Source organism: Phyllostomus discolor, chromosome 5 (assembly GCF_004126475.2).
Source record: "Phyllostomus discolor isolate MPI-MPIP mPhyDis1 chromosome 5, mPhyDis1.pri.v3, whole genome shotgun sequence".
NCBI lineage: Eukaryota > Metazoa > Chordata > Mammalia > Chiroptera > Phyllostomidae > Phyllostomus > Phyllostomus discolor.
This window is the reverse complement of record NC_040907.2, coordinates 10,939,262-11,079,768: the sequence shown is the minus strand read 5'-3', so window position 1 is coordinate 11,079,768 and position 140,507 is coordinate 10,939,262. Positions and strand designations below refer to the sequence as shown.

Sequence of the window (140,507 nt, the reverse complement as noted above, 5' to 3'; positions counted from 1 at the left end):
AGTGAATGGCAATGAGGAAGGGCGGGGAGGGGACCCTTTCCACCGGCCTGGGCGCGGAGCCTGGGAATACATTTTCTCTTGGAGTGTGTCGCATTAGATTTCCAGAGGTGCTCGGGCTCCAGGTACATGTCATTAGTAACAGTTTGGGCGGTAATGAATCCTTTTATTTCTTTTCCTCACAGCTCATGAATACATAACAAGGCCCCGCTCAGGCGCATCTGGCTTGGACCTGAGTCTCCCCGCCACCTAATCTCGTCCCGGCTCCAATATCCAGGCGGCCCAGCTGGGGTCTGCCTTAAAGGGACCGTGTGCCCTTTCTGGCCTGGAGACGCCTGGCAACCAAGGGGCTCAGCCCTGGGCAGCACGAAGACTCGGGACCTGAAGGGGGGTGGCAGACGGGGGGAGGAAGGGGTCCCCAGATCCTGGCTCAGTTGTGAGCACCACCTGGAGTATGCAGCAGGCACTCAGAAATGCTGCTTCGTGGACAGCAACTGCCTGGCTGGGCTGGGCAGGGTGAGGGCTTCATAATGACTATCCCCGAGCCTGGCCAGCTGGTCTACCAGCTGGGGCTGTGAGGTTGTGACCCCACTTCCCAGCTGAAGAAACTGAGGCCTGGAAGGGCGGGGAGGCGTCCTCTTGGGCTCAGCGGGACAGGCCGAGGTACAGCCCAGCTCCTCCCCACCTGGCCAGTATTAGGCAGGTTCCCAGGGAAGGACATTTCATTAAGTGATTCTTGATGTCTTCCTACCAAGAACCCTGTTTCGGTAATCACCACGGCTCTGTGTGGTTCTGTCCCTTTCTTTACTGAGCATGTGCTTAGTGGGAGAACAAAAGGGTCGGCTTTTAAACGTAGTTTTCTCAGATGTCTACAGTCTGCTTTTCCAAAACATTCGCCTCTCCATCTTAATCCCTTTGGTCCACTCTGTTTTTTCTTTCTTTAAAAAGATGTTTTTAAAAAAATTGTTTTGAGAGAGAAGAGAAGGGGGGAGAGAGAGAGCGAGAGCGAGAGTGAGAGAGAGAGGGAGAGAGAGAGAGTGAGAGAGAGAGAGAGAGGCAGGGAGAGAGAGACTGATTAGTGGCCTCCTGTGCGCCCCCGACTAGGGGCCGAGCCCACACCCCAGGCATGTGCCCTGACCGGGGAGCGAGCCGCAACCTTTCTGGTGGATGGGACGGTGCCCGACCCTCTGGGCCACACCAGCCAGGGCCACTCTGTCTTCCTTCATTTTACGTGTCAGGTCCTCACGCTAGGTCTGACGTCCTGTCCTGCTTTACTGCCCACAGGGGTGGGGGCTCTGTGAGAGCAGGCACTTCGTGCCGAGCTGGACCTCGCTGCCAAGCCTGGTGCCTGGTGCACGGCCAGTGACTAGCAAGCACGTGCTGAATGACTAACCAGCAGGTTCCACATGGTCATGGTCGCCCCAAGGCCGGCTGCTGGACTCCTCGGGCCCCAGGAGGAAGCACAGGTGGCGGGCCTCCAAATCGGCGGGCCTGGTGTCTGGGGCTCTCCAGGACACTCTGGGTATGTCTGCCAGGCCCAGGGGTGGGAGGGCCTTCTGGATGTGGCAGAGGTGGCCAGAGGAGAGGGAGGTGCGAGCATGGCTTCCAGCTGGGAGGAGGGTGGGTGAGAGGTCTAGGTCAGGGGTGGCAACGCCTCTGCTGGTGGCCTGGGTCTCACCTCTGATCGCTCCTCCTCAGCCAGGCGGCACCTGCCTTCCAGAGCCACGGGGTCCTGGCATCTGAAGGCCACTCTGATCCTGGGACCCAGCCCAGGTCACCTCTACTGAGTGCCTGTCAGCTGCCAGGCAACACGATCAGCACATTACAATCATTAAAAAACACTTAAAAATCATCTCCTCTGAGAGGCAAATATTATCATGAACCCCTTTTCCCCACTTAAGGAAGTGGAGGCACAGAGAAGGTGGGCAACTTGCCCAGAGACACACAGCAGTAAATGGCAGAAGTAGGACTTGGACCCGAACCACGTGGCTTCAGCACACAGGTTCATGACAACCCTGCCTTTCTGATATGGCTTCGTGAAAAGGCAGCATTATGGGGGCCCCCTCCGCAAAGCCAGCCAGCTCATCTCCCTGGAGCCACTGAGGACTGAGAAACTGTGTTTCCACTCCGGAAGCTGAGCAGTGCCGGTCGAAGTCTGGGATGGACCAGGGCCCTGAGAAGCCGTGTTGGGAGATGGGGTGTGTGGGCCCTGCAGTCAGCCTGACCTGGGTTCGAATCTTGGATCTGCTACTTACAGCTGTGTGACCTTGAGGAAGCTTCTCTGCCTCAGCTTCCTCCTCTGTAAAATGGGGTGATTCAGTACCACCTGATAGGGTGTTGGGGGGATCAGTGGGCCAATACATGCAAAGCTTGTAGAGCAGGGCCTGGGGTTGCTCAGTAAGAGTGAGTGTGGTGGGGAGGGGCTGGGGTTAGGGCTCCACCATGACCTCCTCCTGGCGCTCACCTGGCATCACCTCTTACCTCGCCACCCCACTCGCCTTCCCGCCACCATCCTCATGGTCACCACCACCACACTGTCATTGAAATCTCACCTCAGCCCCCAAGAAGCCCTGACCTGGGACCAGGTGCAGGTGCAGGCGCAGGTGCAGAGTGAGGGTACACACCTGCCCCAGATGTGCCGACACCACCCCGTGCCATCAGCAGGGCAGAGTGCAGAACCCCAAGGACTTGGGTACGACTGGGATCACCCACAATGCCTCAGGCTCACTGGCACCAGTCCGCAGGCTCTGACCTGATCATCTTTAATTGTGTACCTACTGTGTGCCAAGTCCTGGGCTAATTACTTGATGTTCATTACCTCGTCTGCTTGCAGAAACACTGAGAAGAAGGCACCGTTATTTCTGCTTTACAGACAAGGATGCTGGGGCTCAGAGGGGTTAAGGAACTTGCCCGAGGTCACGCGGCGGGTGTGAAGAAGAGCCCGGACTCGAACCTGGGTCTGTCTGACCCAACGCCCATTGCCTCCACCACAACACACACCGCCTCTCCTCCACCCACCCATCTCCTGTCTCTGGACTTCCCCCTGGCTCAGAAGCCTCCCTAGATTAAAGGACAGAGAGGAAATAAGTGTCCCTTGTCCTCATGCCACCATCTGTATCCACTTTCCCATGGTCTGAGGCTTGTCTCGCACAGGCCATGGGCGACACCTCTCAGGGGGACGCCTGAGAGCTGAGTGGCTGGAGGGCGGGCCTGGCCAGGGAGGTTCGGGAAGGCAGGGAGCCGAGTGTCAGCGCCTCAGTGTCCAGCCTTGACCTTGAGGTGCCAGAGCCCTTGGCCTAGACCTCACTGCCCCTGGCTTTGCTGTCTGCGCTGTGCACTATGGGGAAGCAGCATGACCCACGGAAATGACACCTTGGGGCAGTAAGAAGGCTTCTGTCCCTGCTCCAGCTCAGCCACTTATTAGCTCTGTGACCTTCCAGCAAACGGCCCTTCCGTCTCAGTTTCCGTGTTTATGAGATGGGCGCCTCTCGTGCAGACACCATACACACTCAGAACAGCATGCAGCTCTTGGAATATGTGGTAAACATTAAGCCACAGTTGCGGTGAGGACCATTCTATTTCCTGCTCGTCACGGCGTCCTGCCCTGTGGCCCGTTCACTTGGGGCCCTGCCCACGTCGCCCTGGCTCGCCCGCCTTGCTGTGCTCACTCTCTCCTCTAACCCATGTCATGGGCGTCGCCCTGATGGTTCCTCCGATAACACCTCCCTGACCACCGCAGTGCCACCCCCAGGGAGCTCCAGCGACTCCCTGCTGCTTCCAACACAAGTACCGAACCACCTAGCCTGGCATTCAAAGCCCTTCACGAACGGTCCTCAATCTCCCTGTCGAATCTGAGTCTCACGCAGCCCCTGCAAACCTCCCCTCCTCCGGCCGGAGCCCACTCAGTCCCGGGGCAGTCCCGCCTCCTTGGTTTTGCTCTTGCTGCATTCCCGCCCTCACCCCCTACCGCCCCCGAATGCCTTCTCCACCTCCTCTGTCTTAGCATCCTCCAGCTCGAGTCCCGCCTCCTCCAGGAAGCAGTCCCCTCCACTGACCTCTCTGAGTCTCTGTCAGGTGGACACTCCGTGGGCCCGTGTTGGGGGGTTTTCACGAGAATCCAGCATTCTCAAGACACAATGCGCACTTTGAAACCATTGGCCACTGTGGGATTGCTTCTCTTGATTCCCCTCTCGAATCCCCCCCGCACCCCCGCACGCTGCAGGACATGCCGAGTAGAAACCTGAAGCCCCCACGGTGAGGACCCCTGCACCACGCCCTGGGTGACCTCTCCGGGCCTCACTGTTGATTTGGGCATGTGGCCCTCACCTGGGCTTCCGCGACCAGCCTAGAATTTCAAGCTGAATTTGGTTTGACCCATTCCTTGGGGCTGGCCCCTGAACCAGACCGTATTCCCGTCATGCCCCCAGTGCCCAGTGTCCCCCTGGGGGGTGGGGACAGAGACTGTGGCTGGGCTCTTGCCTGGGGCCACCTTGGCCAACCCCTGCCCAGCACTGCCTCCTGAACTAATCCCGTAATCCTGCCCCCTGCCCAGCCCAGCGGCTCAGGAAGGCCTCCCTGGCCTGCTCTGATCCCACCTTCCTGCTCACTCCGGGCCATGGCCCCTCGGCCCCTCATCCGTCCACACTAGGACTCTGCCGAGGTTCTGAAACTCATTTAGAGCTGCCTTAGCACCCCCTGCCCTCAGACCCCCAGCTCGGCCCTGTAACAAGACCCAGATGTTCCTTCCACTGTCCCCAGGGTCCCTGGCATAATCTGTGACAGTTGGGGGGGTCAGGGGGGTCGGGGGGGCAGGCACAGTTGCAGGGGACTGCTGGGACAGAGGATGGAAATGGGGTGAGGCCCAGCGTTTGGGGTCAACGAGGGGATAAACAGACTCGCCCCAACCCGGGCACCTTCTGTCCGACCAGCTCTGCCCTCCTCCAGAAAACACCTTCAGCTGGTGGTATGGCCTCGGGTGGGCTGTGGACCCCTCCGAGCCTCATCTTCCTTGCCCGCTGCACCGGCTGTGACATCACAGCATCACTCTTAGACCGACTAGGCGAAGGGCTCATCTGGCATGGGAGCCCAGCACATAGTAGGCATGCACCAAACAGTCTCGGGCAAGTCACCTCATCACTTGGAACCTCAGTTTCCTCATCCATAATATGGGGATAAAAAGCGTCCACCTTTCTGGGCTTCGGGGAGCCCTGGCACGTAGTAGGAGCTCACCAAACGGCAGGTGCTTCTCTCTTGCCCTTCAACATCGAGGGCCAGCACCCGGCGGCGGAAGGAGCAGCGGTCCATGTCCTGGAGTCTTTCTGCCTCGCACGGCCTGGGCTGGCTTGGGGACCCTCTCCTCCGGTGGTGAATTCAGGACAAAGACTTGGTCTCTAGCTCCAGGTCTGCCTCCAGGCAAGCCCCTTCCCCTGTCTGGCCTCAGTTTCCCCATCTGAAACGAGATCTATTCCAAGGACAGAGAAGATGCGCAGTAAGTATCTGTGGGCCGGTACTCAGAATGCTTTTCATCCCTTTCTCCCTTCCTGCTTTCCATGCCCGAGGACCTTCCTACTCCCCCTTGCCTGCTCCCCCCGCCCCCGCTGCCCCTCAAGTGGCCGAGGCAGCCCTTGGCCTGACCACCCTCCCCACCCTCCCAGGGGCACCCCCACGAGTGCCCGCCATCAGCAGAGGAGGAACTGAGGACCAGGTGGTGGGCTGGGAGGAGAGGCCCCCGAGGACAGAGTGGGGGTGCGTGCACTTTGGGCCGAGGAAACCCCGATTGCAGTGGGGGGTCTCAGCAAGTCACCCCACCTCTCGGTGCCCTAAAGTCTGCCCTGGAAATAGAATAATCGTGGCTACCAAGTCCTGAGTCTTCCTAGGAGTCAGGGCCTGGGCCATGGCCTGTACTATGGTCCTGCTTTCCCGGCTTAGCCATTTCAGAGGTTCTCAAAGTGGTTCCCAGCGGCAGCAGCTGGGAACTTGCTACCCATGCAAATCACCCAGCTCTACCCTGGAGTCCAGAATCCGAAACCCTGGGGGTGGGGCCAGCCATCTGTGTTGTAACAAGCCTTCCAGGGATGCTCGTTGAGGATTCAGCATGAGAACCAGAGATCACTGTCAACGTCATCTTCTTCTTTATCCTCATCCTCCTCACCCCAGGGCGCTCTTGCCTGTGTTCCTCTGAGGCTGTCCCTGAACAAGTCCCCTCCCCTCCCCCCTTGGGCGGCAGGAAGCTGCCCCCGGGCCACTTCCCAGAGTCCCTGAGGCTCCAGTGTTAAGGGCTGTGCCCTGTCCTAGGCCTGAGGCAGCTTTTTGCCTCCTACTCTCAAGGTCCCTGCAGGCAGATGCCCTGCCCCACCCCAGTTCCAGCCCTCTTTGTAATCCAGTGAAGTGAAGTGATTGAAGCTACCAACAGCCTGAGTTTGAACCCTGGTTCCTTCACTTACTGGCTGTGTGTCCTCAGAAACATTTCTTAACCTCTCTGTGTCTCCGTTTCTCATCGTTACAACAGAGATAATAGTGGCCATTTCTAGGATGGTCGCAGGAATGAAAGATGTTAATACAGGTAAAGCTTATAACAATACCTGCCATGTAGCCTGTGCCGCACACGGTTTAGAAATACAGTTCTTGGGGCCCTGTCCACCCACGCCCCCGGCCTGCCTGCCCCTCCTTCCCTGTACGCACCCTGAGCGCCAGCCAGACTGGGCCACTGCTCCTGAACCTGCTGTTCTCTGTCAAGCCTTTGCATGTGCTGGGACCTCTACCTGCCACGCTTTCCCCGCCCTTCCCCTCCAGCTCGAGCCCCTTCTCCATTCATAGCCTGATTGGCTTAGTGGCACCCCGCCCCCATACACACACACACACACACACACACACACACACATACACACACGCTCGGTTCCCTCCCTGCAAACCCTCAGTCCCTGGGTGCTTAAATGCCTAGTTTGATGTCTGGCCTCTCCCCCAGGATGTACGCTCTTTGAAAGCAGACTCTGGATCTTATTTATCTCCATATCCCGGGCCTGGCTTTTCATGGGTGGTTTATACATGTTTGCGGAGTAAAAAGTAAGAGTGATTTTAAATAAAATTAGAATTCCAGGGCCTGACAATTATAGATCTTATCAAGATACAGTGAGTGTACCTCCACAATGGCAGAAAAACACGTGCAATGCCCACGCATGCGTCTCCCCAGACTGTATTTGTGCACACACAGTGAACGCGTCAGAAGGCCTCTGGAAGGGTCCACAAAACGGCACCAGGATGGACCTGGGCGGGGAGACTCATTCGTGGTGGCAAAGGGAGGCCTCCATCACCTTGTCTTGACTGAAGCATTACGGAGAGAACGAACTGAAGTGCTAGTTAAAAACCACTAAAATCGCTCTCTCCTCCTGCGAAAGGGTTGAGGCGGAATCCTTCCCTCACTGCTCCAGACTCCAAGTGAACCTACCTTTCGTGGCCACAGGGCCTTTGCACTTCCTGCCCATCTCCCCAGCTTCTGGGCGGCTGTCTCCTTGGCATCATGCAGGGCTGTGTGTAAATGAGGCCTCGCCTCCTCAGAGGCATCTAACTCAGCCCCGCCACGCCCTCCCAGAGCTCTCTGCTCCTTCCCACGCTCAGCACAGCTGCAGTTCCCATTTTCCGTCTCCGTTTGCTCGGTGGCTCTCTGAGGTCAGAAGCCATGACTGCATTTCCCCTGTTGCACCCGGTGCCTAGCACGGCTCTGGAGCACAGCCAGTGCTGACGTCATATTTGTTGGATGAGTTACATCCTCTTTAATCATCTTGAACAAAAAATTTTGCCCAGCATTCTTGAACTTTTTGTCTCTAATTTTTTTTAAGCTTCCCTAGTTCCGATCTGAACCACCAACTCCACCCCTGCCCTCAGAGCCCTGCGGTGCTCATTGGCTCGGGCTCCCTCACAGACTCGTCTGATGGGGCCCAGGAGCCTTTGGGGCAGCGACAGACAAGATGTGCAAGTCCAACCCTGTGAAACTCGGAGCTTGCTCAGGTGAGACGGTTCAGAGCCCGTTCCAATGGGCACGTGGCCGGTGACGACTGCCCATTGGCTTGCGCTTTTGAGACCGATGCGTTCGTTTTCCCCGTGTTTCAACAATGTCTTAATTTTGTTTGCTGCATATCATACAGTCACGTGATCCAAAAGGATAAAGGCATCTTTCCCCTTCCCCCTCCCTAGAGGTCACCAATGCAAACAGCTTCTCCTGTAGCTGCCAGAGTTTTTTTATGCGTGTACGAGCAAACATGCATATATGTTCTTTTTTTCTCTTTCATGCACAAATGGCGGAACACTTCACACAGAGTTCCGCAACTTAGTTATTTATTTTTCACCTAACTGTAGATCTTGCAAATCTTTCTGCACTTAACAGCTAAAGAGCATCCACATATCCTCCTAACGGCAGCAGAGAGAGGAGTGAATGCTTTCTCCTGCACAGTGGCCCAGGGCCATTGACCAGGATCCTGCCTAATGAGCCAAGCCTGGTGCTGCTGAAGGTTGGAGAGACCAGGCTTTGGATCCCGGCTCTGCCACTGGGCCTTGAGTGAGCCCCTTGCAACCAGAACCTCCCGGTGCACCAAAGGGGGACGATCCCAGCACCTGCCTCGTGAGATGTTACCAGCATTAAATAAGGAATGCGTGTCGGGGTCTTCGCTTTCATACACGAAGCACTAAAGAAGGGGTGGCTGCTGTGAAAGTATTCTGAATTACAAAGTAAGCATTATTGCCTAGTCTCTATGGCTCAGGCAAGGGGTGGGGATGTCTGGAGGTTGTGACACGGTGTCCTATGGAAACTGGACTCTTCAGTTTAGAGAAAGCCATCAGATGGCTCATGCATGGTGGCCTTGGCACGTCTGGGCAGGAAGGGCCCAGGAGGACACCCACCCCACATGCCACGGGAGAACGGGAGAGGGGCAGCAGGGGCAGCAGGTCCTCTGTGTGCGTCGTGGAGACAGGTGTGGCCAAGCTGTCCTTTGCAGCTTTCTGTTCGTCCGTCATCGCTGGACGCGGTTAGGCTTACGCTGTTCTGGATCTTGTTGAACTTCCTTCCTCTGTGTCTTCTCTTGGCCAGGGGCCACTCTGCTCTCCTTGGGGCGTTGCCATTAACAAGAGGGGATGAGCAAGAACAGTGCCATTTTCTTCCAGTCTTCCTTTTCCCATTTACTCCTTGTCTGCTTTTTGGTTTGTTTTATGAACATCTTACTATCAAAGCAACAGAAGGTCCATTTAGAGAGTAAAAAAGAGAATCCTCATCATTCCATTCTCAATGGCAGTTTCCGTTACCTTTTATTCTGGCCTTCTGGTCTACCTTCTATGTACTCCAACGTATTTGAGATCATATCATGAAGTTGGTCTTCTATCTTAAATGATTTGGCTTATCATAGGATGATCAGCCTTTCGCTATATTGTTCAGAATGGCTGCAAAGTGGCTCACTGAGTAGAAATACCATGTTTCCTTGACCATTTCTCTATTGGACCTTTGGGTGTTCTCATTTATTTCACTATCCCAGGCATCCCCTTTGGAGAGAGCTTTTCTCCCATCATAGATTTTCCCCTGAGACTTGGATCCCAGGGGAGGAATTCCTTGGTCAGTGACTATGGTGATGTTTAAAGCTCTTTATTTCCCCTTCCCTCATTTGCTCCAATCAGCTTTATTTTAATATGTGGCGTAGTGAACCCTGCCTTGATGACAGTCAGGGCTCTGCCCTGAGTGGCATAAATTTCCCATTTGTTTACCCTAAAGCATCTCCGAGGTCCCTGAATCCAAGACCATCTAACCTGGCACAAATGACTTCCCAAGGCACCTGGCACAGCCCTGCTGAGTCTGGGCACCACCTCCCTGTTGAAGGAGGAGGTGATGGAGGACAGAGAACTCTGCCACCTGCAGCACACCTGTGTTCCAGCGTTTCCCTCCTCCCCCTTATCTCTGCCACTTTGTAGCTGTGTGATCTTTTGAAATAGCCACTCTGGGCATCAGTTTTGTTTAAAACAGGGTTCACCTGCCACCCATCTGAAGGTTGGTTGGTGAGTCCCTGAGGTTGTTCCAGTTCCAAGATGACTGTTCATTCACTCAATAAATACTCCATTGAACTGTGTCAGGCTGTGGATTCGAGTTGTCATTCCCCACGATTCCATCAATGCTCACTGGTTCAACAGAGGAGCGAGCTGGGCTCAGACAGCCATGGGTTCAAGTCCTGCCGCTCTCCCTCACTAGCTGTGGGGCTTGGACAAGTCAACCAATCTCTCTGAGTCTCTGTTTTCTCATCTATAAGTCGGGGACAATAGTAGTAGCCTAGAGGGTGACTTTGAGGATTAAATGATATGATGCCTATGCTTAATAAGCACCCAGCAAATGTTAGTTGTAATAATACTTATTACCTTGCACAAGAGGGTCTCAGAAAACTTCTGAGGTGGTCATTTTGCGCCATGTTCAAGATAGCCAAGAGCTTTAGTAACTGTGCTCACGTCATGTGTTTATGAAGGTGGAGGGGGGCGCTGATGTCACTGGGATGCCTGCAGGGAGGTTCCCCAGGCCTAGGTCATGGGCTTATTTGACCTCCCAGGAACAAGGAGGCCACCAGGGTCGGAGCACCTTCCCGTCCATGACTGAAAATCAGACCCTGGGAACATGTCAGTTGAAGACCAGAGGGCTTCAGTGAGGACCAGATTGAATGTCGGAACGAGGTACCGCTTGAGCATTAGAATAATGCCATAATCAAGGGCAACAATTTATAATGTTGGGATGTTAAAATGACTCAATGTTAGAATGCGTGGATGTTATCATAATGGATACAACATTATCCTAGAAGAACTTCGGCTTTGAAAAGGCTGTTAAAGGAGATGTGACCTTTTGCTGAATTTGTAGACATGCGAAGCCAAGAAAATGTGATGTAACCTTCCTGAGGGTTAGTGATAGTGGTTTTAGATAGAATTTTGAGGGGGGAAATTCAGAGCTGAAGTGGCCCCATTCTTATATTATAGCACACTTTTGGGAATGCAATGCAAATTTTGAATACATTTTTAAAATATGTTTTTAAGATAAAAAGAAGTTTGACCATTTAAATGAATGTGGGGTTGCGGGGGGCTGTCTGGGGTCACTTGCCCACCCCGAGAGCCTGGACACAGGCTCTCACAGTGCCTTTCCCCTTCCTTGGGAGGCTCGTGGGAATATGTGCAGACCCTCAATGTCAGGTCAGTCCCTCCGTTCTGCAGGAGGTGGCCGAGCCGCATGAGTGGCTTTGCAGAACCTCGGGTGGAGTCTGACTGCCTGACTCTGCTTCCCCGATCCCTTCCCCCTACTCCCACCCCCTCAGCTGCTCCCTGGGTCATGATCTGAGCAGAGTGCCAGGGGGCTGCTTGGTAGCCCTGCTTCGGTGAACGCTGTCTTGGAGTAAAGCTACCTGAGCACGTGGCATACTCAGCCTGCTGGCTGTGGACTGCCTGTGGTGCCTAGGTCACCTCTTATATGGCCATGGCTTTCTACTGAGAAAATAAATAGTTGGGAAAAGATGGCCATCTGGTCTACCTAGACAGAATAGCACTTTTTAATCTCCCAGCTCTGCCACTTCCCAGCTGTGTGATCTTCGGCAAATAGCACAGCGTGTGACTCAGTTCTTTTTCTTTGTCAAATGGGATTAATAGTAACTCCATAATTTTGTCGTGAGAATTCAGTGAGATGACCTTACCTAGAGCCTGTAACAGAGAGTAGGTGTTTAATAAGCATCGTAGTCGTGATAATTTATGATAATGATCTCTCCTTGCTGCTTCCCCTCCACTCACACCACCCCTCCCTGGATGCTCACACATTCATCTCTCAGTACCCTGGTCTCTATTTCAGGCACAGAAACTTGGCTCACTCCCAAATACCAGCAAGTTTCTAAGTGATAGACAGTTCAAAGCTTGGGCTTTTCTTGATGAACTAAAAGGATTTTTAAAAATATATTTCAAAATCCTCTAGCAAGTTGGGAGCCACAGCACGAGAGGGGAGAGTTCATATTTGCCGAAGGCCTGCCACGTGCTCTCAAAGTTAATTCTCACAGCCTTCATTCGGAAGAAGTATCATCACCTCCATTTTGCGGATGAGAAAACTGAGGCACAGAAGCCAACTAATTTCACCAATGTCCAATAGCAAGGAAGAGATGGCAATTAGATTCTGAAACTCTGAATGCTTGACCCTAAAATCTTTCTCTCTCCACTAGGACGTCCCATCTTGCTTTCTGAGCTGGAGTAGGACCCAGTCTTCATTTTGCCCTGGGGTCCACAGGAGGCCAGGAGGGTCAGGCGCAGGGTAGGGTGGGGTCAGAGGAAGAGGGTGCAGTCCAAGTTCACAAAGTCCCATGAAGGACTTTCCAAATGAACAGCTAGAAGACGTCGCAGTGGGTCATTGATGGATGGGTCTTGAACTCTTTCGATAATTCCCTGCTTTGGTCTAGAATACTCGGCTACTATTTCCTCTACAAAATACTGAGTGTGTCTCTTAGAGAGTACGGTCCTCCACACAGGACAGTGGCAAGATGGGAATGAGTTGAAACAAGTGAAAGCGTTGGGAAAACAAAAGCAAATATACTAGGCAAAAAGCAAGGTGCTCTAAATAGTGCATCTTCTGAACAGTGCAGGTTTCTTTCCAGACTCCTCGTGTGTGTGCGTGTGCATGTGTGCAAGCGTGAGTGTGTGTTCGTTAAATCTATTGGGGATGTCTAAAAATAAATAAATAAAACCTTAAAAAAATGGATCGGGATAACGTTGTTTAGTAACATGATAGACGTTTCTTTTTTTTAATTTTATTTATTTATTTTTAGAGAGGGATGGGAGGGAGAAAGAGAGAGCGAGAGAAACATCAATATGTGGTTGCTGGGGGCCATGGCCTGCAACCCAGGCCTGTGCCCTGATTGGGAATCAAACCTGCGATGCTTTGGTTCGCAGCCCGAGCTCAGTCCACTGAGCTACGCCAGCCAGGGCGATAGATGTTTCTTTTACATCTCAAAAGAGATCCTGGACGGCCACACCGACTCAGGCCAGGCTCGACTAGCCCAGGATGAGCCGGGGAGGAGCCCGAATCGCCCTCGATGGGGAAAGGCCGACAAAACTGGCCTGAGTGAAGTGAGGCCACACCACAGACAGGAACCAAGCCTAGGGTTGGGAGCGGTGAAGTCCGTCCAGCAGATGATGGGTCAGGGCAGGAGGCTCAGAACCGAGACCAAGAACCAACTCAGAGGCCAAAAGCCTGCCAGTAGGTGACCTGGATGCAGATCCCATGGACCAAGAGGCCCACCCAAAGTGCAAACCAAAGGGATGGTGGTGCGAGATGGCTGGCTTGCAGGCGCCGGGGAAAGATGACTTGGAATAAGAGTGACCTTCCTCAAAGCCACCCAGCTTGGCCGTGAACAGAGATCTGGTCCAGGGAACGGAGGCCACTGGCCGTCTCCCTGGTCCACACCCGCTGAACCCCAAAGTTTTTTTACCTAGCCTATGGGGCTGGAACAAGCCACAGGCGGCGGCTGCCCATCCTTTGGTCTCCAGCCATAAAGAGACAACAGGATGGAAAAATAATTAAAAACGAAGAGCAGAGGTTGAGGGGCTGTGCGTCGGGAGGGGGAGGGCTGGGGGCCAAGGAAGAGATTTCCAGGGGAGAGAGGGACCGAGGGTTGGAGAGGCTGCCGTCGAGATAGCCAACAGATGCGATTCTTCAGATAAGCGTAGCAATTTAGATAAATCTCGGGCTTTGGAGCTGGTCGCCTGCGTCCCCTCTCCTCCGTCTGCCTTTTTTCAATTTTATCTCTGAGCCCAGGGAGGGGGCGGGGGAGGGCAGGGAACTCTGAGGGGTGACGAGATGGGAGGTGGGGAAGGCAGCGAGGGGGGGCCGACTTCATCTTCGGGGACTTTGGTTTTTCTTTTTAATGTGTTTTTCCCAGAAGGTGGGAAATGCCAACACACACTCGGAGACCTAGAAGGCGGCCTATGTTTTTTAAAAAGCGGCAGACAAAAATCAAAATATTTGAAAATGTATTTCATGGTAATTATGTCATATTTCATGGGCTGGTGCCACTACTGAAAGAGAGGCTGAATGCCTTAATTTGTATAGAAATTGTAATCATTTGTTCATTTCAAGGTGAAAATTGCATTTTTTAATTTAAATTGTATCCTGCATGATAGTCTATTATCTAGTAAAATTGTCTCCATGTCTGAATGCCTTATATGCAGCTGCAATGCTTGTTACAAATCCACTTATATTCATAAAAGCAGGTGGACATCTCAGGAAATGGAAGCCGTTGTGTGTGTGTGCGTGCGTGTGGACGCGTGTGGATGCGTGTGCAGGCAGCGGCTCCCATGCCCATCTCTCGGGTCTGCCTTCTTGGCTTGCCCGCCCTGCCCCCCACCTCTGACTGTCTGGTGGGCCTTTCCGGATCTGCTTAACAAATGATAATTAGTTGGAACAAATGAGGAAGCTGTGCAACGTGAAAGCACATGGCCTGGACAGAGTTGGGGGGCCGGGCAGGGCTCCGTCTCCACCTTGTGCAAGTTGCAGTCTTGATCTCCGCTCTGGGCCTCAGTTTCCCCCTTGTCAAGTCAGAAGCTGGACTTCCCTCGAGTGAAAGAAAGGTCCACGCTCACACTGGCACGCTCTCACCAGAGCCCAGCCGCAGAGCCCGACCACCCAACACTGAAGCCGGGTTTTGCTGCTAGCGGGCTGTGCGATGCTGCACGGACCCCTCCGCCTCTCTGGGGCGCGGCCGCTGCCTCCTGTGCAGAACGAGTCTGCCACAAACTTGACCGCGTCTGGTTGTCATCAGCAAACTGTGGTGGGCGAGCCAAACCCACCTGCCACCTGTCTGTACGGCTTGACAGCCAAGGGTGCTTTTTTCCATGTTTTTGAATTTATTTTTTACATTTTTTGATGTTTTTTTTGGTTGAAAAATACATCAAAAGGAGAACGATCTATGGTGACGTGGAATTATATGAGTTTCAGGTTTAAGGGTCCGACACTGGAGTTTCACTGGGACACACATGCTCTCGGGTTTCCGTGTGGCTGTAGTTTGTAGCCTTACAACCGTGGGCGACATCAGAGCCGGGTGGTTGCGACAGAGACCCCGCGGCCCACGGAGCCTGAAATATTCGCTGTCTGGCCTTGAACGGAGAGGGCTCGCCAGCCCCTGAAATGGCATAAGGGAAGTGCCCAGCCCAGGGTTGGTGCGTCCTAAGCATCAGTTCTTGTTGGCACAGTGGGGGATTTAAGGGAGTCTGGGTGTCAGGAAAAAAAAAAACCCCACAACAACCAGTATTTGCTGAACAGCTATCATCTGCCTGGCTTATACCTGGCACAAAGATACAGAATTTTTCATTGGTGCAAAAACCAGAATTAAGGACCTTGTTTTCCCAGAAGAACGTTTACCCAGAGTTTTCTTGAAAATTCTGTGATGCTGGTTTAACTCTGGGATGTCGGAAGGGGTGCTGGGCCGGAAGTTAGCCGCTCTGGTCCATCCACCTGCTCCGTGAAACGGGTCCCTTTCAGCAAAAAGTACAACGGGACACACTCCGTGCCTCGTGTAAAGGGTTGGCGTGTCCTCGGCACACAGCGGCTGTCCAGATGCTTAATGTCTCCTCCTTTCACTGGGCAGATGCCCTGGTCATCGGTGGACCCCGTTTAGGAGCACCTGCTGTGCATCTTGTAGTCCAGCCCATTCATTCGTCCACTCATTGTTTGTCCATCCATCCATCCAACAGTTCCCAAGCACCTCCCCTGTCTCAGGCACTGTCCCAGAGGAGGCTCCCCCGGTTCTCGCTGAGCCCCAGGCTCCCTTGGGTGAAGGAGGATAAACACCTGCCCTGGAGCCCGGGCTGAGAGTCCTCTGGGGAGTGACTTCACCTCTGAGCCTCCCTTCCTCAACCGGGAGGGGAGACAATGGTGTCCGTCTCCCGCACAGGATTACGGAGGAGAGCCCAGAGGCGGCGTGTGTCCAAATGCCTCGCCAGCCGTAGAGCCACGCCATTGCTGTGTAAGGATTTACCCTCACCGGCAGGTAGGGATGACTCACCAGAAGCCACGTGGCTGAAGGGACCCAGGCAAGGCTGGCAACAGTGCCTGGTGCTGTGGGCTGAATGTTGTGTCCGTCTCCCCAAATCTCCCATGCCAACGCCCTAACCCTCCAGTGCGATTGTACTTGGAGATGGGCCTTCGGGAGGGAAGCACGGTCACGTGGGTCATGGTCAAACACATGGATGGGTGAATACACGGGAAGGGCCTGAACTGAGAATTCGGAGTCATGGCCTCCAGCTCAGATTGCGCTGGAACTTGGAGCAAAGCCTCCTGTCCGCTTGGGACTTTGTTCTCAGTATTTGTTGGGGAGATTCTCCTGTAAAGTAGGTATGGTCAACCCCACTTTATAGACCAAGAAATCTTGGGGGGATTAAGTCTCATGCCAAGGCCACCCAGGGCACGAGGATTTGGCACTGGTGCATCTGGCCCCGAAGCCCACCCACTGCACTGTGCGCCCACCCTGACTGTGCCTCCCATCCCAGCCCCCTGCCCTGTCTCCTGCCACTGCCGCTGGAACTCCCCACCTGGGGCTCCTCATTCTACAGAACGCTCCAGCCCCCGGAGCTGGCCACTCCCAAACCGGCCACACCGGGTCAGAGAGCACACTGTGAGTCCCAGCGTACCCGACCGAAGCCGGGCACACAGCCACATCCAGCTGTCTTCCGGAAAGAACCAGATCAACTGCTACTCTGGGAAGGGTGGGAAAATTCCGTTAATGGCGTGAGTCCCAACACGGTGTAGAATGACCGAGGCCTCGGTCACCCAGCCTTGAGCAATGGAACAAACCACCTCTTGACCCAGCTCTGACACGTGACATTTAGCGCCAGATACTTCTCTGTCGAGGGGACTGTCCTGTGCATTGTAGGAGGGCTGGCCACAGTCCTGGTCTCTGCTCACTATATGCCAGTAGCAGCCCACTCAGTTCCGACAACAAAAGGAGGTCCCCAGACATTGCTGCAGGGGTCCTGGGGGGCCAGCGTCCCCCAGGTTGAGAACCACTGCTCTGATCTCAAGCGCAGCCCGGTCCTCTGTTCTCTCTGGCAGGAAAAGGACTGTGATCCTAGGCAGTACTTTTCCATGCTGCAGGCTTTCAATGGTTAGTAACGCACGTTCAGTGCCTACTAAGTACCAGGCATTAAACCTCTAACACAGACTAACTCAATTATAGCAGCTCTTGGGAGCAGGTATCATATTATCCCATTTACAGATGAGGAGACTAAGGCGCAGAGAAATTGAATGAGACACGGCCGGCCTCTGTCCCTGCCACCGTCAGACTCATTGCGGGGCATGTGCTCACGTTCACGTGCTCATTCAATCCCAGCAACTTTGTACGTCGTGATGTTATGATGCTGGGGTTCCAGAGGAGGAAACTGGGGCTCATGTGGTTTCCATGAGGTCACCCAGTGTCCCATAGCCGCAGCGACTGGCAAAGCCAGGGTTTGAACCCCAGCCTCATGAGAATGCCCACCATCGTCCCACCACTCCTGGCTGCCCTTTGTAGGTATACTTTCAGCTTGACAGTGCTTAGAGATCATCCCCTTATTCAACAAACAGTTACTGAGGCCCACCCCATGCCAGGCCCCGTGGCGAAGCGTGTGGGCTCTTCCTTATCTTTCAGAGGCACGTGCTGCACTGTCCAAGGATGAGATGATGTGGGATCTGAGATTTGTCCCAAACATAGCCCAGGATGTGGAGGGGAGGTGGGCGAGGGTGCGGATGGAACAAGCACGGTGGCAAGTTGATAATTACTGAAGACAGGGGAGGGCCAGGCCGTCACTCCTGTGAAATTTTCCATCCTATGGTGTGGATACACGTTCCTTGCTTGCTTTCCAATCCCAGCTCTGCCACCTCTGGTGTCATTTCTGATAACTTTCTTTTCTCTAGACCTCAGCGTTCTCGTTTGAGAAGTGAGGGGGTAACACGTGGCCTGCAAGGTCGTGGTGAGGGTTCAGTGAGATAATAGAGAACAGGTGGCCACTCCTGCACAGAGCAAGGACCTGGCCCAGAGCAGGGCTCCCCAGGGGTCACGGAAGCTGCTCTTTCTCCACCATGAGTGTCGGTGCCAGCCATAGCACAGAAGACCCAACACCGTCCTGGAGCTCAATGTAGTGCATCCCCGGGGCTCCAGGCCTGCCCACCAGGGAAGCCGCGGGTCCTGTGAGGGCCCCCGAGGGTGTCTGACCCCGAGTTATGTGCACAGCCAGGTGACAACAAAGCTCCTAATCCCCATGGGGGACTCAGAGTCCTTCAAGTCCATCCCCCTCGGCTCCCACTGTGGCGCGGCCTCATCTGGAATTCCTGGCGGCTGAGCTGCCAGCAAGATCCTTGCAAAGCAGGTGAAGGACCCTCGCACCTATGCAGCCCCCTTCTCCTTGCTCCCTCTGCTCTGTTGAGGGTCACCCTCTTTCCCTCACCATCTCTCTGGGCTGGGTGAATTACTTCGATGTCCCCAGACTCTCGGCAGTTGGCGTGGAGGGTTGGGAGCCGTTTGGGGATCCCGGCAGGATTCGGGGCGTGGAGGGACTCACACGTACACTGTACCCCATTCAACATCTGTCCCCTGGGGAGGGTGGGATGTCTCAGGCCCACAGCGGTGCCCCTGTTTGGGGCAGGGGCCTCCACCCAACAAACACTCCTCGCGCTGTCTCAAATTTCCCAGACTGCCTTGCAGTAGGCGGAGCCACGTGGCCAACGCCCTGTGAGCAGCGCCGCACGCCGTGAGAGAAAATGGCGACACCCTGTGAGCAGCGCCGCACGCCGTGAGAGAAAATGGCGACGCCCTGTGAGCAGCGCCGCACGCCGCTGCCGTTGCTGCGAGGAGTTAACGCTCTGTGACTATGTGGGGCGATCGCGCTCTGTCTGGAACCTTCCCAGATCCCTGCCGGGTGTGTCTCTTCCCTGGGCCGATTTCCATCTGTCTCCTTGAGTTATCTTAAACTGTAACAGCTTTCAGTGAGACCTGTACCCTTCCTAGTGAATTATCCAACCTGAAGGTGGTCTTGGGAACCCCCAAACCCTGAAAGAAGTCAGTGTCAGAAGTGAGGGTGGTTTGGGGACCGTCCCCCTAACTTCACACTGCCTTTGCCTTCTTTTGTCATAAAAGGACTATGGCCAGCGTGGCAGCGTGTGAACCCCGCTGTGTGCCCCGGAGGTTCACGGGCCAGTCTGTTCCGGGTACAGAATCACAAATGGAGAAGAGGACAGTGCGCTCACCCCTTGACAGTACGGGGAGGACTGAGCAGGGCTGCTGGCCATTTAAGGCCAGGTCTTCGAGGGGCTACAGAGAAATTCACTCGGCACTGTTGGTGGGAGTGGGGAGCTGGGGCCACCCTGGCATGCGTCCCTCGGGGACTGGAGAGGGGCAATTTCATGGAAGGATATGTAGCACCCAGAGCCGATGCTCCGACATAGTCACATGGAGGAAGTTCAGTGTTACCGGAAAGGGAGAGGAAAAGGAAGAAAATACGCAGCACAAAGAGATGTGTGCAAATGCAATGCAGGCACCAAGAATCTAAGGAATCAATTCAACAGGGCAGGTGCTAACCGAGCAAAGAAAATGATAAAATAAGGCAATGGATTCATGTAGGATTAGAGATTACAGGGTTATGGGAGGCACCATAGGTTATAACATTACTGACATAAGTGTGGCCTCTTTGTCTTGTCCCCTTTGAGGGTTTTCTCATTTTGCTGTCCCTCTTCCCACCCTTTACTTCAAGCAAACACATCGGTACTCATCGGTTTTGATAAAGTTCCTTTTGCTTCCCGAGCCTCACAGTCCCCTCCTTCCTCCAGCAGTCCGTGAGCCAGATGTGCTGTCAGGTGCCTCTGGGAGCCTCCTCCCACACAGCCAGGAGTCTCCCCATTCTGACTGTGGCTTAGCACCTCTGGGGACACTTAATCACCCCACCCGCCACCACGAGGCTAATACAGTTGTCTGGGTTGGGGTCTGGCCCCCCACATCAGCCCTCGAAGTGGCCCCTAGGTTGCACCCAGGAATGGGAACTCCAGGAATGGGTGCTCCTGCCCCAGCTTTCCTCGGTCGGAGCCCCTCCCACATTCTCTACAGTTTCCTACATATTTCTCCCCAACTCAGTTGTTGCTGAACCACCTTGAATGGGACCAGCCTCTCAGGCAAATGTTTCTTTGAGACAAACTGTTTTTAAACTGTTCGAGCAGATGAAACACACAGGTCTTTGTTCAGCTCGACCTGTAATTGTTGATTTTTCAGCCTCGCCCAGACTCAGCTCCTGATTCCCCCTGGATCCTGGTCCTCTTACTTAAGAGAAAGAAAAGTCTTCTTTTTAACAGTGTTAAACAGCTGGGATGCACCCCACCACCTGCCTGCCTATGGCTTTATCGGGAGCCCATGGGTTTGAGGCAGTAAGCCCAGGGGTTAAGGGCAGGCTAGAGGGTCATCTGGGCCCGGGCTTGATGTTGCCAACAGGGAGACATCCTTAGGGGAGTGTCTCTAGAGGGGAGACCTGGGGAGAGCTGGACCCCAACTTCTCATCCTAACATGGGCCATCTTGAGAATGAACGGTAAAGGGACGCACAGATTGCTCAGTGCAGTATCCAGTACCTATAAAACGTATCGTGAAGAGAAAATTATTCTTAGCAGCTCTGTTTGGTGATGCTACCAAGCACTAGGTCTGCCTGCGGAACCAGGGGCCCAAGAAAGCACAGCAGCCTAGGGCGGCGGTCCGAGTTTATGGAGAACTTCAAGGACCAGTGGTCACACGGAGCCCATTTCCCTGCAGGTGAGACGGAGCCACACCTTGACTTTCTGGCCACAGGACCAGGAAAAGAGGCTCCTGTGAGCCAGAGAGTGTGAGAAAATTGTCTGTTTTCTAGTTACTGTTTTCCCGGGGGTGGTAAGCTGGGCTTTGCCCGAGGGAGCACGTTTGGGTCCTTCCAGGGAGAGAATGGAGGCGACTGGAGCTGAACACGCTCTCTCTGGTGCCCCGAGACACCGTGTCCCTGCTCCCTGCATGAGCTGTTGATGTCCCCATAGGCAGGAAAACGATTCTCTGTTCAGTGTTAAGTCCACGGCAGTGTGGGCAGCGGAGGGCGTGGCTCTGGAAGCTGTACTCTCGGGAGGACCAGACACTGTGGACTCAACAGTCGGGATTGTAGTCAGAAGCCCCCGTCCCCCTGTCCTGCGTGGCCCTCCTCGCCTCAGTGGCTGCACTTGTCTCTTCTCCCAGGAGCCTCATCCCTGTCTTCTGCAGGGAGAGGCTGTGAAACTCGCCCACCCCGAGGTGTGCATGAGCCATGAGACCAGGACCGGCCTGCCATGTTATGTGGCATGTTGTGACAACCGCTGACGGGCACACTGGTGTGTCCAGGACCCATTCCTCTCCATTCCTTTAGACGCAGACACCTGGTCTTACTCCAGGCAGGTAGTATGCCTGGGAAGAAGACTGTTTCTCAGCTTTCCACGGATGTAAGCAAAGGTTTTTGAGTGGAGAAATGTCCCTAAGAGGGGGGGTCAGAGAGCTCCAGGCAGACGCCTGAAGGGCAGGCTGGGTCTGCGAGCTCCTAGGCCTCATGTGGAGCCGCCTTCCCAGCACTGGTGTTGGGCAGCTCTGAGTCGGCCCAGTGCTCTCGGGGCTGCTCCAAGGCCAGCCCTCAGCTCAGCGTCTTGCCATGGTAACCTGGAAGATCCTTAGAGATCATCTAGCCTGCTTTTAAAAAAACGTATGGAGCCCTGGCTGGCGTAGCTCAGTGGATTGAGCTTGGGCTGCGAACCAAAGTGTCCCAGGTTCGATTCCCAGTCAGGGTACATGCCTGGGTTGTAGGCCATGACCCCCAGCAACTGCACATTGATATTTCTCTCTGTCTCTCTTTCTCCCTCTTTCTCCCTCCCTTCCCTCTCTAAAAAATAAATAAAATCTTACCCCCCCCCAAAAAAAAGACACCCCATATGGAATTAGGGCCTGAGACGGAGAAAACTGCCTCCTGACCCACAGCAAGTCATATGAGGGCAGAACTGGACCAGTTTGTGCCTCTCCTTGTGACTCTCCTGGTGGCTTCCTAACTTCCTGAATGACAGTTGCCTGGTTGGGGGCCGGGGGAGGGGTGGGGGGTGGAGCCCTGCTGGGAGCCCTGGTTCTGGCGTGAGCTCCCCGGATGGACTTCACAGGGGGTGGGGACAGAGCTCACGCTGCTGCAGGGGCTCTATCTGGCGGAGGGAGGTTGCTGGTGCAGCCGGCCGGCCGGTCTCAGACCTCGGGCTTCAGACTCAACCTCCCTTGGCCCTGCCCTGGAGAGCTTGGCCGAGTTGGACGGACCGGGTCCGTAGGAACGCCTTACCAGCCCGTCATGCACAGCTTCTCCCAACAACTCCTCCATCACGGCCCCTTCCTGTTCAGATCATCCAGTCAAACCAGTGACCTGGAATGACATTGGGACCCTGGTTTAGAGCCAGGGGAGCCCGGGTGGAGTAGACGCTGCTGGTCCTAGCCCGGGTGCCCCACACTGGGCCTGCACCCCTGTCCTCTAACCGATGTGAATGCTGCTGCCGCAGGCCCATTGCTGCACCTTTCTCTGGAGAGCGGGCCCCAGCCCATAGGAGCCACCGTAACCACAGATGCTTAGGCACATACGCCCTTTCCCACCCACCCACCCACAGTCCCGGGACGGCCGACAGCCGATACTGTGGGACAGAAGGCCAGCTCCTGGTCTCAAGGTGAGACCCTGTGCCGAATTCACACCTGGAGCTCCCTGCAGTAGTAGAATGAAGCGAGGCCCCAGTGAAAACTCCCCCTCTGCTTAGCCCCTCCCCCCGCATTCTCTTGCTTCCCTTACTCCCTTACCAGTTTCTCTTGGGGGCTCTCCCCCAGTAGTCCACCTGCCCAAGGATCCTCGCAGCAGGCTCCCGCTTCTAAGGCAATATGTGAGCTTCTGAGCTCCCCGCACCCCCCAGCTGTGTGTCCCAGGAGACAGCCACCGAAGGTACGAAGCTTAGCAGCAGGAAGTTTGTCCTGGTGAAGAGAACTGAGGTTCTACCAGAGTGACGCCTCAGCAGCCCCATGCACTCATCGAATAGTGATTGGATAGCCACCGCAGATCTAGCAGCTGCGTGGCACGGAGGGACCCATTGGGGCGTGAGAGAAATGCGGTGCCTAGTCTTGCCCTCTAAATTATGTCCAATCTCTTCTCCCCCAACCCCGCAGACCCTTTTAGGGCGGCCACACGGTGGTGATGGAGTGAGGACACGGAACCTTGGAAATGCTTTTAATTTCTTTTAATGTATAACAGTTACGCCTGAGTTACAGAGGAAGCGCTTACAAGCAGGTAGTTAAAGCAAATGCCAGTTTCTCTTTCTAGTCTACTACTCCATATAGCTGAATAAATTATGGTGCGATTATATTTAAACACACACACCCTCGCGCCCACACGCGCACGCCCCGCTCACACTCTCATGCACACATACACTTGCACGTGGAGGGAAACAGCTGCTGAGTCACACACGGAAGCAACCAAGTTGCAGGTACTAGGAAGAAGGAATGACCTAGAGTGCTATGTAGATACTATTCCCCGGGTAGGGGATCGGCCGCGGCTGAGTGGGCAGAGAAAGCATTCGATGCACGCTGTCTCTGAGCGTGTCAGGATGGCGGCCGGGGGACCCCCGTTTGGTCTTGGCTTGGCGCCTCTGCAGGCGGGGAGGAGAGAAGACCTGCAGACCTCAAAAAGTGTCCAGTAGGGAAGGGCACATCTGGGAGCCGGAGGAGAACATCAGTCTGAGAGAGGCCCCAGAGAAGGTCTTTTGGGGGCAACTATGGAGTTTCAGCAAGTTCCGGAATCCAAAGCGCCATGGACAACAACACTGGATTTCGGTGGAGTGGTCAGCGTCTGGGACCTGACCTATTCTCAAGCTACGGTCAGACTGGACACCTGACCTTTTCATCTCTCTTCAGGGCAAACCTCTCTTCATTCTTCCCTCCTCTCTCGCTCCCCTGCCTCTCCTCTCCTTCGAGTTCCACTGGCAAAAGAACAGCAACGTAAATCGAGTAAAAAATAGAGAGTATAAAAGCATAGCTTGGTTCTTACACATCACTTCTTTTTCCTTTTCATAGCGAGACAGAAATACCAAATGAAAAAAAAAACCAAAAGCAATACAAATGGAAGGACCCAACAGAACCTGGAATGTATAATTTGAAACACACGATATGCAGATACATCCCTACAGGTGGTCCCTGGCACTAGCACGACACGCACTGTGGGGGGGGGGGGTTCTGTCCTTGTTTAGTATATATATTTATATATAGAAAAGTCCACTTCCTATAAACGAACAGCACATCACCACGTTTCCAACTAGTGTACAATGAGCTCAGAAGAGGGGCTGCCCGTAGGGAGGACCAACAGCTACTTGTGATCGGTTGGAGGGAACATCTCTTATTTTGCTACGGACTCTATTTACAGGGGTGCATGGGGGGTTGTCTCTGGGCCGGCCCAGCCCCTGGGACTCAGGTCTCCTTTCTCAGGCTGCTCTCAATCCTCAAGAGTGTGGGGCCTCGCACCTCTCACCCCACACCCTCTGTCTGGTTGAGTGGTGAGCTGCCGACACACGACCGAGTTTTACAGGCAGGGCTGGCTAAACAAAGCAACGCATGGGCACTTAGGAGAAAACCTGTCTGGGTCAAGGTCTCTTTCTGAGGGGAGTGGGGGCCCCCGGTGGGCAGGGAATAAGTCCTACGTTGTAGCAAGATGGTGGTTTGGGAGAACTCCGGAGAGGCTGGGCGTAATGAGAAATCATTTGGTTTATTCCCATATTTCATCATGGGGGGCAGAGATTGGGATTGGTCCCTGCATTGGAATGTCACCTCCTGGGGGCAGAACCGAGCAGTTTTGATGTCACCTGCCTGACATCCCTTCGCCTGGGGGACGCGGTAGAGAGAGAGGCTCAGGCGAGTTCTGAGCCAGGCCTCCAGGAGGAGGGTCGGCCACTGGAGGAATGTGAATGAGGACTGTGACTGATCTTAAGCAAGAGCCGTTTCCTGGCCATGAGAGCTTCGGAAGCATGGACTGGGCCACCAGGGGACGGCACAGTCTTCCTTCTTGTCCGGAGCTGAAAGAGCCCAAAGTCTCCTAAGACAGATGGTCCAGCGGAAACCTGGGCTGAACTTGATGGGCTTGGGTGTCCGCTGCTACCAGAGAGTCTGTTTGTCCCCAACTATTAATAGGTTCTTCTAAACCAGAGATACGGGCCACCCTCCCTGGCAGGGTCCAGGACCGGTGTGGTGTGCCTGAGTCTGAAGGCGAGAGACAGGTGAGCAGTGTTATTCACAGAGGTGACGTCCGTGCAGGAAAGTGTCCCGGCTTCCAGGAGGGCGGGGCTCAGCTCAACTCTCAAAGCCGCAGCCCAGCCCTCTGGGAATGTCTCATCGGCTGCGGGCGAGAGGCCCGGCTGGAGTGAAGAGGTGGCCTCCCGTGCCTAGATGGGGACAAGCCATTTGGTCCAGTCTTTATGGATTCGGTGCTGTGTCTCCTGTCACAGTGCCTTTAACCGGCAGCACTTGAGAAGGGCGATCCAAATGTAGATTATAACGATGGTGACGGTGAAGATGAATCTAGTTTGGATAAGCGGGAAGGTGGTGCAAAGTTCCAAGGGAGGCGTAGTCAGGGGCTTGAACCCTTCCCCAGAGATCTTGGCTCTAAAGAAAAGGAGCTTGAGGGGCCGCTGGAGTGGCCGAGGAGGGCACGTCCCTGTTCCCCAGAACCGTCGGCATCCCCCTCCGCCCAGGGGTGGCGGTTTGAAGACCAACCACCTCTGCCCCTGCACAGCGGTGCTGTAGTAGGAGACGGAGGCCTTTTGGCCAGGAGTGAATCAACACTGAAAGACGCCACTCTGGGTGGGACAGGGACATGTCTGTCCCCTTCCCCCAAGTGCCAAGGGGAATCAGTGGAGCAAGTAGTCCCTGCTGGTCCAAGAACCCTTCTCCAGAGCTCTGGGCCCCCACCCCCCACCCCCCGGCCCCCGGCAATTTGAAGGGATTCCCCGGCAGATGGAGGCCCCGTCCTAGGAGACTGAGCCTGTGGCCGTGGGCTCGGGTCTCTGCCCACAAGCAGAGGGACCCCAGTTACAAACCCCCTTCTGAGCTGCCCTATGCCTCTCCACTCCGGGGTCCTCGACAGTTGATCCCTCCCCCCTCATCCGATCCAGTGAATGTGAACACTGAGGGTTTGGTGGGCTCCCCACGCCCCACACGGGGTGGGCGAAATTGAAACTTGGGCTTCAGCATGAAGGCCAGCTGCGTCTGGATGCCGTATTGGGTCCTTGTATCTTGGGCCACTCTACTGGTGACAAGCCCAATCCCCACATGGCCCCGCCCCCTGGTTAAGTCCCTTCCTGGTTTTCTCAGCCCCCTGCCCCCACTGCATTCCCCCTTCCACCGAATAGAGGTGTGTGGGGAGCATCCCGAAGTCCTCAGAACTCCTGGGCCACTTCCCTGGGAAACCCCAGGGCTCAGCTCCCTCTCTGTGGAGTCCCAGCATCCAGAGGAGGAGTGGGCTGAGGTTCCGGCCCTGGGCCAGACGCCCACCCGGAGGGACTGGCTCCCAGCACTTCCAGCGGGGAGCAGCCTGCGAGCTCTGCCCCCACCTCTGGCCAGGGTACCCAGTGGAGTCCAAGGGCCCCAGAACCTCAACCCAAACACCATCCTCCCTTGGGTGCTCATGGTGCTCTATTTGGGGGTGAGCTCCCATCCCTGTGCCTCAGCCGGCACAGAGGCCGTGACAGCGTTGGACCGGGCAAGGACGGTGGGCTGACCAGAAACCCTCCCAGGGAGAAAGTACAGGGGCAGACTCCAAGGTGGGGGGCACTCCAGGTCTCCGGCCGCAGGGGAGGGAGGGACCGGCTGCGCACGCCCAGAGGGCTGGCTGTGAGAAGGGAATGGGCTCCCTGCCTGGCCTCCTGGGACCCCCAGGGCCAGGAGGGGACTGAGGCTGGGAGGTTCGGGGAGCAGTGAGGGCTGAGCTGGGGCGTGGGGTGGGGCAAGTCGCCCCAGGGGCCCTAGTAGGCCTGGCCAGTCTCCACCGGCAGGAGTCCCAGCACCGCGGAGTGCTCCCCGAGCTTCATGCGGCGCTGCGTGGAGAGGCTCACGTTTTTGGCCAGGTAATCAACAGCAGCTGGAAAGAAAACAAAAAAAGAAAACTCCTAGAAATTAAAGTTCTTTTTCCTATTCTAGCTGCCTTGTATCTAGCCATCCATCCATCCATCCACCCACATACACACCCATCCATTCATCTATAGATCCTTCTTCCATTCATTTATCCATCCATTGGTTTGTCTGTCCATCCATCCATCCATCTCGTCATAAAGCTCTTTCTTCTCACCTCTCTCCAATCATTCAGCAAATATTTACTTAACACTCAATAATAATAATAATAATAATAGTAATAATAATAGAACCTCAGCTCTCTCGCGGGTTCTGTGGGGAGGTCCAGAGGACACCCACGTTGCTGAGTGAAGAACTGGTCCACCTTCTGTGACCATCCCATGGGGCCCAGGTGGTAACTAGGGCAAGGTCCTTCTGCCTTCTTTGGACCCCGAACCCAGCTCACGGAGCAGGCAAAGCAAGACCCCTTACTCAAAACTTAAAGCTGCCTTCGCAGCTGAGTTGAGGGGTCCGTTCAGGGGAGGAGCCAGGGCCCTGATTTGCAGGAAGCTGAGACCGTCAGCCTTGTCAGTTCTGGTCACCCAGGGGAAAGGGATGAGAGTTTGAGGTGTGTGCTCGTGTGTGTGTGAGAGAGAGAAGGCTGGAAATGAGAATCCTGGTGAGGTAGCAATGGGCGTGAACATGAATGATCCCACATGAGCAATACGTGCACAAGTGCGTGTGCATGGATGTGGGTGAGTTATACGCACCCGTGTGAGCGGAACTGTAGGAATGCTTGTGCATGGACAGGTAACTGTGTACAGGTGAGTTCCACCCAAGCCATGCACGTGTGTCAGAGTGTGTGCGTGCACAGGTACGACTGCGTGTGCACGTGTTGTCTGGGCTGTGTCAATTGCACCTGCCTGAGGCCACGGCAGAAATCAGCCCTGACCAAGTGATCGGACTGGCGTGTGACCAAGGCCTCCCGAGGCCCACACATGCTGCTTCCGGAGCCAGAATCACGGCTGTGGCCACTGCCCCCACCCCCCGCCCCCCGGGACCTCTCAAATCCAAGGGTGAGAGGAAGATGGACAGAGCGTTGCACCAGGGATCACGAGGCTGAGCCCAACACTAGCTTTGTCACCTGCCCACTGAGGGACGCTGTGACATTCTGCATGCCTCCCTGACGTTAAGAGCTCCTGCCCAGGGTAGGTGGGTGGAGCCAGGAGGTGATGGGGAGGGCCAAAGGGCAAGGCCCAAGAACTGAGCTACAGGAGGCCACATTGCCTCAGGGTTCAATGACCTAGGTTCAGATCCTGTGCCTGCCAGCTCTGTGTAATTTTGAGTATCCCACTTCACCTACCCAAGCCTCAGTTTCCTTGTCTGCAAAATGGGGATAAATAACAATGGCACCTAGGCTGAAGAGCTGTGATGAGAATGAAATGGGAAAATGCATATAACATGGTTGATTAGCTGGTTAGCACTGTGCCTGGCGCACAGCGAGCTCAGCAGACGTGGGCTGCTAATTTAATAATCAGATACGGAGCCCTGGCTGGCGTAGCTCAGTGGATTGAGCTCAGGCTTTGAACTAAAGTGTTGCAGGTTCGATTCCCAGTCAGGGCACATGTCTGGGTTGCAGGCCACAGCCCCCAGCAACCGCACATTGATGTTTCTCTCTCTCTCTTTCTCCCTCCCTTCCCTCTCTAAAAATAAATAAATAAAATCTTTAAAAAAAAATCAGATGTGACCTTCGACGGGGCAAGAAGGAAAGCGAAGAGGGCAATACGGAGTCCAGCTACCTCCTGTGCACGTGGCATTGGGGGAATCCCCTTGCCGTTCCAGACCTGTTTCGTTGCCCGCTAAATGGAAAGAACAAGTTCTATCCTCCTCGAGGGCTGTGACGAGGATCAAGTAGGACAACGTGCTTTGAGATGCTGAGCACAGAGGGCTGGCTCAGGGCAGGGCCCCCTAGATTCCTAGAGAATGTGCACAGGTCCTGGGCTGGGTCCTGGGCTGAGCGCTGGGTGGTGCCTGAGGTCACTCCTTCTTTACACTCCCAGCTGGATGGGCAGAGGTGGTGGGGGCCAGCCCCGCCCTGCCTGGGTCTGCCCCTTACTCTGGGTGGGCATGGCAGAATCTCCTGTCTCTGGCCTCAGGGGACCCTGTTCCTCTGGCCACACCATCTCTGCGGCTTGCAGGTGCCTTATCTGGGCTCTTGGGCCCTCCCAATGGGGAGGAGTCTAGTTTTCAGTCGCCATGGGAACGGGAGGAGGAGGAGCTAACTGAGAGCTTGCTCCTGGCCTAGGCAGTTTCCATGCACCATCTCACAACAGCTGTCCGAGGCTGGTAGTATCATTACCCCCTTGTAACAGATGAGGAAACGGGGACCCCTCCCCGAGAGACGGCATAATTTGCAGGATCACGTGGCTGCTAAGCTGTGGAGCCGGGATTCAAACCCAGCAGTCTGATGCGGCTCCTGACCACCCCCACGACTTCACCCAGCAGCCTCCTACAGTGTAACCCCAGCACTAAGGGTGCACGGGGAACACCCCAGATCCTGCACTGGCCTCCTTTTCCACTCTGGAAATGTAAGTGACTTCTCCAAGGGCACATGGTCGAGTGTGGTGACCCTTCCTGAATCACCAAAGGCTCTGCCCACCCCTCCTTACTCCACATGGTGCCACCCTCTGATGCCAACCTCTCCAGCTCTTCCTGCGGACGGGGCCGGTAGGCCTGGCTTTGAATAACAGTGACGAGAACAACAAAGGGAGATCCCCCATGTACGAGCCCTTGCTATGGGCCAGGCGGACGAGGTCCCACTGAGTTCTTTCAACAGCCCCAGGCTGTAGGTCCGGCTGCTCCCATTTTACAGAGGTGGACACTGAGGCACAGAAAGACTTGCTGGCCCAGAGCCACGCCCCGCACGTGAGAGGGCAGAGCCTCAGTTTGTCCTGTTTGCTCCTCTGATCGCTCTGTCCCTTCCTCTTTAGCTTCTCCCAGTTACCAGCCATGGCCCAGCACACAGTAGGAGCTTCCCCAGGCCCCACCAAGGTGAGCAAGAAGCCAAACTCTACTGCCGACCCGGCCAATGCCACGGGCACCCAGAGTGCTGCAGAGCCCACCTCTCCCCGGGGCCCAGCCAAGGGTCAGCGAGGGCGGGGCTGTGGCATGTCTCATCACGGCCTCTGTCAGTGGCCCTCCCTGTCCCTCTGTCCCTCTGTCCCTCCGCATCTCCCCTCCTCTGCCTCGCACCCACACTCGGGCTCCAAACGTCTCAAATTAGATTAATCGGGAGTTGGCAGGAGATGCGGCCGTGATGCCAACCGGTAAACAAATCTCAGCCGTCAGCATCTTGTCAGCGCGCGGCCCCAGAGGAGGACCCTTCCAGACACCAGTTCTTATTAGAGTTGTCAGATCTATTAAAATTCTTTTCACACTTCTGCGTTCTATCAGCCCCGTCATTAGTGCGGCCCTGGCCTCTGGGAACACCAGGGCCATACTAATCTGCCGTGTGCCCTGTCCCTGTCCCCCTACCCCGACCCCCTCTGGGGACAGGGCAGAAAGACAGATGGACGGACAGCGGCCGGGGGGCAGGAGAGGAGGGTGTGGCGGTACCCCTGTGCCGGGGAGAGGACATGCACTCTGCCCTTTAAGGGTCTGGCCCGTGTGCACGTGCCGTGCACACCTGAAGGTGAGGCCCTCCGGGGCGGGGCCGTGGGTGGGGCCGTGCACACGCAGACACACACAGTGGTGTGACCTCGGGCGAACCACCTCTCTGGGATCCCATTGCCTCATCTGTCCACCGGGCATCACACTATGCCGATGGCTGCGAGGGAGGGCTGCCAGGCCCACAGTAGATGCTCAATAAAAGGCCATTTCTCCTTCCTTCACACACACACACACACACATTTCTGTACCTTTACACCCCGAAGCCACGCACATACACATACAAACACTCTCGTAGAAGTTACTCTCTGTGTGTGCGCCTCTGTGCAGCGCAGGTGGGCGTGAAGCCGTGAATGTTAGGGAGGGAGATGCTACAATGGAACATTTTGAGAAGGCCGAGTCTAACCCCCGGGCCCCCATTTCACAGATGGCAAAACTGCGGCTCAGAGAAGCAGGGTGCCTTGCCTACTCTCCGGGTGCCAGTGGGGCAGACTCCCTCAGGCCCCTCCCAGCCCAACCCCGGAGCCTCGGCGGGGTGGGGTCTCGTGCTCCTTCCCTCTGGGCTGGGCGGGGCTGGAGAATGTGCTCTGAGTCCAGAGGAGGAGCCAGGGGAGCAGGGGTGGAGCTAGAGGGGGGTGGGAGCGGGGCCAAGCGGGGGAGGGATCCCTGCCGCCAGCTTCTCGGAGCAGAGGGGAACAGACACTCCTTTCTCGCCTCCTGGGCCCTTTCCCTTTTGATCCCCCCCCTCACCACCCCTGTGCTGACTCGGGGTTAATTTTATTTCCGAGCTGGGCAGGCGCCCCTGGAGCCGGGCACGGGGCTCCGGGTGTGACTAACGCCTGCCCCAGGCCGGGGCTCTAAACTCTTTATCAAGAGCACGTGTGTGCCGCCGCTCTGCGCCCGGGCGTGTGGCTGGGGCAGCGGTCGCCCTCGGCTCCCCTGGAAACACATGATGCGCGTGGACGCACCCTACGCTCAGACGTGCATGCACCCACGCGTTATTGTGCCTCCACACACTCGCTCCCCGGGTGCACACATCCACACACGGTTGCACACACGGACAACACCGTGTGTCCAAGCCTGGACGCACAGCTATATACAGGAGCACACGGCCACGCCTATGCAGACACTCATGTGTGCACACGCCCATATTTACACACGGCACGCGTCATGTACCTGTCCACATACACCCTCCCAATACAGACGCACTCAGGCACACACACACACATGCACACAGTTACACATACGTGTGCCCCACACCCCACACGTCTTTATTAAACATGTCCACACAACACACACACACACCACATGTCAAACACAGAGGCACAGCCACAGCCACATGCACACTGGAATGCACATGTAAACACACATGTTGTAGCCACACATACGTGAACACACGTGTGCACATGTGCTCACACAAAAGCTCATGTGCATACCATATATGCACCATATGCTAATTTAAACTCACAAGTGTGTGAATAATCATATGCACACATCCCTGCATGTGCCGCTCACATTTACACCCACATACATACACTCGCCTGTGCACAACGTGTGTACTAACACCTGTATGCTGGAATCCTCGCAAATACACACACAGACACGCACAAACTGTAACACATCCAAACACGTATTCACTCTCATGCACACACAGGTGTGCACATTTATCATATTCAAAGATGCACATGCAGGAGGGAGCCGTGAACACAGCTGGGACGTGGAGGCCAGCACAGCTGGCCCTCATTTAGCCGTGGAGGCCAAGGTCATATGAGGAGCAGTGGGCTGGTGTGGGGAACAGGAAGCAGAGGTCAGTGAGGCCGGGCCAGGGCTGTGGCGAGAGTGGGGGCATGTGTGAGGATGGCCTTGGGCTGGGAGGTCTCACCCTCTCTCACCACACGCCCTTCTGATTAGTTTGACACCAGCAGGTGAGGCCTTTGCCGGGAGGTGGGGCAGGAGGAGCAGCCAGTGACCTTGGTGACCTGTGCCCTCTTGGCCTGCCCTGCCGCTGCCCCGGCCAGCAGCTGGGAGCTGGGGCTGGGCTGCCTTCGGAGCTTTTGGTCTGAGGGTTTGCACGCCCGCCTCCAGGCAGAGCACTAAGGGGACTGTGACTGGGCTGGGTGTATGAGACACGCTCAGAATTTTGGGAAACTGAGGCTGAGGACGGGGTAGAGGACAGGACTCCCAATGCAGCAGTGCCCCTCAGCCAGGGGCCAGAGAGGGGCAGGTCCCTAACGCCACCCTGTCCCACTCCTCAGCCACCAGCCACGGGTGGCTCTGGAGCACCTGACAGGCGGCCAGTGAGACTGAGGAAACGAATTTTACATTTTGATTTCCTTTCACCTCATTTAAATTTAAAACCTAAAATTCAGTTTAATTTAGTGGGTGGGAAACTTTTCAGTATCTTTGGAACAACTTGGGTGTGCGAACCCACAACTTCCTCAGTAGTAAATTTTAGGAAACATTAACTCAGATCAAGCATTTCCAACGAATACTTTGTGTCTAAACAAAAACGGGATATATTTCAAAGAGGCGGAATGAAGAGAAGAATGTAAAATGTCTCAACAATAATTTTATATGGATTGTATGTCAAAATGATCGCCTTTTAGACAGAATGTGTTAAATAAAATACGTTAGTAAAAATAGCTTTGCTGTTATTTCTCACATTTTAAAATAATGGCTTCTTAGCCCTGGTTGGGTGGCTCAGTGAGTTAAGTGTGTTGGCCCATACACCAAAAGGTTGTGGGTTCGATTCCCGGTCAGGGCACATGTCTAGCTTGCAGGTTCGATCCCCAGTAGGGGTGCCCACAGGAAGGCGATCCATCAATGTTTCTCTCTCACATCCATGGTTCTCTCTCTCTCTCTCTCTATCAATAAACACATCCTTGGGTGAGGATTAAAAAAAATAATGCAATAAATAAAATACAGTGTGGCTCCATGGAAATTTTAAATGCCATTTGAGTCTCATATTATGCAGGAGTGGGCAAAAGCAGGTTTACAGTTGCGAGCGGCATTCTTCTGAGCTGCCTGAGCTATTGTAAGAATCGTAAGCTGTGTGTCTTCCCGTGGGAACGTCCGTGAACCGCTTTTGCCCAGCCCTGTGCGCCCGCGGGTCAGCTTTCCTCTGCGGCAGCGGCGGCAGCACCACGGCAGGGGTCCAGCTCTGCATCACCTTAGAACGGCTGTTCCTCCTTTTGGGACCTCCATGTCCTCATCTGTGAGATGGGAGCCCCCCACCCCAACACCCCTTGTAGCTCTCTCTATGAATAAGCAGGGGGTGGCGTGGGCAGGGGGAGGCCGGGGCGCCGGGCACTCACTCTGGCTGTACTGGCCGTACTGGTAGCCAGCCACGGGGTCCACGCTGTAGCCGGTGGTGCTGTAGGTGGGTGGGCAGTAGGACTGGGAGGTGGGCAGGCTGTCCCCGGGCTTGATGGAGTCCGCCCGCTGGCTGCAGCTGGCCGAGATGGAGGGGGCCGAGTCCAGGCCGCCGTGCAGCGGGGAGATGGAGAAGTCGGCCTGCGGCTGCGGCGGCACCGCGCTGGGGTTGCTCAGAATGCTCATCACCTGTGGGGAGAGACCATCCGCGTCGGCCGAGCGGCCGGGGTGGGTGCGTGAGGGACCTCAAAGATGCTGGCACCACAGGGGCGGCGCCAGGCTGGCCCCAGACAGGCCATTGCTGGAGGTTGTCTCTGGAGGTCGCTGCAGCATCGAGATCTTCGGGTGACCTGTCTGCTTGCCCTTGTGGGTGAGAGAGTTAGTGGGTTCTTCTGGTCAGGTCCTGACCCATGGAGGCTTCCTCTGCCGTGAGCTCTGGGGTGAGGTGGGGCCTGCTCCCCTCTCTAGCCCCAGGCCTGACTGGGTGAATGAATGCCCAAGTGCAGGAAAGAATGAATGAACAAACTAGCTAATTCTGCCTGCCTTATGGGACAGGGAGCTACCCGAGGACAGGGACTGTGCCTCCCCCAACAGACCGGGACACCCCACTTTCCAGCACAAAGGTCAGAGCAGGACTTGTGTCTGTTGGCTTCAGCCCTCACCCCATGCTAGGCCGGCTATGCTTTTGACCTTGGCCAAGACCCGGTGCCCTTCTGGGAATGTACGACACCCGTGCACACGGCCAGTCTGTCCAGTGGCCTCCCCGGAACCTTCCTTTGATTCTGGCAGCCCCCAGATGTCTGCGACTGTCCCCCCCTCCTTGAGTGGCTTGGCTCAGCAAACAGAAATCCACTGGCATCTCGGACTGACAGGGTAAGGCTCGTCTCTACAAACTCCGCTTAAAGCACCTGGTGTTGGTTCACCGGTGTGCTCACGCATTCATTTAGCAAACACGCATTGGTGGTGCCTACACACCAGGCCTGAGGCGGAGCCCTGGGACTTCAGAGGACAGATGGCCATGCTCACCACGGCCCTCGGCTCAGGGAGTGTTTGGGTCTGGGGCAGGGGGCACATGGCAACAGGTCACCAGGTATGGAGTGACGAGCCGTCACAAAGGCAGCTCAGGGGATGGTAGGAGCCCAAAGGAGGGCCCCCAGCCAGCCAGGGGGTCCACCTGGGGGAGGTGACACGAGCTGTCCAGCTCTCCAGAAGAGACAGTGGGGAGAAGGGGGCAGGCGGCAGGACTCCCTGCAGAGTGAGAGAGCAGTCCGGGGGTGGGGGGGCTGATCTTTGTGCCTCTAACCTTCAGGGCCCAGGACCCTGGCAACCTCTGGTAATGCCACTTGCTGGGAGGGAGGCCCCGTGCCCGGTGGGGCCAGGCTGGCTGACAGTCTGCCCGACGCCAAACTAAAGAACATGCCACCGTCCGTCCACGCTGGGCACACGACTGTGCTCTCTGACACCTGGTTTCCCCACCCACCTCCCGGGGACAGAGGGCGAAGGACAGCCGAGCAACGACCTTGAGGCTGACGACGTCTCTGTAAATGGTTGCCTTCTCACTCTGGACTTGCCCCTGCCCCTGACGTGAGGGTGTGGCCAGAATCCTCATCCTCAGGCCAGGGACAGGCACGGAGCATCTTCACTCCCTGGCTGTGCTGCCTCCGGGCGTCCCCGACCCTCTGTGGCCGTCCCATCCCAAGGGGCCGTGTGCCCTCACTCAGGTGACGCCGGCCTGACTCAGAGTGTGGCAGGGGGACAGGATGTGCCCTGCACGGGAGGGGCTCTGTGCCCAGCCCGGCCCAAGGGAAGTGCTCAGGAACTAGTAGTCCTGCCTCTCTAGTCCTCTCTTTCCAGCCTCCGCCACCGTCTTTCTCAGCCACAAACCCACGTGACTCTCCCAATGCAGAGCCCTACAGAGACCTGTGGGACGGAGCTGTGAGGCCCATTTCTCAGATGACAAACCTGAGGCCCATGCAGGGCTGGGGCTCCTCCCCATCTCACAGTAAGGCCAGTTGGCCAGACCCCACTCACTCTGCTGGTGAGCGCCGAGACTGACTCTCAAAAATGGCTTCGAGGCACGCGACCCCTTTAGAGGTTCTTCCTCCAGGGACCGGCCAGTTTGTCTCCTGGGCAGCTACTGGTGGGGGTCCTTCCCCCTACGACTCTTTCCTTGATGCTCTCAACCCACTCCCCTCAGTGCTGGGGACACCCCTCTTTTGTCCTTTACCTGCCCTGACACCTTTCCAGAGCCAGTCAGGCAAGACCTCCCCCGAACAGGCATGGTCAGTGGCAAAAAGAGCACGCCACGAGGAGAAGTAGCAGACGGCTTTCCAGGCAGGGGCGTCGGCACGTGCAAAGGCCCCGAGGTGGGCGCAGAGAGTAGTGGGAAGGTCACTGGTGGGAGTGAAACCCGTGCACACTGCAAGGAGAACCCTTTGTCAGAGGGACCTGCGTGGCACCCGGTGGCTCAGGAGGCCTCGGACCCTGGGCCATTACCAGGCAGCTCCGAATCAGCTCAGGCCCAGGGAGCCCTTGCTGTAACGGGATTGGTTCAATGGGATTTTTCCCCGGAACATCAGACCGAATCCCCATCTGGGGTAGGTGTGACTGGCGGGGGCGGGCACCTGCTTACTCTGTCCCAGAGGCCCTGGAGGCCCGTGGATCAAAGGGCTTCCATTCCACTCCATCCAGCCCGTCTCTGCGCGTCTCTGCACATGGCAGCTTCCAAGCAAACGGGGCAGGGCTCAGCTGACGGGAGGTGGGAGGTAGGAGCAGTGACTCCTCAACTCAAGGAAGTAGACTATGCCGGCCCCCACTCTGCAGATGGGGGAGTGAACGGTGCACCCGAGCAAACACAGCCGGTGAGTGGCAGGGCCGGGATTTGAACCCGGGTCTCTCTGACTTCCGGCGTGTTCTTCCCCACCACCAGCAGTGCTGGAGAGGATGGACAGAGTGCAGAGAGAGGCTCTTGGCAGCCCGCTGTGCGAACCCTGCAGGCCCGGGTGGCCCTCCAGCCTCCGCTTGGCCCATGGACTCCCCGGAGTCCCTTTTGGCCCTCGGAAGCAGAAAGCGTTTGCCCACCATAAGGGGCCTAGCCGTGGCCTGGAGCCTGCAAACTTTTGAACTTGAGGAAGTCCTGGTCTGATGCGGTAATCCCCCCCCCTCAAGAATGCTCAGGCCTCTCCCTGGTGGGTTTTACTTTTTTCCCGGTGACCTTGCTTTCACTAATGTATTACTTCTTGGTACGTTACCGTTACTAACTCAAAATCAATACCGACCTCCACATCTGTAAGGTTTTATCTGAAGGCAAATCTCCCGGCTGTCCATCAGGCTGAGTGACAGCCGTCCCTTCCTCTACCCCCCCCCCCCAACAGGCCCTGGTCCCCCCCGCCCGCCCCCAGCCCCTTCCTCCCCCTCTGCTCTAAATCAGTCCCAGCCTCCACCAGACTAAATCAATAAGGGGCTGGCCTCACACCCCCCTTCCGCCGCTGGGGAGAGGCTTGCAGGTTTTGGGGGGGGGGGCGGGTGGGAGCTGAGGGAGCCCCGTGCCAGCCCCCCTTCCACATCCTCTGCTCCCCGCCCCCTCCCCCGGGACTTGCTGGCGCTCCCCTACTTTAAAAGAAGGGGCTGGGAGAAATGTAATTAATTCCCTCCGTTCCTGAGCTGGCCCGCAGGGCCTGGGGCCGCGGAGGCTGAGCCGAGAGATCTGCACCCTCTGTGATAACCGCACGTGGCTCTGGGAGCAAGGCTGCAATTAGAAGGGGTGATCGCCATCACAGGGGCTCCGTGGCAGGGTTCGCGGGGTAGGCGAGCGGGGGCCTCTGCAGAAAGCAGCGGAGGGAGGGAGGGGCAGGGGCTGAGACAGATGAGGTCAGGACATTGGACCTGGAGGTGAGACTGGGGCTGGAACAGAGCCAAAGAGCACTCGCGCCGGCGGGCAGGTGGGAAGGCACACCGCGCCGTGCCAGAGGAGACCAGACCGAGGTCTCGGCAAGGGCGCGTGGCCGCTCGTCGCTCTGCGGGGCTTCCCTGCCGCTCCGGGAGCAAAAGGTCTGCAGTAGCATCCACGCTCTGCTGGGGACTGGATGTGGCCCTGGGCAATTTCCTTAACCTCCTGGGCCTCGGTTTTCTCATCTGTATAATGGGAATGATAACGCTTGTAGCTGCCTGTAGGGTCGCTGTAAGGATCAAATGAGTAAAACGCATTGAGACGGCACCTGGCACACCACTGGTTGTCGGTAAATGCAAGGTCTCCCCCGCCTCCCCCACCCGTTTGGGAGGGACCCGGCCGAAGGCAGAAACGATCATTCGAGGACAGACTCAGGGGATTGCTGCTCCCGGTCGGGGACCGTGTTGTCTTCATCTCTTCTTCCCCAGGGGGCCTGGCGCACAGTGGGTGCTTTCTGGACAGAGAATTAATGACTCCGCGTCCGTGAGGGAGCTGTGGCCTCAGCTCTGGAGAGGCAGCCAGAGGCGTGTCCCTTGGATACGCCCCGCCCCCCTTTGGCCTGCCTGTGCTCATTGGCCGTGAGGGGGCATGTGTGTGTCAAAGGACGTGGGGCCCTGACGGGGAACCTGTGAAGTCTCCAGTCGAGTCGTGGCACGGCCCAGAGTTCACACCGGGCAGCCCACACCGCACCTCTGTGGGACACACACCTGAAGCCAGGAAGGGGATCCATCACTCAAAAACTCCTCTTGTCTGGTTGGCCAAACAGCTTCCCATGAAAACTCTGAGGACCCAGCACGAACATCCTTCACATGTGCATCTCTCCTTTTCTTAAACTCATCAGGACATCGAGCATGCACACACACTTACATGGAAACACACCAGAAGACACCCATGAAACCGAGAGGCACCCTGGAGACTGCTGCATTTCACATGTGGGGAAACTGAGGCTCAGAGAAGGGCAGCACTTGCCCTCGGGGAGCGCGTCATCACACAGTCATAGCGGACAAGCAGGTCGGCGGCCCACTGCCCCGCCCCTCCTGCCCCCGCCTCAGGCGTGGCTCCGAGAGGGCCCGCTGGCTGGCTGGGGCACTGACCACGCTTATCTCCAAGCCTCCCGTCCTCACGTCCGGTAGCAGCCCCGGCCCGCCCTCTAACTGATTCACTCCCTTGTCTCCCACTAGAGGTGGGAGGAGCAGGCATGTTTGGGGGGCGGCCCGCAGACAGGAGGCGAGGAAGGGCACGGCTCACCGGGAATGGAAAGCCACGTTTGTCTGGACTGGGTGAAGCAGGTCTCCTTTGGGACCAGGACTGTCCCAGGCTGGGACAACCCAGATTGCGACTTGCCCTGGTCCCTAAGGGTTTGGGGCCTGGAGTCCGTCCCCGTGTCCATCTCTGTGAGAAGAAGGGACAGGGCCACTGTCCTGGGGTTTGTCCACTCAGTCACTGCTTCCACACCTCGGCTGCCCAGCGGAATCCGTTGAAGAGTCTTTAAAAATGAGGATGCCCAGGCCCCACCCCTTAGAGATTCTGGTTCGTCGTTCTAAGGATCTGGGCGCCAGAATTTTTTAAAGCTCATTCCAGTGCATTCTGAGGTGCAGCAAGGTTAAGTACCGCGCTGTCTGATCATTGCCACGATTGCTACACACACGCCATACAGCTATACATCCACAGTCAGGTCAGGGGAGACACGAGCACACCCCGCCCCCCCCCCCCCAGAATGCAACAGACACTCGCGCCGGAACACCCACAGCATCACACAGGCCCACGCGGACACATGAGAATGCACAGGAAAACACCCCCGCCCCCATGCACCGTGAGGCCACACACGACCCACACGCTTCAGAGGTGCGCAGGCAAAGTCACACACACAGCTGTGTGCACCGCAGCCTCAGGACTCCGTGATCTCCAGCGCACCGAGGCTCGCCCGTGTGCCTCCATGAGCCCCCCTCCAGCCGGCAACAGACACCCGATACAAGTCACGCCAACAGATCCCTGCCCGTTCTGCCGCCTGTCCCCAGCTCCACGCTGGGATTAGTGCCAGCGGGAAAATACCCACCCAGGTGGCCCACCCTTCCCCTCCCTCCTCCCCCTGCTCCGTTCTGCTAAGAAGATCTGGGCCCCTCCCCTCTTCCTGCCCCCTGTGGACAGCGGTAATGGGCTTCGGGTGCTGACTTTGAGCTTCCAAACAAGATTTCCCGCAGGCTTTCCTGTTCCCGCCCCCTCTCCCTGCCATCTCTGGCTCCTGGCCCTCTGTGTCCCTGCACCCTCTCCACGTATGTCCACAGCTCATCCAGGGGCCCCCGCCCACCAGGAGAGCCGACGTCCAGGCCTGGCCCTCCCTTGACCTCAGCCTCGGCCCCGACTCCAGTCCCTCACCCGGCTTCCCAGGGAGGGTCCCCTACGTCTGCCTGCCGTCCCTCTCGCACGGGCGCAGCGCCCTGGTTTCCAAAGCATTTCCCTTCAAGCCTGGAACCGCGCTAGGAAGCACTGCCAGCCCATTTTTCAGCTGAGGAAACTGAGGCTTCGGGGCTCATCCAGAATTTCCTAGGGGATGCCTGGCAGCATGGGGGCAAGAATGCCTGACCTCTGACTTCTAGCCCAGTGCACCTGCCCTGACTGTGGTCTTCATCGCCATGGAAGGCTCTGGGCCATTCTGACTCGTGTGTGTGCATGCGCTGAGCAGGTGTCTGTGGGACTATCACATGTGTGAGATTAGTGTGTGTGTGCACACACATATGTGCATGTGGGAGCACTGTGCATAGTCTATGTGTGAATCGTGCATGTTTGTGAGTTGGTGCATGCATGTATGTGAATATTATGAGTCTGTGTGCCCACGTGTGTGGTTATCATGTGTATTGTGTGTGCACATGTACTCGAGTACTTCACATGTACTCCCGTGTGGGCGCATGTCCTGTTGACCTCTCTAGCTGACCTCACCGAGGGCCTGGGGACTCAGGGGCTCAGAGGGCGGTCAGTGAGCACCGGGTCACTGACCGCCCTCTCGGACCCGGTGGGGACTCCCCACCCCACCCTCTGTCAGGCTATCTCTTCCTCCCCTGTGGGAGTTCGACATGCGAGACCCAAGAAGACTCACAAGACAGGCCGTGTGCGACCAAAGAGGAATTTCGGCAGAGAAAGGATTCAGCTGAGACTTCGGTAAGAGACCCCTAGCGTGTGGAGGGCGAGGCTCTGAAAGGCTGAGCCACAAAAGGCTGTGAAGTCTCGGGTTTGGGCCTCGCCCAGAGGAAACTGTCAGCCCTACAGTGGCCCCGCCTTCCACCCTGCTGGGGGTAGACTTGGTGTCCTACTCCTAGTGCCCGGCACATAGTAGGTGTCCAACAAACATCTGTGAGCAAGTGAATTCCCGAATGCGTGAGTGAGTGAATGAGGGAGTGAATCCATCTGTTTATCCCCAGCACAGGGCCTGGCACAGAGGTGGATGAATGCGAAGAACCACGGAGGGTCTTGTGGATACTCGCACCCAGCCCTCAGCTCAACCGATTTCAGAGCCCCTCTGAAATCCCCTGGAGGCTTTAGCTGAAGACTCTGTGGAAGTGAGGGGCTGCACGGAATGACTTCCCCCTCATTGTCCCAGAAGCTACAAACTCTGACACACACACACACACACACACACACACACACACTTTCAATGTCTGGCCTACAAAATGTCAATCTCCAAAAATCTAGAGACGTAGAAATATCTGGAAACCCTGGAGGGAGCCTGAATCCGCCCCTCCTCCCTTCCCGGGAGGATCCTGGGCTGGCCCAAGTCTGGAGGTGTCTGCGCCGGGGCGGGTCCGAGGGCCCCTGGCCGCCGGAGGGCGCCGGAGCGGGTGGGGCGCGGCGGGACGCCGAGACCGTCCCCGATGGCGCGATAATGGCGGACGAGGGATTAGCGAGGCGAGGCTCCGAGCGGCAGCCGGGCTGGAGAAGGAAGGGGCCGATCGCTGGGAAAGATATGACTATTTAAAGATAATGATTGCATAAATTTAATTAGCACACTTTCACGCGGCAAATGGCCGTTTTGTAATTAATGTATTTGGCCTTACTAAGCATGAAAGATCCCATCTCCTCCCCCTCCCCTCCTGCTCCCCCTCCTCTGCGGGGCCCCTAATGAAAGACAGAGAGCAAGTGACAGAAACAGTTTGTCAGCGGCTCCAGGTGTCAGGGGCCTAATTGGCTGAGCGAGGGGCAGGGGGGAGGCAGGAGGGCCGCGGGGGCTAGGACGAGCGCCCCCTTGGCTCGCCAGGCCCAGGCTGGGGGAGGAGGAGGAGGAGGACGGGGAGGCCTGGGCTCTTGGCCCCCTGGCGTGGGGGTGGGGGGCTCCCCCTCCGTAATTGCCAGAGACGTGAACGCAGATTGGCCATGGCAGGGAGTGAGCGGTGGCAGGCAGGCCTCGTTAGTACCTGGGCGCACAAGCTGGCACATATCACCATGCGTTAGGGACTCGTGGCCATGATAGCCCAGGCCCCGCCTGCTCTCTCCCGGGAGCCAAGTCCTTTCAGTGGAAGGAAGGAAGGAAGGAGTGATCCTCAGTTTCCTCTTCTATAAAACGGCCTCTGGTTACCAAAAGGCTCAAAAAAAAAAAAAAAACAAAACAACCCACGATCACCGTCTTCCACGATTAAGCACCTAATAAGTGCCAAGTACCTACTATGCGCAGGCAGCACTGCCATCTACTCCTGACCACAGCGTTCAGAAGGATGGGCATTTTTATCTTCCTGAAATTCAAATGCATTTTGCCACCCCTAGTGTCTTTCCACGGCAGCGGTGGCAGCCAGGTGGCCTCCCTGTCAGGTAGCAGTGGTGACAGTGCAAAGCTTTCGCTGACACCTTCCCATGAGACCAAGTAAGGGCCAGCATCAAACTCTCTCAGGTCCAGTGACGGAGGGGTATTTGCGGCTCTGCATTCGAGATCAGAAAGCTGAGGCTCTGAGAAGCTAAGTAACTGGCCCAAGTCTGCGAATTATTTAGTAAGTGGTGGGCTAAAATGTCAACTCAGAAGATGTAACTCCAAAGCCGATGCTCTTTCTAGCATCTGCCTACAGGACCCGCTTCAGGGCTGGCCCAGCACCTGTCGTGCTCCACGGCGCCATCCTCCCCTGCGGGCTGGCTGAGGTGCTCCACTGGCTCTGTAGGAAAGCCTCTTTCTCGGGGGGCTATAGTTGTCCATTGCAATAAATCCCCAGAGCTAGAGCTGCCCGATTTTCCTGCGGGGTGACAGGAAACTGCGTTGAGAGGGTTCTAGCCACCACGCCTGACCTTTGTGCCACAGCCACCTTGAGGCTGTATGCGCTCTCGCCTCTGACCGTGACCTTCCATCGTCTTCACGTGCTGCCCTCTGCCAGTCTCAGGCACTGGCCCTGCCCCGGGCAGCCCAGCCCCTGCCCGGTTTTCTCAGAGGAAGCCAGGGCAGGGAGGCCTTGAGCCAGCCTCGGCTGGGCGGAGTAGGGCCCAGCCAGCCCTCTCCCTGACCAAATTCAATTTCAAAGCTTAATGAGTTTGCAGAGGAGCCGGGTGCGCTCGCCGACACCGCTCCTTGCCGGCTGGGTGGTTCCCGCCCTGGCCACCGAGCGCGCGGCAGCCGGAGCAGGGAGAGCCCTGGGCTCCGGCGAGAGCGGCGGGGGCACTGAGCGAGTGAAAAATGTCAGAGCAAATTGCTCTTGACAGCGTTAATATCTGCACCTCATAGCAATAATTACATGTAAATAAATAGCAAAATGACACTCAGCTGGAGGCAGCTTGGGGAGGACAGACGCTGCTAAGGACCAGCTGGGGACCCAAATGCTCTGCTCCATCCTTTGCTTTGCTTTCCATCTTAGAGTCTCTGCTTCCCCCCTCTCACCCTCAACCAGATTCTTGCTGCAGCACAGAGCAGGGACCTCAAGATACTGGTCACTCATTAGAAATGTAAGGGGAAAAATTGGGGTCTCCATGGGGGGAACAGGTGGACCAAGCATCCTCCTGGCCTTTCTCTCCTTTCTCCCTGAGCATCTCACTCCCCCTAAGCGTCTCTGTGGAGACGTGGCTCTGAAATCCATGTCCCCGCCCTGACCTCTTTCTTGGCCTTAACCTCCACACCCCGCTCCCAACCCCATCCAGGCTCTCCTCCTGCACTCCCTGTTTCTGTCTGTGACTTCATGACCCTCCCGGTCACTCACACGGAAGACGTCCAGCCCTCCTCGACTCCTCCCTCGGTGCCCACACCCACGATGCCGCGCTATCACGTGCTGTGCAAACTCTCGCGCCGAGCACGGTACAACTTCCTGGGGAGTCAACTTGACCCGATGCTAATTTACTTCATTATTATGGCCAACCGAGATGGCTCCACGGTGGCAAAGAATGCAAAACGGGCGTGCGTTTTAAAGATAATCCGTGAACATCTGTGATACCCCCTGCAGGGCCTCTGGGAGAACATGCTCCACTATCATCAGGGATACTTTGGACAGAGGTTTGAGAAGCCCAGTGTGGAACCAGAATGACCCCCTTGTGCCTAGTGTGAGGGCCTATTAATTAGTTGGCTTGGGTTTGTGCTTTTGTCTGTAAAAGCAAGGGCCAGGCCTTACCCATGTCTAGGCTCCCAGGACTTAGCAAAAAAGACCATTGGAGATGTTTGAGGGAGGAAGAAAGGAAACGGAAAGGGAGTAAAAGGCTAGGAGGAGGGGAAGGTAGGGAGGGAAAGGTGGAGGGAGGCTGGAGATGGGGAAGGGGCAGCTGCTGCCTAAGGAGGTGACCTTCTCCAAAGGCGCCCAGGTGTGCCCGGCAGCTGGACTGAATGCCGGGCTCCACTGTCCCCTCCCCAGAGGGGCCCGGGGGTCATCCTTCTGAAACCCAGCCTCCCCTCCCCTCCTTGCCTGCGCTGTGTAGAGAGTTCCCACCAATCAGGGCTCCCCCTGCCAGGGAGGAGCACGGAGGGCCCTCCAGCTACCTGGGGCCCTGCCTGCCTCACCTGCGCGGGGCAGGCAACGCAGGCTCATTCTTTCCTAAACAAATACCTTCTCCGGAGCAGCCCCTGAGTCCCACACCGTCTTGTTTAGCACACCGACTAATCCACTTATCGAGGATAAAGCGTCTGTGAATCCTCGTTTGATAAAGGCAGCCACAAAATTAGCAGAAATGTGCCCTCGGCTCTGACGTACCAAACAAACAAGAGGCTGGGGGGCCTGCGCGGAGAGACGTCGGTCTCCTTTCAGTCTCGGGGCCCCGGAGAGATGCGGGAGAGATGCGGGAGGAGATAGTGACTCTCTGGCTGGTGCTGCGGGATGGGCAGGGGAGGCGCTGCCGTGGGGTGCACGGGAAGGGGGTGGGCAAGGTGGGGAAAGGAACCCTAGCAGAGACCCCACCCCAACCTAGCCCTCATGCACCCCAGTGCTGGCCTGGGTCCCCAGTTCCCATCACCACCCGACTCCATGGCCCGGCTGCTGCACCCACTCGGAATTCTAGCTCGGAGTCCTTCCACGCTCCCTCCGTGCCCTGCAGCATTCCAGGTATTTCACGTGTTCACCCGTTTATCCCTCATAACAGTCCTCTGGAGTAGGACTACGCCATCCACGTAGCATAGTTGAGGAAACTGAGGCACGGAGCATTCCAGATCACACAGCCGATAGCCACCGTTTCTGACTAGAGAGTGAGATTGCCCAAGTGTTATGATCTCCTGTTTAACTTAGGGGACGGCGCTCCAGTTCCACCGGGATCGACTGGACACTCAGGCCCCATCCCCAGCCACGGTCCCCAGCTCTGACAGCGGTCCCCCGACCCACCCGGCTCCACCCCCGACTGCCTCTGCTCCTCGCCCCGGCCTCATGGCACAGGGCCTTCGAGCAGCTGAAGCCTGCGGTGCCCCGGACACGGCCTGGTGAGTCACCGGCAGCCGAGCTACCCCGCGTCCACCATCGCTGACCCCGCTCTCAGGGCTGCAGGGCCTCCCAGCGGCCTCTCTGCTGTGCTCCCAGGAGCGCCAGGCGCTCTGCGGCCATGGGCCTGCTCACCACGGCACCAGCGGTGTTCCCCGCCACTGTGATGCCGATGGGGACTGAAAACAGAGACTCGCAGGCCAACTCAGTCAGCTGGCTCATCTGAGGTGGCTTGGAGGAGGGGTCTCTTCTCGGCTGCCGGGGGCTGGGCGGGGGGGAAGGCTGACAAAGAGGTGGGACCGGGCGGGGGGGGGGGGTGGTTCTGGGAGGCTTGGTCCTGGGGCAGCCCACACACCCACCGACTCTGGTCTGGGGAGGAAGGCTGGTCCCAGGCCTCGGGGGTGGGGACATTAATCACAGGGGAGCACCTGTCAGGGTGGCATCTGGAACTAAAGGGAAACACTTGGCAGAAGGGCAGGACTTCTCACCCCGGGCTCCTGGGGCCCTGGGACCAACCACCGCCATACAAGGAGGCCGGGGGCCGGGGGCGGGACATCTGGGGTTTGGGCCCGGGGAAGCCCGCTTTGCTTGGGAAAAGGTCCCTGCCACGGACCCCTGGACTGGGGGCGGGAGACAGACGCATGCAGAGAGGCTGGGCGCTGGCAGGTGACCACGGAGGAGGAGGAGGAAGGGCCCACGCTGCTGCTGTTCCCACTGACGGAGGAACCCCAGGCGGGTTCCCTCCCCAGGGCAGCCAGCTCGGAGGTGGCAGGCCGGATTCAGTCTCGGGTCTCTCGAGGTTGCTGTCTGCACACCTCTGTCTGTCTGTCTCTCTCTCTTCCTGTTTCTGTCTCTCTCAGTCTCTGGGTGTCTCTCGCATGTGCTTCTCTCCTGGACTCTCTGTCTGCGCTGCCCCTCTGTCCCCGACATTCCCCAACAGTTCTGAGTGTCTGCCTGGACCCGCCTCTCTTCTCTCCACCGGCACCTCACACCCTGACTCTCGCTATGGGTCTCTCCGTCCACTTCCGCGCCCTTCTGCGCCCGCAGTCGGAGGCGCCTCCCGAATCAGCCCCGGAGCTCAGCGCCCCGGGCTCGCGGGCGCCCTCGTCAGCTGGCTGTGAGCACAGAGAAGCGCTGCGGGGCTGCGGGAACCCTCAGCCGGCCTCCCCGGCCCCGGCTTCTTCCTGGGGACCTCCAGGGGGGAGTTCAGCTTCCCTCCCAGGCCTCTTCCCTCCTCATTCCTCTGCTGTCCGGGGTGGTCAGTCCACTCTGGGTCACTGCAGGGAGCTGACTGGGTGTCTGACAGCTGGGGAATTGGGGAGGGCACGACGAGGTCATTTCAGCCCGCGCTTCTCAGATCCCCTGGGGTCTTGTTCAAGGGCAGACCAGACCTGCAGTAGTGGGAGTGTGGTCTAGGCCCTGCCCTCTCTGGCAGCCCGGCATGGAGGAGGGAGTTCAGTCCCACACGGGGCAGACCTGACCGGTGGGCTCTGGCAATGTCCCTTGCTGGGGACCCCGAGTCTGCAAAATGGGTGCGATGACTCCAGGCCCTCGGGGTCAGGGAGGATCAGACGGCTGCAAATACCTGCCTGACCGCCGGGTCTGAACAGGTCAGGGGTGACAGGAACTGCTGCTGAAACAGTGACCCTGCGACTTTAGGGGCCAAAGCCCGATCCTAGGTGGGACAGCTGCTCCTCCCCAGAGATCTAGAGAGCAAGGATGGAGGTGACAGGGGGTGCAGTCAGCAAGGAACCTGGGGAGTTTGGGGCTGGGGGGGCATTATCACAGGTGGGGATGGAAGGTGGTCCCTCGGGGGGGGGCTGAGGAGATTCTGCTCCAGCCTGGACACAGCCCTTTAGTGGAAGACCCTTCCTGGGGCCCTCACAGGACCTTAGTCCTCCCGCACTCTCTGGTGGCCCCACAGACCAGCATGACGGGGGACAGGAGCTGGGCAGGGTCGGGGGGGGCCCTGACACATCCCCGCCAAGTCTCTCCTCCTCCTGCCTGGTGCTCCGTGCTGGGGAAGGTCTCCCGGGGCTTAGTGTCGGGGCGGGGCTTGTCCGGGCCACCCAGAGCAGAGCGGCAGAGATGGCCGCAAAGGCTGTCTCCTGCCCCCTCTGCAATGATGCAGGCACTGCCACACCCACCACGCCCTCAGACAAGCCCTGCTAACCCTGGAGTCTTTCTCAGCAGCGGGAAGAGGCGGGCTATGGCCGGTGTCTGTTTGTAAAAGGAGGCTGTGGCTCCGCTATTCCGAGGGTGACTTCTGGCTTGAAGATTGCCGGACAGGGGATGCCCGTTCCATTCAGATGACCCCTCCCCCGGATCACTGCCCAGAGAGATGGGGAGAGGGGGTCGGGGTGCTGCAGCAGCAGCGGGGTCGAGGCGAGGCTCCCCAGCCCAGGGCTGCGGATGCGCGTGCCGGGGCTCAGACCCGCGGCCCCACCCAGACGGTGCCGCCTCTAACACCCAGATCCCCCAGGCCCACGAGAGACCCACTGGGTCAGCCCGTCAGGTGGAGCCCGGGAACTCAGGTTTTTAACAGGTTCTCTGACAGCCCTGACAAAACCAGGCTCTGTCTGCACCCCCACCTCACCCCTACCCCAGAGACGGCAGGCTCACTGCTTTGTACAAGGCTGCCCTTTCCCTCTGTTTTTTTTTTTTTTAAGATTTATTTTATTCTTATTCCAAAGAGAGAGGAAGAGAGAGAGAGACATTGATTGATCGGTTGCCTCCCACATGTGTCCCAACTGGGGACTGAACCTGTAACCCAGGCATGTGCCCTGACTGGGAATCAAACCCATGACCTTTTGGCTTTGGGATGATGCTTCAACCAACCGAGCCACACCAGCCTGGGCAATCCTTTCCCCTTCCCACCCCCGGCGGGTCCCGCTGTGAAAAGCCCTTCCTCATCCTGAGCTGAATCCGCCTCCCCATGGCGTCTGCCGGCTTCGATCACCCCAAACACCCTGGCCTTCTCTGTCCCAGCAACAAACAGCCCCAAGGGGGTCTCGGGTGGGATGGTGAAGGTTCCCTTTTGGCCTCACTGTATATAATCCGATCACCCAACCGCCAAGGAAAGAGCTTAGGAAGCAAAGGTGGACCTCCAGGTGGTCCCTCCAGCCTAGCCAGGCCAAAGGTATTCATTCCCCTTGGCTGGAGGGGGCTGGGGGCCGCTGACACCCCTCCTCGCCCCCTGCCTGGGGCATCCCCTCCTCTCTGGAGGCTTCTGGCTCCCGGCTCGCTTGCTTGCCTCTCGTGGAACTGACTGGAAAGTCCTTGAAGGCAGGGGCCACAGCCGGGCACAGGACGGATGCCCAGTGCCCAGTGGGTGCCCACCACCCTTGACTGGCCCCCACCTGCACGCCAGGCTTTGTGCCTGAAACAGGCCACCAGGAGAGCCCGGTCCCTGCTTTAGAGGGACAGGACAGTACCCACAAAGTTAACATTCAGAGGCAAAACAGGGCAGACTTCCGAGAGGGAGTGGCCAAGGAGCTGAGACCAGAGAGAGGCCTAGGGTGTGGGTGGCTAGCGGAGAGAGGGGAGAGAACGTTCTAGCAAGGGCACGGGCGAAGAGGCCTGCGTGTGCGGGCTGGGGACGGAAGAGGAAGTCCTCACGGGAGGCACTGCCAACGAGGAAAATGCCCATCTGCTTCTTCCGCTGGGCCGGCCTCGCCGGCCCTGTCCCTGGCCACTGCTCGCCTGGGACGGATGGCGAAGGCAGAACCCGCGACCACGGGCCCGGCCCGGGCTGCCGCTCGGCATCCGGGCTCAGCGTTCTGGGGGCGGCCGGCCCGCCGCTGCTCCCCATCCCAGGCCGGGCAGCAGGAATTAAGCAGGCGGCCGAGCCCGAGCGCGTCCTTATCTCGGGGAGACAGTTGTTGGGAATCACTTTGACTGAGTGGTTTTGTCTCCCCGCATTTTCCACTGTCAGGCGGCCTCGGGCCATGGATCAAAGGCGCGGCGGCGGCAGCGGTGGCAGTGGCGGCGGCGCAGTGCACAGGGAGGGGTGGCTGATCCAGCCAGATCCCCCCTTCCACCCCCCGCACGGCCCCCACCCCTGCCTGGACCCAGGTCGGCTGGGCCCCCGGCACCCGCGCCCAGCCCAGCCCAGCTCAGCCTGCAGGCCCAGCGTTGGGGAGCTGGACAGGTCCGAGAGACGGGAGGGAAGCACTGGGAAAGGAGAAATGGAGAGGGGGACAGGGAGGAGGATGGGGTGAGGGGAGGGGCTGAAGATGGAGAAAGAAGGTATTTGGGAGAGAACCCTGGAAGTGAGAGAAAGGGTAGAGAAGAAGGAGAGAGATGAGGGGCAGGAACGGGAGGGGGCTGGGGGCTGGAGCTGAGAGGAAAGAAAGGAGGAGGGAGAAAAAGGGGGTCTGGAAGAAAGGGGTGGGCAGAGAGGATCCAGTCTGCAGAGGTGCAGGAGGCTGAGGAGGTGGTGGTGCTAACGGGGTTAGGGGGAAAGGGGCCCACGGGGAGGGGCTGGGAGAGGCCAGGTACTGGAGTCGGGGAGGAAATGGGGCTGGGAAAGAAAGCGGCAGAGGCGGGGTGCAGAGGAGACCCGGAGGTTGCTTTCCCACCAGCTGGGCCCACGAGAAGGTTCTGGGATGAGGGCCTGGCTGGAGGAGAAGACAAGTGGGAAGACAGGCCTGGCTGGGATGGGGGTGGGGCAGAGGCTGCCCACCCTGCAAGGAGGTGCTGGCCCTGGCCACGCAGAGGGAGACAGCGGTGCAGAGTGGGTGACTGGCTGAGACCGCACGGGGGTTAGGGTGCGCACTCAGGCCTGGCCTTCTGATGCCCCGGGGGACAGTGACCCAGGTCTCTGGTGCTCCCAGAAGCGCCAGCTTCGCCAGCAGAACTCGGAGGGCAACTAAGAACACCTGCCCCCCTCACATGCTCACAGCTGGGGAGAGGGGCAGCACAGAGAGGGGGCCAGGTATGAGGGGCAGCACAGAGGGGGAGGCCCTGGGGCTGAGGTTGGGGTGGGGCAGATGCCAGATAGGGAGGCAGGAAGGAGCAGGGAGACTCAAAGGTTCCAGGGGAAATTAATTCTGCAACAGGGGGCCTGCGGCTAGGCCCTGCACCCCACTCTCTGTGAGGCCTTGGGAGCCCCCGTCTGCAAATAGCCGCCCGCATTGTGCTAGGAACCAACCAACTCACTTTGCACATATCGACTCAGATGAGCTCTATGAGACAGAAACCCTGATTAGCTCCACTTTACAGGGGGGAAACTGAGGCAGGGAAGAACCTGTTTGGAGTCATACAAGCAGGAAGTGACAATGCTGGGGACTGGGCCCAGGCCCAGGGACCCCAGAGCCTGCATCCTGACGCCCCTGCTCTCCTGCCCTGGGAATAGCCAAGTCGAAGCGCAGAAGAAGTCACCAGCACGCGGGAAACAGCGTTTTTGTGACCTGTACTGCGGAATGGCACGGTTCCTGGGGCCGGGCTGGCAGGTTCAAGTCCAAGCTCTCCTACTTGTTAGCAACGCACGCAAATGATTTAAACTGCTTGGTGCCTCTGTCCCCCCATTTGTAAGAGAGAAGGGATTGAGGCCCTCCCCTTCTGAGAGAGGTAGGTGTTCGGGAGATTAAATGCTGCAGCGTCTGGCCTGTGGCGAGTGCTCAGAAAACACTGACCCATCACTATTGTGATTTGTAGAGTACGTTCACGATGCTGATAAAGCGCGATGGATGCACAACGAAGGCACGACGACCTGCCATGAGGGGGCGAGGGAAGGCTTCCCAGAAGGGGCCCAGCCTGGAGCAACAGAGGCAGCGGGACTGAGGGGCAGAGGGGGTCCTGGAGGAGGAGGCCCGTGCAGAGGCAGCAGCAGATGCAAAGTCTTGGAGCCGGAGCAGGGCATGCCCTCGGGGGGCGGGGAGGCCCTTCAAATCTCCCGGTCCCTCCTGCCTGGGGCCTTGCCGGGCCTCCCGGGTCCAGTTGCCGGCCATCCCGGCGGCCTCCCTCCCGCTGGGGACCCCAGGGACGGGCCTGAGCAGCTCCGATCCGCCCGCCGTATTAATTGCTAATCTCCCTCATTTTCTTCCCCTCTATCTGCGGGGACTGTCGCGTTCGGAGCCCCCGTGCTAATCAAGAAGAAGGACAAATCCTCTATTTGCATTCTTTCCCACCCAACCAGGCAGCTCTGGACAGTCAGACGGGAAGCCGGCAGACCCAGGCTGCGGCCCCAGGAGGGTGAGGGAGGAGGCGCAGGAGGGGGCCAGCCCCGCCCGCGGATCTGGTGGCTGTGACTCACGTGCTCATACAAAGAGTCCACAGAACCCAGAGTCTGAGCGGGAAGGTTCCTTACTAGCAGCTCGTCCGTCTCTTTAATTGTGCAGGTGGGGAAACTGAGGCCTAGAGCAGGGAGAGCACACAGTGGGTCAGCAGCAGAGCTGGGAGGGAACGCAGATCTCCTGACGTTCCAACCACCAGTGACCAGGCCTGGCCCCGGCTGGGCCCAGTCGGACGCCGGCCCACGCAGAGAAACCCGGCAGGCCGTCGCCGACTCAGTTTCTAATCAGAACACGGGCAGCCCGCAGGGAAAGCTGCCCCTTAGTAAGCTCCTCCTGTGAGCCAGGCACAGTACTGGGTATAAACAGTCTCATTTGTTTCTCACAATCCCACAAGGGGAGCAGTAACACCCCATTTTACGGATGAGGAAACTGAGGCTCAGAGAGCTCACGCCACTGGCTTGGGGTGCCGGAGCAAGTCGGCAGAGGATCCGGGGTCCGAGTCCTGGTCTGTGTGACCGTTCCACGGAGTCCGTGATGTATCTGATTCAGGCCCTGTGTTCGCGTTCACCGTGTTATCTGTTTGCTGCTGTCTGGGCTGCACCCACCTCCTATCCCTGCCCATCTTCCCCTGAACCAGTTCCACCTCCCTTTGGAGACTCCTCTTCCAGGAAGCCTTCCGTGGCCACACCGTCCCTTCTCCAGACCCCTCTGTTCTGCCTATCCTGGGGGACCAGAAGTCCCACTAAATCGTCAACTACTGATTCTCTCATCGCTGGGGGCGGGGGTGCCGTGACTACACTGTCCCCCGACATGTACTCGGTAAGGGCAGACACAGCCGTGTGTATTTCTTCTCTGAGCCTACCTATATGCGCTGCCTGATACATGAATTGGAAGGGAATCACGGAATGACATTCAAGTGCAAGCTAAATGACCAGCTGCCTCAGAAGGCTCGTGGGAACAGGCCACGGCTACGTGTCATCACTGAGAACCCTCAGAGACCAAACTCTGAGCGGGAAGGTTGCTAACCCGCAGTTCGTCCGTCTCTTTAATCGCACAGACGGGGACACAGAGGCCAAGAGCAGGGAGATCACGTAACGGACCAGAAGCAGAGAGCTAGGAGGGAACTCAGATCTGTAGCACTCCTGGGGGTGGTCAGGGGTGCCTGCAGACCTACTAAGTGCCAGACACGGAGCTCTGTGCATTACCAAATAAGCCACCTTGCACCAGCTTATCACTGCCCCACCTGTGGTCCTACTAAAGACTGTGGTCCCTGAAATCCAGGGGTCCATGGAAGTATCCAGGTCTCCCCTCCCCAGTGGTTTAGGCCAGGAAGCAGCAGGGAAGCCCCTGCCCACACCTTCTCAAGGTGTGGAGTCCCGCTCACTGCGCTTGCTACAGCGGCGGGCAGAACGGGAGGCCCAGGCTGGCCTCTGAGGGCAGACTTCAACCTTGATCTCTTGGCCAGTCTCAGGGAGGTGGGCACAAGACTCCATCATCCCAGAATCCCACCCGGTCCTCTGAGAACGTAGGAAAGGCCAGGGTTCTACCCCCCATCCCACCCCTGCTGCTCCCTCGATGACAAAAGACTCCCAAGTCACTCGGAAGCCAGCCAACAGGCCAGGTCCCCCAATTCCTAGCATAACCTGTGCATGGGAATGATTCTCCCCCTCCCCCTGCTCACCAGCAGCCTGGAAAGTTCCTGATCCCAGTCTCGCCTCTCTCCCCCACCCCTTCGTCCCCCTCCACCCGAGAGAAGAGGGTGAGAGGCACAGAGGCATAAACACGGGTCTGTTTTCACAGGAGAGGAGGCTCAGTCCAGGCCGCTCCCTCGGGCTATAGCCAGGCCTCTGACTGGCGGGAGCAGGTGGTTTTGTTTGGTGAGGAACCGCCGGGGGGAAATAGCTCAGCTTTTCCCACTGAGGGAGGTGGGCTGCGGGCAAAGGCAGAACTGGACGTGAGAGCGGGATCTTGGCATCATCTGTGTCTCTGGGGGCTGGGAGGGCTCGAGGATGCCCAGGGCCCCCGGCCGATGCTCTGAGCCCTGTAAGCGCCTGGACGGGAGTCAAGAAGAAGGAGCGCTTGGGGTAGGGGACACCTGATGAGCTGAGCGGCCAGTCCCCACAGCCCTTCGTTGGTGCCCCAATCAGGGCTATGATGAGGGGCTGGCAGATGTGGCTGGGGGTCAGGGGCGCCCCTGGGCGCTGGGCTGCCGTCCTGGGTATGGTGGAAGCCAGTTTGGCTTCAGGTCCAAGAAAATCTGGCCACAGACTCTTGGCCCTTTCCACAAACTGACCTCTGATCCCACCCCGTCACGGTTGGTCATGGTGAGAAATGGTGAGCCACGGTGAGAAACGGGTGGGTGGGTGGAGTGACTCAGTTAGCTTTCCCTCGCCCTGGGAAAAGCCACTTGGAGCCAGTGTCCACCCAGGGGGAGCCAGCCAGTCCTTCCATCCCAGCTCCTCCTTGCCCGGAGCCCTGGAAGGTTGGGGGGTAGTGTTTCCCGTGCTTTCTGCAGAGCGGGGTGCTGCCCGCACCCCAGTGTCCTCTCTTCCCAGGACAGGGGCAGCGGAACACCGCTCTGGATTGGACACGGACTCAGTTCTTTTTCAGCCAACCAAAGACAGTGAAGCAGAGACAGGGGAAGGGGGAAAGAGATGGCAGAGACGGGCTGGGACTAAAGCAGGGTCGGAAGCCAGGGCACAGCTTGGGGGTGGGTGGGTGGGAGGAGAGTGAATGCACGTTTATTAAGCACCTGCTATGTGCCAGGCACGTTACTCAGATTCTCCTTTAGTCCTCCTGGTACCCTGGAGAGGCAGGAGTTATTGCTCCCATCGTCAGACGAGGACAAAGAAGCCCAGAGAGGTTAAGCAAGCGGCCCCAGGGCCACAGAGCAACGTAGGAAGTGGCAGAACCAGAACGTCAACCCAGGGCTGCTCGTCAGCAAAGGCCGTGCAGTTCCTCTTGCCCAGGGGCCCGAGGGAGAGGCCCCTCGGGAAAGGGACAGCCTCGGAGGGACCCTGAGAAGGCGAAGGGAAGGAAGCGGGAGGCAGGAGAGCCACAGGGAAGGGAGGAGAAGGAAGGGCTGCCGAGGCCCAGAGGAGCGCCGGGCTGGGGTTAAAGCCCCGTGTTCCTACAACCTGCTAAGCCGGAGAAATGAATTCTGATCCCTCCAAAACCCCACCTTGGGAAGCGTGCGAGAGAAGGAGGGTCCCCTTTCAGGAGAGCAGGCAATCCTCCACACCTCCTCCCGACGCCCCGGTAATGCCGGGATGTCCCCAATCTGCTTTGAGGAACGGAGAGATTAAGAATAATAAAAAAATTGCAATAAAATGTGTGTGAAGGAGGGGGTAATTGTGGACAAACGCAGCATTCAAATTCATTTTTCAGCTCTTTTACACACCATTTCAATCTTATTTTCTGCTTGTTAATGAGATCTTGTTGCCTGGGCTAGGCAAAACCTTCCCATATCAGGGCGTAATTGCACATAATTTTCTCTCCTACCAGTGATTTGCATCAGTTTTTTAAAAAATTCCGGGCTATTTAACACCCTACACTCCCCCTCCCTGTCTCCCTGCCGACAAATCTCCCACTCCCTCCTCCTTCCTCGTCCCTGGTCCAGCAAGACTCATTTTAAATGCTTATTATACACGCGGTGTCACCAATAAAGGGGGGAAAACACAGAGAGGAAGTCGGAGGAGAAAGAGGCGAAGGAGTTTCCCGTGCCCACCGCGTGACGGGCACAGCTCCGTGCCCCAGCGAGCGGACTTGATCTCGTCCTGCTCGGGGTCCAGGGAAGGTGCAGTGGTCTGGGTCAGGCAGGTCTGTCTAAGACCCTCCTCCGCTCACCTGCTCTGTGGCCTTCAGCAAGTTACTTAACCTCTCTGAGCCTGTTTCCCCAGGTGGAGGGTTTCTGTGGGGCTTAAGGGATTTCACAGAGGCCAAGTGCTGATACGGGTTGGGGCACCCCAGAGGCGTGCGGCCGATGGGGCGTCTTTCCCTGCTGGGCTGGCTCCCCTGGAGGCCTTGACCGATGCCAGGAGGGCAGCGGTGGGCATGTGCTGTTAAGAGGCACTCCGGGGACCCCATTCACAGGAAGTAAAACTAAAGCCTCGAGCTTGATTTCTCCTGGGTTCGGCACGAGGGAGCAGCTCTGACCCTGGCTATGCCCCTGCGGCTGCAAACCTCAGCCTTCCCATGTGGACCACAAGACCGACCTCCCCGGGCCGGTACAACCAGGTGGTACTGTGGGCTGTGCAGCTGGACCATTCGAATCCTAGTTCTGCCACACTTCCCAAAACCCACCACAGGGCCCGGCACATGGTAGGGGCTTAATAAATATCTGTTGAATAGAAGGATGGATGGATGGATGGAGGATGGATGACCCTGGAAAACTGGATTCCCTCCTCTGTAAAATGCAAGTCACAAACCGCCCAGATGCAATGAGTGGAAGCAGGTACAGCGCACAGCCATGTCCGTGGCTGGCCGAGCATCAGCATTCACACCACACTGGCCGTCATTAGTGACTGTGACAAGCACAGGAAGGAAAGGGCAAGAAGGCTTGGTTGACCGGGATTGTGGCCAGGTGATAAACTGCACACTTGGAGAGTATTTTTCATTAGTTCGCTGGGGGCGCGGTGGGGGGATTGTAAATACATGAATCCCTTGTACACGTTCTTTCGTGTTAAGCTTCACAGAGAAGCAGGGGACCACCGACGTGGGACATTGTGAAGGAACAAAGCACGTGGCGGTGGCAAGACAGAAATGCCCCCTTTCCCAGAGGCAAGGGTCTGGCTGGGCCCTGGGGCCCTGGGTGGCAGTCCCAGCTCGGCCGGCCACTGACAGTGTGATGGTGCGGTTCGGGGCCAGGTTCTCTCCCTCTCCGTGCCTCAGTCCCCACCTCCCACTCTGGTCCGATCTGCACCTGAGACTGCTGGGGGGTAGAAGGAAGCTCCAGCTGCCCACGGGGGGCACACACACAGGTCCGGAAGAAGCCCCCTGCCCAGGGCACCCTGCCCCTAGTCTCCGGCCCAGATGACCCTCGACATGGCAAAACCTCACGCCTGATGCTTTGCTTGGGAGCTTGGATGGGCAAGCGCTGCAGCTGTGGATGACTCTGGGTGCCTGCTTGCCCCGTCACAGCCGGGACTCTCCAGGAGGGGGCTGCGATGCCACCATCACACCAGGGCACCTAAGGACGTGGCCTCCTGGGGACAGGAGCTGGGTCTCCCCCATCAGAACCGAGGAATCCCTCGGAACAGGCTTCGGTGTCCCCTTTACATCTCTCTGCCCACCACCCCGAAAAGCGCACCCTGCTTGAGATTCCTACGCGCGGGCCAGTGCGAAGGGATGAGTCTGCAGGTACCAGATTATTCAAAGCCATTCAGGTCACCAAAGGTTCCTTTGGTCCTAAGCTGCCCTCAGTTGTTTTCCAAGTCACTGACCTTCAGCCTGGAGTGAAGGGGACAGAGTGGGTTGGGGGAGGGGTCTTTGGGTCTTAGCCTCCAATGGGCCAGCAGAGAGAGAGGTCTCATGGGCAGAAGCTGTCTTCCTCTTCAGAAGGACCCAGTGTGCAAGGCCAGGGATGTCCGTGTGATGTGTGGCTGGCTCTGCAGTGGGGGGGGGGGGGGGGGGGGGCTGGGCTAGGAGAGCAACAAGCCTCCTGGTCACCCAAACCTCTGGGAAGGCTTTCTCCAGTTTGAGCCAGCCCCGCCCATCAGCCCCGCCTATTGGCCCCGCCCATCAGCCCCGCCCATCAGCCCCTAACCTGTGGTCCTGGCCTCAGCGTTCTCGTCCACAGTACAGGTTGAGTGAGCTTTCCCCTCCACTGAGCTGAGGGTACCGGCTTCCCGAGGTGGTTTCTTCGGGCTGCCAACCAACCTCCAAAAGAGACAGCAAGGGGCGGGGTGCATTTCGGAGGCGGGGGTGGGAGTGGCTAAGAGCCCAGGCTCTAGAGAGGGGGGGGGCGGGGTGCTGAGTCCCGGTTCTGTCCCTCTGTCAGTTGGTTTCTCAAGAGAGACCTTGCAGGCAAGAAGGGGCTGGGAAGAAGTATTCAACGTCTTGAAAGGCAAGGACCTACATCCAAGGTGACTCTACCCAGCAAAGCTTTCATTTAGAATGGAAGGGCAGATAAAGTGCTTCCCTGATAAGGTCAAGTTAAAGGAGTTCATTGTCACCAAGCCCTTATTATATGAAATGTTAAAGGGACTGGCTTAAGAAAAAGAAGAAGATTGAAAATACGAACAATAAAATGACAACAAACTCACAACTATCAACAACTGAACCTAAAAAACAAAAACAAAAACAAACTAAGCAAACAACTAGAACAGGATCACAGAAATGGAGATCACATGGAATGCTATCAGTGGGGAATGGGGGAAAAGGCACAGGGAATAAGAAGCATAAATAGCAGGTACAAAATAGATGGAGGGCGGTTGAGAATGGTATAGAAAATGGAGAAGCCAGAGAACTTACATGGAAGACCCACGGACATGAACTAAGCGGGGCGATGCTGGAGGGAGTAGGGGTGCAGGGTGGAGGGGGGTAAAGGGGAGGAAAAATGGGGCACCGTAATAGCAGAATCAATACAATATACTTAAAAAAAGAACATTGGAAACCGAGCGGGGCCTGAGTCACAGGGGCTCAGAAAGCGGGCTGTCCTTGTCAGCACTGGCGGGGAAGAGTGTGACGTGCTGTTCTGTGACGTGTGTGTCTGTGTCTGTCTGCCCCGCACGGCCAGCTCCGCAGGGCAGGGGCCTCCGTCCCTCCTGGTCACTGGCTGAGGCCAGAACGGGGGTGGGGCATGGAGCAGGCACCCATAACTATTCGCTGCCTTTGAGTCAGGGCTCAGGCACAGAGCTGAGATGCCTACGTGGCATTTTGGTGATTTCGGCTGGGCAGTCCCTCTGGGCAGTCCCCGAGGCTCACGGCACCCTGCAGCCCAGGCTGGGTCTGAGCCGAAGATGGGGTCAACCCCTGAGAGGGGGCACACTTTCCCCATGGTGGCAACAGGCCAGGTGGTGTGGCCAGCAGGTGCTCAGCAGGGCCCCTCAACTTCAACCCCCGCCCCAACGTAATCCCTCTGGGCCAAGGCTGCGTGGGCAGCGGCAGCAGGGACCTACGACTCCGTGTGAGGGGTTACGTGCCAGCCCACAGCCCCAGGGGGAAGCCCCATCCCACACGGGGCCCATCCTCTCGCCCAGGTGAGCTCCTCCCGTCGGGGAGGTAGGTCACGGAAAATGGATCAGTCTTGGCGGAGGACCCTCACGGCTCCCCAGACCACAGAGACGAGCTGAAAAGGTGGGGCGGGCCTGCTCAGACCCAGGAGGGGGTGTGCCGGGGGGGTGTCGGGGCTCAGAAAAGCCGGGAACTCCTCTACAAGACCGGAACACCCCCGGGCTGCCCCCTGCCTTCAGGAAGTGCTCGCAGCTTAACCCCGGAGGGCCGCGCACTCAGAGGCACACATGGCCTGGCCCCGCGTCCACCCGCCCGGCACGCAGCCCCTCTCCCCTCAGCAGCTGTTCACCTCCCGGTCCCCTCTGCCCCTGTCAGACCCGCCATCTGTCTTCACACCTTTGGTGGGAACCTCTGGGCGAGTGCCTGTCCGAAGTCCGCCCGATCCATCATGGCCTCGCAGCCTCTCCGCCCCGAGTGGTGGGGAGGGAGCCACCGGGGGCTGGGCTGGACCTGGCTGCTCGCATTGGTGGGTCCGTTTTCCTTCCCCGTCCCTCCCTCCCTGAGGTTCAGCGCTGGGCCCAAACAGTGTGCGGAACATCCTCACTCTCTATCCCCTGCTGCAAACAACACTACAGAAGCCAGGGACCCCTGGTTCCCTCGGCTCTCCTCTGCCCTGCGATGGAGCGCTGCTTTGGGGGTACACCTCAGCCCACGCTGACGGTAGCGGGCCGGGAGGAGCAGGGGTCAGGGAGCCAGGGGCCCTGAACTCGGACAATGCGTGTGTCCTGGGCTCTCCAGCTGTAAAGTGAGGTGGCTGGCCACATAACCTCAGTGTCCCTCCTCAGATTTCCAAGTAGTGCTCCTCCCACTTGTTTGTACCATGAGGCCAGGCCAGGACCACATTCTCGGGCCTCTGCAGCATCCTTACCCAGCCAGCTCTGGGGCCCTGCTGGGCCTACCCTACCTCCTGACTCTGGAAGGTTAGCTGGACCCGTGAGGCCCTGGCACTGGTGAGACGGAGGTCACGGCCTTGAATCCCAAAGAGGCTCCCCTGGGTTCCACTGGGAAAACATTCTGGTCTGCAGGCTGCTTCCCCTCCCCCCATCACGTGGGACCCAAGGGGCCCGGGTGCATCGCCGTTAGGGACTCAGCGTTCAGCTGCATGTGTTTACCGGGCACTCAGCTCTGCAGGGACCTGGGCTGAGGGCTTCACGTGGATCGCCCCACTCAATCCCTGATGGCCGTGTGAAACAGGCGCTAAATCGTCCTCATTTCGTGGGTGAGAAAATCAAGGCACAGAGAGGAGAAGGGAACTCACCCACAAGCAAATGATGGAACTAGAATGCAAGCAGCCCTCCACTCCACACACAAATAGAGGCAAACAGGAATGAACCCAAAACACGCCGCAAATGAACATTCTTGGAAATGTTTTAGGCCAGGGAGCAGGGGGCAGCTTTTTTTCTGTGAAGGCCACGGAGTAAATATTTCAGGCTTTGCAGGCCATCGGGTCTCTCTCGAAACTATTCAACTCTGCTGTTTAGAACAAAAACAGCCATGGCTACATCAATGAAGGAACACGGCTGTGTGCTAATAAAACTTTATTTACAAAAACAGGCAGCCAGATGGACGTGGCCACGGCGGGGAGGTGGGGGTTGTAGCGGACCTCCCCTTCGGCCCCTTTTATTTCAGGCATCAGGTCTCTAGACCAATTCTATTGCCTTGGTAAAGGGGGGGGGGCGTGGGGTGGAAAAGAGAAGTAATGTTTACTGGGCCCCTACCTGGCCAGGCTCTGTGCAGGGTGCTCTAACCTGATAGCACGGGAATGCAGAGAACATCCTTCCTAGCAGGTGAGGGGCACTGTTTGTTCACTGGGGGCAAACTGAGGCTCCAGGATGCTACCTTGCCTAGCACCTGAGCAGCAGAGCTGGGACTAAAACCTCCTCCAAGACTTCCCCTTCCTATCCCCCTGTTCAGGTAGGTTTGTACCACGCACATTCTCACCACACAAGAGGGAGGTGTCTCAGAAGGTGGGAGGCAGGGTGAACCGCCCCCCGCCCTTGTGAATGGCTGAGAGCCTGCTGTCGCCACAGAAATGAACTCACCAGTTCCTCAAATTCACTAAAAACTTCCAGCATCACCAAGTCCTGCTCCCCAAACCCGCCGCTACCCACTGCCAGCCCCAGCATGGTCTTCCCCACTTCATGTAAGTAGGTCCCAGGACTTCTAACAGCACCACCAGGCAATGGCAATGACTGACTTAACCAGCAACCAATCACACGTTGAGTGGACAGAGTTCCAAGACCCAATGGGAGTCGAGTTTTCCCCATGGAACCCAGCCACAATTCTTTCCACCAATAGGACACGGCCCTGCCTTTCATGCGTGGGTCACTCCTGGGGAAAGGTGGGAGACGGAACACAGGGAGGACTCCTGGTTCTAGAACAAAGCCCCAGCCACCATCAGCATCCCACAGGGAGTGGTGCAAGGGCCCCACCGATGCACGCTCTGACAATGCCCGACTTCCATGGACTGAACAGCCACGAGGTCAGTGGCTGGCCAGTTTCACAAGCTCAGGGTGGCTGTCCAGCCAGGAGCACTCGCTAGTAACACATCTGTTTGTTTCTGGGCGGCGAGAAGTGTGGAAGTGTGGAAGGGAAGTATGGAAACCCTTCCTCTGCATCCACCACTGAGCCACCCAGGTGTGCAGCGTGTGAAGAGAAACCCAAGGTGAAGGACCACAAAATGCTGACAAGCGAAGGTATTTAAGCCCTCTCAAGGTACCCAACAGCCAGTGGCTTTGTAGAGACCAGTGACTTTTTCCCCAAGGACCGCTAACTTGGGTCACCTGGAGCCCTTGAGGCCTGGACTAGTGGGGGTCTGGCGACAGGACCTTGGGCAGAGGGGCGAGGCCACCTACCTGAGGGGACAGGCCGTTGCTGACAGGATTCATGTGGTTGGAGGGCGCCGCTGGGTTCATGAAGCTGTCGGAGTAGCTGGAGAAGCTGTGGCGGGCTCCGTAGGCAGAGCTGGTATCCGCGGCTGCCGCGGCCGCAGCCAGCCCCCCCTGGTGCATGGTGGACGGCGGGAGGGGCTGGGGCCGGTGCACAGTGCTGCCCCCATCTGTGGAGAGACCCAGGGGAGGGCCTGAGTGGGTGGCTCACCTTGGAGGGTGGGCCTCCTGGGCAGGGAAAGAACTTCCTGTTTGGAAAGCAAGCCATGAGCCTCCTTCTCGCAGTCCCCATCCAATGGAGGGAAGGGACTGTCTCTCGATACCTGAAATGGGACCAGCTGGCTTCTAGGCAGGACACTAGGGACTGGCCAAGTCTGCACTGACAGCCGACTAACATTCCAGATCACCTCTGGGCAACGGTGCACGGGTCCTGCCGCTCCATGCTCAGCATACACTGGGAACCTAGTGATTACCTGGGCTGAAGGTCAGACCTCGTGGGGACTCTGTCTGAATCCATCCAGGCTGGTCTCAATAGCATTTTGTGAGCATCGACCACTTGCCAGGTGCTTTTACAGACACTAAAGGTATGAAGCAAGACTATGGTTCCCATTTTATAGATGAAGAAACTGAGGCTTGGTGGGGTAGGGGCTCTTATGCAAGGCGACAACAAGGCTGGTGAGCCGTGTGGCCAGGGTTTGAACAGCTGTCTCTGTTCTTAACTGCTCAGCTGCTATTCTGCTCTGTTAGGACCCCTCCGTAAAGCCTTCTGGCAGACGGGACCACCATCCTCTGCAAAGGTTTAATTTCTCATTAAGAATCCCAGAGAAGCCCTGGCTGGTGTGGCTCAGTGGATTGAGCATCAGACTGTGAAGCAGAGGGTTGCTGGTTCGATTCCCAGTCAGGGCACATGCCTGGGTTGCAGGCCAGGTTCCCGGTGTGGGGAATGCAAGAGGCAACCACACATTGATGTTTCTCTCCCTCTCTTTCTCCTTCCCTTCCCTTCTCTTCTGTCTAAAAACAAATAAAATCTTTTAAAAAGAGAGCGAATCCCAGAGAAGATCCCCTGCTTCTCTCCTCAGCCTCCAGAGCTCCAGCCTGTCTGCCAGCCCTTTAAGAGGAGACCACCAGGGCTTCATGAGGCAGATGTCAGGTAGTGGGGTTCCTAATGTGTGCAGGGGATGCGGGGGCGGGGGCTGAGAGGCAGTGGGAAGAAGAGGGGGAGGGTGCAGTTGGAGACAGGATCCAAGGAGGGAGGGGAAGAGCCCTTCTCTCCCCAGGTGCGCCGCCTCTTCTGCATTTGAATAAGACCCAGAAATTCACGTGACTTTACAGTTTGAGAAGCTCTGTTCTAAACGTGGACATGGAAGTGACCTTGTTAATCCCTACCTGGACGCTCTGTAGCCTGTTGGCAGAGCTGAGAAGTTCAAGGGCAGGACCTCCCCTTTTTTGTCTTAATAGACTGTCCAGGTGAAAGTAGACGCAGGGTCATAAACACACAACCCTTCTCATTCCTTCTTTGTTAAGGAAGGACGGACTGGGCGGGCCCAGGGTGAAGGGACAGAAGGTAATGGCTAAGATGCCGGGACGGGGCCCGGGCACTCACCTTGGGAAATGGTGGTGGTGGGGTAGGTGGAGTCCGGCAGCTGGTAGGGGGGCAGCGCGGGCATGCCGGTGGGAGGGAAGCCCCCTGGCAGAAGGTGGTTGAACGCTGCCAGCTGGTTGGCTCCAGCTTGCTTACGCCAGCGGGCGCGGCGGTTACTGAACCAGACCTGGTGGGTCGAGAGTGGAGAACGGAGCCCTCAGCCCGGCTCCCGGCGGAGAGCTGGGACTCAGCCAGAAGCAGTGGCCCCAGCCGTCACCCTCGGTCCAGGCGGCACGCTCCCCCCCGGGAGGACACGCCCTCCTTCACACTGAGGGGACGGTGTGCAGACAGCTTTCATAGGCACGGTCCCCTTCTGTCCTCACGACCTCCCAGGGAGGGGCTTATCATCATCACCCCCATTTCACAGACAAGCGAACTGACACCCAGAGAGAGTGGGTGACTTGCCCACGTGTCAGGCTGTGTGACTCTGGGTGCAGTGCTCTGTCCATGGCAGCTGCTCCTGCCCCCAGGGATGTCAACATGTGACTGTCCCTGTTCCCACACACGCTCAGCTCAACTCCTGCCCCCTCCAGGAAGCCCCCCAGGAGGAAGCCACACATCCGGGACCCACCTGAATGAGACCTGCCTGCCAGGCTCAGATGTGAAAACCGGTTTTTTCTCTGGCGCCTGAGGCCCCACTTCGCTTATCCGGCCAGGCCCCCTTCACCGGGGAAACCCACCTCCCACGGACACAGGGGTGTGCTTAGCACCAGTGGAAAACCAGGTAACATCTCTGACACTCCCTGACCTTCAAGCCCTGTGCTGGCGCTGCACGTGTCTGTCCGTAGTGAACCGAGAGACACCGCCTCCTATTCCCATTTTACAGAAGGGAAAACCGAGGCTCACACAGGTCAAATAACTTGCCAAGACCACAGCAACAGTCTTCAGTGGACCTGAGGCTCGAACGTAAATGCCTGCCCTTCCACAGCCCACCTGTCTGGATCTGCAACAAGCCCTGGGCTGGGCCGGAGAGAGGAGGATGAGTGCATGGAGCAGGGGCTGCCCCGGGGTTGGGGGGTCTTCTCCGCCTTCAAGCTCTGCACGCGCTGCTCGCCCTCTACCTGGAACTCGCTCCCCGCAGCCCTTTCTCTGGAGGCCTCGCCTGTGCTTCCTCACACAGTTATCTGTTTTGGGGGGCAATGCTTCTCTTTGTCCCTGCAGCTCCGGGCTCTGGGGGTGGAGGCCTGCATCCCTGGCTCACGGCTCTGGCTCCGCAGGGGCTCAGCCAATGCCTGCTGAACGGACAAGTGAACCAGGGAAGGCAGAGATGGCTTTCCCCTGGGATGGGGCCACAGGGCTCAGTCGGCAGCCCCTGCTGGTGGGGAGAAGACCCTGACCTTCCCTGGCACAGGACTCCCTAAGGCCCCTACCCCTCCAGACCACGCCTGCTGACACTCGGCAGGGCAGTCTCGTTGGGCAGAGGGGTGCTGCGTGTCTTCTCCCGGAGGAGAAACAGCGCGCAGCTTCCCAGGCTGGAGGGATAGGGCAGCGGCTCTCACCAGCTTAGGATTCACGAAGAAAGGAGCTGAGGCAGCTACACTTGGAGGGGACGCTGGAGGCCAAGTCACATGGAAGTCCTGGCTCCTCCCCGCTTCCCCGGGGCCCCGAGAGCTTCCCCAAGGGGTGTCCTGGGCTGGGGCAGGGGCCCTCAGAAGGAGGGCAGCCCCTGAACTGGGAGAAATGGGCGGTGTTTCTGGTCCCCTGCTTCCGTGGGGAAATGTTTGAATTCGGGCTTTCCCAAAGGGTGGGGCTCCGGTCACTCCACGTTGGGGAGATGTCTCAGATGGCCAGAGACACGGATGTTAAACAGCCCTGAGCCGCGCCCCTTCTCCAGGCCCCTCTGGTCTTGGCTCAGCGCAAAGGCGTCCCTCCTGCCTTTTCACACGGAGAGGAGCCTCGGGAGGTGACCTTTTCCTAAGGGCCTTGATCGTACCTTGTTTCTTTGTGCATGTTTCCAACTGCCTTCCTTGTATGAGCTTCAGATACACTTTTATGTTAAAATGCATTGATTTTATAGAAAGAACAACGTGGGTCATGTGAAAATATGGCAAAATATCTTGAAGAGGGTCGGAGAGTAACTTAAGTGTGGGACATGCTATTCTAGTCGGTTCCAAGGCAGCGGCCCGTTTAGGGGTGGGCTGGCTTTTCCTCAAATGAAGGTATGAAGTCGAGGAGAGGGAGGCATTCTTCCCCGCTTCCTGCCTTCCCCTGCGTTTCCTCCCCAGCTCAGAGCTGCGCTGGGACCCTGCGCGAGCTCAGAGAGACGCCGGGGAGGGACGTGCGCAGGCTCCAGGCCTAGCCGCCCTCTCCTTGGGTTCAAGTCCACGACAGGCCCCTCGAAGGACTGTTGCCCTCCAGTGCAGTGACAGGTGACATGCGAGCCACTCTAGGGAGGCCCGAGGAAGGGCTTCCGGCCTCACCTCTCAGAATCCAGGAGGGCTTCCTGGAGGAGAGCACGTGCCCTTTGCTGCCAATTCCCTCACCTCGTCTTGCTCTGTTGCCCTGTTTCCCCAGGGCTGCCTCCGCTCCAGTGGGTGCCTCCCACCTCACAAGGTACAACACGATGGTTAGTTACTAGCAGCGACGCTGGAAACTGACTGCCCGGCTAAGAGGGGCACATTGCGTTATCTCCGCGTGCCTCAGTTTCTTCGTGAAATGTGGCTAATAATAGCCCCCACCTCTCAGGTGGTTCTGGACCTCAAATGAGTTAACATGGGCACAGCGCTCAGAGCAGCGTCTGCTAACTATCGATGTGCAGGAAACCCTCCGATGGCTGAGCTGGGGCCGCTCTCAGCCAACAGCCGGTGCCAGGAGGTCATTCATTTACTGACGGGGAAATGGGGGCCCCAGGAGGGACTGTGGCAGCCCGGCACCCCACTCAGACTCCTTGCTCACTTTCAGTCCTTCCCTCCTCCGTAGCACTGGGAGCAGACGCCGCAGGAGGCATCTGTTGCTGGGTTGAATGTTTTGTCTGGACCTTTTCCCAACGCAGCACAGATGGAAAGAACACGCTGAGCGGACTTGGGTTCAAGTCCTAGCACACCTGCCTATCAACTGCGTCTTCAGGAAGTTACTTCTCTTAGCTGCATTTCAGATTCCTCACTGCCGAATGGAGAGACTAATCCTCCCTCCCTCCCTCCCTCTGCGGATTATGGTGAGGATGAAAAAGATAATGCATGCATGTAAAGTGTCGCGCATCGTGCCTGGCACGTAAAAAGTGAATTACATGTATTATCTAGTGTCGTGAAAAGTTTGGTTGAAGTTGCTAATTAGTGAGTCCCTCTAAAACGAGATTCGGTTCAGGTCTCTGCTTCTAGAAAAATCACAGGCTCAGGGCTCCTGGCAGCCACACACAATGGATTTGTTTGCCTCCAAGGAAGGTGTGTGCGAGACGGGTCAGCCTCCTGCTGTTTGAAGATGCAGATTCCTGCAGAGGAAGTGACTGGTCCCCAGGCGTGTGTCCTCCTGCCCGACTCCCCTCTTCCCGCCCTTCACGGTGGCTCGGGCTTTCTGCAGGCTGAGACGGGGGCGTCTCCGCCACACACCAGGGCTGCCCTGTAACACTCTGCAGGCTTCCAAAGCGGGGCTGGAGGGGAGCCAGAGGGAGGTAACACACTGGAATCATGAACTCCACCTGACACGTGTTTACCTAACGGCTTGTTTATTCGAATATCAGCTCCATGACTACAGATTTCTGTCTGCTGAATCCCCGGTGCTCAGACCAGTCTCCGGCACATAGTAGGTGCTCAATAAATGAGTGCCAGATGAATGAACCTGGAGTTTCAAGGGTGGCCAGCATCGGAACCATCCACAGGTGGAGTTTTAATAATAATGACAGCCCCCACCCCAACTTGTGGCACTTTCTAGCTTTGTGTGTGTATGTGTGTGTTTCCATGGCATCGTTTAATCCTCGGATCCTATTCCTGTCATCTCCACGTGGCAGTGAGGAAACTGACAGTGAAAGGAGGAACTGATGAAGCTGGAATTCACACCTAGGCGTCTGTCTCTGAGGCCACTCCGAACCACTCCACTATCCCCCCCACCTCCCAGGGCCATGGAGAAAAGATGGCATAAAAATAAAATTGATTGCCCAAAGGGAGGTGGCTACGGGGGCTGGATGAAAAAGGGGAAAGGCTTTAGAAGCGCAGTTTGGTACAAAATAGTCACAGGGACGTAAAGTTCAGCATAGGACATATCGTCAATAATATTGTAATAACTATGTATGGTGCCAGGTGGGTATAAGAAATATTGGGGTCAGCCCTGGCTGGCGCAGCTCAGTGGACTGAGCGCGGCTGCGAACCAAAGCATCGCAGGTTCGATTCCCGGTCAGGGCACGAGCCTGGGTTGCAGGCCATGGCCCCCAGCAACCACACATTGATGCTTCTCTCTCTCTCTCTTTCTCCCTCTCTTCCCTCTCTAAAAAATAAATAAATAAAATCTAAAAAAAAAAGAAAGAAAGAAATATCAGGGAAATGTTTTGTAAGGTATATGATTATCTAACCACTATGCTGTATACCTGAGACTGATACAAAATAATACTGAATGCAAACTGTCATTGAAAAATAAAATTGAAGTTAAAAAAATGTCATAGGATTGCAAAATCCCTGAACCGCAGACTTAGAATCAGAGGCCAAGACTTTGAAAGTACAGAGCCATAAAACCTAAGCAGCGCCCGGGCGGCCTCGAGGTCCCTGCCACACTGTCCACAGCAGGAACCTTCTCTCTAGGTCTCTGACACACTGAATGTTGCACTTTTGCTTGAATGCTTCTCGTAACGGGGATCTCATCATCTCATGAGGCAGCCTTGACTGTCAATAAGGATCCTAGCATGTTAAGGGGCCTCAGTGACCGTTTAGCTTGATTCCTTTATTTATAAATGAAAAATTATATCTCAGGAAAGGAGACTGACCTGTTAAAGGCGACACAGCTGATCAGAGGTGGGAACCCACGGGAGCCGACACCCGTGGCTCCCAGGCCTGCGCTCTCTTTCCTGCAGACCATTGTATGGGACTTGGGACGTCTCCCTGTTGGCCCTGGTTCTACCCCGAGGCCCCTCAAGGCAGCCATGTTCTCCAAGTCTCCTCTTCTCCAGGCTAAATGCTCTACCATTCCTGCCTCCATTTGTGGGGGGGTTACCTTTAGTTCATTCTTTTTTTAAAAAATCAGCATTTACTGTTCTTCCCTCTGCAGGGAAAGCTCTCCGGCTATGGCGGGGGGGACCCCGCCCCACCCCGGGAAAGCCAGAGTCTGAGGGGGAGACCTGCCCCCGCCCTGGGAGAGCCCCGAGTCTGAGGGCGGCGTCAGCATGTGGAAGATGTCTGCCCTGTGGGTTTATCGGGGCCCTAGCTGTTGCCTCTCATCCCAGCCCCCCTCCCTCCTTGGACCTTGAGTGACACCTGCTTCTGGGCCCCCTGGGCCAATAAAAGTGCTGCCCTGACAGCCAGGAAATTTTACAAGGGGCAGCCAGGCTTCAAGGTGGTGGGAAGTAGCGAGGCCCCCAGACGTGGGAATGAGAAAGCGCCCAGGAATGTGCCCAGGAGAACAGCTGCAGCCGGATCGGAGCGGGAGGGGGGCCGGCGGGGGCAGGCTCGGGTGTCGCCTGTGAGAGGAGGGGAGGGGTGAGATGAGCTGGCTGCTGTCGCTGCCCCCCCTCCCTGGGGGTCTCCCTCGAAGGCAGCCCAGGGCCCCCCACTCCTGGAGTGGGGGGTGGGGAAGGCAGAGGGAGGTGCATCCGTTCCTGGAGTGGTCAGATGTTGCTTTGCTTCCAGAACTTTCTCTATTGCTTTCAAATTCCAGGCTCTGAGTCAACTTCTTGTTCCTGAACGGAACCTGGGCTCGGGTGCCCGCCAGGCCTGAGTGCCAGGCCCACTCAGGCCCCACTCAGCTCTGCGCCTCTGGGCTCCAAGCCTCAGCTTCCACACCTGTGGCCTGGGGCGGGACCCCTCTGGCTCTGACCAGGTGGCCCGAGGTTCTACCAGGTCCGGGCACAACAGGCCCCGGGACAGCAGAGGGCGGGTGCCCAACAAGGGCTGGCTACCCTTGGACGGCAGCGCCCCCATGAGCAGTCTGGGAAGGCCCCTCTACCCGCCTCCCTCTTTCAGGGAGAAGACAGGCCAGGAGTGGGTTCCCACTAGAGCTGTGCGTCATGACCTTCCTCCTCCCCCACCCAGCCTGGGTCCTTCCCAGCCGTCCCCGAGGCTCTCCCTGCACTCAGAGAGGACTGCAGTCCTCTGAACGTGACAGCACAGCCTGGGGAGGGGGGGCAAGTCCCTCCCCCACCGTCAGCCTGGACTGCAGGCAGGCTCTGCCCTGCCTGTACTCTCCCTCCCCTCCCCCCAGCTGGTTAGGAGCCGCACACTTGAGAGTGCATGTGTGCAGGGGTGTTCAAGGCCTGGCCAGTCTCCCTCTGATGCTTCTAACCCACCAGGAACAGGCCTGCCCCGACTGCTTGCATGCTTCCCATAAGGGGAAACTCATCACCCATCTTAGGAAGCTAAGCCTGTTCAGAAATTTTCCTCTGAATGACTCCCACCCCTCATCGGGGATGTGGGGGGTTTCAGCCTCCCCGAGCCCTCTCTTCCTGGCTGAACTACTGCCCTCCCTTCCTTATTGCTTCCCTTCCTTCTTCCCTTCTTTCCTTCCTCCCTCCCTCCTTCCCTTGACTACTTCTTCTCTTCCTCTCCGTGTCTCCCTCCATCCCTCCTTTTCTCTTTTTTTTTGAGGTGCTTGTTGCCTGGAGTGATGGACACAATCCACCAGCCCTCACTGCAGCCCCTGGCTTCCCTCGGGCTGCCCGCCACTCCATCAGCCCATCAACACTCGTAGCTCGCTTACTCGGCATCGATTGCTGGTGGCATGACTTGTTTACACAGCCCTCAGACCACCTGCTGCACAACTCCCCGGGGGCCCAGGGAACCCTCAGGCCCTGGCCGCCCCACCTTCTCAATTCCAGGCCCTGGATTACGCCCGCGGTGCCAACGTCTGAGATGCTTGCTCACCTGGACACGCGCCTCAGTCAGCTTGGTCCTCTGCGCCAGCTCCTCGCGGGTGTAGATGTCGGGGTAGTGCGTCCTCTCGAAGGCCTTCTCCAGCTCCTCCAGCTGCTCGGCCGTGAACGTGGTCCGGCTGCGGCGCTGCTTGCGCTTCAGAGGCAGGTCCGGTTCCGACTCCACGTCTGAGCCCTCGTCCAGCCGGTTCCCTGCAGCCAGGCGAGAGGGAGGGGGAGGGCGGCGCCTGGTGAGAGGGAGGGGTGCGCCGTGCCCACCTTCAGGCCCATCGCTGCACGGAGGGTCAGGTCCCAGGGGAGCACGAGGCACTGTTTATCAGAGGGAAGAGCGGGAAGCAGCCTCCATGCCCAGCCCTAGGGGACTGGCTAAGTCCTTTAAGGAACAACATTCCTTAAAGGAAAAAAAAAATCCCCTGTAGCTGGGCACTTAGGTTATTCCCACTGACGCGGAAGGATATCTGTGAAGGTTATTTCCACTAACGCGGAAGGATATCTGTGAATCGCAGTCAAGGGTTGGTTTCATAATAAAAAAAAAATTTGCCAAAATTTCTACAACTATATTCTCCAAAAAGAGAATGTTATGGCATGCTAACTGTGCCTCAACAATGCTGACTTTAAGAACAAGGCTCGGCACAGACCAGGGTGCAGCGCTCAGCCCCACTGTTAGGAAGAGCAGGGACGACGCACTATGGAACATTACAGTGAAAAGGTGAGCAGACGTTAACCTCGGGGTGACGGAACCTGTGTTTCCTTCTTTGTGCTTGTTTGTAGTTTAGTATTTGTTAAGTGAAGACACGGCTGCATTCTGGGAAAAGGTTGCAGAGAGGACGGAAGGGAGGGAAGAAGGGAGGGAGGGAGCCAATGTAACAGTGTCCTGTCCCCCCCTCTGTTCTTATTCGTGTTGGTGACATGAGTAGGTCTAGGCCCTTCCCAAGAGGGACAACCTCCCTCCCATCCCCCATAACCAAATACAGCCTCGATGTCCCTCGGAGGCGAAAGGAAAGGCATTCCAGGACTGGGGAAGAGCATATGCAAAGCCCCGGTGTGCCCAAGGGCATGATGGGTCGTGTTATTTATCACCGGCTGCATCCACAGCTGGGAACTCATCCAGTTTGGGGCAATGCCCCGCTACCTGGGTCCCCTTCCCTCCTGCTGCCTCGACCATTGGACAGTCATGTCTGATCGTTACTGGTCACTGCCAGGCTGTCCCAGATTGTGACAAAGAGGGAACCAAAGGCAAGGGGCCCTCCCTTCATCGTTGCCTGCCTCGTGCCTAAAGGTGGAGGCTGGAGTGGAATCCACCCCCCCATCCACCCTCTCCTGGCTGCCCAGCAGCCCGGCACCACGAGGACCCCACGTTGGGCACAGCTGGCACCCTGGGCACCTTCCCCAGCACGTCTGGGGCTCTGAGCCAAAGACAACTAATCGCAAGGATTCGTTTCCTGAAACTCACAGCCTAACCTCAGTTTTTCTGACAGTGATGAGAAGAGCGAGCCCTTGGGGCCTCAGGAGGAGGCGGCAAGGAGTGGCAGGCAGGAAGGAGGGGGCGACAGCCTGCTGATGGTGAACAGAGCACCAGCACCTCTCCTCCAGGGGGGACCCTCGAGCCCAGACAGGCGTGGAGTGAGAGGGGGGTTGGGGTTGTCGGGGGCCAAACCTGTGGGCAGAAACCGTGCTCCGACTGGGGAGGAGACACAGCCCTGTGCTAGGAAAAACCCCACTCTGATTAAGTCTCAGTTCTGTCCAGAGCAGCGCTGTCCACCGGGCCTTTCTGAGATGATGGACATGTTCCGGACCTGCGTGGGGCGACGTGGTGGCGGCATCAGCCCCCTGTGGCAAGGAGCCCTGGAGACGCGCCTAGTGCAACTGGAGAACTGGGTTGTGTTTTTTTTTTAATGTGATTTCGCTTCCGTTTGAATTTCCTTAGCCACGTGTGGCTGGTGGCTACCCCATAGGACAGCACAAATTCAACACTGTTGTTCTCCCTTCTCAACAAGGAGAGGACCAGCCCCGAGCTCAGAGCTGTCTGCAGGCAGTAGCTTCTGGGCAGAATTAACAACATTGTTTCCGTGGTTCCCGTCTACTTACAGGACACGATACTCATTTTCCATGTACAAGAGCATTTGTTTCCTTGAATTCCGTTTGCAGAGATGCTTTTGTATAAAGTAAAACATCGGGGAAATACTAGAACGGGGCTACCGGGCTGTAACCAAGGGTGTGAATGTAGTCAGCAACCTGCTGGCTGCAGGGCAAATTCAGGGCTCCCACCTGCATCCAACGCCCTTGTCCCCCAAGTGACGTGCAGCTTCCTAGAATCATTATGGAGTGCTCAGTCTACTCCTCGTTCCTCCCACCCCTTGTCCAGCATAGATCTGGGGATCTGTGGGCCGAAAGAGATGCCCAGCCCCAAACCCAGACTGGGGAAGGCAAAGCGGGGCCCACAGGCCTCTACTGTTTGAAGGGATAGCATGTTGGCGGTTGCCATAACAACTCTCTGGATGCTGTGTGGGGACAGCAAGGCTCTGTCCCACTAGGTAGAAGTTGAAAGAGATCGAAGGAGAACTGGACTGTGTCACTTTTGGCCTCTGAAAAAGATCTCTTGCTTCCTCAATGGCCCAGCCCTGGGAGAAGAGATCCATCTAGGTCGGTGCTAGCCTCACAACAGGTCTGGGCCATTGGCTCTTTTACGAAGAGGGAAAACGAAGCTCAGAGAGGTTTAGTAACTTGATGGAGGCCACACAGCCAGTAAGCCCACACTTGCTGCTGGAGAAGGAAGGGGAGGGAGGACAGCCTGGAAGGAAGTCTGGGGCCTCTGGGGCAGCTCCGATCTAGTCAAGCGTCCTGGTCCGAGAGATCTGACGCCTGGATTCTGGGCTCTGTCTTTCCCTCGCTGTGTGGCCTTGGACAAGTCGCCTTCCCTCTCTGGGCCTCGGATTTCTCAGTTGTAAAAGTGAAGATCATGGTGCATGCCCGCATGCCTCAATGGACCGCTTTGAGAACGAAATGAAATGCAGGCTGCGGGAGTACTTTGGAACCTGTGAAGGGCACAGAAAGGACGATGATGATGATGATGACGATGATGATGGCAGAAGGTCGGGGGGGGTTGGGACCAACACAGCATGAGTGAGGGGGGCTTGCTCACAAAGAACCCTGATGCCACCGCACCGCCCCGGCTCCGGTTTCCCCGATGGTGCTCTCCCCCCGCCCCCGGAACCCGCTGGTCTCAGAGTCAGATTCATCAGCAGGATTAGGTGGACTTGGCTGCAGAGAAGCCCTGACGGCTGGGGCTGAGTCCTCCGTGCAGCCAAAGCCTGGGCAGCTGGCACGGGGAGGGGCACGTGGGGAGAGTGGACATGGGAGCGCATTCATTAGACAGAGGCCGGGTGCAGGGGGCCAGCATCCTGGGCAGCTGCAGGCCCACCCTGCTGCTCTCAAGCAGCTGTGAGATGGCAAGGTGCCGCGGAGGCGGGACGGAGCTGGCGCGGGTGTAGAGAGAGCCCCAAGGGAGAGGGATAGGGTGAGGGGGCCTCTCTCTGGGTTCCAGGGTCCTCTCCCTGCTTAGGGATGTGGGGAGTCCGACACAGAGCAAGGAAGAAGACCAGTCCCACTGAGGGGCCCTCCCAATCTCATGGGGGAAAACAGCCTCCGTTTTCGGAAGCTCCCAATCTGATGGAGGGGGCATCACCGCCCATGCTGGGAAGTTCCCGGGCGGACGAAGGAAAACACGGCTTCCAGATGAATCGGGGCCAGAGCAGGTGTGAAACGCGTGACTTGAGAGAACCCCAGAATGAGGGGCTGGAGGGGTGACAGAAATCCTTCGGTTTGCCAAACCTTAAGGTTTGTCAAAGCTTAAGGATGGGCAGGAATGAGGGCAGAGTCCAGGGCAGGGTCCAGCCCCAGCCAGGTGGCTGAAGTGCACAGCACGTGGCTGGGGGCAGGTCTCCAGCCGCCCCCGCAAGCCTCTGCACCCCGCCCCCGTCCCCGCCTTTGAAGCCCGTCAGCCACTGGCTCAGGAAGCTGCGATACCTCCGTCCACCCCACCCCACGGGCCCTGACTATGTGTCCGACTCACCCTGCCTCTCCACGTGATTCCCTGTCCAGTCCTCAGCTTCCTTAAAGGACCGAGCCACACTATCACACACCTTCCAGATTTGGAAGGGGTGGGGGAACGCCTCCCCCTCTACCAGGAGCACTCCTGCTCAGCCAGCAGAACCCAGCTCGGGCCGGGGGGCAAGGGGGGCAGGGTTCCTCCAGCAAGACTTCCTGGGCCCAACCGGGCTGCAGTGCCCCTGCTCTGGGCTCTCAAAGCTCATCGAGAAACACCGAACTTGCCTGTGGGCCCCACTGCAGCAGGAGGTCCTTGGGTGCACCCGAGACTGTGCCCAGCACCCGGCAGGGGCTCTGTTAGGGCTTCCTAGGTGAACAGGGTTTAGCGGGATGGTTACGAACTTCCTTTGAACCCTGACACACTGCCATAGTCCTCACCTTGAACCCGTGCACGCACTCTGCAGTTTGCAAGCCCTTTCACTGTGTTAACACTGTTTCTCCCAGTAACCCTGGAGGGCCACGCAGGCAGGAGCAAGCCCCATCTTACAGATGCTCGGTGGAGTCCCTGGGGGCATGAGCCTGGGAAGAAAACCCAGGACTCTGGACGCCCAGCCCAGGGACAGTCAGCTTTGCTTCAGCGAATTCCCGGTGGACGGAGGATTCCATTTCTGATCATGGAAACCAAGGTGGTTGTTCTCCATCCCCACCCCTCCAACCTTCCCTCGTCACCCTTTGCCAAAGGAGAAGATGGTCACCATTTCTGGAGCTGCAGGAGGGAGCTGACCCATCTCCAGATCCTCGTCAGACATTCCAGACCAGGGGAAGCCAGCCATGGCCTTGAGATGTGGGGCCCTTCTCTCAGGACCCCTCGCCCCCGCAGAGACACTCCCGTCCCCGCCGCCTCCCAGCCCAGCCTTTATTACAGTTTAACGTAGGCTGGCTAGGAGCTGCGGCAGAGAAACGAATCACATAATAGTTGATATGCGTTTTAATCAAGTAATTCGGGCAGAGCCGGGAGCTGGCGAGTGCGGGCCGGGCGTCCCTGAATACCAAACAGGCCTGGGCGCAGGTCTCAGAAAATGGAAAAGTCATTTACGGCTCAGCTGGGGGCCGGAGAGCCCGGACCATGGCGGGCGCCCTCCCGGCCCCGCCGCTGGAACTGCTCAGCTATAACCGGCGCGTGGTGCGTGCATCTGGGCAGTGTCTGCGGGAGCCGGCCACACGCAGGGGCCGGGCAGCGGGGGATCGGGCGGCGAGCGGGGCTGGGACCCCAGCTCAAAGCTCCCTGGAAGCGACCTCCTCCGGGGTGCCCATCTCAGCACCGCCTCCCAGGCCTGGTACTCATCCCTGATGCCCCTTTCCTCTCCCCTCACTCCTGGCAGGCAATTGGCCCAGGACCAAAGCCAGGAGATTCAGGGTCCCCGTGAGCCTCCCCTCTCCCCACCTGAGAGTCTGTCCTCTCCCTCTCTCCCTGCACTCCAGCAAGCCCAGCAAGCCCAGGCCTTCGCATAGGCTGTGTCCTCCCCTCCACTCGGGCACCACCCCAACCCCCGTGGCCCACCGTTCGCAGCCGGCCAGGCCAAGCCGAGTCGGGCACTGAAAAGCACAGGCTCCGGATGCAGTTTGCCTGGGTTCTGTGGATTCCACGTAGGTAAGGTATGGATAATATTGGGGCTCCCCCGCCCACCTTCCTCGCTTTGCATTTTTCCACAGCACATCTCACAATCACACATGCTAAATGTTCTGCATTTGTCCCCAACCCCCTGCATCCCGCTGTCCTGGCCGTCGCCACCGCACAGGCTCCTGAGGGCAGGTGTGTTCGCCTTTTTTGTTCGCTGCTGCATCTCCAGTGCTGGGCGCAAGGTGGGCACGCCAGCATTTGTTGGCTGACAGACTGAATGAATGAATGAGTAGATGCATGAGTCTATTAAAACACACGAACCACTGCCAGAGACAAGGGAATGAATGCTCAGCAAACACGTGCATGTGACGCGTCGTCTGAGGGAGCTCCAGCTCCCGGCGGCCCCTCGCATGAATGAGTGACGTCCGCCCTGTCCCGTCCTCAATGGCTCCTGCAGACCCCTGCCTATGGCTTCCTCTGTGAAAATCCGTCTCATGTCTGGTCTTCCCCATTTCCTCCGCTGCCTTCTACTTTCCCAGCATTACTGCCTTTTCCAAAGAACCCTGTCTTCTCAGGATGCGCCCGGCGTAGGGCAGTTTTTTGTCACTTTTGCCTCCAGCAACATTTCGGGCTTCAATGGCCCTGGGACCCACCTGGCCGTCTTTCCTGTGCTCCAGGGTGTCTGTAGAGCCCCCCAGCAGGACCGACCCCACACGAACCCATGCTCCCCCAGCAGCCTTCTTCATCCTCCAGCTTTGGCGTCTGTGCTGAGTAATTCCACACCCAGGGGTGCCGGGGTGGGGATGGTCTCAGCCTTGGTCTCTAATGACAGGTCTTTGCTCTTGGTGGTCTCTCCTAACTCTTCCACTGCTGCCCGTCTGAGTCTCGGCCTCCTCTTGATTTCCTGGCTCTTCCGTTCATGCTCATCCTTTCTGACTCAGCTGGGGACTGCCCCCTCCAGGAAGCCTTCCCTGATGGCACCATCCTCTCTCGGGGTCCGAGGTGCTTGCATCACTGGGTCTCAGCTGGGGACCAGAGGCACAGGCACGGTGGGACTCCAGACCGGTCCCGTCTGACTTCCAGTCCTGTGCTGTCTCTCAGTCTCCGAGAGGAGTCACTGTCCCAGCGTCACTCTCCCAACTCAGGGAGAGGAGGGAAGGGGGGACGTGCCTTTAGAAAGCCAGGCTGCAACACTCACTTCGCTTACAGCCTAAATGCGACAAAACTTTCCTTCTCCAGCAAGTCCCCATCTAACCCATCAGGACTCAGCACCCCTCACCCCCACCTTCCTTTTACTGCGAACCTGACCGAGGCTTCTGCACGAACAGCATAATACAGTCCTCAGGCGCTAGAGAGGTGCTCCTCCTACATCCCTACCAGGGGTCCGCAGGGGCGGATCTAGGAAGCAGAGAGGAGTACTGCTGAAATGGCGCCGTGCAGCCGCACGGCGAGAGATCAGAGCCGTGCCTTCTGACGGTGGTGGGTCCGGAGCTTTTTCTGCACCGACCTGTGAACCGAGCGCAAGTCACAGGAGGGGGAGGAGCGGGAGTCTGTGGAGGGTCCGAGGCAAAGGGACTCATGGAAGGCTTGCTGGGTGCAGAGTTCAAAACTAAGATTCACCTGCCCGTAAGGGGAGAGGCTGAAGACGAAGCTGTTGTGAGGACCCTTCCAACTCAGTCCCCTTAACCTGCTGGCACCACACGCAGTGAATGTGGGGTTTGGAAGGGGGACAGTGGCTGCGGACTGGGGACAGGAGAAGGAGGGCCTTTGCAGCAGGTGCCTCAGAGGCAGGAGCGAGCCCGAGAGAGGAGAGGAGCTGGGCCCACTGTCCCCTCTCACATTCTTCCTGTGACTCTGTGACAATCTTGGAAACAACCACCGTTTTCCTTCCCTGCGTCAGCGGGCTGTTGGCAGATGGCAGAGCTCTCTAGGTCAGCTCCTGAGGGGGGCCTGGCCGTTGGGGTCCCAGGCAGCCACAGGCAGGCACTGGGGTGGGGGAGCTGGGAAGGGGAGCTGGGGAGAGTCAGATGCACCTGGGATTCGTGGGAATTCTGGATCTGCCCTGAGAGAGCTGGAGATGCCAGATGCGCTTTCTAACTCCCAAGCCTCACTCTCTGTGTTTCTAAAATGAGGACAGTGATGAGAGTCAGAGGGAGAAAGGGAAAGGCAGAAAACTAGGTCTGGAGGCTGTGGGTGCCGGGCACCCGGGCTGACTCCCTGACGCACCCTCTCCTCTCGTTCTCACAGCAGCCTGGTACAGGGGGAGCTGGCCGGCACTCCAGGCTCAGGCCCTGACCTGCTGTGTGGCCCTGAGCATGTCACTTGTCTTTCTGGAGTCTCCCTTTCCCATCCACCCCCTGGGACTGAGAACTGCCATCCTCCTAGTTCTCGGGGTATTGGTGTGGCTGCGTGGACGGGACCCTTAAGAAATGCAAAGTGATGTCTCTGATGCAATGATCACAGGCTGCTCGCCACACCTCCTTGGTTACGTCACCCTCTGGGCTGCAGTGTCCTCCCCTGTAGGGTGAGGGGAATAACAGTGCCCACCGCATAGAGTCCTCGTGCATGAAAATTAAGTGATTCACTACAAGACAAGGGCTTACAACAGTGCCAGGTACCCGGTGATTCAATACACAGTCCTCAGTGCACAGTACGTTAGCTAATGTCACCATCACTATTACCGTCGCTGTTGTCATTACTGGCGCCTGCATACAACGCAAACTGAATTACCTTTGTATCTCCTAGAGGCAAGTTGGTCTGCCTGCCACGAAACGCAAAGGGAAGGAACAAATGCACTCACGCACGCACGAACGAATGAAACCCTTTGTGATCGCCCCCTTCTTCACTGCGGCGGGGACTCAGCACAACCCCAGCCAGGCCCACAGACCCCATGGCCTATCCCACCCCTGGGGGAAGGCCGTCCCAGGTGTGCGTTCGGTGGTGCCCACAGAGGGCAGAGGGGGCCGGAGTCTCAGGTGAGTCCTGCAGCTGGCATATCAATGCTGGGGGGGTGCCAAGGGCCCAAAGAGGGAGACAGACCTCAGGAAGCTGGGCCCGGGGAGGCCTGGGGCGAGGCCTGGAAGGCAGTGAAGGGGAAAGAGCAGCAGCTGGGGCGCCGTGGCCAGATGAAGCTGCCCGGCGTGGCAAGAAAAGGCAGCCCGGCCACCCGTCAGCGCCCCACAAAGCCACTGTGAAAGGGCCATATGCCTGAGAAGTCAGGCCTGCTCGGACCCTCCCCTCCCCACCCCCACTCTCCCCTCCTCTGTGCAGAGCCCTGAGAGGCGGGGCGGGGTGGGGGGGCTTCAGCCGGTTGGAAAGTTGTCAAAGAAAGCGGGATGGAAAGTGGCCTCAGGACCCCTGGCCCCTGCCTCCCTGCATCCATGAGCCCCCCGCCTGCGGGCTCAGCCCTGAGGAGCAGCTTACCCCTGGGGCTCACTGTACCCCGGAAGCCTGGGCTCCGTGATCACGCAGAGCCTCCTCCAGCAGGACCGGGTGTGAAGGTCACAGGAGAAGAAACAAAAATAGCTGCTCGCGAATTTCCAGCTTATGCGTGCCTTCCCCGGAGCAAGTCATGGTTTCCCGCTGTCACCTCGGAGGTAAGTTCATTATCGGTGACCATTATTATCAGCCACACCCAGTTACCGATGAGGTTAACTAACTCAAGGTCGGAGTGACCTCAAAACCCCGGCAAGGGGCCCGAAGGTGCCTGTCCCTGCGGGTCACTTCCAGGTCTGTGGCCTGGGATGACGCCTTCGTGTGATTTCCTACTGTCTCACGTCCCCTCTTCTCCAAATCTGGACTCAGGGTCCGCCGAGCCCACGACGCTCTCCAGGATGGTGTCACACCCAGAGAGCGCTCCTTGAGTCCCTGAGGCACTCACCACCGATGCCAACCTTGGAGCCCCTGGCATCGAGCCCCGATGCAGACGGACCACTAACTTTCAACGCGGATGTCCCGTTTCCCAAACGCACCTTATCATCCGGTTTGTAAAGGTTCATTTGAGCTCGTGGAGTGTGGGAACCTGGTTTCCCCCATCACACTGGGGACACCCTGGCCTGGAGATGGTGCTGCCATGGTAAGAAAGACTGGGGAGTTTCTTGAAAATGGAAATTATGTTCCTTCTAGTACAACTGGGTGTTACCCCAGGGCAGGGTAACTGGCAAGAGCTCTGAGGCTACCCTTCTAGAAGGTTGTTAATAACAGCCTCGAACAGGAACTGCAGCCACCAGTTATACAAAGAAACCGTGACCTTTGTCATCACAGACACAAGAACCGACTCGAGCTTCCCCCAAAGTCATGGTCTCAGAACTGTCCCGACTCCTTTCCCTGGGGGGTCCCTTCCCCCCGCCCAGTTCCCACCCACGCCCACCCCCACCCTTCTTTAAAAAAAACTCTGAAACCTCACATCGTGCCGCAGGTCAGGGGGCACCCAGGGGCACAGGTCCCACAGCTGTTAACTAAGCACCTGCCCGGCTCCCCACAGACCCTCCCCGGTGACGACCGCAGCGAGTGAATGCCACTCCCTTAGAAGCGAGCATGGATCTCAGATCCTGCCCCTTTTAAAGAGAACCACTCTCTCAAAGGCGGGCAGAGCTGCGGGCTGACCCTAGAGTGCAGACACAAACATCAAGCAGGAGCATTGGAAAAGCAAGCCAGGCCGCCCCGCCACAGGGAGGCGTGGCTTTAAAGGAGGCCACGCCTTAGACACAAAAAGCTGTTCCCGGAAGCACACGGAATGGTCTTCCCCCACACCCCCACCCTGCCCCTGCACCTCAACTCCCATGCCATCAGCTGGGCGACTTCTCCACCTGCTGCCACCTCCGGTTGTTCCAGGTTAGCAGGCAAATGGCCGTGGCTGAAGTGCCCGCCCCACCCCCGCAAACCGGCTGCAGGTACCCAGCACCCCAGCCAAATGACAGCGGCATTGCCCTTGGCCAGTATCATTCAGTTGGTTGGGTGTCATCCCACAAAGCAGAAAGTCACCAGTTCGATTCCCGGTCAGGGCACGTGCCTGGGTTGCAGGCTCGGTCCCCAGTCAGGGGTGGGTACAAGACACAACTGATCGATGCTTCTCTCTCACATGGACATTTCTCTCCTTCTCTGTCTCCATCCCTCCCCCTCTCTTTAGAACCGACAAAAAGAAAAGAAAAAGATCTTTAAAAACTGACAGGATGGTCACCTCATCCGGGGGAGGGTTCCCAGGGAGCTTGGAGACTAGCTGGGAAGACCAGGCAGCTCCAGATTGGAACCTTGAGGTTCGTCTCTGCCTTGGCCTTCAACGCGCTGTGTGACCTTTGGCAAGTCTAAGCCCCTCTCTGGACTTCATTTCCCTCATCCCTGAAAACACGAGGTCCTCCTGGGTCTCCAAGAAGAACCCTGACAAGAAGGTCTGGGTTGCAGCTGATTCACTCACTACTGCACGCCGCAGAGCCCAGCGCCGTCCTGGGCACACAGCAGGGTGTTCAGCAAAGGCTGGATGGAAGAATGATTGATGGACGTGGGTGGGGAGGAGCTCCGGAGGGGACTGGGATTCTAAGCTGCAGGTGCCGTGTGGGCTACAGGACACCCTGACATCATCTGACTCCCGCGGGCACAGGGAAGGGGGATTTTATCGCCCTTATATTATATTCTGCCTGGGCCCAAGCCTGCTTCCCAGGAATCCCTGGGCCCTTCCTCTTTTCTTAGGGGAAGGGGCTAGGGAGACTTTCCCCTGCCTTCCCCTCCTTTCCCCCCCTCCCTTCCCCTCCTTTCCCCCCTCCCTTCCCCTCCCCTCCCCTCCGCTAGTCACAGCCCCTGTGTCTCTGGCTGGTCGCTGGGCAGCCAGAGGCCTTTCATGGCGCATTCTCCCGCTGCCCCCTCCCCACCCTCTCTCCCCAGCAACCCCACCCTGTCGTGCCCCCATCAATCTGCCGCAGCCCGGCCTCTCCAGCTGGCCTGGCTGGGCCGTTCCCAGGCAGAGCAGGTCCACAGTGGAAGGTGGTGGAAAAATGTGGACAAATTTCTGATTTGCAACACTCTGGGAAAGAGTTTATTGCCATTGTTTGAGGACGAATGTATAAATAAAGCAAGGCGAAGATTGCAGGGGGAGGCTGATGAAAGGCAGAAAACGAGAAATTTTATGGCCATAAGAAGCGTACTCTAATGGTGATTTCTGAGGCACTGGACCATGGTAGTTACTTAGCCAAATGATCGCTGCGAAGCCGGGCAAGGCGGCTTATTTCTTAATTACTGTTACGTATTATGTCAGGCGGGTGCACAGCCCTGGAAAACTTGGTCCTGAAGCAGACACTGGCCAGAGCCCGGTCCCAGAGCCTGGACACTGGTGAGTCCGTGCAAAGGCCATCACACGCTCCCCCGAAGGGCAGGGGTCCCCCTAGTTCTGCTGCCCTCTCCTCCTGCCCAGGCTCCGCCCCCCCCCCCCCAGAGAAACTGCCAAGAGGAAAAGAAGCCAAAGACAGACTCAAACTTAGGGCCACACCTTCAAGACACTAATCCAGCCACTCGACACACAGTTTTGAACACGTGTGAACACTGCACCAGCTGGGGCTGACAGCAGAGAATGAAGTGCATATGACGCCCGGCTTCAAAGGTATTTGCAGAAAGCAGCGAGGGGCTCGTTTGGGGCTCCTTCCCTGTAATCTCTGTGCAAAATAATTCCGAGGGCAGGACAGAGATGGAAGGAGGCAGCTGTGTAATCAGAAGGGAGTGCGGGCACAAGAGGGATGGCTCTGACCTGGCTGTGTCGCCTGGGCCAGGTGCTCAGCCTCTGGGAGCCTCTGCTTCCTTGCTTGTAAAAAAAAAGGGGGGGGGGGCGGGACTTGATCGTCCCTTCGGGTCTAATGTCTTCCGGGTCTGTGCCTCTAAGGTTCTGTGATTCTCTCGCTCTCAGAGTCCGTGAGGTTGGCTTTCCGAAGCTGCTCAGCCCTTGCCCCATTGAACACTTCCATCTGCTTTCACGGGGTGGCTTTCGCCACATAACACAGTGACAGAAGGAAGAAGCGGTGACAGACAGCTTGTTGCAGGTCTCCCGTGTGCCGGGACTCCCACAGGCGCTGTGTCCACTCACGGCACCCTTGAGATCCTCCCAGGGGAACATGGGCAGCTCCCTGCCAGGGCTCCTTGGGGACCGCTCCAAAGGCACAGAGACCTGCTCAGGGGCGAAGAGGCCAAGCCCCCCTTCAAACCCAGGTGGGTCCGGTGCCAGAGCCAATGCATACACTTTAGGTAAACCCAGTGGCCTCTCCAGCGTCTCAGGGCATGCGCATCCCCTGGGGGACACAGATCACTGGGCCTCCGTGGGAGCTGCTCATTCAGAACGTGGAGTCTAAGAAGTGGATCTCCCACAAGTCCCCAGGTAAAGCTGCTCGCCGCTCGTGGGGGCCAGAGTTTGAGAACTCCGAGAAAAATAGCGACAGCTAGAAAATAAAACGCTGTTCTACGGAGAGAGAAAACCGTGCGACTTCGTACTGAGGATCAGAACGGCCGTCGAGGGCCTGAAAGGGAGTGCCGTGCCCTCAGCCCCGGGGGCCTCCGAGATTGTCCCACCCTGGAGGGGTGGGGTGGGGGAGAGAAACTCGGCCCAAGGTATGGGCAGCCGAGGGCAAACCTGTCTTCTCCGTGGGCCCTGCCCCTGCTCCTGCTCCGGCATGGTGACAGGGTCATGGGAGTCTGGGCAGACCGTGGCCCAGGATGCCTGGAGCTCTGCCCAAGGTCCAAGCTGCCCCCTGATGTACCCCAGCCTCTGAACCCACCTACTGTCACCCCTTCTCTCCACCTGACTCTTACTGAAGCCCTCTTTCCCTCCCCCACCATCCGTCCCTTCGAATTCAGCGACCAGCGTGCCCCTGTATCAGCAAGGGAAAAGAGCTGTCACAGCATCAGCAGAGTGACCTTCGAAAGGCTCAAGGCAGGGACCACGGCCGACACCTGCCCCCTCCGTGACCCATCTTCCAGCCTCCCGGCTTGACTAATTTGGAGGGGCAATATTTCCTCTCCCGGAGGACAAGGATTTTCGTTCGTTACTTTATTCCCAAGGCCCAGAGGAGGACTTGGCCCATGGGAAGAGCTCAACACGCCTTTGGTTTGTGAAATGGACGGACACATGAACGGAAGCACATCTCAGAACCAACGTGCTGCCCCTCCTGTCCGCCCAGGTCTACGCAACCACTGCGGTGTTCCAACGGACGCCTCGGCGGTGTGCTCTTCGAACCAGTGTGATTGCTGGTGAGTGCGCTAGGATCATCCCGCACCATCACCTCATTAAGGACATATTTATGCAATGCCAGTCATCTGGCCCCACGCCGAAAGCCCCAGCCAGCCAGCCGAACCGCTCCGAGAGGTCCGGAGGCTCAGCGCTCCGTAAATCCACACAGAGGTACCCCACTGAGCTCCCCGGGCTGCATCCAGAGGTCCGGTCCCCGCCGAGGTGGGCCACATGCGAGCACAGCCTCTGAGCAGTGGCCGCACTACGGCCTCCGTAGCCTCCATTGCCCGTGGCGTCCCCGGCCCCCTGGATGGAGAGCACAGCTCACTGCAAACACATCTTTGCAAAGGGGTTGCTGGAGGGAGCCGGTTTTTAAAGGAGTTAAAATTCAATTTGATCCTGCTGCTTACGCCTTTTCTAGTTTGATGTGTTTTTGATAAAAAAAAAATTTTTTTTGATCAATAAAAATAAAATCTGTTACTCGCACCCTGGGGCAATTATTGTTCTGGGTCCAGTTTACTGAATCTTGATAGAATAAATAATGTTATTTTCCCAAAATGTGGCCAGCCAGAGGTTAGTCGCACTCAGCTAGCAGGGAGGGCGTGGAATCTGAAAACACGCTGGTGCTCAGAGAACAAAATCGCGTTTCTGCATATTTGGGGGTGGGCGTGGGGTCGGGCTTCCCAGCTCTGAAGAACGAGTGGTCCTCTCAGGACAGGAAACAGGGATGCCGGGCACCTGGTGCCAGGTGCCGTGCCTGGCGTGCATGATTGGCACACACAAAGCTCCGGCCCCACAGGCCGGTTTTCCTGACATTAAATCAGACTCAGGGGCAATGACTTACCCAAGATCACACAGCTCTATAGGGCCGTGTCAGGACTTGAACCCAGATCCATCGGGAACCTGAAACCATATACAGATCCACTTGCCATCCGGTCTCCCTTTCTCTAAGTCTGGGCAGGGGGAGGCCTTGGAAATCGCCAAACATTCACCCGCCACTGCTTCCTTTTCTACACCCCTTTGCCTCCTTCCCTCCTCTCCCCCCAGCACCACGCTGTGCTCGCTCCAGAGAGCCCTGAGAGGGGCCACAGAAAACACCAGCACCCTGGGCTGTGTTGGGTGGGAGGGGACGCAGCATCCGAGAGGTGGACGGATACCATGGGAAGGTGCCGGGTCCTGTGTTTTGAGAGATAGGTGTGGAAGGGCACACGTTACTGTCAACCGTGGTCCTGCTGGGTGTACACATGCATGCTAGTGAGCTTACTATTCTGGCGACTTTCATTCTCTGCTATGTATTTCTGAGCAAAATCATCGATTTCCTCAAAATGAATCTTAACTGTCCTGCGAGAGGTTGCAGGGAAGAGCATGGATAGGTTGGTGACCTCAGAGGACAAGCTGGATGTGTGACCCTAGGAGGCCAGGGGACCTGGTGGGTAGGTTCAGAGTACAGGTGGGGCAAGAGACTGGAAGTGGTGAGCGGAGGCTCCGAAAGCGAAGGGGATGACCGGGGCTCCCAGAGAGGCAGAGGGTGCAGGCGCTGGAGGTGTGCAGGCCGGGGTCCACAGTGGCTCAGAAAAACCAGGAATCAACAGTCACCAAGGACCCAGCACGTGTCAAGCTCCGCCCACATACCCCTTCATCTCGTCCTGACAACGACGCCAACAACAAACGTTCTTCTTCCCGTTTTTTTACATGAAGAAACGGACGCTCAGGTTAAGACACCACCTCAAAGACATCAGGCGGAGTCAAGATTCAGGATTCGAACCCAAGCCAGCTGAGGCTTCTGAGATGCTGGGAGGGAAAAGGCCCCCCTGCCCACCCCCGCCCCCCAAAAAGCCCAACTTGACCCTCCCAGCCTTCCTCCCGTGCGGCCCGCGGGCCCTTCCAGCCCCCACCCCCCGCTTGCCTGCCCTTGCAGGCTTGGCTGCCTGCCCTCTAATTAGATTCCCCTGGAAATAAGAGTGCATTGTACAGTTCTGCTAAAGGCAAACTGATTTTACAATTTCTTTTCTTTCCTCCTCTTTAATAACTCACAATGTCTCAAGGAGGTTTCACTTATGGCCTGCACACTGGAAAATTATGCTGTCTCTCATGTGCTCATTTTTCTCTTGAGGAAAATTGAAAACCGGATTTCTCCTCCGTCACTGGCCCCCTCTCTTGGCCTGTCTTGTGCCCGGAATATTCTAGTCATTCCCCAATTGCCTCCTTGGCCCTTTTCTCCCTCGAAAGCAGGCCCCCCCACACACACCTCCACCCTGCCTCCTTGCCCCACAGCCTGGAAAGGCTGGCAGCCGGGACCGATCTGGGGATCAGTGGGCAGTCTTGCACAAGTTTGGCGAGCGGGCTGGAGGGCGGGTGGCAGGCAGTGGGGGGGGTGCATAGCGGTTCCCCCACTTTGAGATGCATTTGCCTCCAGAGAACTGGACTGGCTCCAGCACTTTTGAGGCAGGAGTTGGGTGAGTGAGGAGCCTTTATTGGTCCCATCGGGTTCCCGTCACGTGTCAGGCAGTAAATTATAAACAAATGCCTCCCATTTCCATTTCTGAAGGCGTCTCCAGCCCTCCACATTCTCAGGGTACATCCTCTTAAGTGGTGCCTGATGGGACAAGGAGCCAGGTGCGCGGTGTCGCACAGGCCTGGGCCGTCGTCTAAAGAGCTTGCAGCCCCCACCAGCCGGCTGGCACCCACTCTCCAGGACCTGGAGCTAGGCCAAAGATGTCCTGTGACGGACGGACGAATGGACGGACAGAGGGATGCCCGAGGGGCCTGCACGTCTGGGCTCCAGGTCAGGTCTCATAAATTAGGCTCTGGCCCAAGGGGAAGCGAGAGGGTAGAGAGGGGGCTTGCTGGAGAACAAGGGCCACGGCCATGGGCTACGAGGTGGGGGAAGGGGGGCGGCAGGTCCCCGGGCCTGGGCACTCAGGGTGTGTGGGACAGAGTGTCTCTGGCACCCTGGGCAGGGCAACCAAAATCCACCCCACCCTGTCCCCACCCTCCCCCTCGCTTCCAGCTCCAACTGCCTGTGCACCCATTCCTGGGTTTGGAAATGGGAGACTCAGCCACACCTATGCAAGTCACCGACTTCGCAATCGCTGGGACCCGGCCAGGCACCAAGGGCCGGGCACTTATCACCTCATTTAATCTGGGCACTAGCACTGCCTGCTAGACTCTGCTTCCCCCACCTCACAGACCAGGGCTCTGGCCTGCAGGGAACTCACAACCAGGGGTCACTCCAGCCCACCACAAGTACTTCTGGGGTGCCAGCCACTGGTTAAAGGGCTTTTGGGGAACGAGCTCACTTAAGCAACATTACAGCTCTTATTGTTCCGTTGCTAGGCAAGGAAAGCAGGGTTCAGACAGGCAGCGGGTGGGGTCGATCTCGGGTCTGGAGCAGGCACCAGCCTCCCTGTTTAGGTCATCTTCCCCAGGAGGGCTTGGTCTCTAATGTCCGCCGCCTCCTTCTGGCCAAGAGAGCCAGTCAGTTCAAGCTGGGAGCAACCCGAGGGTCATTTAGTTGCAACTCGTTGTCTTATAGACAGGTAAATGGCACCTGGAGAGGCCTGTGACCAGCCAGACGGCACACAGCACACGGCAGGCTGAGGGACCCTCGGACACTCCCAGGGTGTGTCAGCAGTCGGAGGCGGAGGTGACAGCAGGCCTCCGCAGGCAGGGGCCCCCTCAGGGGTCTCCGGTGTGACCACCGTTCTATCTAAGTCCCAAGGCCACTGACTCGGGACGCGGGCTCTGCGGCTCTGCAGATGCGCTGACTCCCCCGGGGCCTCCCCTGCAAGCCTGGAAGCAATGTCATTGGCTGTCACCCCCAGGCTCAGGGGGTTCCAGACCTGGGAGGGGGTGGGAAGGAGGAGGGAGACTGAGGCCAAGTACCAGGAACTGAGTGGTGTCTGGCCCAGCTGGGTGTCCAGAAGCATCATGCCTTCGTCCCCGACGTAGAACTACAGGCTACCAGCAAGATACGGCTTTGGAGACCAAAAACTGGGGGTTTGAATCCTGGGTGACTTGGGCTGGTCACTCAGCCTCTCTGAGCCCTGGCATCTAGGAGGCAGGTGAGTGCCCAGGCCAAGCCAGTGTCTGAGGAAAGGGCGGCAAAGGAGAGACCCTTGTCCCCGCCCCCCATCCCTCCCAAGGGCCCCCAAGGAAAACCGACACAGGCGCTTGCCACATCCTCGAGGGCCCCGACTTGTCGCAGGAAGAAACCTGAGGAAGCCAGGCGGCCTGGGGAGAGACTTGGCTACAGCCGCGTCACTGTTTGCCAAAGGTTACCTAAGATGTGTCTAAACAAGAACCAGCCAGGGCTCTCCTCCAGGGCCTCCAAACACACCTGCTTGCCCCAACCAGGACAAAGGCATGTGCCAGTTCAGGAATCAGCCCCACGGAGAGAAAAGCTTATGTAAATACATGCAAAATACCTGGCAAGGAGCAGGCGCTCCATGAATGGGAGCCATTATTATTTTAACAGGCTTTTAATGAGCACTTACTAGGTACCAGATTTCCCTCCTCATCCGGCTTATAGTTCTGATGGTTCTTGTTTTTTTTTTTTTTTTAAGGTTTTATTTATTTATTTTTTTAGACAGAGGAGAAGGGAGGGAGAAAGAGAGGGAGAGAAACATCAGTGTGTGGTTGCTTCTCACGTATCCCCTACTGGGGACCTGGCCTGCAACCCAGGCATACACCCCAGCTGGGAATTGAACTGGTGACCCTTTGGTTTGCAGGCCAGCGCTCAATCCACTTAGCCACATCAGCCAGGGCTGGTTCCTGGTTTTTGCAGGTGAGGACTTTGAAGCTGGGAGGGCACAGCGGAGACATCCATGTGGCTGGACTATCCACAGCTCTGACTCCCAGCCAGGGGTTCAAAACCTCGGCCAGTTCACCTGAAGCAGCTAGGGAGCTTTAAAAAAGACTGCCCCCCCCTTTCCAATGTCATGGCCTGGGGTGCAGCTGAGCTTTTTAAAAGCTCCTTATTGTGAATGTCATGAGCAGCCAGGGCTGAGAACCGCTGCCCGAGAGCTCCCAGTTTTGCTCCAGATTTTCCCATCTCCTGTTCAGCTCGAGAGGCAGCCTGGTTAAGAGTGGGTATGGGGGGTGGGGCAGGGAGGAATCGTGGACATTTCAGAGGAAGGGAGAGAACTGGGAGCAGGGGAGGGGCGCGTGTTCCATCAGTCTCGGCTTGGGGAAGAAAAGAGCAAAGATGGATCCCTGGCTGGCGTAGCTCAGTGGATTGAGTGTGGGCTGCAAACCAAAGCATCGTAGGTTCAATTCCCAGTCAGGGCACATGTCTGGGTTGCAGGCTGTGGCCCCCAGCAACCGAATATTGATATCTCTCTCTCTCTCTTTCTCTCTCCCTTCCCTCTCTAAAAATAGATGAATAAAATCTTAAAAAACAAAACAAAACAAAAATGGGACCCTCTGCACATCCCCGGGTGCCGGTTGGGCAGGCTCGGGGACGGGGGTCCCAGCCGAAGCTGACAGGTGGGCAGGAACTCCTAGGACCGGGCTGAGAGGTCACGTACACCACCCCCTGCCTCTACCGCATGCTCAGAGCACAGAGCTCCCCACCCCAGCTCCTCTGCCACCCCCTGCCCCCCACCCTCAGACCTCGTGACTTGCAGAGACTAGTGGGTACGCATTTCCTTAAATCTGGTCTCAGTCCTCCAACCGCATCCTCCAGAGCCCGTCTGCTGGACTTGGCCCTCCGTGCGCTCCACGGCTAGTGGGGGTCTGGCTTTCTGGGGACAGGGCTCCCTTTGGGAGGCTGCTGCAAAGTCGGGGGTGCACGCAGACGAAGCGTCTGTCGTTCCCCTGTGACTCTGAAGGGATACAGGTGAAACCCACCATGCAGCAAGCTCCTCCCCACCCCTGCCCTGTCTGTAGGATCGTCCATTCGACCAAGAGCCTCCACGTGGGTATTACTCTTCTCTCCCATTTTACAGAGGGGAACGGGCACTCAGGGGGATGGCCGCTTGTCCCCCCACCCCACACACGGCTAGCTGCAGGAGGCTCAGGACTCAAATCCAGCCCCTCATTTAGCTGCTGAGCTGCTGGGCAAGTGGTTGAGGTCCTGCCATCTCCTGACCTGCACCTCAAGGAAATGAGGTCAGACCGAAGGAAGGACTGCCCGACCTTGGTCTGCCCTGTCCTGAGCCCGCGGTGGCACCCGCTGCCATGGGCAAGCTGGAGGAGGTCTCAGGGGGTTTTCTTGGTGACTCCTGTCCCCTGAGCCTACCGCGGGAGCCAAGCTCCCCAGTGCCCCCACCACCAAGCAGTCTGAATTCTTCCCCAGGTGAGTCGGAGGGGAAATTCAATCCGGTTTGCTTTTCTCTGAACTTGCCAAAAGCTTGTTTGCTCTGAGAGGCCCATGAGGCCTTGGCTCCCCTGGTTTCAAATAATTGACGTTCAAAGCCTATCTTCAGGTGGAACGCCGCCACGCACCACCTGGGTGAAGGGATGAGCCTTGAGGACTCTGCCAGGGGCTGAGTGGGGGGCTGTCTGGGCTCCAGGACTGGCCGGTGCCTCCCATTGTTGCCTCGGGGCCCCACCAACCACCCCTCCCCCCCGCCAGAGCCTCCCGACAGCCATGGGCTGGCACGAGTCTTCTCAGACAGAGGACATCCTGGGCGGCTAGCAGACAGGATGTGGAACTCACAGGTGTGTTCACCTGTGCCATCCGCCTCTCTGGGGCTCGAGGCAGAGAATACACCCCCGCACCCCACAACGGCGTCTCTGGAGAGCTTGTGCGGTCCCCACAGGCCGCAGGGCACGCAGGGTCTCCCCTACACAGCACCTGGACCACTGATTGGTGGAGGGCGGGCCTGAGGTTTGGAGCTGGCCCTCAACCCTGGGCTGCAGGGCTGGGGTCTCCCCTTCCAAACCTTACGGGGCCGGGCAGAAGGAGGTTTACCGTGGTTCGTATGGCAAATGCTACAATAATAAATACCCACACAAGAACGGAACCTGTGTTTTACGGACAAACAGCTGTAAACCTACTTTTGCCCACCCCGTGTGACCCTGACCGAACGGGCACAGTCTCTGGGGAGAGGGGGTGCGAATGACCACGTCGCCGCTTCTGCCACTGAGCTGCCACCGAGCCCGCCCACACCCCCGTGTCTGGCTCCAGGCACGAGACATCTCGTTCCCTGTAGGTAGGCCACGTGCGCACACGGGTGTGCTGACCAGGCCGCTGGGGCTGAGAGCAGAGCCAGTCCCAGCCCGCCTCGGTCCGCCCTGATGACGGTAAACATAACCAGCCACCCACGTTCACCGAGCACCGGGCCCGGCTAAGGGGGGCGTGTGCCTACGTCTTCCACCCCGCACGGCCTCTGTCTCTGATGGAGCACCACGCTGCACGGAGAGGCCCAGAGACATCAGGTGGTTTCCCCAAGGACACACAGCAGAGCCAGGACTGGGGTCTGGATCCAGCTGCTCTGGAGCCTGGACCTTGGCCACCGCCCTATACCACCATGTTTTTGAGTCGCTGGAGCCAAAGGGTGGCATCTCGGCTGGGCCTTGCCAAAAGGCTGGCATGGTCCCTGGCAAAGGAAATGTATCATCCTGTTCCCCCTAAGGATCTGGGGCTCACTTGTCACGTGTCCAAGGGGACAGCATGTGTCTAGGGGAGCAGTTCCCAGAATGGGGAGCTCCTGGCCCCCGCTTCCTCGTCTATAAAACGAGAAGAGAGCACTGAACTTCCCCGCCCGGGTCTGACACCCCATCGCTCACTGCATGACCCTGAGCGACGGAGGTCACCCTTTTGGCCTCAGTTTCCCCCACGTGTCACACGGGTGACAAGGCTATTTCACAGAGGGTGTGAGGCTCACAGCCTCGGAAGAGCTTCATACACTGTGACACGCCGGCCGAAAACGAGGGCCTTGACAGCTTTGTAAAGGGAAGCATGGCCACCCCACCGTGGTCCCGGGAGCAGCTTGCCTCCGCCCTCCCCCACCACAGGCTTTGTCTCCCCTCTTCCAGGTCACCAGCTCCCCATTTGTTATGCCTCCTTCTGGCCTCCTCCAGGGCTGGAAGGCTCCCCTCCATCGTGGGGAAGGGAGAGCCCAGATGTGGCTGCTGGCTGTGCGGGGGCCAGGGGAGAGGTTACCGCCGCCTCCGAGGAAGATCGTCTTTCCAGCAGGATGGAATCCGTCCCGGCCCTGTCGCCAATTAGCCGTGTGACCTTGGGCAAGTCACTTAACCTTTCCGGGACCTCTGCCCCTCCATCTGTGAAAGTGAGAGGTGCTTTGGACGAGATGCTTCCAGACCTGACATGTGAGCAGGGTCTGATGTAGCAGAAGCTTTTTTGCAGCCCCCACATCCCAATCTCAGTGCAATGAGCTGGTGAGAGTTTCAGGATCCCTGGCTGGGAAAGGGAAGTGTAGGCGCGGATCCCACGTTCCCACGGCCGGGGGAGGAGGGGCGGGTTTACGCAGCCTCTGTTCCTTCCCCGTTCTCTCTCCTCAGGGGGGTTCTCTCTCCTCAGAGGGGAAAAGGCATGCGGGAGTCCTCTCAGACGGGCTGGCAGTGGCCGGCCCAAACTTCCAGGCCAGGGTAAAGCCACACAACTCCTCCCGGCCTGTCGGGAGGGCATCGGCCCTGCTTGCTCATCACCACGGGGGCCCAGCCGCGTGCCTGTCTGGGGTCCGTCCTCCACACCGAGCAGCTCTGTTTCAGGATGGGGCCAACTCCCCCGCACGGCCCGGAATATTCCAGATTCACATTCCAGCCCTGCAACTTCCCAGAAGGAGGCCCCAAGTAACCTCCTGCTTCTCTGGTCCTCGGTCTTAGCATCCGTCCAGTGGGGACAGCTGGAGTGGCTCCTTGGGTTAGCGGGGGACAGTGTCCGGCACAGGGGAGGCTCATTAGTTCTCACCAGTCAGGTCCACGGTGACAAAGCCCAACGCTGAGAAGGCAGCAAGGAGGAGGCGGCAGCCTCCCACCCCAGCCCCCACAAAACGATGTCCTGGACACACTCGCACTCTTTACGTCTAGAACAATCCCTAGCACACGGGCCCGCTGTCTCCACATGCACACAGGTGAGGAAGGGCACCTTTCCCTGCCCAGAAATGTCTAGATCCAACTTCCATACTGTCTGTAATATTTAACTCTGCACAGTGGAAAGGAGGGGACAGCCAACTTTTTCTTTTCTTCTTTTTTTTTAAAGATTTTATTTACTTATTTTTTAGAGAGGGAAGGGAGGGAGAAAGAGAGAGAGAGAGAAACATCAGTGTGCGGTTGCTGGGGGCTGTGGCCTGCAACCCAGGCATGTGCCCTGACTGGGAATCGAAACTGTGATGCTTTGGTTCACAGCCTGGGCTCAGTCCACTGAGCTACGCCAGCCAGGGCTAACTTTTTATTTTCTATCCTCTTCCAGCGTTTGACTTCTTCCCCCCACAAAAAGCACGTCATTTCTGTGTCATCAAGAACGAATACAACGTTTTTGGATGTTAGAAGCCCAGTGGGTTTCTTTTTTCTCATTTGTGGCCAGAGTCGGACCTGAAGCTGCAGCCCCTCTCATAGAGCAGGAGACTAAGTGGCCGAGTGAGTCACCCAGAGAAGGGACACAGGAGCCAACTGCAGGACGTCATAAAGGTCACCTGTTGTTGTCCCGTCGCCGAAGGTCGCTTAGCACGTCTTTCAAGGCGGCCGGGGTGGGCTCTTCATTTTCAGGCCCATTGTGGAGATACACACGGTCACAAGAGCCCAGACAGGACGAGTGGCGTGGCCAGATCCCTGGTCGCACACTCCAGAAGTGCTCACTTGAGACTGTGGGCAATCAGCCTCTCTCTCCCCCCACTCGGGGTCTTCCCAGCCCACCAGCAGCTCGTGGAAGGGAGAGGCCGCTGCCCTGGCCCCTGAGCACCCGCCACTTCCCAGTGAACTGCCATCCTGTTGTCCAGCCCCAGAGCAGGGGGTCTGAGGACACGGGGGCAGACGGAGACCAGGCTGCACTTGACCAGGCACCGAAAAATAAACACGGCCACTCTCCCTGCTCCAGGCAGCTTGCGTCCACCCCTCCCTGCAAATGTTCTTTGATTCCAAACCAGGCTGGAGTGTAAAACCAATAAAGCTTCCTGTGCCCATAAACAAACAGGCGGCCGTTAACCTCCCCCTCCCGGCGCCCCCGGCCCACTCCCTGACACTCGGAGGCGAGGCGCAGTCGGAGGGCAGGGCCGAGCGTCATTGTCCCGGTAATTAATTGCGGTAATAAGGAGCTGTGCTGAGCTTCAAAGGCCAGGAGGGGCCTGGGAGCCCGAGCCCTAGGCCCCGCGTGCAGCCGGCAGCCAGCGTGGGCACCAGGCCTGCCTCGGGCACCAGAACCCTCCCTCTGAGGACCTCCTGTGTGTGGGCACAGCACCAGGCACTTGGCTTTTTCCAGCTGTGTGAGGTGGGTGTCCTTCAGCCTACTTGACAGATGAGAAGACTGAGGCTCCGAGAGCCCATTTCTTGCCTGAGGTTGCAGAGGAAGCGGACACGCCATGTTTGCTGGCTTCTCTTCCCACCAAATAGAGGGGCCCCGAGGGCAGGGACGCTCCCGTGTTGTTCTCCGCTTCGCCCAGCACCAGGCATGTGCTTGGTGACCGACAAAGACTTACTGACCCACGGGCCTCAGCACGTTAACTGCTTACGCCCACGATCGCCACCCCATCCGGTGCCCACCCACCCTGATTTAGCACGTCTGTCTTCCCCTTTTCCCTCGAGCACCGTCGAGCCCCTGCTACATACGAGGCTCGTGGGAGCCGCTCTCACCTGCGTGAGCTGGCCGCGTGTGCCTAGCTTCATCTTACAGGTGAAGACACCGAGGGTCAGAGAGAGGACATGCCTTATGTGGGGGGGTCGGCCACCTGCTTCTTCTCTCCTCTCTCCACCTCCTGAGCATCCTCGCCCCGCCCCATCCCCCTACCCGCCCCGCCCCCCCCCGGCCACGTGCTCGCAGTCCAGGACGGGCCCCACCTCCGAGCCTCTTCTGTTTCTTCGCTCAGGATTCCTGAGCCCACGGACTCCGCTGGTTTATGGCCCTGCCTGCCCTGTTGCCTCGGTCCCAGCGCAGGTCACCTCTCTGGGGTGAGTGGGGGCGTTTGAACGTGGTTAAGTACAGGTTACCGGGGTCAGGGGTCACAGCCCTTCCTTGGGGGAAGGTTGCCTTGAATCATCCATGAAATAGGGACTCTCATCTCGGGGGGAGGAGGGAGACCCCCACCCCACACCTCCGTCTGCTCGGTCTCTCTGGATAGATCCCGTGTCTGGATTTCCTGCTGTCTTCCCTCTAACCCTGTCCTGAAGCTGGGAAAAAAGTCAGGGTCTGGGGCCGACCAGAGCAGAAGCGCCGGGAAGAACTGAACACTGGTTGCAGGCCCGCTTTGTTCTGAGCAAATCTGGATTTCCGTGGCATCTCCTCCATTTCCCAAGTGGGGTGACGGCACCCCCAAAACCACCTAACCGGCAAGTGGCCAAGATGGGACCGGAACTCGGGTTGGTCTACAGTGAAGGGCTGAGCTCCGGCCGTCAAAAACGAACGTGGGCTCCCCCACCACGGGGGCTTCATGGGGCGGGGAGGGGGCCCAGGTACTGGCGGGAGGACGCCCCACTTAGCCACCCAGCACGGAGCGCAGAAGTTCAAGGGTCCTCCCCCAGGTGACGCCGCACAGGCACAGGGGCACCGCAGTTCTCCTCCCTTCCCGCCCCGCCCTTGACCTCACTAGGCTGCGGTGCGCTGGGAGTGGTGAGCCATGAGACTTGTCCCTGCGCCGCTGCAGGGAGCAGGGCGACCGGCCCTCCCAGTCTGCCCAAGACGGAGGGTTTTCTGGGACAGGGGACTCTCATGCTGAAACCAGGGCAATCCCGGTCAGTCCCCCCTCCCCTGCCCCCGCCCCCGCCCTAGGAGGGAAGGCAGGACGCAGAGGCCAGGCTCCCCTCACCCCTGAGACGAGAGCGATGTCCTCCTACTGCGCCTACCCCTCCCTCGCCATCACCCTCCCCGGGGAAGAACCACCAAGGTCGAGGAGCATGAACACCCTCTCCGGCTCGCCTACCAGGGAAGCTGCTCAGAAGGCGAAGGTCAGTGATGCAGGTCTGAGTCCCGAGCCCACGATCACGAGGGACACTCCCTCTCAGCCCGCTTCAGCACCCAGTGAAGACAGGTTTCAGATGGGGAGAGGGGAGGGGAGGGGGAGGGGAGGGAGGGGGCTAGCCTCGGCCCTCAGCAGAGGCCTGGTGCCCCTCTTTTTTGCACTGCCCGCGTGTCTCAGGAAGGTTCCGGATCTAGGAAGATGTACTGAGCACCTGCTCTGCCTGCGGCGTTGTACTGGCACCAAGGGATACGCAGTGACCTGGTCCTCACCCCCCGAGAAAGTTCTGGTCGGACACAGGAGAAGCGCAGGGCTTGACTCAGCAGGATGGCGAGTCTGCCGTACACACGTGCGCACGCACCAGCACAGCACACAGGACACATGCACACACACGAATGCACATGCACACACCACACACATGCACATATCTGCACCCATGCACTCCTAATTGTGCACGCTCCTGTGCACACACACCCCCATCCCGTGTAGAGGGAACCGGGGGTTCTCCCTGACTGTGGCTCATCTGAGCGCCAGCGCCTTCTCCCTGAGCCGTGATCCTCAAGAAAGCCATCTCCCAAGGCCGGTTCATGTCCCAGCGCCCCAGCCGGCTCTCCCCCCACACCCTCGCCCAGTCCCGTGTCCTGGGGTTCAGGCCCCTGAACACGCTGATTCCCTCTGGGCCGCCCGAGTCATAGCCACCAATTCAGAAGCCAGCCACCTAACGGGGGGTCACAGGTACTTTTCTCCCCCACCCCTGTCCTGAGTGCAGCGGCTGGAAAACGGGGTGAAACTCGAGTCAGCCAGGCCTGGAGTCACAGCTCAGCTTGACACGTCCCTGAGGAAGACACTTCCCCTGTTGGCTCGCTTTGCCATCTGCATCTTGGGGGGAAATAACACCCACCTGGATGCAAAAGCCCCCGTGAGCCGTGATACACGCAAGTTCCCACAGCGGCCCCAGGACACAGTGAGCATTCTGTCAGGGGGGTGACTGGCATGAGGACAGACGGGAAGACACAGAGGCAGGAACCCCGCTCTCTCCTCCAGCAACACCCACCCTGGGGTCCCTTCCAAAGCACAGGCAGGCTGTGCTCCTCAACATATGGCTGCAGGGCCGCTGGGGGAGGGGGCAGGCAGGAGCGGGGAGGAAGGCAGGTGGGGGCAGGGAGGAGGAGGAGGAGGAGGTGGAGGAGGAGGAGGAGGAAGGGTGTATTTAGCAAAAAAGAAAAACCCACACAAAACAGACAGAATTCCAGCCGATTATTCCTCCCGCTGCAGATGTACATTAATGCAGGCGAGGTGGGGGGCGGAGCTTCGGGGCTGGGGAAAGAGAAAACGCTGGCAGCCCTTTTAACAAGCCGTTGTCTGGCTTGATCTTGTCACTCTAAAGAGGGCCATTGAGAGGTATTCATGCGTCGGCCCTGGGGCGACAAAAGGGCCCAGTATATATACTGACTGCTCAGTTGCCTGCCGGCCTGGGGCCTTTTGTCTAACCTTCCCTTAATAAACTTTTGGGAAGAGTTCATCAATCCGCCTCAATAGCTGATGTTCTCATTTTCAGAGAGGGAAGAAAAATAGCAGAAGGCCGGCATGGGTCGGTTTGTTTTTGTTGTTTTTTTTTTTTCCCCCTGAGAGTCATTCTCAATGAGAAGGGGAATGGGACGGAGAGGGGGAGAGAGCCGGCAGACACCCCACTTTAAAGGGAGAAAGAACCCATCACCACCACAGCCACAAATCCTAAATGGAAGCCCAGACAAAACCGCTATTCATGGGGCCCGGAGCTGCCGCCGGCGGAAGGGCTGGGGCCGGAGCTGGTCCCCGGGCAGGGGCAGGGAAGGCTGAGGGTCTGCTGAGGGTCTGCTGCGGGGAGCCGGCCGAGAGCGGGCGTTTCTTACAGGAAAGTGTGGTTTCGTGACAACGGTGGGCAGGAGCCCTCCCCGCAGCCTCTTGTTTCCACCTGGGGTCACTTGGTCTCCTCGCCCTCAGGAGGCCTTGAAAACGAGAGGTGTTTGTGTGTTTTTTTAAAGTCAAGGACACAGGAGCCCATTTTCCCCCCCTTAAGCAGTTGTTCCTTCTCTAAATGAGGCTTCTGCTTCTAAGACCACACACATGAACGTTCCTCCTTAGGCTGGGGTGGGGTTCACTCCCCAGCCCCTCTCTGAGAAGCCTATACCCCCCCCCGCACCCCAAACTCACTCTAGAGTGAGACCTAGACTGTACTCAGTGCTCCACGCTGCTCGGGGCGGTGCGGGAAGTGGGCTGGATTCGGGGAGGGGCAAGGGAGAAAGAATAGTCCTAATATCCACACAGTGACAGACTCGTATGTATTAACTGTCTCACCACAATCCTATTTTTAGCATGCATGTTACTGGACTCATTTTACACTTGGGGAAACTGAGGCTCGGAGGAAGGACCCCTGCTCCAGAGTCCCACAGCAGGAAGCCGAGGTCCCAACCCAGGTCCTGTCAAATCCAAACTTCCAAGTTCTAACCCTTACAGTTGAAGGTACTATGAATCATACTGGCTGTCAGAACTAGCACTCTTAAAACGTGCCAGGAATTGCTGCAAATGCTTTATGCCTGTTGTATTCCCGACAGCCCAGAGAGATGAATCATATGATCAGAATACCCATAATACAGATGGGCGACTGAGGCACGGAGCAGGAGGCACTGGCCCACGTCAGAGCCAGGAGGCCAAAGCCAGGTCTACCTCAGGGCCGACTCTGGGGCTGGGCCTGAGCCCCCGCACTGCGTCTGCCTTGGATGCGAGGCAGGCGCAGACGAAGGGAGAAGATGAACCGGAGAGTCTGACTTCTGCCCCTGCCAAGCCTCCGAGGTGGGCCCTCCTAGGGCCCGCTGCAGCGTGGCGGTGAGCGTGACCGACACACACACACACACACACACACTCCCTCTCCAAGCCTCCCCAGTGGCTCCAGTTCAATGTTTTACAGGCCTAATGAGTGTTGACAAGTTTAATGAGTTTGTTTTAAAGCAGGGAGGGGGGACCTGGTCAAGTTGAGATTTCCGAGTCAAATGAATTAGCAGAGGCCGCCAGACTTCGGCTGACAGGCCTGGAAACCCTCCCGCCGGCTGCAGCCCTGAGCCCCGGACCCACGCTCCCCTCGATGGGCCCTGGGCCCGACACTGGGGGCTCCGGGGGCCTCCGAGTGGCCCTCGGGTGCCTGGGTCCCCATGGAAGCCCATCTCTTTATCCTGCAGCCCCCCTCCTGGCCAGCCCTCCCCTGGTGGGCCCCCCTTCTGCTGGACTCTCCTCTCCCACTGGGTCCCCAATGAGAAATTTGATTCAAACCCAGTTTGGCACTTGTTTGCATATTGATTGCGTGGTAATTAAGTGGCTTCATCTGTGGAGGGGACGCGCCACCTGCATTTCTCAGCTTCCTAGTCATGGGCTGGGACTGGCCGCAGACCTTGGTCTGACCGTGCAAAGCGGAGTCCAGGGAGACCGCCTTCTGGCTGCTGCTGGGAGCGATGCTCGTGTTTGTTTAAAATAGGATTCTTTATTTTAGGGTTGACGAGAGGACTTGGGAAGGACCTTGCACAGACCCGACCAGCTAGACGACACAGCAGAGTTAACGTTAACTCATAATATGGATGCCCGAAATAAAGAAATAGATGCACTCTGGCCCATGTCACTGGGCCATGGTAGGCAAGAGCAAAGCAGAATTAGTTCTCTCTCTGGTCCCCCCTGAGCTGCCTGCAGGCTGCCCTGACTCTGGCACCCGAAGCTGGAGAACCCAGGATTCACGCTCCTTCCACCTCTTTGTCTAGCCCCCGTCTTGGGCAAGTGACTCCAGCTCCCTGAGCCTCAGTTCTCTCATCTGGGAAATGGGATTAGGAAAACCTGTGACAGTCACAGGGATGTGGGGCCTAAGGGATGGTGCCCTGCACCCAGCAGGTCCAGCACAATCCCCCGTTTGCTCTCCAGAGCTGCAGCCCAGCTGGAGAGGAGCACGATCCCTCGGGGGGTTACGGCCTTGCACAGTAGCACAAGCTCCCTTCCGGCCCACCCAGCGGGGTTCACTTTTTCTCTCCACTCCCCCGGGCAGCCCATGGTGTTCTCGAGGGGCGGCTGCCACCCTTCCCGATCACCGGGGGGAGGGAGCGGGCGGAAGGAGCCTGGGGAAGGAGAAAGGCATCGCACCCCCGGGCTCCGGCTGGCTTTATCACATTGTGTTTTGCCCTCCGTGAAGGAGAACAGAATTGGAGCGGACGCATCTCGGGCTGGGTCACAGCACCCAGCCGGGCTTCCAGGCCCCGCCCCAGCTCTCTCTCTCCCATCGGTGATGATTTACTGGATTTCCCCCCCGGGGGTGCCCCTCCCCTTGTTAAACTCTCCCCTAATCTCTGGTCGAAGGCGGTGGCCTTGTGAGAAGGGTTCCTTCTGTTGGGAATTTCTTAATAGACTCTGTCTTCCCCTTCCAGCTGGGAGGGGGAGCATGAGGAGGGGGCGGGACAGGACGTGAGAGCAGGGAGGGGGATGGGTCACTCCAAGTCCAGCGGGCTGAGCCTGGGACCCACCTCTCCGGACAGGGCTGCCATGCCTCTCTGGCCATCGCTTCACTTCCTAGGTCTTCCCATTGTTCCAGGCTGAAGCCAGCTGCAGGCCTTAATCTTCGGCCTGTTTGCAATCCCCCAGCAGAGAGGCCCTGGCCCCCAAGCTGCAGAGCCGGGCCGGGCTGGGGGGCCTGGGGAATGGGCAGAGGCTGAGTCGCCAGCAAGAGCATGTGACTGCACACACGTCCGTCCGCCAGGCCCCTGACCGAAGGCAGCAGCACCGCACGCTGGCATTTAAACCTCTTGTTGCCACTTAGGCCTTTCCTACGGAGCAGGGGAAAGGGCTGGGGTTCGAGGTCAGCCCTGACGGCCCTGGCCAGCTCAGCCACCTCCTGGCGAGGTGACTTCGGGCAGATGATTTGACCTCCCTAAGCTTCAGTTTCCTTTCTGTGAAATGGGGGCAGATACATTCAGACCGTGGACAAATGCTCCGACCTTCACCTGGGCGGCGTGGAATTGACATGGCCCCACTGGTGCGCACATCCCTTATTCTCCAGCAACACGGGACATTTGCCCCTTGGCACCAACAGAAGCACACCCATATCGACACAATTACACACGCCTAAACACATGCACGCTGTCCATCACAAGGACAAACCTCACACCCCAAGCACGAAGACAGAGCCCCCCTCGCAGTCTTACGAGCACCCACTACTTCCTGACGCCCACGATACGATGCCTCGGCAACCACGTGCGCACCGTAGAGTTGCAACAACACACACGCACAAGAAAGAATGCTCCCCTGAGATCCCAACGGCTACCTTCCAACGCCCTCCCAAGGCCGCCTGAGACCTCTCGGTTCATAATGTCGCCCGCAAGTCAGAAAGGTGGGCAGGGTGCTCCATGAGAGGAAACAATCAGCAGGCCCTCTTAATGAGGCTTCCGTGAAGGGTGAGCCCCTCGCTCTAGGGAGAAGGGAAGCCACTCCTCAGGGACACCGGGCCCTGTGAATTAGGGGAGGGCATTCCAAAGTCAGATGCTGGAAATGTTTGCTGGCCAGAAAGCCGATGTGTCGCAGCAGTAAGAGTCTGTGGCACCTGGACTCAATTAGGGGCTCTGCCACTTGCTGGCTGTGTGACTCCAGGGAGCTGAGCAAACCTCTCTGAGCTCTGCTGTCACTGGCAAAGCTGGGCTAATAGACACCCAGGGGCAGGGCCGGGGGGTTGTGAGAGGAGGTGTATAAAGCACCTGGCACAGTCCCTGACACGTAGCAAGAGGTGGACAGGTTGTGTACAGGCTTCCAGGGAGACGTGCTTGCTCCTGTGGTGCCCAAAGGGCTGAGGTGCCTGCGTGTGCCTCTGTTTCTCTGTCTATAAAGGGCATCTTAATCGTGCCTTTTCCTAGGTGCTCTTGGGAGGATTCCAGGAATTCGTTCCTGCGGTCAGCTCTCAATGGGCGATTCTCCTACAGAGGATCAGGCAATGACTGGCTCGTTCCTGCCATTCAGGTCTCAGGTCAAATGCCACCTCCTCTGGGCAGGCTTCCCTGATAACTCATTCACCATCCCTTCGCAGCTCAGTCACTTTGCCCACCTTCTGAAAGCGTTTTCTTCTTTGTGGACGTGCTAACTGCCTGTCTGCCCACAGTGGGTCTGCCCGCCCCCCCGTGAAACAGGGCCTTGTGGGGTTCGAGGCTGTGCTCCCCCACCTCTGGGAGTGCTCATACACTGTCGTTGTGAGAACAGAGTGGGAGTCCTAACTCCCCCCTCCTGGGGCACTGGTGTGGCGGGGGAGAAGGTGCGGGCGGAGGGGCTCCCCCTTCTCCTCGGTCCTTTCCCTCCCTGCACACCCCCCACCCTTTGCGAAAGGGAACGTGAACCCTCGCTGCTGACCGGCCTTTCCGCTGCAGCCCGGGGTTCTCTGCTGTTTCCTGCCAGGGGGCGGGGGAGCCCTGATGGGCTTACCTGGGTGTTAATCCCCAGACAATCTCCCCTGGCCGGACTGGACAGCCGGCCCCCATTCTTGTCCTGGGTCTAATTAAGCGCCTGAAATGCCACTTCCCCTTTCAAACCTGGCTGCTTTCTCAGGGGCGAGGCAGGTAGAGCCCAGCCTACGCTTTGAAGCAGGGGAGGCCTGAAGCCCTGGCAGGTGCATGGAGGGGAGGGGGAGGGACTGACGGGGGCCGGGGGGGGGGGGGTGCCTCGGAGAGGACAAACACCTGCACATCTCCTCATTCAGGAGGAGTCCTAGGAGACCCAGAAAAAGCTGAGGTTCCCGGTCCAGGGAAACACACAGATCCTTCCACACGTACACAATCGAGAATGCCATCCTGGGGCTCTGCGGTCCCCACCCCCCGGAAGCCTCTGTAGTCCCCGGGTTAAGTTCCCATGATGCCATTTTTTTAAGACTTTTTCTCTCAAATATACCTCATTACGTGTATTATTCTCTCGGAGAATTTTGTGTTCTAAGGAGGATAGTAGCATTAACAAGGGAACATATCAGAAAGCATTTTTTTTTAAGATTTTATTTATTTATTTTTAGAGAGGGAAGGGAGGGGGAGAGAGACAGACAGACAGACAGACATCAATGTGCGGTTGCTGGGGGTTCTGGCCTGCAACCCAGGAATGTACCCTGGCTGGGAATCGAACCTGGGACACTTTGGTTCCCAGCCCGTGCTCAATCCACTGAGCTACGCCAGCCAGGGCCCGTGATGCCATTTTAAACCTATGTCTACATCTGCCCTGACCGGTGCAGCTCAGTGGGCTGGGTGTCGTCCTGAAAAGCAAAAGGTCACCGGTTCGATTCCCAGTCAGGGCACCTGCCTGGGTCGTGGGTTCCGTCCCAAGTCGGGGCACTTACAAGAAGCAGCCAATTGGTGTTTCTCTCTCACATCGATGTTTCTCTCCCTCTCTTCCTCCCTCCCCTCCCCTCTCTCTGAAAACCGATAAATAAAAATCTTTTTAAAGAATCTACGTCTGCATCTACACAGGTGGGTGGATGGACAGATACAATGTAGATCCAGACATACAAATGCAGGCAGCTGTACTACCCCCAAACTCCACAAGATGACCCCTAGGGAATCAGGCTTCTCGATGTTAACATTATACACTATTTGCTGATTTCAAAGCTTCCAAGCGCATACCACTTTTGTAATAAATCTTTCAAAAGCCTACGACAACACTGTACACACACACACACTTGAGAGCCCTGAGAGAAGAACAGCGTGCCTCTGACGGGGGGGGAATTCTCCTCTTAGAAACCTCCGTGGGTCACCTGTTTAGCCCAGATTACGTCCAGGTCTTTAATCTCATCGTCACCGGACGCTTCCTGTGTGCCAGCCGCTCTTTCTGTGTTTTCACTCATTTGTCCCCTTTGTGACTTTGTATCCCCATTGGTAGATGACAAAACGAAGGCTCAGAGCGGTGAGGCGACTTGACTTGCCCTGGACACCCGAGCAGGGAGGCCGGGCCCGGCTCCCGGACTCTGAGTCCAGTGCTCTCGTGTCCCCGGGGCCGCCTTTGGATGTGAGGGCTGAGGGCCCAGAGCCGTGGTGAAAGTGGGTGTCAGGGGGGCCACCCCCAGGGTGTGGGCAGGTGCTGGGGACAGCAGGGGAGGTGGGCGCCTTGCCCTGTCAGCTCCCTGGTTCCTATAGCAAGGTGCCCTTGCCAATCACACTCCTTCAGGTGACGGTAATAAAAAGGGAGCCAGCAACTCTGGAAGAACGTTCCATTCTTAGTGCTGGCTTGACAGCCTGGAGACTGGGTCCCTGTTCTGACTCTCCTCTCCAACTGCTGTACAACAAGGCACAAGTCCCTTCCCCTCTCTGGGCCTCAGTGTCTCCATCTGTAAAGCCGAGTGTCACCTGAGACCAGTGGCTCTCAACCAGGGCAGCTTACCCCAAAGCCATGGTCCTCAGCTGTCCCCAAACAGAGAAAGTGCTCGGGTGGGCTAATTTTGCAAAAGCACCCGAGCGACTTCGGAGCACACCCTCCTGCCCTCCTGGCTCACCAGACTTCCCACCCCCCACACTGTGCATCGGAGCCTCCTCCATGCAGCCCTCCACGGAGCTCCACGAGGGGACCTGCCTCCCCTGGTCACACAGCGATCTGGGCAGGTAGAGCCCAGTGTCTGGAGGCGGCCCTGCCTGTTCTCCAAAGAGACCTCCCAGCCAGGAGAGAAAGTTCTCTAATCAGGAGAACAGAAGAGGAGGGGGAGTCGTTTGTCACCAGATAAGCAGTATCAGCTTATCTCTGAAGACCAATAACCACAGCCTGGGGCTCCCATTCCAGGCGTAAACAGAGTCTCTCTCACCACCCCCTCCTCCCGAGTAGCCTCAGACGGGAGGTGATCCCAGCTCCCTCCCAGGACAAAGCCCTGTCTCGCTGGTCTCCTCCGTCCACCGGGAGCACGTGGGTTTTCTCCTCCCACGCATACATGCCCAGGGTATCAGAGCTCAGCGGATCTTCACCTGCAGTACCACCTCCTGCTCGAAACCCCAAGGTGCCACGGAACCCAGTTTGAAAACCATCGTGCTCCTCGTGCCTTGCCAGGGTTCAGACGAAGGGGCAGGAACCAGAGAAGTTAAGCGGCTTGTCTGCATTTGCACAGCAGTTAGAGCAAAAGCCAGGGCCACTCCGAGGGCCATTCACGGGAAGGTCTGCATGCCAGCCCTAACCACCAGACTGCAGTTCCGTTCCTTCTGGGCTTGATGTGTCCCTGTTGCTAAAAGGACTTTTCCCAGAAGACGAAGACACCCTTCCGAGGGCCAAATCTCTGGCATCTGTCAAGTCTCGAGATTCTGGTGGGTGCCCATGGGTGCTGGGAGCTGGGTGGTAGTGGGGGGTACTGGCTTGAGCCACCATCTCCTCCGGACCTGAGGGTCCAGGCTGTGAAGGACGGGGGAGGATGCAACTGTCAGACGGGGCAAAGGAGGGCAGCTGGGTTGAGTCCTCCAGGTAAAGGTATGAGGGCCCTGTGACCCTGTTAGGAGAGGCCCCTCCTCCTCCTGCTTCCTTGGGCTAATATCTGTGCCCCAGTTTCCCCCTCCGTGAAATGGGGCTTACAGAGGGGGATGGACTGCCGGGAGGGTAAAGGGCCCTACTTTGCATGGCCACCCTCGCCTTCAAATTCCTGGAAGCAAGACTTCAGCTTCCTTCGCTCCCCTACCAGGGCAGCTGCCAGCAGTCCGGCGCCTTTCCCTCTTTCAGCCTCACGCACGCCACACCCCCTGGACCTCAGCTTTCCCCTCTATATGGACCAGATGACCTCTAAGGCCCGCTCCGCTCTGACTCACCCTGTGGAATCTCAGCCTGGAAAGGAATTCCAAGGTTCCTTGAATTGACCTTGTAGCCAGCCACACGCTCTGCACACCTGGGTATCAGGTGGGAGGAGTCTGGGAACAGCTGTGTCCCTCTCTCCTCCCACGTCAGGCTGGGCCTGGCCTCTCCTTACTCCCTTCACTCACCCTCAGCTTCCCTTCCCCCCTCTGCACCTCTCTCTCTTTCTCTCTCTCTGCCACCGCATGAACCTCCTAGCTGGCCTCTCCCACCTTCGTTCTCTGCTCAATCCATCCTTCCCTTGCTGAACCCCCCCCCACCACCCCGGCTCCTCACTGCCCTCAGAATAAGTCCTAACTCCTTAACGCAGCCTGGAGGAGCCACGACCCGGACTCTAGGGCAGCACCCCGGCACAGCCCACGCCACACAGGGCTCAAGAAGGAATTGCAGGATGAACAAACGAATGGTCAGATGCCTTCAAAGCACTTCCGAGTCATCCCACCGGGACTGAGACCCGAGAGCACCCCTGTTTTCAAGGGGCGGGAGATAGTTGCGGTTGGGGGAGGGGGGACGATGTCGCACGCCCTCACCTGCCTCCTTTACACCAGGAAGATGTTGCCACCAGCCCCTTTAGTCATCACCCAAGTGCTCCCCCCCCACCCTGCCTCACATTCTGTTCCCCAAAGCTGCCTGGCCTCCACCTGGGAGGGGCTGGGACTCATTCAACAGCGGCTGCTGGGTCCCCCGGAACGGGCTCTGTTCTGGCCTTCTGCCCCTGCCTTCTGTTGAAGGGGGAGCTGCCCACAGGGGCCACTTTCTTCTCTCAGATAAGGGAGGATGCTATTTGTCCACCTTTGGTTGCACACCTGTCCTCACCCCACCCCACCCCACCCCACCCCAAGTTGGGTGGTCACTTCAAGAGCTGCAGCCCCCATTATTTCTCAAGTTGGAGGAGAGTGGCCCCTAGAGTGAAAGCCGCCTCGGCGCGGGGGGGGGGGGCGGGTGTGGAGGGGATTGGAGGGGAGTATTTATGCCGCCTCCACCTCCGGGGTGCCCTGCCTACGATGTCATTATGTTGACTCTGGCCCACGAGCTTGGAAGTTGTCATCCGCGGGGCCGTTTTGCAGACAGGGACACTGAGGCTCTGGGGCTCCGCATTCCAAGCTACCCACGTCTTTCAGGCTGGGGGTGGAGCTTCCCTTTCTCCTTCATCCCCACCTCCCTGCCCCCCACTCCAGCACCTCCTCCAGAGCATGGCGGAGGAGTCGCCACCGCCCACCAGACATGACGGATCGCACACACCCGCAGGTGGCTGCAGCTGGGGTTTTTGGAGACGCCTGGACCCAACTCCCCGGGAAGGGAAGGCGTAGGAGCCAGGGCCCGTGCCCAAGTCACGAAGCACTTAAGCACAGATAACCTGCTTCCGTGGGTGTTACTTTCTCCTTTCTTTCACCACCTCCTCCCAAGAAAGTCACCAAGTCCAGGCGAGGGCGAGCACCGGCTCCCCTCCCCCGCCCCTCCCCCAGCAGGCCGCAGGGGCAGCTGACCCAGCAGCAGCTCAGCAGACGCAGCCCTCTGCCGGGGCTGGCTTCCCCTAGCCCGGAGCTGGGGTTTTGTTGTGGGGTTTTGTGCGTCCCGTTTTGTTCGGTCTCCCCGCCCCTGCCCCCGTCCGCTCCCCGCGCACCCGCTCTTGACTTCATCCACTAAGTCAATAGCCCGGGCGCGGGCGGCCACTCCCCCGGCTCCCCCCGCCCCGCGCCGCCCCCCGGTTTTCTTCTCGGGATAATGGGGGCTCTTTGTGGTCTAATCAGCCTCCTGAGGGGCCTGGAGGCCGGGAGCGCTTCCCCCGCGGCCGTCGGTGAAAATGAAAGCGGGATTAGGCCGGGGCCTCGGCCCACAGCATAGTAAAGCGCCACCAGGCATTCGCCCCTTCAAAGCCCCTTTCGGGGTTTGGTTACTTTATTTCTAAAGTTGTTTGTATTTCTAAAGTGGCCATTGAGGCGCGAGCGGGGACTCGGCTGAGAGGGCGGCGGGGAGGGGGGCGGCCGAGGAGGAGGAGGAGAAGCTCTCGGAGCCTCCCTCCCCACTCCTAGGACCCGCCGACCGGTTTCCAAAGCGTTTTCTGGGTCCTCATTTCCTCCTGCGCGGAGGCGTGACGAGGGGCCCTTACCCACCCACCCCCCCGGTCACCAGTAGGGAAACTGAGGGAGGCTCCACAACACAAGATGGGCTCCCCAGATCCAACCCTGCCGCAGCAGGAAGGGGGAAAAGGGTTTTGTACAGAGGGGAGATGCAAAGGGGCGCGCACTGGGGTCCTCATCCGCGGCTCCCAGCTGAGCGCGCCAACGAAACCGCTGCGGGGGGGGTCGCCTGTGGGGACCACGGAAGGGAAAGTCCCGACCCGACCCAGTTTGACCTCCCGAGGGAGAGACATTTAGCCCTACTTCCTAAAGAAAGTTCTAGAACCCCTTTTCTTAGGGTTCCTTCCCAGCGCTTCCAGTGCATCCCCCAAACACCATTGCAATATTTCAGAATCTTCCCCATGGCCCAGAATGGGTGCGGGCGGGCAGAGATCTCGAAGTTCGGTATTGGCAGGCAGTTAGAAAGAGACGGGAAGAAGGGGTGTCGACTGGGGCGGGGGCAAAGAGCGGAGGGAAACGGTTTCTCTTGGTCGCGCCCTCCTTCCACTCTCATACTTCAATGTTTCTTTTTATGATAGAACTTTTTGGCCCTCGGAAGGGTGATTCTAAGCTCAAGCAGTGCAGGCCAGGAGGAAGTCCCAAGGATGAGGGGTGTGGGTGTGGGTGGGTGGGTGGGGGTCTCAGGGCCAAGCTGGGGAAAAGCCTCCTGCGCGCCTGGACACCAGGGGCGGGTGTGGTGTCCGAGGTCACAGCAGCAGAGAGAGAGAAAGCTCTTCTGCAGGCCTCCTCGGGGAAAGAGGGGGCACCAGGAGACTCCTCAGGGGCTCCCCATCCCTACCAAGTCCGAGTTGTCGCTGTGGAGACACCCTAGCGCTCGAATCTTGATTCTCGGGTCCGTGCAGCCCAGATCAAGCTAGTGCGGACTCCTAGGACGAGTTTCCAGGCAACGAGGGCTGGACCCCAGACCCGCACTCTCCCCGCAAATGCATACACCGCACAGCACCCATTCACACACTCTGCAAAACTTCGCCCGAATGTGGCCTTCTCTCCACCTCCCCCGGTCACCTAGACACTCTCCGTGTGAACCCGGCCCCGCAGCCCCAGCGGTCCCTCTCCACCTGTCCGTCGCGCTGAGGCTTAGGACCTCGGAGAGGGCCCCCCCGGAGCAGCCGGCCGCTCACTGGTCTGGGGCTCCGCTGTCATCTGGGTCCCACCGAAAGGACCTCAGAAACATTCAAGGTGGAGTTTTCCAAGCTACAACTTGCGCCCGAAGCCCCACCCCTTTTTCTGTCGCGCCTGCAGCCTCTTTGATCTTAAGTCTTTTAGGGATTCAGACAAAGAGGGCAGTCAAGGCGAGAGGCTCCGGGGACCCGCGGCCGCCGCTCCTCCCTCCTCCGCTCGCTCCAACCCGAGGCGCTGCGAAGTCCTGGCTGACGCCTGTGACTCTCGAGGTCAGGCTGGGGGCTGCCTGCCAAATTCAGCCCCCGCCCCAAACACACACACACACACACACACACCATGCAGAGACACCCGAACACAGGGACAGCTCGGCAAGGAGGCAGGCCCTCTGGAATACCCGGGGAAACACCTCACAAACACACACTGGGCCGTCTTTTCACTACAGGCGTAATTTCTGCAGCTACCAGCTGGCTCAGAATGCCATGAAAGCAGGAACCTTCCCGTCTCAGGTATTCCTGGACACGTAACACAATGCCTGGCACATAGTAGGTGCTCAGCAAATTTTTACAGAATGAATGAAGAAATTTGAGCCCACTGGAAAATCTCTTGTTTTCTTTCCTCTCTCTCCTCTCCCTCCCTTCCCCTCCCTTCCCTCCTCCCTCCCTTCCTTCCTTCCTTCCTTCCTTCCTTCCTTCCTTCCTCCCTCCCTCCCTCCCTTCCTTCCAACAGACAAAAGGGGAGGTCGGTACTTGTACTTATCTTTGCACGTAACAACCTCAGAAAAGACCCTTCCAACAGCCAAAGGAGGGGGGTGGGTGGGGAGGAATGGGCTGGGCTGTCCATTTTGGAAAGGGGCAGAAGCAGCAAGGGCCAGGCTGAGGGCAGACTCTCGGCCTCATAACCAACCCCTCCCCGCAAACACTCCATCCATTACCTCATCAAGGGCTCCTGCTTCTGGAAGCAGAAGCTCCCTCAAGAATACTAGGGTCACCAAGAAACATGCTTATGGGGAGTTCTTAATGTAGTGTGGCCCCTAGAAGCCCAGAGACCCTGTTATACTGTTTGCAAAGTTCTGGCTTCGTGAGCGCCTGTGAATGATCAGTTTCCTAGGCGTTACCGGTTTCTTAGATTTTTATCTGATTCTCACAGGGGCTCAGGGTCCTCCCCACACCCACCCAAGAATAGGTATCTTTGTCTTAGCCCCATTCTGGGGTTTTTCATGGGAGAAAACTGAGACCCAGAGAGGCTGGGCGAGCCCCAGATTACACTGCTAGTGAGGGGGTGAGCAGGATGAACATTGGAACGCTGGCTTCCTGGGGTCACCACAAAGCTCTTTGCCCTTCCAGAGCCCCCTGCCTCGCACAGCTGGGCTCAGGTGGAGACAGGGACAGAGGGCCCGCAGAGGTCGGAGTCACCAGGAACCGGTGGGTGTGAACGCCACCCAGCTCAGTAGGAAGCCTTGAGCTCATTCCGAGTTGTAGCCTTAACCTTACTCACCCTGCAGCTTGCAGCATCCAAAGCTGGGGAATGGGGATGGGGGCCTCCGTGCCATCCTTCCCAAGGCTGGCAACTTAGAAGGGGCCGTTGCAAAAACAAAACAAAACAAAACAAAACAAAACAAAACAAAAACACCACAAACCCAAAAGGCAGCGAGCTTCACTCTCCCTGCAGGGAGGAAACCTGGACTGGCCTGTGTATTGGGCGAGGCTCTAAATAAGGGTTCCCCGCCCCCTCCATCCCCTCGTGCTCAGTCCCGACAGAGCCCAGAGCAGGCCAGCCCCTTCCCAGCACCTTGGGTCGGAGTGCGGAGCCCGGGCCTCCCTCCCGCCCCGCTGGCCTGGCTCGCTCGCCTCTAATTAAGCGGCGGGATCGCAGCGAGCCGCCGGGCCGCGCTGTAATATGATGAACTGCCTTTGTGCCGGTGTCACCGAAAGCGCTTTCTGATAAGGGGAAGCCACGAAGGATCAAAAGGACGACAGCGGTTCGCCCGCCTCCCGCCGCCCTCCGGCTTTGCGCGCTCGCCCTTTCCGCTCGCGCAGTCCCACGGGCTGCCTCTGGGCCCCTCGGCCTCTCCTAATCTGCGCGTCCCAGGGCCAGCCTTTCCGCGGCTCTGCGTCTCTCTGTCTTTCTTCCCGTTGCCAGGAGTCTCCCTTGACCCCTCCGCGTTTCTCGGGGGCTGCAAACGCCGGACTCAGAGTCTCTTCTCCCGCGCTCGGTCTTTCTCGCTCGGAGTTTGCACGCGCTCTCTCTCTCCTACTCCTCCCTGTTGACTCTCTTTCGTCCCACCTCTGTGACTCTGTAGGCCTCTCTTGGTCTCGACCCGGGTTCAGACCCAGCGCACCCCCAGGGCCCAGGGAACCAAGTCTCGGAAAGGTGCATGAGTGGACCGCCAGTCTCGGGGAAGTCCAGCCAATCCATTCATCGGCAGCAGGCTGGCAGAGCTCCGCGGCCCTCGCCAAGCCACCCTTACTGCGCTCCCCAGGGAGAGCGTACACAGGAGAGCGGAAAGGCTCCCTGGGGTGCCCTCGAGGGTCTCTTTAGAGTGTGACCTGGGGAGCACACAGCTTCCCCTCATACCTCTCGAGGCTGTGGCTGCGGCCAGAGACGCTTTTCCTCATCCCCAGGGCTTAAGTTCCAAGTGCAGCCGACCCCCCCCCCCCCACCTTTGACATTAGCATCCTCAACCCCCTTCCTTTGGCTCCCGCTTCCCCTTTGCCCTCGACCCCTTCTCTTCCTCCTCCAGGCCCCGCCCCTCGCAATCTCCGAGCCGGCCCCCACCCCACACACCCCGCCGCGCTTTCTCCGGACTCCTTCCCAGCCTGGCCGCCCCTTCCCCCCACTTTGTTTGAAGTTTTGGAGAGATCTATCTACTAATGGCGAAGTTTCCCCCTTAGGTCACCGTTCTGCTTTGATTCGATTTGGGAAGGCGAGTTCCCTCCCTCCCCCTGCCCGACCCCAGCCAGGGCCAATCGCTCCGGAGCGGGTCAGAAAGCGCTGACCCCATTTCCACCTTTTCCTCCTTTCAGTCGGAGTTGGGGGAAGGGAAGGCTCAGAACAGCAAAAACTGAGGGGGCATCCTAACCTCCCAATCCCCTCTCATCCCCATCCCCAACTGGGTTTCCTAATTACCTCATTAGTCTGGAGTGGGTGAGGGAGAGGAGCTATTTTTTTCTGGAATTCATGGAATGCCCCCCCCCCCTTGTCTTGGCCTTCAAGGCCCCAAAGTCCCTGGAGAACCTCCCCTTTGGGGTTTCTGTTCCATGTTCTTAATAGCAGGAAGGGAACTCCAACAGGCACTGTCTCTTCTGGGGTGGGAGTCCCACTTGGCTTTAGACCAGAGCTTCCAGAACCAGAACCAGCACCAGGGGTCCTGTCCATTTCGCGTTCATATCCCTAGGCTCCCATTAGGTAGGGGTGAATTCTCATCAGCTTTGCTGGTGATGGCAAGTAGGAACCCCCAAGAGGCAACCTGGAAGGAAATCTCATTTGCTCAGCCCTCTCTCCCTCTATAAAACTCTATGTTTTTTTATACAATATTATTTATCTATCATGTAATGTGTAACAACGATCACTTTCAGGAGTTCTTTTATTAAAAAGGCCCACGTAATCACCTTACTGCTCTAAGGCGACTGTTATATGTGCTTTAAAATCCTTCCATGTGAAATTCCACTGAAAAATTTGGAAAGCGGTGACAGGGGAGGGGGCGGTGTGGGTGGGGGAGGTTAATCCGGGTTTAACGCTGCGATGCTGTCTTAGGACCAGGGTTAGCCTGATTGCGTTATCTCTCCCCAACATTTGAGACGCCCACACTTCACCCAGCCAAATAGCTCGGAGAGCAGCGCAGATGGCTGCCGTGGTCGCGCCTCAGGAAAATGTGTTATTAATATCTAAATAACTTCCCAATACTGTCTGGTAAATCTCTCCTCCACCGTTCCGAGCGATGAATTCGTTTGAAGTCTTCCCCCAGCCTCATCTTTTCAATGTCTCTCCCTCTCTCTTCTTAGCCAGGCTTATTTCAGACTGGTAAATATCTAATTCCTTTAACGGCTGGGCCGTGCACGGGAATCTTTTAGGTACAAAGGCCTGGAAACAGCCCGAGCGTGGCGGTGCGTGCCCACAAGTGAACAGAGAACTCGGGAGCCCGGGCCGTGGGGGACCCCACCCTGTTCAGAAATGCGGTGGGGAGCATGGAGTTGCGTGGGAACCTCAATCTGGGAGCCGAGCCCTTCCCTGGTGCGCCCCTAAGACCCTCTCGTGGTTTCCCGCGGTGTCCCGGAGGTACCCCCACCTCCAGCCACCTCCAGCCACCTCCTCCCCTGGCCCCTGGCCCAACACACAGCGCTCCAGCGGCTCGGGTCCCTCGCCCCGCCCCCCGCGCTCCAACGGCTTCCCCGGGTCTCTGGGGCGGATAATTACCCTCCGCCGGCCTGTTCTCCCTTGTTTAAAGTTTGTTTTCTAAATGTCTATTAGATTATATTTGTTCATTCCCCCTCCAACCTTATCTCTTTCTGTCTCTTCTCTCCTGGCCCGTCACACTCGATTTAGGCACGAGTTTATCTGGCAAACAGTTTGCGGACTTTGTTATTTGCCGCGGGTTCTGGGGCTGGAGCGAGCGAGCGCCAGTGTTTGCCTTTGTAATAGTTATCTCATTGTTGTTCTTCCTTAGTCTCAGGTCCCTCCTCCCCTCTCTCTTCTTCGGTCGCGGGGGATGGATGGAGGGAAGAAAGGGGGAGTCTGTCTGCCCAGCTTGGACTCGCCAGGAGTCCCCTCCCCCGGGTTATCCCCCCCCCATCCACCCCCGTCACCAGGGCCCAGCGGAGCCCTCGCCCCGCCCTCTCCCCCTCTGGTCGCGCTGAATATCCACCACCCTGCTCTGCCTAAAGCCGGGGAATTGCCTGACACCCTCCCATTTTCCTCCGAGCCCCCATTATGCGAAGCTGATCCCACTCTGAACAGCTTCAAATCCCGCCTGGACTCTGTTTGATTAGATTGCCAACCCGGGGTAATCCTTTGATTTGGTGGAGTGTCAATTACCTTTCTCTAAACACACATTTACAGAGGAGGGAACTTGTTGGTTTCAATCAATGCAGATTGTTTCTTGATAAATGGGCTATCTTCTTCTCCTCCTTGCTCCCTCTTCCAAGGCCTGCCTGCCCCTCTCTCTCCCTCTCTCCCTCTCCCTCTCTCTCTCTCTCTCTCTCTCTCTCTCTGCGTCCCCCTCCCCTTCCTTTTCCCGTTCCATCCTATCCGGTAAACAATGCCCCTTCCAGGTGTGAAGCCAGGGGGAAAAAAAAAACCGTGTGGGCTGAGGGGAGCTGTGCCCCCCTTCCCCTATTCATTCGCTCCCCCGGAGCCTAATTAAATTTGGCAGGTCCTTGTACACACAATCAAAACAGCTTCCTCCTGTGTAGCAAACGACCGAAAACCGCATTAGCAGCTACCGCCGCTGCCAAATTAAATTGTTTCCCACCTCCTTTTACAAGTGTCTAAAACCGACACTCGGGGCTCTCCCTCCTTTCCGAGTCTTCTTCGTCATTTCCCACTCAACACCTGTAAGTTCGCTGCTTTAAAAACAAATGAAGGGAAAATGGAAAAAAAAGATACCCACAAATTTGACACTCTCTCTCTGTCTCTCTCACACACCCCCCCCCCCCTTCGACCAGACCTCAGATGATCTTTTACACCGAGGGAGTGAGCAAATTCTTTCAGATGGACTCTGGCACCACCTCAGGAAAATGCACACTCTTCTTTTTTAATCGTATTACTCTTTCCCCCCTTTTTCATATTAACTTTGACCCTGCTGGGCTCTCAGCTCTAGAGAACAACGTGGCGACTGATCTGGTCAGTTTCAGAGCCATGTACCCCAGTTTGTACACTGCCAGACATTTGAGGCTTTGGCGTTATTGTGTGTTACTGGTTGTCACTGCTTTTATGACCGTGGTCGCTTCTTTCTTCACACTCCCTCAGTTCCCACCGAGGGGTGGTTTGACTCTGTGCAAACCCCTGTCGCGTCTCCTCCAAGAGTCTTCCTGGACTCAGGTTAGGAAAATCTTGTTCTTTTCCTTCCCCCCTCAAATCCTTTCCCTGTCGGGTCCCTGGCCTGCCTGCCCCCTGATCCTTCATTCTCGAAGGCTGAAGAGGAGAGAATCCAAGTGCACGAGGGCAAGGAACTGTCCACGGCCCCGTCCAGGGAAGCAGAGCATGGCTGGAGCCCCTATCTGCAAGTGGTCTGTGAATTCTCACCACCAACAATCCTAATAACTCAGTCTTAACAAGGATAAGAGCAAAAAAAAAATATGAACAGCCTCATGAATATCAGCCCAAGGGGAGCAGGAGTGAGCTGCTCAGAGATGAAAGTGCACAGAAATAAAAGCTCAATTTAATCTGCTTTAAAACCCTTCAACTTAACGTTTGTGCTTCAAACTCTGAGAGTGAGGACTGATTGCGGATAAATAGTTTCTTACCATGCCTGGAAGCTATTACACCCCTCTCCAACACAGTTTCCCATTCAGCAGTCCCAGTTTTCATTACCAGCTCTAATAAGTCTTAACATTATTAAATGCCAAGCGGACGATAGGAAAAAACGGACTCAGGGAGGGATCTCTCTTTAGTGCTTAAAGAGGAGAGCTCTTAAACCCCTGCTTTGGCGGCTCCCCGCCATGAGTGGGGCTACCCACGGAGCAAGCGTTTGTCAGGATCGAGGAGCCAAAACAAAGTTTGTGAATCTGCACCCCCTGCCCCTCTCTGCCCGTGGGGCCTCTCCACACCTGGTCAACCTAGGCGGAGGTCAGGAGGTCTTTTCACCTTTAACTTGGCCAGGACACGGATGTCTTCAGCCTGGGAGAGCGATGAGAGGCCCCAACTGGGCAGTTCACTAGGGTGCCCACGAAGTGGCCCAGGGACCACACCAGGCGCTGGGTCCATCTGCCCACAGAGGAGCAGACAACCCCACCGGTCCGCTGTCCATCCACACCCCTCCACAACGACACACCGCACACGCGCACACACTCTCACTTGCTCGGGACACCCCCCACGTACTCTGGCCCAGAGGCCCGTGGGCACACAGTCACGCCGACAGACACGAGGGCTCACGGGGCCATGTAACTCAGTCACAATGCCCCACGCACCCACGGCCGCTCAGAGGCTGCAGAGCTCTCCGGACCCCACGCCTGCGGCTCCCGTTTCCCTCCGTGACTTCGCAGACTCGGGGCCTGTGCGCCCAGCTTCCCCATCAGGAGCTGCCAGGCTCCTCCTCCAGCCCTGCAGACTTCCTGGTTCCCTGCAGGAGAAACCTCTCTCCGGCGAAGTCGCCTGCTAGCTGGCTTTATAAGTCCAGACCTGCACCGGAAGCCCCCAGACTCCTTCGAGTCAAAGGGATTCCCCAAACCACACAGTCTTTCCATTCTCTTCATTTCCTTTTTTCCCCCTCAAAAGAAATGAATCTATTGAGCTTCCTTATACACTAAATTGGGCATATCCCTGCCACCCCCCCAACACACACACCTCTAAAATCTCTCCAAATGACACCAAATCTCGCACTTTCCCCAGGCTGCCTCCCAGAAGCAGTATCTGCTGTGCAGTATTTGACTGTGAAAGATTATTTAAATTTTATGTCTCCCATCCCGCAAAGAAGTCCAACTAAGTACCTTTTCAATACAGACTGAAATAAGGACTGGGTCCCCCCACCACCTCCAGGGGTGGCAGGGCTCTGGGCGGTCCCGGGGCTCTGGCCAGGCAGCCGCAGGGCCCCTCCCGCCCAGAGGCGGCCCCTCTGCGGGCCCCGCACAGCGGGGTGCCAGGCGCAGCTCGCTCCCTTTCTTCCCTCGCCCTTTTGTCCCCGGTGGGACAGGGCTCCACTTGGGGCCCTTGAATGTCAATAGCCTGCCCCGTCCCCAGCTCCCGGCTGCTCTCACGCGGGTCTGCCTCGGCCCCCTCCATCTTTCCCCCTCCAGCCAGGCCGGTGGGGGCTGGGCCCGGGGGGGCGTTGTCTTTGGAAGCGGGCTTTGCCTGTGAAGTTCATCTTCAAGTTTGGGAGAGGCCACTGGAAAGAGACCTGGGCTAGGAGTTCACAGGAGGCAGGGTGTGTGTGTGGGGGGGGGTGGGGGCGGGGGGCTCGAGAAACCTCTGCAGGGAAACTCGAACACAATGTGTGCTCTGTACAAGTTTCTGCACCCTCCCCAGGGCCGCTGTTCCCGGGTTCGCACAGCCACTGCCTCTCCTCTGCCTGCTGTCTCCCTGCGTGCGTATTTGGGGACCTGCTTCTTTCCCTGTGGGTCTGCGACTGAGTCTTCCGCGTCTACCTCTCCCCACGGCCTTAGTGAACGCACGCTGACCAAGTCTCAAAGACAACTGCAAGGGGAGGAGTTTCGGGGAAGGACTTTCCCTTCTGAAACTGCCCGCCGGGATCAAGGAAAGCGCCATCCGCTCTGGCCGGGCACGCAGGCGCTGGAGAGGGAACCGCCTTCCCTAGCTGGTCTCCAGCTGGGCTCAGACTCCAGCTCGCCCAGCGGCTGCACAGAAAGGGGGAGAAGGCGTGTAGAGGAGCCCCAATCTCTCTCCTTCCCTGGGATCCTCCCGCCCAGGCTCCGGGAACTTGGCCTCAACTCCTGGCCCCGTCGGAGCAGAGCACCTTAATAGTTCACCCATCTGCCTCCCCACTCCCGCACTTTCTCGGTTTGGGCCCTGGCAACGCGCAAGGGAGAGTTTAGGCAGCGGCCCTCGCTAATTTTTATTGATTGCGGCGGTCAGTCAACTGTCAGGCGGGGTTTCAAGGGACCGTTTAGAGAGCGTGTGCAGGTCTGGTTAACAAATTCATTTAGGGAGCCGCAGGCCGGCTCCTCCTTCCTCGCCCCCTCCCTTGCCCAAGTTTCCTATAAATAATAGATCGACACAGGGACCCGCAGCCAAAACGCCAGCCCCGGAGGACACGCGACCGGGAGTCCTCCGCTAGACCAGGCGCGCGGTCCGCGGGCGCTCGGTGCACTAACCTGCACCCGAGCTCCCCGGGGACCTAACAGGCCGTCTTCGCCCCGTCTGCGCTCCCTGTCGGCCCTGGGGCGCATCGAGGGGGTGCCCTCCGCAAACCCCGAGGGGTCCTGGCTGCCCCGGGGCTGCGAGTTCTCCCGATCGAGTTCCGTCCGCCAGTCCCGGGCGACAGAAGCGAGAACACTGGCCTGCACGCTAGTGCGCGCGGGGAAATGCGGCTCCGCCGCACCGCGGTCCTCCGGGGCGTTCCCTACCTTTGTCGCCCAGGATGCCGTCGATGCTGTGTTTGGCTTTCTTCTCGCCGTCGTCCTCTTTCTTGTCCGCGTCGTCGTCCTCCTCTTTCTTCCCGAACTTGATTCTGAGCACGCGGCTAATCGAACTCACTAAACCTCAGAAATTCAAAGGCAAAAGAGCTAGTATAAGTCGTTGGGGTGAGGGAGCACGGGCTGCCTGGGCCCCTGGAAGAAAGACCCAAAGCTCCTTCCTCCTAACACACTGCAGGGGCATTCACACCCACGTTTAAACCTCTGCACCTACTCCGAGGTACGAGCACGGTCAGCCACCCACGTAGGGAAGCCTGGTTCACACCAGGCACTTGCACGGTGGCCAGAAACACCCACCTGTGCATTCCTGCACACACCCTTGCACACATGTGTACCCTGCACTATTACATACCCTAAATGCACTCACATCCGCACCCACTTCCCCAGAAGCCCCCCGGAGGCAGGGCCCCCAACCCCGGCCACTGCCAGGCCACACTCAGGTGCGTCCCAGCCCTGCAGCCCGAGTGCCCGGGCGCGCGCACACCTCGGGCCACTTTCCCTCTCACGGGCGGCACCGAGCAGGGCCTCCACGTTTGAGACCCACTGGCAGCAGCAACAGAACAGAAATGGTGACTGGAAGAAGGGGCTCCGGGGAGCCCCCGGAGATCAGATCCCCTGGGTCGGTGCCTCGTCTAGGCCACTAACTGAGAAAGTGCCCAGGGAGCTTCTCTCCTCGCCCAACCTTGCAGGTTAACTTTTCGCCCCTTCCTTCCTCCCTCCCTTCCAGTTCCTCTTTTCTTTCCTTCTTCTCTCCTGCCACCTTCCTTTCCGTTTTGATTCTGTCCTGTGCCCTCTCTCTCTCTCTCTCTGCCCTCTGCCTCCCTTTTCCTCCTAACTTTTCTCAGAGTTCCCCACCATCGGCCATCCCCCCTGCCACCCAGCCCGCGTCCCGGACGGAGCCCTGGCCGGACGTGGGCCAGCTCTGCAGGCTCAGCTGCCTTCTCACCTGAGGGCACGGTGCTGCGGTCACAGTGCCCATCCTTCAGCAGCCGGTCCCGGATCTCCCAGCTGAACATGCCCGGGTTTTCCCTCTTGTACTCCTCAATCTTCTTCTCCACATCCGGGGTCGCCACCTGCTTCAGAGGTGGAGGTGGGAGAGCGGGAGAGGAAAGAGGGGGTGGGGAGGAGGGAGAGACTTTTAATATCAGCCTCCCAAGAGCCCCGGACCAGGCTGGTGGCTCTGGTCACCATGCCCCTCTTGCGGCATTGCCTTTATGCTTTCAAGAAACCTGTTCTGGCTCCTAGGAAGGCCGCGGGATGGGGTGGAACATGGGGTGGAGACAGGTAATGAAAGAGAAACCTGATCGGGACCCTCAGGATCCCCCTCTTCACTATTTCAGGCAAGACCGAGGGAAGATGATCCCTGGTCTGGGATGGCGACAGGGGGTCAGGACAGATACAGGCACAGCCCAGCAAGGACTCGCTGACCTCAGAGTCCTGGGCAACCTGGACCTCACTTATTCCCATCCCTGAGAAATTCAAACAGTGCTGGGGGGACACCTGGGGGTAGGGACACTCTCCCACTGCCATGAAGCATGTAGTCACCTGGTGCTACTGGATGGCACAGGGGAGTGCCAGGGGCCACAGCCCGGACCCCCAACCACGGGAAGGCCTCCTGCCAGCTCAGCGGCAAAGACACTCACTCTGGGCTTGCTGCCGCCGATGGCCCCGGGCCGGATGGACCCGGTCTCCTGGTAGCGGCAGAGAATCTTGGAGACGCAGCCGTGGGACACGCGCAGCTGGCGGGAGATGACGCAGGGCCGGATGCCGTGGTGGGCCATCTCCACGATCTTGTGGCGGATGTGGTTAGGCAAGGGTCGCCCATTGATGAAGACCCCACCAAGCTGATTGACCCGGCCTTGGCCCAGCGGGGTGGACACTGGAGAGGGAAGGGGAGATGAGGAAGGAGAGAGGCACAGGGTGAGGATGGGGAGGACGCACTGGGTGCACCCCTTGACTCCAGTTTTTCCTGAGCCCCAAGACCCCTGACAGTTCGGAGCTCCCTGCATTGGAAGCGGTGGCAGTTGGGCAATCGGAAAAAGAAAACTGTCACGAGGCTGAGGGCCAGGCCTGCAGGGGTAGAGAGAGGGGTTACTGCTGGCCGCTCACATCCCCCCAGGTGCTGTCTGCCTCCAGTCCCGCTGCGTGGAGGGGAATGAGGACACACCTGGAGGGCTGACTGCCTCTGAGCGGGGGCAGGAGAGAGACGGCGGCAGAGCCACGGGTCTGGGGGAGCCTGGAGGCTCTGGCACCGAACGACCTCTGTCCCCCAGGATGCAGCCTGGGCGGCAGGTCTGTCTGCCTCTCCGAGACGCCAGCACTGGGTGAGATGTCACCCACCTGGTCAGTCAAGACCGACCCATTTTGTTGGGGGCCAGAAGGGGCTGATCGATGATGAATGTTTACAGCCCGTGCCCAGGCCACAGAACTGTCCTACCCATAATGGCAGAGCTGAGGACCAGTGACATAACGCTGTTGGCCGCTCCCTCTCAGGGCACCTGGCTGCCCCTCCAGGGACTCCCCTTGCTTCTGATCTCTCTCAGAGCCCTAATTTCGTTTTGGGACGATTTTGGGGGACAGGATCCCTTGTTGGCCGTTTCCTACATCGAATGCCTGCTTGGCCCCGGAAATCCACGAACTGTTCCTGCAGGCCCTGGGAGGCTGGTGCACAGACGGCCAGAGCCCCTGGGTGTGGGTGACCTCGGGAGCCAGGAAAACGGGCGCTCCTGGTGGGTGCTGGGGAGGGAGATGCCTCGCGTCCTCAGCCTTAATGCAAAGTCTACAGTCTCCTCGCAGAAGGTTGGGGGACACCCGGTGCACTAATCCGGCCTCGATCCCCCCAATTTGGGGACTCGGCGGCTGCGGAGATCCGGCAGATTAGAACGATTTCACAGCCGCCCGTGGCGGAGGGAGCCGACAGTATAATTGGAAGGGAGGAGGCAAGAAGAGGCTCCGCTGCGGAGCTGCTCCTGCCGCCTCCTCCCTCGCTCTCCAGGTGCCCCCACCTCTCTTTGGAAAAGTGGGTGTCTGAAACCACCCTCGGATTTAATCAGAAATCGTGCGTCGCCAAGCCAGAGTCACTCGGTCTCCGTGGCGGGATATGCCATTAGCTCTCGAGAGCTCTCGAGCGCCCAACTTTATATTCAAGAGCCTCTTGAGCGACCGGCACTCGGCTCTCCTCAGTATTCTCCGTCATGTTGGGCAAATATTGTTCTAATCCGCCGCGCGTCCTCGGCCGCCTGTTTTACTTGCATTCGCTACAGGAGAGGGCGACGGCAAATCCCCGGGCCGGGGCGCTCTCCCGCCTGCGCCGCTGCTCGCGCGCACTTGATCACGGAGCCGCTCTCCTCGCCTCCGTCTAATTCAGGGACCCGCGCCGTCTCGCAGCCGCAGGGACCCTCCTCCCCGGTCCCCTCCCTGCCTCTCTCCCGCGCCTCAAGCACCGGGGTGGGGGGGGGGGCTCCTATAATTACAAAAAGAGTAATTACAAAATAAAAGTCGCACCTTTCTCGAGCCTCGTCTCTATGACACTCGGGGCTACCTACCCCCAGAAGCGGAATGATCTCCCCAGTTGGCAGGTTGAAGACCTTGCCATTAATTTCAAAAGGAAACAAAATAAAACCGCCCAAAGGCTCGCGGCGGCGCGCTCCCAGCCCTTTCTCCAGCCGGGAATCCGTCCGCCGCCCGTCCTCTCTGCTCACCCGGGTGCCCGGTGTTTTAGGAACGACACATCACAAAGTGAACGTTTTTCCCTTTGCCTGCACATCGCGGTGCCCTCTTGGCCTTCCTAGGTTCTCTCCTGGGAGATCTCCAGAGTTGAGAAGCCCGAGCGAAGTTTGTGTGTGGGGGGGGGAGTATTTTTTTTTAATCGGGTGTGGGGGGGATTCGTTACTATTTATCATCTCTAATTAGTTGGTTTCCACACCCCAAAGCTCGAGTTTCTGATTGTTGCTTTGGAAGAAGCGGAGAGCCTTCCTCGTTTAGACATATAAAATATCACACACTGTTGGTATTTCGAAATAAGAGGGATTGGAGGACCATCCCGAGGTGGCAAGAACAATTCAAAACACGAGTAGGAAGCCTGTATCCGGGGAACGCAGGCAGCGGAGAAAGAGTCCCGGGGGCGGAATAGTATCTGCGAACAGTGGAAAGAACCGAAATTGACGAGGACCTGAAACTTACTAGGAGCCCAAACCTACGCGCTCAGCTCTGCGGCCAAAGGCCATAGCCCCGCGACCCGCGCGTCTGAGGCCGCCGGTCAGCGAAACCCACGCGAAACCCGACGAGAGTCGGTCCCGTCAACTTCCTGGGTCTGACGCCCCGGCTTGGACCCAGAAGACAAGGGGACCCCGTGCTGTGCGGGCGCTGGCGGCGCCGCCGCCACCCCGTGGAGGTGGCCACCTCTCCGAGGACCTCGAGTTCCCGGCGGAGGAGCGAGGAGTGAGCCCGGCGCTCTTACCTTCCAGAGGGAACCCGGTGCGTGGGTAGTTCTGCCCGGGAGCCGGCCGCATCATCCTCGGTACGCTGCCGGGAAGGGCCGCCATTCTCGCGCCCGCGGGGGACGAATCCGGAGTCGGCAAAAATCGCTTCCCGTCCGTTCCCTTCACCCCTGCTGCGATCTCTTTCTTTCCTTCTTCTTCTTCTCCTTTTTTTTTTTTAAAACCTCTTCTCGCTCCCCTCCCTACACGCTGCCTACCCCCACCCCCCTACCCCCGCCTGCAGTCTGCGCGTCCAGAAGCTGGGGAGGGGGGCGAGGTGGAGGCGGAGGTTGGGGGGAGGGAAGGTGGCGACGAGGAAGTTCAAACAAACAAACACACCAACCCCAAGTGCGCCTGTGCCCGCTCCGCTCGGCCAGAAGTTGTGCGGGCGGCCGCGCCGGGCAGACCCGGGGCACGCGGCCGGAGTCCGGGCCCCAGCCTGGGACTGGCGAGCGCCGCGCCCTCGCGCTCCCCGCTCCCGGCCGAAGTTCTGAGCCGGAGAGGCTGCGGGGTGGATTCTTTTCCGTATTTATTTATATATTTATTCTCTCGCTCACGCTCCCCCCTCCTCTCCGCACTCCCGTCCACGCCTTTCTCCAGACCACACTCGCTACTCCCCTGCACACCCGCTTTCACACCCCCGCCCCCAGAACCCTCCGGGAGGGACGAAGGTGCCTCTCAGGTTTCGGGGCTTGAGGGGAGGCGACGGGGTGACGAGGGAAGGCGAGGGGGCGAGTGGTTCTCTGGGTAAGTTGTGCAAAAGTGCGCCGCCGGAGTGCGAGGAGGAGGAGGAGGAGGAGGCAGCGGACGGGATCTGATAGGTTCGGACTTTTCTTTTATTTATGAGAAGGGAAGGGGGCCGCGGCGCAAGGGAGCCGAGAACCAATAACGAAAAGAAATCGCCAACGAGTATCTTTTCTTCCCTCTTTTCTAATCCTCACCTCGACCTGGTTTGGGGGCGGGGGTGGGGTGGGGGTAGAGCCTGAACTGCCCGTTAAAACAGAGGGAGCAGAGAGGAGGGCGGGGGCGGGGAGAAGGGAGAAGGAGAGGGGCCCACTTTGTCCGAGTGTCTCCTTTTGACGAATGGGCCGGATCCGAAGAGCGCCCAGCCCCCTGTCGCCCACGGCCCCTCTGGCGGCCGGGCTGCATGGGAATGTCGGCCTCCGGCTGGTGGCTCCTCCGGATTCTCGCCTCGTCTCTGGCCTCCCAGGGTCAGAGTCCGCCGTGTGTCACATCTTCTCCGTCATTTCACTCACACGCTGAATTTTCCGCGAGTGGGGCTGAGGGTGACTTCATGGAAGCGATTTATGACTTTCTCTGAAATACTGTCTGAGTCCCCGTGTGGGCTCTCGCTCGTCAGGGTCTGGTGCTTAGGGAACTGGGTCTAGGGCTTGGAGAACCGGGTCTGCCAAGGGTTCGGGACGCACCTCTTCGTCCCCTCCCCGCCCCGCGGCCCTCGCCCATCTCCAGCCAGTTAGAACCCGTCCCCATCTCCCGGCTCCCAGACCACACCCAGAACCCCTTTCCGGCAGGTAGACCGGCTCCCTGGAGCTGAACAGCAAGTGGGTACCCGGGAACCGGGGAGCCAGATGGGTGGGAGGAGTGGAGCTGGGCAGCGCCCGGTGCCATCCTGACTTCGTCCACTCTGCTCAGAATTTGGAGGGGGGGGGGTGCCCTAATTGAACGGCCAGCAGTGGGGGTGGGGTGATCAGAGGTTCGGAAACGCTGCGTTCTCCTGGGCTGGAGAGACCAGACGCCCCAGCCTGGACACTGAGTCCTGGGGGCGAAACGCCCTCCCAGCGGGGCAGGACGCCACGACTGCGGGCCTTTTGTCTCCCCCGGGAAAGAGTGTCTCCAGCCCAGTGCTGGAGGCAAAATACAATAAAATAAACCCAGCCCCCAAACTCGCCCCCAACCCCACCAGCCCGCCTCCTGCCCGCCCTCTCCCAGCGCTGGGGTCAGCCTAGTCTTGGCCTGGGGGGCTTTCCTCAGGCTGGCCCCACTGTGCTCCCTCCCCTCCCCTTTTCCTCACCTGTGACCTTTGCCCTCTCAGCATGGGACACACTCCCTCCTCTCTCTCTCCCCCTGCTGAGGGTGGGGGGGCTCCTCGGGCTCGTGGTGGGGGGAGGCCCTCTAGGAATGAAGGCCTACAGAAAAGCTATTAAACCCATCCCCTCCAGTGGCCCCTGAATTGAGGAGGGGGAGGCAAAGTAGCTTTAGCATTTAAAAGGGGGACACCAGGGTGCCAGGCTGCCTGAGTTATAGGGGCCCTAGGAGGCTTCCTGGTTCCCTTTCTTCACTGCAGGTGCCACCCCACTAGACCCACGGCCCTCAGGGGAGATTGGGAGATGAAGTTTGAAGCCACAGCTTGTGTACGGGGAAAGAGAAGTTAGACCTGAGCCCCCTTTCCCTGTCTTCTTGCTGGGGGGTCTGGCCTGCCTTGACCTCCAGGAGAAGTGATGTATTTCACGCACATGTATATACATGCAGATACAAGCATGCATATATGGATATAATGCGCACATATATGTGCAGATATAGACACATGTGTGCATGTAATAGATACGGGAATATATGCAAACACATGTGTGCATGCAGATACAGACACGCAACTGCACACACAATATGTGTGCACATGCAGATATAGCTATGCATGTGCACACAACACATGTGCAGATGTGGGTCTGCATGTGTGTAATGCATACACGTATACAGGCAGGTATAGATGTGCACGTGCCTATAATGTGTACATGCATGTGTGCAGACACAGATACACATGTGTGTAATATGTACACACCTATACAGATATACGCATGCATATTTGCATGCAATGTGCAGGTGCATGTACGTAAACAGACATCCACGTGTGAAGTGGGTGTGCAGACACACATGCATGCACATGTGACATGCACATGCATACATTCAGACACATGTAACCCATATGTTGCACACATTGTACATTCACTTATTCGTTCATCAATCACCGATTTCCCTCATCTGCGTGTTTGTGGGTGGACGGGGCCTGTGCGCCTGTGTGTAGGTGAAGGTGGGTTTGTGTGCAGGTCGGCTGGAGGTGGCCGTCCGGCCTGAGTCTGCGTTTTTATAGGTGAGGGCCTCTGTGTCCGTGTTTTGGAATCTCTTTCATGTTGCCTTAGCATAGCTCCACGCGCCTTCAGGAAGGTGTAGGTGGTGTTTTGGTCAGTCCCCTGGGAGAAAAGAGCCCTGGTGCACAGCTGGTGGGGATGCTGGGCGACACTGTCCCTCCCGTCACCCTGTCTCCTGAACTGGGCGGGGCAAGCATACAGCAGGACCCTGAGATTAAGGGCCTGCCAATCAGCTGTTGCTGGACATATTGGAACCCCAGGCAAGTGGGGGACCACCTAACCCTTGGCATGGTTCCTGCCCTCTTTGGCAGCTGACTGGGAGCAGCAGGTCTAGTAGCAAGGGAGGACCCCCCCCACCAGCTGGCTCCCCCAAAACCAGTGCTGCCAGTGCCAACCCTGCATTTGCACAGCTTGGGGATTCCTTGGGCCCCTGCGGGGCAGACGAGGGGGAGGCAGGGGGGTGTCTGTTGGAATGAGCGTGGCCGTTCTCGCCTGTTGGAGACCAATTTCACAAATGATTTTTGCAACAATTAAGAAGTGTGGCGGGGTGAAATGGCGATTTCACATCCAGCAGGGGAAAGGGGGGTTCACCTGGGAACGGGGGGCGGCTGCAGCTGGAGGTGGGGGGAACCTCCCCCCCTCTCATTTCCCCTTGCTCACCCTCTAGTCCCAGTCTACCCCCATGGACACGTTCATCAGCTCCTAGGACCTTCAGTGGCTGCTGGAGGTGCCCAGGGGCACCAGCTGTATGTCGGGTGTTGGGTTGGGCTTGGCCTGGAAAGTTTTCCCTTCAGCTCTTCACCCCACCCTGTCTCTTTCTCCCTGCTTCTTCCTCCCTCCGTCTTCTCTCTCTCCCCCACCTCACCACACACACACACACACACCTCACACTTTTCTGTCTTTCTTTGCACCCCCCCGCCCTTCCCCAGTCTGTCTCTCGGGCTCGTCCATCTCCTCTTGTTCGTTTCCCTCTCCTTGCCTTTCTGACGCCTCCCAGCGGTTCCCCTCTCTTCGTCTGCTCATCCTGTCCACCGCCGCCTCCCCATCTCCATGGTTTCCTGAGGCATGTCGGCCCCCGTTGCTCTCTGGGCTGTAGCTCAGACCTGAGTCCCTGGGAGAGCCCTTTGGTCTTCACGCAGTGGGGCAAAGACCTTCGGGAGGGGCCCTCTCTGCACTGAGTCTGCCTCGGGCTCTCTCCAGAGGAGCATCTCCAGACCCGGCCCAGCCGGGTTCTGGCACCCGCCGCCCCCAGAAATCACCCCGTGCCAGTGCTCCCTGGCCACATAACTGCCCCCTACCTCCACCTCTCTCTGTCTGCACTGCGATCCCCCGCCCCCCACCACACACGCACATTTCTAAGGGCAACAGCAGTGCTAATAGAAATTCTTCCTCCCGAGTTCCTGGACTGAACCTTCCAAACCCAATTAAAATGGGGAAGAAGAGCTCCGGCCTGAAGATCAGGAGCCAGACCCCAGGTCGACATCGCGGGGGAAGCTGGCTTTTCTCTGGCTGCTCCCGTCCCGGAGTGCGAATGATGGAAAGTGTGGGGTGACCTCGGACCACCGCTGGGCCTCCCTTTGCCCTGCTCCCACGTGCCCAGGGGTGCCTTCTCCCAACCCAAGTGGGGAGAACACTCTCTATTTCAGACCTCTGCGATGAGCACTTTGGAGAAGTGATTGCCCAATAAATCTCCCTTTAAAGGGTGATAAATCCACCTTGAAAACCTGGGGTTTTCGTTTGAGCGGGCCTTTTGCATGTTCAGAGGCTCCTGCCAACTACATCGACAAACGGAATTATTCCGTCTTCAAATGTTTGATAATGAGAGAGGAGGGGGTGGGGCCCGAAATGGAATATCCTCGAACAAAGGACCCTGTGGAGGTTCACTCCGGGTTCCGGAGGCCGGAATTTTCCATTGCCACGTTTGAAGAGGCACCCCTGAAGAAGAACACTTTTTTTCCACGCTCCCCCGAGCTTTTATTATTATTTTTCTCTTAAGGAGTAGCTCTCTTCAAAGAGAGACCCGAAATGCCTGCCCAAACCTGAATAGGAAGGAAAGGGAAACTTCAGTGTTTTCTGGCTGGACGTGTTCATTCTCCCCAGGAAGATAAAACAGAGTGTGTTGGGTTCCAGTTCTTGAGGTAAACAACAACAACAACAACAATAATAATAATGCGGCTTCTCCTGGCCCACTGTTGAATAAATAGGGTTTCCTTGGACCTCCCCCTTCCCTTCTCCCTGGCCCTCCCTCCGCCCTCCTCCTCTTGTTCTTCTTCCTCCTCCTCCTCCCTCTCTTCCTTCTTCTCCCCTTCTTCCTTCTTCTTCTCAGGCCGGTCCTGGGAGCTTCTTAGCTCCTGAAGTTCCAGAAATAAATATTCTGAGGTTGATGCTTGGAGGGAGCCGCCGGGATGCCTCTCCTGCCTGCCTCGCTGCGGCGGTGGCCAGTGGCTGGCTGCTGGGACAGCCGCCGCCCCCTCCTCTTCCTCTTGTCCTCGCGGACTTGGCTCCCCTGCTGAATGCTTTCCTGCTGGCTTTCAGAAATGCAGTCAAGACCACCTTCACCACGTGTTTCCCCATACCTGGAGAACTCTTTCCTCTGCCTAGTAACCCTTCTTTCCATTTCTGGTGTGGGAAAAGCACCCCCCCCCCATAGAAGAATGAATGCCCCTCCGATCTGGTCCCAGCGCCCTAAAGGGTGGAGGTGAGTGCGTGTGCATCAGAGTGTCCATATAGGAATGTGACGCGCAGAGCCTGTAGGTACCTGTGGGGGAGTATACGAGAGTGGTGCGAGTGCCCGTACTCGTGCATGTGTGTGCGTGTGCACACAGGACGCATGTGTGCACACATGGGTTCGAGGAGGTGGAGGTATGTGGCGTGCGACGGGCATGTGTTTCCTGGAACCTCTGGGAGTCTCCTCCCAAGCTCCCAGCTGCCTGAACAAAAGACCGAGTGTTGGATCGCACTGGGCTGCCTTCTCTGGCCCCTTTACATCACTTCTCCAAGTTCAATTTGCAGCGGGTCCAGCGTTAATGGGTTGTAGACTGCGCCCTTGGACAATTACCTTATCACAGTTGAACATCTATGGAACTGGCAAAGCGTTTTCACCGACCAAATCAGAGGGGGGCGGGTAGCGGGGCCGAGCGCCGGCCAAGCGCCGGCTGGCCCGCGGCTCTGACTGCGCGCGTTCCAGGGGAGCTCCCAGCCCAGACTAACTCTTCCTCCAGGCCCCCAGGCTTTTTTTTGGGGGGGGGGGGTGTGGTGGGGTGGGAAGGAGGATGAAAAGCTCAAATGCTGCCTGATCCCCACCTCACGTCAGCTTGTTGCTGAGGGGAAGCTGGTGGAATCGGGTTCCTTTGGTCTGCAGGGCGAGTCCTTTCTCCTCCCCCTGGAAGCCCCCTCCTCCATCACCGGCCCACTCAGGAGGGAGCGCCCTTCACTGGGTGCAGGAGTACTTGATCTGTTTCTGTAGCCTGTGTTCCATAGCAGATGCTCAAGCAATATGCATTGGATGGATGGATGGATGGATGAACGAACGAACAAACGAATGAGTGATTGTAAAGCAAGCAGGGTATCTGGACTCGGGAAAAGGCTGAGTGGCCTGGGCTTGGATCTTGTGAGGCCGGAGACTTGCCTGATAACATTGAACCTTTGCTGTGCCGCATACCACACACACACTCACACCTGTGCAAACGGGACTCAAAATGTGGCCGATCTGCACGGTCTTAAGTAGCGGGCATGCCTAGTCTGGGTCTGCCGTCGGTGCTCAATGCACGCCGGCTCCCTGGCTCCTGGCTTCCTCTGCAGCCGGCCCTGGGGCCACTCCTCACTTGTCTCTGGGATTTCGTGGTTGGGCTCCGTGGCTGGGAGAACACAGAGCATGCTCAATCAAGAACTGAATTGAACAATCATAGTACCCTTTGACCTTGGGCACCAATATTAATGGCCACCCCGTGCCAGGCATCTAACAACAAGCCTTTTTAATCCCCACACCGCCCTGTGTGGTGGATACCAGCATCTCTGTTTTACAGAGGGGGAAACGGGGACTTGGAATCCAAGGTCAAACGGGAGTCTCATTCTAAGTCTCAGTGGTAGGAAAGTGGCTTTAACGTAGGCCTCCTTGACCCCAAAGCCTGTCCTCTTTCTCGCTCCCATTTTTGGCTCGCTGCCTCAGTTTCCCCTTTTGTAAACTAGATGAACCCGGCACTGATCACAGAGATGGGCACAGGGTGGGTACTCAAAAGGTGCTATGGGTTGAGTGAATGAAGCTGAAACATTCTATGACCGCAGGGTGACCCAGACATCCGTGGGGTGGGGGCGGGGGACTGCAGGACCACAGAACGCTGGAGCTGAGAGGGAGCCTTTGAAATGACCTTGTCCAAGGAGTCTGCAGCTTCAGGAAACCACCCTCCTCCTCCGGGGGGCTGTGGAGAAGCCAGAAGGGCTTTTGTCTGGGCCCCGGGAGGAGGTGCCCAGGGTGGGGGTGCCAGCAGCCCCCAGCGGGCGCCAGGTCCTCATTGAAATGCATAGGTGGAAGGAAGAGGGCACCGCATATTTGTCTAGGTGAATTAAAAGCACAATCCCCATTTCCCAGAGGGAGCCGTTGGTTCATATTTATACATTTAGTCTTACAGGTGTAAAATAGGTTTCCTTTATGCTTATATAATAATTTTTCATTTGAATTTCAAGGCTTTATTCCCTTCTTTGGATTCAAGTCTTCCACCTGAACCCGATTCTCTCCAGAACCATTAATTCCTTCATCATAAAAATGAATTCCACCGTGTTCTCTATCGTGGCAGTTATAGTGGATCAAAAAGTGCCTCTGCAAAGGGGCTCCCCCCAGTTCCCCGCCCCCACCCGGCTCCCACCACTGTGGCTGTCGGCTCGCCTGTCCACCCACCCCCACCAGTGCTGAGTGTCAGAAGCCAGGGCTCGGAGCAGAGAAACGTACTCCTCTCGCTCAGGAAGGGGTGCGTGTGTGTGTGTGTGCATGCGCACGCGCGTGCTACAGAAATTGCTCTTCTCTTTCAGAAACGCAACAAGAGCAACAATAATAGTGGTGACTTGGTACTTACGATGAGCTAGACACTCGCTAGGCACTCGGCATGCACTGTTAAAGGCCCACGCACATCCATGAGGTAGGTGCCAGTATCTTCCTATTACAGAGGAGGAGACAGAAGTCCAGAAATGTGAAGTAAATTGCCTAGGGTGACACAGCTAGGAGGCGGTAGGGCTTAAAATAAAAAATATATATATATTTTAAAGATTTTATGTATTTATTTTTAGAGAGGGAAGGGAGGGAGAAAGAGAGGGAGAGAGAGAAACATCAATGTGCGGTTGCTGGGGGTCATGGCTTGCAACCCAGGCATGTGCTCTGACTGGGAATCGAACCTGCGACACTTTGGTTCACAGCCCGAGCTCAATCCACTGAGCTGCACCAGCCAGGGCTAAAATATATATATATATTATTAAATACTTCACGGAGACGTTCCAACAGAATGGGCACGTACAGAAGCCTGCCCTCTCCTACCTCCTTGTCCTTGTTTATGTCCCAGAAGACACCAGAGTGATGAGTTGGGCACAAATCATTTCTACACATGCTCCAGTAAGCTGAGTCATGGCCCCCAAGGACACTCGGTCTTACTCCCTGGACCCCATAAATGTTACCTTAAAATGTGAATGGCTCTTTGGTGATGGGGCTAGTGAAGGGTCTTGAGATGGGGAGATGGTCCTGGGTTGCCTGGGTGGGCTTGAAGTGCCCTCTCAGGTGTCGCTGTAAGAGAGAAGAACAGGGGACCAGGCAGAGCGGGAGGAGGCTCCGTGATGGCAGAGGTGATGAGAGTGATGTGGCTGTAAGCCAAGGAGTGCTGGCAGCCACCGGGAGCTGGAAGGAGGAATAGAGCTCCCAGAGAGCGCGCTCCCTGGGACACCTCGGTTGAGGCACAGGGAGAGCGTGATTGTGACTTCTGGCCCCCAGAACTGTACAAGGGTAAGTTTCTGTGAAGTCACTGAGTTTGCAGTAATTTTTCATGGCAGCTACAGGAAACTCATGCACATGCTTTCATAATTTTACTACTTATTTTCATTCAAATAGGTTGTCTTTGCAGTTTATATATGGTATCCTGTGGGCATCAGGCTGAAACTTGCTTTTCTTGCCCAACGTAATGTTTTCGAGATTTGCCTTTATTGACACAACGGGATGTTGGTTTAGAGGCAGAAAGGAATCTGATCTGCCAGGCAGAGGCACGCGATCCGGAGCGGCCCCGTCTCGCCTCTGCAGAACGCTCCGCCAGGAGGCAGCTGAGGTCCTTCTGGCCGCCACGTTCTGAAGGGCAAGGCCACGCTTGTGCTCCCTGGAATCCCAGGTGTGGGGACTCGGGTGGGCGTGGCTCTGCACTGTGCCGTGTCTCATTGGAGCACGGGGCAAGGTGTGGGGTCCTGGTTTCCAGTGAACTCAGGATCCTGTGTCTCTGAGACCTCGGAGAGCCAGGGGTTCAAAGCCATGGAAGAGAAAGACGCCCGGATGGAACAGAGAATGTACGTGTGCACGTGTGTGCACACATGTGTGCATGCTAGGTACCCGTGTACATATGTGTGCATCAGTGTGGGCTCCTTGAGGTCGCAGACACTGCCTGTCCCCCAGAGAACGAATGAATGAATGAATGAATGTGGGCATGGGAAGGGGGCTGGTGATCCACCCTGTAATGCAAGTGTCTGTTTATATACGATCACATGAGCCGATGTAAATTGTGAGGGTGTGTGTGAATAGTCATATGCTGTGAATGAGGGTGCCGCTGGCACCTTTGTGGAGCCCCTTTACAGTTCACAGGGTTTTTGTGTTTGTGTTTTAAAAACCCGATTCGTGCCTCAATATTGAGCGGTATCAGCCAGGTTGTCATTGTCCTCAGGTGAAGGCAGGCCGGGATTAGGGTGGGGAGGCGGTTTTGCTGGTGTCATGGAGCACACAGCTGGCAGAGCTGGGGGTTACAGGCAGGTGGGTGCAGTGAGTGGGGCTCTGCAGTGGGACCCAGGCTTTGTGATGGGACGGGGTCCATCTGAACCTGGGGTGCAGCCCTCCCAAGCTGGGCTGCCTGGGGCCAGTTGCTTAACCTCTCTGGGGGTTTATTTCCTCATCTAAGAAATGAGCAGAGTAGCACTTGGCTGGCGAGGGACTGCTGGAGAGAAAACACGCGTCTGGGGCCCGACTCTCGGCAGGGCGCAGGAAGGGGCAGCTTTTATCCCCTGTCCTCAGCGCATATCCCTCTTCCACTTGCAGTCCTGGGCCACAGCCTGCATTCCACCAAACCCTGCCAGGGACATTCAGAGCAGCAAGCAGCCAAACCAGTTGGCTGGCATCTACTGTCATCACCAGGGGGCTTGAGTTATCCTTTTTGGGGGCTCATCAGGGCGTGATGACCTGTGACCTGTGCAGCCAGCAGGGGTAAGAGCCCAGCAGATTTGGGGTCATCTAGGACTTCTGGAAAGACCGGACCGACCACTTTCCGATCTGGGGTTTTTCATTGTGTAGGGGCCAGTAAATCAAAGGGGCTGCTCCGGGCTGCAGACTTAAAAGGACCCCAGGCCGATGGGACTTGGCAGGAAAGATGCTGACAGGGGGAGGAAGTTACGGCTTCCCTGCCTGGCTACCAAATGAATCTGGTGGGAACAAAGTTACACCCGAGGGAGAGAACCCAGCAAAAAGCAAATTGAGCGGCACAGGGCAAGCGGGAGCAAATGCTTTCGATGTCTCTGCTGCAGAGGCGCCATGCCTTTGCTATGTAAAGAGCTCTTGCAAATCAATAAGGATGAGGAACGACCCTCATCAAAGGCCACGGACAAGCAATTTATTAAAGACATCGCGAAGGCTAGAAACGTGAAAAACGGTCGGCCTTACCAGATACCTAAGACAAGCAAATAAAACAGTGGGAGGCACGCTCACCCATAAAAGTGTCCGTTGTAAGACAGGACATGATACCTAGGGTCCCTGACGGCTCTGGGAGCTGGGGCTCTGACAGATGGCGGAAGAGCGCATTGGTACCAGCTTCCTGAAGGGTGACCTGGGAAGTATGTTCAAAAGCTCTAAAGTGTTGAGACCTGTCCTTGGGATGTCACTTTGCCCTTCTAGGGATTTGTCACGTGTATGTGCAGAGATCCACCGGTGAGTATGTTCGACGATTTTTTTTAAAAAGAAGGTTTTTCTTAATCCTCATCTGAGGATGTGCTTACTGATTTTAGAGAGAGGGTACAGGAGGGAGAAAGAGAGAGAAACATGAGAGACAGAGAGAGAGAGAGAGAGAGAAATCCGTTGGTCGCCTCTTATATTTGCCCTGATTGGGGGGGGGGGGCGAAACCACAACCTGGGCACCTGCCCTGACCCAGAATGGAACCCCCGACCTTCCGGTTTATGGAATGATGCTCTGGCCACCTGAGCCACACTGGCCAGGGCACAACTTTTTTTAATAATAAGGAGACCTTGAAAAAACCACTTCAGCAGTAAGATATGGACAGACATGTTTTGAAACACTTATATGATGGATTACTCTGGAGCCATCACAAAGATACATCATAAGAGGCAATACTTGCATAATGTCTCCGGAGCCCCGTGCCAGCGGCCATGCTGAACGCGTCACATACGGTAGCTCTTCTAATCCTCACGATGACTGTTCGAGGTCACTACTACTATTGTATCGGTGAAAGCATGAGGCACAGAGAGGTTACGTGACCGGTCCGTGGTCCCTTATCTCGTAAGTGGCACATACCAATGTGAACTCAGGTAGTCTGACTCCAGGGTCTGTGCTCTTCGCTGAACCACCTCTCAGAATTGTTAAAGACCTGACACAGGTTCATGAAACATCGAGTGAAGAAAGGCAGCTTCCGAAACTGCATGATCCCCCCTCAAAAAAAAATGATACTGATGTATAGAAAAAAACCTAGAAGAAGGTGTACCCAGATGATCAGTAAATCCCGCCTCTTCAGGTGAGCTGATGGGTGATATTTACTTTCTCCTTCTTACCTCCAGGCATTAAAAATGTTTTTTTTTTAGAACGAGAATTGTAATGTAAAAATAAGGACACCAGAGTGAGAACCATCACAACGGAAGGAAGCACCTATGGACCGTGTTCGTGCCTCAGAAAGAAGTGAGATTCAGGGTCACCCCAGTGTTCCCGTTGCCCCTGTGCCACCTGGCCCTTTCTTTCCACTGAGTGTGAACTCCCTCCACCTGACAACGACGACCACTCCAGAAGCACGCATTTATGGGACACCTGCCGCGTGCTGGCCCCAGGAGGCCGCAGGCACGGCCGGCACTGTCGGAGTTTACGGAGAGCTCAGGGGCCAATCACCTCTGCTCGACCTTGAGTCTTGCTCGACTGCCACAGGCTTCTGCTCCCAGATGAGTCAAGTTTTCTTTTCGCCCCTTTATCCCAACCACTCAGGTATCACGTCAGTGGCTTGCAACGCTGACCCTCGAAAGTGTGGTCCCGTACCAGCGGCATCGGCACATTTGCGGAAGCGTTAGACATGCGGCTTCTCAGGCCCCCCTCAGATTTGCAAAATCAGAGACTCTGGGTGGGTGGGTGGGCAGCAGCAAACTGTTTTAACAGGCCTTCCAGATGATTCTGATGCTCGCTAATGTGGGAGAGGCCCCACATCAGAGGGACCGCCGTGCCGGTTTGGAGTGCTCGAGTGTGAGAGGCATTTGTCACTTTCTCGGGTGCTCCCCCAACGTGGCTGGCTCTGCTAAACGCATTGTTGAAACCCTGAAAACGGGCTCTGGGAAATGAGTTAGTCTTTTCTATCCTCCCCTCCCCTCCCTCAGAACGCTGCTGACAGCTGATTAATGGGGAATGACTCTCCAAAGATTTCTTTACATATATTAGGTTAGGAAAGGCTTTGAAAACTTTTTGTGCCAATTGTGCCTGCAAAGATTCCCTTCCTTGGCTCTCCATGGGGATGGAGACGTTGTGTCCTTGAAATGTAGACCGTGACCTCTGTTCCTGCACCTCTCTGGGCAGTGGCCGGGGTGCCCACTTGGGCTCCGGCGTGGAGCCACTCGATGACCTTGGACAAGTCCCTTCCCCTGTGGTCTGCATGTGCTCCTCTGTTAAATGTGAGCTCAGATGGTTCGTAAGCTTCCCTCCATGATTTCAAACCTGGAAATTCTCTTCCATCCCGAATTTCCAGAGCTGGGCATTATTAAGACGGTTCCTGGAGGAGTTTTCCGTACGTTGATTAACTTTAGGGACAGCATCCACGGAGCTGTAGGAGACAGTGTGTGTGCATGGGGGCGAGCCTGGGCCCTAAAGATTGAGGTAGCCGAGCACAGATAAAAGCAGCAGATTTTTGCTTGACTTCATCTCGGGAAGGCTGCTAACTAAAAAGCGTTGGCTGATACGGGGTTGCGGCGAATGGCAAAATGTGGGCCGTTCAAACATTCTCTCTGAAAGGCAAACGTTTTCCGCGTGCCCACGGACACCCGTGGTTTTACATTAGAGCTGGGAGTCTACACGGAAGCAGAGCTTCCTTGGAACGCCCTGGGAGGCCTTTCCGTGAAGGGAGTCCTTTCAGAGGTGAATTCTTTATCTTCCCTTCAAGGGAAAAGCGGACCCTAGCAGGGGTGTCCAGCCCATGGCCCAGGATGGCTGTGAATGCGGCCCAACACCAAATCACAAATCTACTGAAAATCTTTTTTTTTTTTAAATGCTTGGCTTTTGCACGTCTTGGTCCCCCCCCCCCTTTTTTTTAAGATTTTATTTATTTAGTTTTAGAGAGGGAAGGGAGGGAGAAAGAGAGAGAGAGAAACGTCAATGTGCGGTTGCTGGGGGCTGTGGCCTACAACCCAGGCATGTGCCCTGACTGGGAATCGAACCTGCGATACTTTGGTTCACAGCCCGGGCTCAATCCACTGAGCTATGCCAGCCAGGGCTGAAAATCTTTTTTTGGTTTTCGTTAATGTTTGTGTGTTAAATGTGTGGCCCAAGACAACTCTTCTTCTCCCAGGGTGGCCCAGAGTTGCACAAAGGTTGGACACCCCTGCCCTACAGGGTGAGAGTGGGAGGGGGCAGGGGAGAGATTCTGCTGAGCCAACCCTCCCGCTTTGCCAGCCGAGATTTGGGTCTCCTGGAACCTGGGTGGGTGTGTGGGGGGAGGGGGGGGGCTGAGCCAGTTTCCTCCAGCTGCAAGAGGCCCCGTCAGCACCTCTCCAAGGCCACGGTATGGGAGAGGTCGAGAAGTGAGCACCTACACTTTCTCGGTGGGCCACACCCACGGTCGGCACGGAAAAGAGCACCCTACTTCATCTGTGTCAGCTGGGTGGTGTCCCCTGATCCCCTGACCTGCATCTGGGTCACATGTCCATCAGTTCACAGCTGGCTACAGCTCACTGCTCCCAGGGTCTCTGCCCAGGAGGGGGAGACTCGGTGCCCTGACCGCTCTAGGCCCGCCCAGCCGAAAGCAGGAGCCAGGGATCTTGATTTCCCGTGGTCGACTCCCCAGGGACAAACAATTTAGAATTCACCCCCTGTGGTCCTAGGTAGATGCCAACTCCCATTCCCAAGCCGTGGAGCTCCTAGTCTTAATCTTCACCACATCTGACACTCCAGGGTCCAGATCCTCTGACATTCCGGCTGTGTGTTACTGGGTGGCTCAGTTCACCTCTCCGTTATGGGGGTGCAACAATGTCCCCCGTCAGGGACCGATGCAAGATTAAATGAGGCAATGCATGAAAAGCACTCAGCCGAGTGGCTGACACTTCGTAGCCACATGATAGATGCTTATCATTATTACAGACTCTTCACAAATGTCCGCTGGTTCTGACGGGGTAATGTGAACATGAAAATGAGGAACAGTTCCGAGGGGGCTTGGGCGCCAACCCTGACCCTGCCATTTCCCAGCTATGTGGCTGTGGGCAGGAGGCTGCACCTCTTTGAGCCTCTGTCTCCTCCAGGGTCCAGGGCCTTTGCCTCAGGGGGTTGTCCAGGTAGATGAATAATCAGCCGGAGCGACCAGAACACAGGTAAAAGCCCAGGCAGGACAGGGAGCCCTGAGGACTTCCTGTTTGAACCTACCTTGCCGTTTGAATCTCTATTTGTTTTCACTGCTGGTTCAGACGGCTTGCCCAAGGACACGCGGCGGCGTCAGGTGTGGAATCGGGGCATGCCTGCCTGTACTTAGATCCAAAAGGAAGCTCCTGACTTGGAGACAGACCATCCTGGGTACAGCCAGCCAAGGGAGAGGAATGAGGTTCTCTGCAGAGAGGCCGTGCGTCCCCCAAAGCCCCGCTGCCTCTCTAGGGCCGGCTCTTCTCTACTGCTCTCGGCCGCTGCGCAGTGTCTCTCGGAGGAGGCCAGGCGCAGCCTGCAGCCCAAAAGCTTCTCTGCCTGTGGTCTGGCTTTCGCCTCCGCGGCTGCGGTGACAGGCGCAGAGCGAAGAAGCGATGCGGCTGTCGGCAAGCTGGAAGCCATTTCAAGGGGAAGCCTGGTTCTTCATACAGTCCCTGACAACATTGGAAAGGAAAAAAGTTTTTGACTCCTAAAAGCAGCACTTGCTCTTTGCAAAGTACGTAGCGGAAACGAAGAAGACCGCCCACCACGGAGCCGTCGGCTGCATTCGCAGGGATCTGCTGCCAGTGTGTTCCCTGGCCCGGCGTTCGTTCGCAATGGCGCTGTGGGTTCGTGTGCCCTTCCACTCAGTCTGCAGGGAAACAGACCTCACGTCCTTCGTTTCTGTTTGCTGGTTTGCCTGTGCATAGGCAGCCTGTGCAATAGCTACACGGTGTCCCATTGTGTGGGCACAGCACAGTCTCACCAGCCGTTCCCGCCAGAAACTGTGGTGGCTTTTCCCTCCCCCCACGATAAATAATGCTGCGATGAGCCCCGGGCACACCTGTTACGTAAAAGCCCCAGGGGACAGGGAAGCCCAACAGGCATCACTTTCCCGTCGCTCCGAGTGGGACCACAGCTCACTTTGGCTCCAAGTGCCTGCGGACAGATCCTTCCAAGAAAGGACATTCCCGCTTCTATTAATTGGGCAATTTGGAAACCTGGGCTTGAGTAAAAATATTATTTTTCCCAGTCATTCTCAAATTGCATACTCGCCCAGCGAGAGCAGCCAGTTGAAGCGAGGGAAAAGAAAACAAAACCCCAAACTTTGAACCAGCTGTGCCGTGTTGTGTAGACAAAATAACACTTTGACGGACCGGCCAGCTCAGCTTTTGGACCTGTTGATTCTCGCCAAGGTCAGCAAGACTTCAGCTGTTCCGATGGTTTGGGCTTTGGCTTGTTTGTTTCTTCTTCTTTTGGTTGGTTGGTTGTGCAAACTGTATTTCAGTATTAGATAAAATGAAAGGAAGAAAGATGCTCATACACACCGGGCCCAGCAGTCAGAACGGTTCTGCTTTTTCCTCTTCCTCCCTTGTTCTCTCCCTCCCTCCCATCCTTTCTTTCTTTCTTTCATTGTTTTTTTACATTGAAAAAGCTTGTGGAAAAATATCCCCACGTAACACCCTGTTTTAACCACCATAAACTGTATGAAATACAGGGACCGCGGGGCAGCGGTCACCACAGTCTGATTCCAGACCGTGCTCACCACTC

The 140,507-nt window shown here is 57.5% G+C and overlaps 1 protein-coding gene across 3 annotated transcripts; it reads right to left on the bottom strand.

Annotated features, from left to right (window-relative positions):
• Positions 1 to 26,096: 26,096 nt before the first annotated feature.
• Positions 26,097 to 125,200, bottom strand: PAX7 (paired box 7). 3 transcript variants are annotated; one of them, XM_028513427.2, is made up of 9 exons: positions 123,802 to 125,200; positions 120,986 to 121,221; positions 120,289 to 120,418; positions 119,274 to 119,408; positions 70,976 to 71,175; positions 63,939 to 64,104; positions 62,303 to 62,505; positions 34,119 to 34,365; positions 26,097 to 27,169 (listed from the first exon to the last, which is right to left on the bottom strand). In XM_028513427.2, exons 1-9 carry the CDS (start codon positions 123,884 to 123,886, stop codon positions 27,054 to 27,056), a joined length of 1,518 nt encoding a protein of 505 aa, XP_028369228.1. In that variant the 5' UTR covers positions 123,887 to 125,200; the 3' UTR covers positions 26,097 to 27,053. The 3 variants fall into 3 exon arrangements, with proteins under 3 accessions (XP_028369228.1, XP_028369229.1, XP_035881288.1); XM_028513428.2 differs by having other exon boundaries at positions 119,274 to 119,402; XM_036025395.1 differs by having other exon boundaries at positions 120,289 to 120,415.
• Between the last annotated feature and the right edge of the window lie 15,307 nt (positions 125,201 to 140,507).

What these genes read in the sequence shown, in the direction of transcription:
- PAX7 (XM_028513427.2), bottom strand. Translation starts at nt 123,886, where the DNA reads ATGGCGGCCCTTCCCGGCAGCGTACCGAGGATGATGCGGCCGGCTCCC. An exon ending in CGGCATCCTGGGCGACAAAG is followed by an intron (nt 71,176 to 119,273) that starts GTAGGGAACGCC and finishes GCCTGGCTGCAG; the next exon opens with GGAACCGGCTGGACGAGGGC. An exon ending in CACCACCACCATTTCCCAAG is followed by an intron (nt 62,506 to 63,938) that starts GTGAGTGCCCGG and finishes GTCTCTCCACAG; the next exon opens with ATGGGGGCAGCACTGTGCAC.